The sequence below is a fragment of the Papilio xuthus genome, unplaced genomic scaffold, assembly GCF_000836235.2.
Source record: "Papilio xuthus unplaced genomic scaffold, Pxut_1.1 DF827714.1, whole genome shotgun sequence".
Lineage (NCBI taxonomy): Eukaryota > Metazoa > Arthropoda > Insecta > Lepidoptera > Papilionidae > Papilio > Papilio xuthus.
In genome coordinates, this window is record NW_013530935.1 from 5,211,479 (window position 1) to 5,324,404 (window position 112,926).

At 34.0% G+C, this 112,926-nt stretch overlaps 1 protein-coding gene across 3 annotated transcripts; it reads right to left on the minus strand.

The window, feature by feature from the left end:
• Positions 1-11,473: 11,473 nt before the first annotated feature.
• Positions 11,474-85,481, minus strand: Btl (fibroblast growth factor receptor). 3 transcript variants are annotated; one of them, XM_013310807.1, is made up of 15 exons: positions 85,275-85,481; positions 54,407-54,553; positions 18,650-18,806; positions 17,211-17,338; positions 16,519-16,836; positions 16,111-16,302; positions 15,043-15,266; positions 14,540-14,675; positions 14,121-14,377; positions 13,472-13,712; positions 13,114-13,303; positions 12,918-13,029; positions 12,627-12,820; positions 12,191-12,328; positions 11,474-11,937 (listed from the first exon to the last, which is right to left on the minus strand). In XM_013310807.1, the coding sequence occupies exons 2-15, from the start codon at positions 54,507-54,509 to the stop codon at positions 11,733-11,735; spliced, it is 2,595 nt and encodes an 864-aa protein (XP_013166261.1). In that variant the 5' UTR covers positions 54,510-54,553; positions 85,275-85,481; the 3' UTR covers positions 11,474-11,732. The 3 variants fall into 3 exon arrangements, with proteins under 3 accessions (XP_013166261.1, XP_013166263.1, XP_013166262.1); XM_013310809.1 differs by lacking the exon at positions 15,043-15,266 and adding an exon at positions 15,666-15,868; XM_013310808.1 differs by lacking the exon at positions 85,275-85,481 and adding an exon at positions 62,106-62,365.
• Between the last annotated feature and the right edge of the window lie 27,445 nt (positions 85,482-112,926).

Consider the following 112,926-nt stretch of genomic DNA (forward strand, 5'->3'; position numbering starts at 1 on the left):
CATCCATTCATCTATACATCCAAACAATCGCATAATATTAGTAAGCTTAAGTGGCAGTTCTAACAGCGTGTCGAGTTTATTTCTAGAATGTACTATTTTCAAATGTTTGTAGATTTTTCTAATATTATTTTTTTTCTTAATTGAATATTTATCTCTTAATTTAGATATTTATCTCTGAATCACACACATCGCTGCACATCTCATGCGTGTTTGCGTGTCTGTCTGCTAAACTGCATTTTATTTCTATATATCGATTTTTTTAAAGATTCTAACATGATAGAGATTTTTAGAAGATACTGATATCGTGGCATTAGAAATAGTTATTTGATTTATTACTATTGTGACTAGGTAACCCTTTTTTCCAGAGAGAAATGCTTTATGCGTACTCCGCGCCCCGGGGGGTACGTGGTAGTTATGTGGGATTCTCCTCCATATCGAAGGCATACCCACTAAACCTCTCTGTTCCTCCAACGCATCGGGACGGGGCCACGGCCACGCTATCGCTCTCGTCCGCGGCCCCGTGACTAGTCAACCCACTAGGGTTGATGTAATGGTAATGGTTTACACTAGTAAACCATTATAACTAATGAGACGACATCTGTAATAGAAATAGCAAAATCGCGCGATTAGTCGCTTAGTGGAAAAGGAGTTTTAAAAACTTTACTCACTGAAAATGGAATTAGTTATTTAAGAACAAATACTGACTATATTACGAAGGGAATAACAATGAATTGGACGTCGAGTTGTAACCCCAAAAGTCCCCACTGAGGGGCTCGGAGCCTACCCTAAGTTAGGGGTGACTACGCCAGAGTCAACTACGATAGCCAAGTGCATCTTGGTTAATTTCTTCGTAGATATGTGCAGGTTGCATTACGATGTTTTCTTAACCGTAAGAACGTTGATAAATGTACATATGTTAATGGAAAAACACATTGGTATATCAGGATTTGAACCCAGGGGCTGCAGATTACAAATCAAGTGATCCCCTAAGCCACCGACGCTTTACCTATGTATTATATTATTATTATATAGGGTCTTTTATTTATGTAAACCCTACGTTAGGGTGTAACAAATACTTTTGGTTTGCGACCCTGCCGAGATTCCGTGACGCAAGAAGCGAGGTTAAATTCCAAACGATATAATAAGCTATTGTCAAAGTTTATGATTAATTTAGTTACGTCATTATGAATTACGAAAATGGCATAATAGAGGTAACCGAGGTATTTCGTATAAAAATGTTTTTTTTTTCTATATCATGCTGACGTAATATTGGTATGAAAGATGTTTTGAGATTCGTAATATTTTTATAAGGAATACTTCATCGGCATATCATATGATTTTGGCTAAGTTCTTTAACACACAGACGGATGTTTGTTAGATGGTTTCCAGAACGGCTGCACGGATTTAGTTGAAATTTGGCATAGAGCATTACCTGAAAGAACTAATTACGGTAACACACGCACGCGCACACGCGCACGCACGCACACACACACACACAAACTCTAATTTGCTATGTATATTGTAAAGGAAAGGCGCCGGTGTTTGTCACACAGTTCAGACTCCAACGCTCAACCTGTTTGTTTAATTGTATAAGTGTATACATTTTTAATAATAAATTGAATAAATAAATAAATTCCGTGCGGAAAGGGTCACGGGCGACAGCTAGTTATTGAATATATTTAGTCTTATAACCAAAATACTTGCAAACAAAATACGTATATACAAAGATAAATTAATAATGAAAAATATACATCATTAAGATTTTCCGTTTCGTGATTTAAAAAAAAATCGCCATCAAAAATCTTTTCTAATTCAGTATTTTATAAGTGGCCAATTAGAGGGCACATGTTCGTTCTGAAAGAAAAATATATTTTTACTGGAAATATTTGTCGTCTATCGTCTGTTTGTTGAAAGATGTGAAGAAGATTCTTGGAACTTGCTTGACAATTATTGTCTCTAATTGGAAGTTTATTCGTACTCGTTAGTTAGAGATTTAGGAAATAAAAATGTGTAATACGACAATATATAATACAATTAAAATCTTACTAATATTATAAATGCGAATGTTTCGATGGATGGATGTTTGTTTGAAGATATCACCTGAACGGTTCAACGGATCTTGATGACATTTTTCACAGATGTAGAACATAGTTTGCAAGAACATATAGGCTACTCATTAAGTTTTTATTAGCGCAGACGGAGTCGCGGGCAACAGCTAGTTATATCATAATCGAAAATATAATAACGTTAAATGGTCTAATACGATACTATGCTAAAATAGTTAAATACATAAGGATGTATTTAATATATAATATTATGTATAAAACGAATTAAAAATGTACAAAAATATTTATTATATATCTACAATGTTAAAAATGTTCTTAATACAATAAAAACAATAGCATAAATAACAATTGTTATGAGGCCCAACCATCCGGCTTAAGGCCGCGAAAATTTCATTGTTTTAACAACCAAAGCAAATTCTTAAGGCCCGTTTCCATCGTGCGTAACTCTACGGAAGGAGAATTCATCGTGGAAACAATGTTGCATGTTTCAACTTCATGTTTTTTATATCATAAAGTTCAAAACAATTAAGCAGTCACCTGAATTCGCCGCATAGCGAAGCGACCGATGTCCATAGTCAAGACGGACTCATCCGTCAAATTTACTTGCCCTTCCTATCTTTTCCTTGTAATAGAAAGGTGGAAACGGAAAGAGGACTTTAATTAGACCTCTTTGTGTCAATTTCGCGTTTTGCTTCGGTTTTGGTTCACTTACCCTACTGTATGCTGGAGATGTCAATAATTTGGCGAATAGTATGTATGCTCGCCGTCGAAAAGCTGGTGGAAACCCGCCTTAACAGTCTTAACATTGACTTAACGATATCAAGATATTTGACTATGGTCCATTTGCAATCTCTAGTCAACCTTGGTAGGGGAAAGGCAATCATTTTCTTTGTCTTATGTATTAGGTAATGATAGTATCATTTATGATTCATTCAATTGTGGCCCAATTTTTTTTGAAATAATGATGAATAATAAAATGTTGTAACAACTTGCTATAATTTTTTTTAACAGTGGTAGAGCCCGCTTTAACATCTTCGCACGAATTGGCTCGGCTCGCCCGGTGAAATACCACGACCACACAGAAGACAGGCGTAAAGTGGAAGCTATTCCGCGTACAGTCTGATGAGTGTGCGTGTCGGTGGCCTAATTTAGTCCTCTTTCCCTTCCTTCCCTTTTTCTTAAAAAGAAAGGATGGGAAGTGGAAGTGGACTTTCCGGATGAGAGGATGCATGGAAATGTTTTCTTTCTGTGCATCCTCTCCTCCGACGATTAAAGGTAGGCAACGCTTATGCAATTGCGTATGTCTATGGGCAACGGTCACTTCGCTATTTCAGCGATTTCAGGTGGCCGCTCGCTCGTTTGCCACCTTATGATATGGAAAAAAAAATAATGTATTCTTGCAACACTGACGGAGTAATAATGTATTATACGAGTTGTTAATTTGATGTTTTTTTACATAAATTGGAATAACCGAGATGTATTTAGTATTTTTTAGTAAAATTAAATAGCTATCAGTAAGATAAGATGTTTTTTTATCTAAAAAATATTTCTTTCTACCATTCCAACTAAGCTCTAGGCTTGTGCTAGGATATGGTTTACGACAATAGTCGAATGGCGGGATTCGAACTCTCGGCCACTTGATCAGAAATCCGTACCTCTAACCAATAGGCTATTGTAGTTTTGTTGCTAACCTACCCTAAGTTAAGGGTGACTAGGCTGTAGTCAACCACGCTGGCCAAGTGCGGATTGACTTCACACATCTTTGAATTTCTTAGATATGTGTAGGTTGCATCACGATGTTTTCCTTCGCCGTAACAACGTCGGATAACGTCGGTAAATCGGAAATCGAAAAACACATTTGTACATGGCGGTATTCGAACCCAGGACCTGCAGATTGCAAGTCAAGTGCTTGACCACTGAGCCACCGAGGCTCTGTTAGTTCTCTTATTATTATAAAATATACATTAATATTTCATTTTATATTAATTTATCAAATTTTAATAATAGTATTAAATTATTAATTTCTTTAAAAGTTACTTTCGGAGTTTTTTTCATATTTTGGATGTCCTTTCTAGACATTCTAAACTCTGCAATAGCAGTTCCCACCGCAGCGACCTTGTTTACCGTTACGGTTTTAATGAATTTGAGTTATTGTATTATTAAAAGTAAAGGCTAAATAATTAGTTTTTAGGAGGTTATTCTTTTATATCATACTATCGTGAGACTGACGGTGTTTTGATTAAAATTGCACATTACTTAAGATTTAAAATCAATGTAAAATGTAATTAAGAGAGATATAGTGACTTATTTTTGTAAAAGTTGCACCGACCTGTACAGATGGACAGGATATAAAACGTATTATTTGGTGCCTATTTCATTTTCGCCGTTTTGTCGCTGATGGTAGTGCAATGTAGCGGTTGTGTGAATTCGAACTTATAATATAGATAGAATTAACTATCACGTAAAAACAGGCGCGTTGGAACGAAGCAAAAGTTATAATTTCCAAGCAATCGCCTATCCATTTATAAAGATACTAGGTGTCGCCCACGAATCCGTCCGCGCGGAGTGAAAAAAAAAAAAACTTAATTAGTAGCCTATGTGTTCTTGCAGACATGCTCTACATCTATGTCAAATTTTAGCAAGATCCGTTCAGCCGTTCTGGAGATAACTTCAAACAAACATCCATCCATCTAGACATTCGCATTTATAATATTATTAGTAAAGTATCAAACGAAGAGAATGGTATTTCTAGAATGTAGATTAAACATTAAAACAAGCAAATTGAGCAATTTATATAACTTCCAATAAATTTATGAAATCGAAAAAAATAAATTTCCAATTTTTGCAATTCTAATTTTTTTTTTTTGGATTTTCGAATTTTTGCATCAGAAGTGTAAAATGTTACCACATTTGAAATAATGTTACGTGTCACAATTTAAAATTTTTTATCAGATTGAAAGGGAATTTTGCAAGAACATATAAAAATCGCTTAAAGTCTTTTATCGTTAAAATATTTGCAATATCTGAACATATTATTTCCGATTCTTATTTCATCCTTTCGATATTCATAACCTTCTCTTTTCTTTCTTCTTGCATTTTTTCTTATTATTTCTTAATTTCATGTCTAATTTCGATCATCTTACTAATATTATAATTGCGAATGTGTGGACGGATTGGAGTTTATTAGATGGTATCTCCAGAAAGGCTGCATGGATCACGTTGAATTTTGGCACAGATGTAAAACATAGTCTGGAAGAACACATAGACAACTAAGTTTTTTATTTTATTTTGCGCGAACAGCTAGGTTTAAGACAAAGACAATGCCACTATGCCTTATATGTTTTATCACATTTACAGCAGCAAACTTCTTACTATTATTATAAATGCAAATCTTTGGATGGATGGATGTATGTTGAGAACGATTCTTGAGAACGGTATCTTGAGAACGGCTAAACGGATTCTGATGAAATTTGGTATACATATAGAACATAGTCTGGAAGTACACATAGGCTACTTATTATGTTTTTTTTTTATTCTGCGCCGACGGAGTCGCGGGCGACAGTATTGTATACAAAATTTACTGTACCTATTGCATAATGCTATATATTTCTATGTTTCTCATCTACATACGTTCTCATTTAATTGACACTCTTATACATTCCCACACTAATTGATTATTTGACCTTGCTTTAATATGAGAAAGGTCGGTCCAATCATTCTTTGAACGCTGGTTCAGTTTTTAAGATAACGTAATACTACGTGTAAATAATAAAAATTGCTGTCTGTACATCAAAATTAATTTTCGCAAAACATGGTAAAAACTGGAGCGTCGGTGGCTCAAGGGTTAAGCACTTGCAATCTGCAGGTCTCGGTTTCGAATCCTGCACTGTACCAACGTGTTTTTCGATTTTCAACGTTCCCTCGGTAAAGGAAAACATCGTGATGCAACCGGCACATATCTGAGAAGATATTTAAAGATATCTGTGAAGTCAACCAACACTCGGCCAGCATGTATGACCATGGTCTAGTCACTCCTAACTTAGTGTAGGCTCCGAGTCCTTTAGTGAGGACGTGTAGTGAGCTGATGATGATGAATAAAAACTAGAATCAATAGCGTTGTTCATAATCATCCATTCGCTTAGGTTCATTTAACGTTCATTCTTACAATTTCTAATCTTCTAACGACGCGAGGGCTACATCATTAGAATGTAGATTTCCTAATGATACGTAGACCGATGTTTATTGACTTGCATCATATTTGTCGCAAAAAACCGTGTCTAAATATACTGTGTATACATTCTGTAGACGCCGCCTTTGTATGGCCATTATCAATTACGTCAAAATAGGAGATTTTTGATGTACGCTGCACAAATTTTAATACAACTTTTGTTGATGATGATATGGAGTCGTTTGTTGCAAATTTTGTGCTAGGCTCACAGATATTATTTTAAATGTATGTTTTGTTTTCATAGCCGGAACCTGTAATGACATTCGAAATAAAAATGTCACATTCTTTTTGACTCCTGTCATTTAATTAATCTTTATGGATGTGAATAAACAAATTAAAACATATGACGATCACATGAAATCTTCATAAAATATTGTTTTATTGGAACAAATATTAAATGTGAGAAATGAACTATGTCATGGAAAATTAAATACATTAAAATAATTTACCAAATTAATGTAATTAAAATAATTTTCAACTTCAATTAATTTAATTAAAATAATTTTCAACTTCAATTAATTTTATATCATTCCAATGTAATTCCACTTATATCAATCTTAAATTCTAAAATGATCCCTTTGAAAAATTATGTGTGTGTCTTTGTGCGGTGAAATTATGATTATCAAAAACAAGCAGTTGTTAGCGCCATACTTTGAAAGCTATGGCATGTGGCAGTAACAAGCTATTACAAGTTGCAAATTGATAGCGAGCTCATCGAAGCGCGGCGTTCATTGTATTCCATTTGTTAGCTGTCACAACTGACCTCAATTACAATAAGATACCACTATGATATAAGTAAAGAATATGAAATCATAATTTAAATTATAGTATGTTTTCCTGTATTTTTATTATTTTGTGCACAGCAACATGTTAGTGACGGCTGCACGGATTTTGATGTGTTCTTCCAGACTATTTTCTACATCTATGCTAATATTCAGCGAGATCCTTTTAGCCGTTTTGGAGAAACCTTTGAACAAACATCCATTCATCCATCTAAACATCTATATATATATAAAAGAAATTCATGTTAGTTACACTATTTATAACTCAAGAACTGCTTTACCGATATGCCTGAAAATTGGTGAGGAGGTAGCTTAGAGCCAGGAGACGGACATAGGATACTCTCTCTCTCTCCCTAGCTTGTATCCCACAAGGTGGTGGGGTCAGCTTTCCCAATCCGTCTCTTCCACTTCGCTCTGTCTATGACATCTTCTTCTGAGACTTGACACTCACTCATGTCTTTTATTACTACATCGGACATAGGATACTATTTATTCTATTTTTTTAAATATTTTTTCGAATTTACGCCTTGAAGAGTTGCTTTTTATTTAACTTACTAATATTATAAATGCGCATGTTTAGATGGATGTGATGTGGATGGATGGATGGGTGGGCTACACTAGTTCTGTTTTTTTATATATCCACGCGGACGGAGTCGCGGGAAACAGCTAGTTTATACTATAAGTAAGAAATAAGATATTAAGATTAATGCTAAATTACATATAAAGTCTATTTGAATTAATCAGTTAATCATCATTTTTAGCTTTGTCTGCAAAATATTGGATAGGGCATTCCCAATGCCATCCGTAATTAATTACTTTTATCACATCAATTAATTTTGGTGAAATATTTTACCCCAACTTTATGGTAATTAGGAGTGTGAAGGGTCTCGTCACCTATCCCTTGTGTAAAATTCATTGCAAGCTTCTGTTTGTGAACTTTCAAAAAGAAGTGGAAGTTACTGTGATTTATGTATTTAATTAAAACATAAATTAGTGTAAGATTTTATTATTAACTGTTATATTTTTTTATTCGTATTGAAAGTGAAAAACAAATATGTGAAATGAAAAATATAATTTGATGAAAGTTTACAAAATAGTAAAAAGCCAACATCACGCGGTGTTCCCAGGCGGTCACCCATCCAAGTACTGACCGCGCCCGACGTTGCTTAACTTCGGTGATCGGACGAGAACCGGTGTGTTCAACGTGGTATGGACGTTGGCGATAGCTTAGCCTTATTTTATTGTAACAATTTGCAATCCAAAATATTTTATATACAAAAAAAAGTTTGGTATAAGCACAGTTAACTTTACTATGTTGTATCTGTAAAATAAAATAAAAAATAGCAAAAAGCCAACATCACGCGGTGTTCCCAGGCGGTCACCCATCCAAGTACTGACCGCGCCCGATGTTGCTTAACTTCGGTGATCGGACGAGAACCGGTGTATTCAACGTGGTATGGACGTTGGCGATAGCTTAGCCTTATTTGATTGTAACAATTTGCAATCAAAAATATTTTATATACAAAAAAAAGTTTGGTAAAAGCACAGTTAAGTTTACTATGATGTATCTGTAAAATAACAAAAAAAAGCAAAAAGCCAACATCACGCGGTGTTCCCAGGCGGTCACCCATCCAAGTACTGACCGCGCCCGACGTTGCTTAACTTCGGTGATCGGACGAAAACCGAGGTGTTCAACGTGGTATGGACGTTGGCGATACTTAGCCTTATTTGATTGTAACAATTTGCAATCAAAAATATTTTATATACAAAAAAAAAGTTTGGTAAAAGCACAGTTAACTTTACTATGTTGTATCTGTAAAATAAAAAAAAATAGCAAAAAAAGCCAACATCACGCGGTGTTCCCAGGCGGTCACCCATCCAAGTACTGACCGCGCCCGACGTTGCTTAACTTCGGTGATCGGACGAGAACCGGTGTATTCAACGTGGTATGGACGTTGGCGATAGCTTAGCATTATTTTACGAACCTATTTATTTTCGTCAGCGATGTATTTATAACATCTTATTAAGCTAGTACTTAATAATAACCTCTTATTAAAAATATGTATCTGGTGTGCAGCAAATACTTATTTTAGTATTTGAAATCCAAACTAAAGTATAAATTTTGATTTTTTTGATTTACAATGAACATTTCAATTTGACTACTTTAATGTTATTGTCGCAGTTATTTTTTTATAAGTAAATTAAAGCTAGCGCCATCTGTTGTTAGCTTTATAGATCTTTCTAATCCTGATTCGAACTTGAATAAGCGCCACCTATGATTACTTTGAGAAACTTTTAAATATTTTAATAACTTGTAAACGTAAATATTTAAAAAAATGTGCTATTTAATTACAAAACTGTTGTATATAATTTCAACTATAAAGACATATACCTAAATTGAATAAAACGTAAAACTGATGAATATCACAAAATTATATTTTAGTGCAGATACGACGCAATAGATGTCACTGTTGTCAATTTTTAATTTTGTGTTGAAAAGTTTTTATTTTATTTAACTTCCTGTATATTATTTATCGGTCTAAAATACTGGTGATACAGATAATTCAATTGTTATCTTAGTTTTTAGCTTTTTGTGTCATGAAAATAATTTTAGAGATATGACTGTTTCTAATTATAGCACTTTATTTTTTTCACGATTAGGTTACATTTTACGGGTGTTTGAAGTTAAAGAAAACATCCAAATTCATTTATTTTATTGTCACTTTATTTATTTTTTCAACATTAATACATTTCATGGAGAAATCAAACATACAAAAAAAAGTTCATTCGTTTGGTATTTTACGTCCATACATACAAAATTCCACACATGCACAAACTCAAAAGCACTCGAAGTGTTCATATTTAAACATTCGCTTGATGGCGTTAAAAATTATTTATGTAAAATCTAATTTAAAATTTCTTGCTTGAATTTCTTCACTGTGTTTTATTCTTTCCATAAAATATGCATTTATTTATATTTTTAATTCATTTTACTAATCTTAATTATTCATTCCTCACTATAGTCAAGTTAAAATCTAGTTAAGTACATGTAAACATAATTCATGCAAAATTGTAAATACATAAAAATCTTATTAATATTATAGTTGGGCTAATTTAATAGGTCATTTCTAACTTCTTTAACTTTTAGCGTCTTACAGTGGGTTTCTGAGTCCAAAACCTCCATATAAAACATATTGTTACCTCTGTGGTGTCAAAGATACAAGAAATAGATAGTGATGACAATAAATACAGATATTTTGGTGTCAGAAACCCACGTATAGTAAAGTAACCTACTTAAAACATCTGTTATAGTGAACGATTCGATACGGACTTACCGTGGATTTCTGACATTAAAATCTACGTGTAAAATATATCATCCCTGTCTTTAATCTTTGATAAAACAGAGATAACAATATATATATTTAAACGGGAATTTTGGTCTCAGAAACCCACAGTTAGACATGTATGTATTTCTGTTCGATTTTTTCGAAACATCCTTAGTGTACAAAGAAAAAGGCTTTACTGACGCAACATTATAACGAAGTCCGATGGTTATTATAATATTACAAATGTAATCGAAATTTGAAAAAAAGAATTGTGCAGTTCTTAAAAAATAAGTAATATTTTATGCCCGCTATTACTAAGTCACATTGTAGGATTTTGATGTCAAATGTGACCTATTAAAGTTAAATAATTATGTATTAAAAAAAAGAAATAAATAAAATACACATAATTCTAATAACATAGTATAAATATTAAATGCTAAATACTAAAAATTGCGGGTCATAAATGAGTATTTTATTAGGTGAAAATCCCATTACAAAATGTTTCGTGAGTTGAGTATTTTTTAGATTTTGCTATAAAAAAATTGAATACATAAAATAATACAATAGTTTTCAATACTATTACGACACTTAACAAAAACATATCTAAACATATACGAACTTTGGTTCAATAACATTTATTTACAAAATGAATATAAATTGTACGGTAAAAGCCGTAAATACAAAAGTTATATACAAAAAAAATCAAATACTTTGCGATAAATGTTTTGGTATATTTAATAAATAATATCTTATAAATTTTATTACTAACTTACTTTTTTTATTATTTTTTTAATTATTTCGATTTCATGAACTTATTTCCATGTTCAGTTTGCAATTATTAATTATCGAATTAACATAGTATAAAAAAAAACTATTTTACTTAATATACTTTGAAATATAAAGTTTATAAAGAACGCTTAAGCCTTATAATGTAGGATATTTAATATACAGGTGGGTCAAAAAAGTAAAATTTTTCATTTAATTACAATTTTCCTAACTAACTTAATACTTTGTTGAAATTGGAAATGAACTATAAAATTAACATAATTTATATGTAATTTTTTGTTCGGTCAAAATTTTATTAAAATATTTCTTTCCGTATTTTTACAATTATAATATTTTATATTTTATTTACAAAATGAATAAAGGCGTTTATTATTACAACTATCCTTTTATTCAGACTTCAGAAAATGCGTAAAATAACGCAATATACAAATACATTGCTTGTTCCTTCAATCAGATGATTTATGCGTGATACAGACGCTTCAATGGATGTACTCACATCGATATAATACAGACCAAAGGAGTTTTTATCTCCACAAAGGCTGAATTATTTTATGAATGGGAACTCGCTGTCACTTTCGTCTCCGGATCCGTCGTAACTAGATGGGGGTGTATCAAGCTGGGGTAAACCTAAATCGAGATATTCCTGGTTTGCAGTAACGGTCAGTATTTTATCCAAGTCTTCCACCAGTTCTGTGAATGAAGGCCGATCGCCGGGTGAGAAAGACCAGCATTCGCGCATCAGCATGTAACTGGAAAAAAGAGAGAGTCATTAGTAAAATCTTACTAATATTATAAATGCGAATATTTAGATTGATGGGTGGATGTTTGTTTGAAGATATCTCCAGAACGGCTGGATGGTTCTTGCTCAAATTTGGCATAGTTGTAGAACATAGTTTGAACCCATATATTAAGTTTTTTTTAATTCCGTCCGCTCGGAATTAAGAAAAAATTCTTTTGACCTGTCCTTATTTTGTATATCTTAAATATGAAGTTGTTACTAACATTTCAAGGCTGCAGCACGGCGGCTTCTCCATACGATGGCCTGCGCTAAGATGCTGGTACATGTATTGTCCTGGCACCGTAGGGTACGGCGTGCCTCCCAGCGTCATTATCTCCCACAGGAGCACTCCGAACGACCATCTAGGAAAAAATAAGAAAAGTTAATCCATAATTTAATAAAAGTAATATTCTATTTTGTCTTCAATTTTGCTTCTCTTTCTTCAACAGGGAACCCATCTATAGGGATGAGGATAGCCATTCTCCTTCTTTAATTGCTACAAACGACATACGAGTAGCACCTAGGACACTCATAATCAGGTAATCTACTTTTTATCAGCCTCTATAGGTCTAATTAGATAATTAATATCAAATTCTATCGCACAAATAATATTGCTGAATCCTTCCTACGCATTTCTTTACATTTCAATTCAACACTTACACATCAGTCTGTGTCGTGAATACTTTATGGTAGAGTGACTCCGGTGCCATCCATCTCACGGGTAATCGTCCCTCGGTCTTCTTCCTGTAGTAGTCGTTACTGTGCACGTCCTTCGCGAGACCGAAGTCCGCGATCTTCAGCACACAGTCGTCGGAGACCAGCACATTACGTGCTGCTAAGTCTCTATGTATACACTGGAAAATATACCATGATTATTGTCTTAAAGTGATACGAAAAAACAATAACAGAATCTACTTTTAATCGTAGTTCAAGGTTGATATTTTTCCTTACCCGTCTTGATGCTAGATATTCCATTCCTCTGGCTACTTGGTAAGAAAATGATACCAAGTCTTTTTGTGTTAACGTTTTCTTCTCTTTTAAGTCTTCTGTTGGTGATTCGTATCTGAAACGACAACAATAGTCGTTAATATCCGAATAATGATTGTGTAAGAATGTTGAATTCTAAGTTTTATAAATTACTTCATACCTATTTCCCGGGCGATGATTTCTTAGGAACTCTCTCAGATTTCCATTTGGCGCATACTCCACGATAACATAGAGCGGCCCGTCCTGCGTGCAGCAGCCGAGCAGGTTGATGATGTTTACATGCTTCCCTATCATCTTCATCATCTCCATCTCAGACACTAGCGCCATCATCTCTGCGTCCGTATGTCCCTCTGGAATTATAACATAATCGTTTTTAGATTCTGCCTATTGGAACACTTTTATGAAGACACAACTAGTCTCGTCCATTAAAAAAGAGGTTATTGGATTACAGCATATTGACATCCTGCAATTTTATAAGAAACAGACGGCAATGTACCTGATACTATGATTTTAATTACCTTTTAACATTTTAACGGCTACCACAGACTGCACTCCTGGCTTCAGTATCCCAACACATTCAGCTTTGACCACTTTCCCGAATTCTCCTTCTCCCAGAATCTTGCCCAGTGACAGAGACTCCCTAGGGACTTCCCAGTCGATGTCTACCGGCAGCTCGTATTCAGACATCATCATGGAGTCACTTGTGTTGCCTTGCACTTGTGATAACTTCTGCTTTTCTATCTTCACAACCGGCATTAACTGGAAATAGATAAATACAATTAAAACATTTGATTTGACAAACTTGTCCCAAATTTTTAACTTACTTTAACCACTTTACCACACTTTTTGCTATTTTTAGAACCGCTATGATTTATAGCCACGATATGATAGTAAAGACATATAAACAAAAAAAAATAATGAGATTGAATGTGGATGGCCACAAAGGTAGAGGAAGACCAAAGAAAGTATGGATGGATTGTGTGAAAGCGGATATGCGTAAGAATGGGTTGAATTCAGATATGACGGCTGATAGAGATGTATGGAGGAGAACAAACTGTGCCGACCCTCCATAGGGATAAGGACAGGTTGATGATGATAATGATATTATATGAGTAAAGACTTATGATAATTCAACAGCGACATCTATGAGAAGAAATTAATACCTACCAAACCTTCACCAGTAGTACTGGGCGTTCCATTCATCTGTGGCTTTTCAACTGTTACTTTTTTCGTCCAGTGGGTCACAATCACCGCTCGTGCTGTTTCAATCGCCAGTTGTTTCTTGATCTTCTCTCTCTTTAACTTCTTGAATACCATCACCACAACCAAAGCTGCGACTAAGAACATCGCACCTAACACCGCTGTTAAAATATTTATAAACAGCGTGTGCTTTCCATGATTTATCGGTTCTGGTGCTGGGAATGCTGGAAATATAATAATTACATAAGATTTCAAAAAATTAAAAACTATCACACTCTATCCTGTTCCAGATTTTGGATACTGGACAAATTATACGACCGAGTGTTTCCACATTAGTTCACAAAGTCAGTGTTACGACTAAGACTAGTACAAAAGTTTATACTCACATTCGACAACCGAAAGGTATCCTTTAGCTGTGGTGTTGCCTAAAGTGTTGAGAGCAACACAAACGTACCAGCCTTCGTCCTCCTTAGTCACATTAAATATCGTCAATTGTTCAGGTTTATCCGAGGGGTCTTCGCTCTAGGAAATTATTTCAACATTGTAGTATAAATAAATATTCTATATTTAAAGATTCAAGTATAAAACCAGATTCATAAACTTAGACAAATAGTGAAGAAATTCGTGCTTATTCGATAGCTATGCATATCGGCAAGTTCATATAATGCGTATAGCCATGCAGCAGTGAGAATATTTTATTAAGTATGGGCAAAACAATAAATAAGAAGAGTTTGTGCTAATCTCAAGATTATTTGTGTGCATTGCAGGAATATATCTCTAAATTAAAGATTCTTACATCAATCAACCATGCAATATTATATGATGTCATATTTTTTAAATGTATGAAGCGTGTCATGCAACCCACACATATGTTAGTCACCGCCCTCACCGTCATGAGTTTAGTTGTGTCGTAGAAGACAATGGACTCCTGAGTGGCACCATCATTGGTGTCAATGGTAACATTATAATTGTATTCATCGTTTGTGAAAAACATCCAGAACACGTACGGATGGAGATCAGAAAGGAATTCGCAGCTTAACTTCGCCGTCTCACCGACCAATTTGGTCTGGTTGACGACACCTTGGGTTAGCACTGGTTTCGCGTATAAACGCTCTATAAAAAAGATTAGTATGTTAACATTTGAGAATTATAAATCTTTATCGAGTCCTTAAACCTTAAATATAACGGTATCATCTTAAAAACTAACTTAAAATCTAGTTTGTTCTACCCATAAACAGTTTTAAAGTTAAGAAAATTCTTATACCATTTACCACTAATTACAAAACCTTATAAGTAAATTAGTAACGATTTTGCTTTATCCCGCCACCTTATAACTAACCTGATAAAAATAATAATTAAAAATATTACTGCCGTCACCAATAATTTCAACATAATTATTAATCTTACTATCTCTACAAATGATAAATAAAACCTATCATCATTTCATTAAATTTTTTCCAGGACCGTTTTGTTAGCACTTTTTGGACCTTCACCAAATTTAAAAATATGAACCTCAATAACATCCCCAGCTGGTATTGGCGCATCACTCGGTCCTACTTCTGCGTCTTTTAGGGAATAATTCGAAGGTCTTATCCAATAGGAATAAGGTTCTAAATCGGATACAGGTGGGCAGGAGAGCTTCACCGTGTCGTTGACAAGGACCGTTACATTGCCCGGATATCCTTCCTTTATATACGGCTTCGATGGGTACCGTTCTAGAGAAATTTAGCACAGATTTAAAACGGATTAATTTTATCCGTTACATGACTTATAATTGGCCTTACAATTAATATTATGCTAACTAGGTGGAACGAATATGGAACGTACTTATAGGTAAACTTAACCAAATCTATTTCTGTACCTTGGACGTTTCTAGGCAAATATAAAACATAAAAAATATTGCTTAACGACTAATACAGTGTTTTTAGGTGAATGTCAAGGTTGTGTTGTACTCTACCTTGTATATGAAGAATAACAGTATGATTGATGCAGCCCAGTTCATTACAGACGAGACAAGTGTAGTTCCCATTGTCGGCTTTCGTCAGTTCGTCCAACGTCATCGACCATTTGCCATAAGAAGGTTGAAAGTATGTTCTCATGATAGGTGTACCGTTGTTTTTAAACCATGTGATGTTTGGTGTAGGATTTCCTGCAATTAGAGAGGCAATTAGACTGCTTATGACTGTCAGATGGATTCGATCCAAGTACTTTAGCTTTGTGGAATTCAGATTTGAAGAATGGTAGTGAGATTCGATTTCTATTATTATGCTGTGAGGTTGCGATATTCTGACTAAAACGAATGCTTTTGGGGAAACAATCTTAATAAATTGATTCTTTTTTATATTAAAGAATTGGTGACCCTTACCATCGGCGGCGCATTTCAGTCTTATCGAGCTACCCGCAGGTTTCATATCCATATTGAACATTTTGGAGGGATGTTTGAATTTAGGAGCATATTTTGTTTTAGTGTCATCCACGTGTCCATAGTTAGGATGTTCTCTTTCACTCTTATCATCGATATCCTCGTCTTTGTTATCATATTCTCTGTATTTCAGACTCTTTGTTAATCTTTTCACATCCGTTGATTTTTCTTCTAAAGTATTGTTTTCTACTAATGTAGCAGCTTCGTGTTGCGCTAATATTTCTGGCATCGGTCTTTGCATGTCGATATCTGATTGGTATTCTGTAAATGTAAATATATTTGAAATACATTTTATTAAATACTTTCATTGAAATGGAGCTTTGAAATATGTGATTCAAATATAAATTGATGTGAAATACGAAGTATTCAGGATGTTAAATTCATAAATTGGATTGTATTTAATTCGAATAAAAATAATTGCAATACAGAACGACGCTTTAAAATTGGCATCAAAATGCAACATATTTTTATCTCGATGTGTTTACACATCTGGTTAATAAAGCCATCGATTTAAAATAAATATCACGATATCGAGATCGCATTCCAAAGCTCTCATTGAACATACAAATGTCTAAAGCAAAACAAGTATGCAATCATTGTCTTGTTATTTTCTTTTAAAGGAAATCGTTCCTTACCTTCTAAATTGTCTTGTTCAACATCTGGCCTGTGCTTGATCGTAACACTCATTTCCCTTCCTTTATCTTCATCGTTATGACACGTATATACGCCTGCATCCTTTGCTCTGAATCCTTTTATCCTTAACCTGGATATTAAATATAAAATATTTATTAATCATTAATGTCTTATTCTTCCTACCAATTAATTTATAGCGTCATTTTCCTTTATTACTTTACTACCTGTCGCCCGCGACTCCGTCCGCGTCATATGCTCACAAAATTTCATGAGAATCGGTCAAGCCGTTTCGGAGGAGTATAGGAACGAAAATTGTGACACGAGAATTTTATATATAAGATATTGTTTGTTCGTTTATAACAATAGCATTTGTAAATGCTAAATACGATTGTAAGCTAGTAGTACATTTGTTAACATCATGGTCATGTTTGAGTCTACCAGCGTTACACTTGCGGTTACATTAGAATCCAAACATGATGTGAATACAAATACTTATCAAGTACGAGTATTAATTTCGTATGCTACGTAAATACAAGAGTTTCTAAAGACTTATATCATTGGAACACCTGCTATTTAATTGTTTATTGTAACCTAATGATGAGTAATATGAGCAGTTCACAATAATATCGTTTTTTTAATTTGATGAAAGGACGAAGATGTAACAAGATTTTAAACAGACTAAACTTTAGTAAGTATAAAGCAAATAAGCTTATCCCTAGGTCTTTATTTATAGTCTTTAAAGTCACATTTAAAATGTTATAATTATAGGGTTAAATAATCACAGTCATTAAGTGGATTCCATCGGAAGAAATTTACACAAGGGTCTCCTTCAGTGCCTAATTGTCTCTGAGTAGTAAACTGAAAGTTCTCGTTGTGCACAAGTCCCTACACGCATTATTCAAGGTGCCTAGAATAGACTAGACTTTAATCTTGGATCAGCGTGTAGCTTGATTGATTTGATACGTTGTATTGATCGACAGCATGCTTTATTTGCGTCAAATAGAAACGTCCCGATTGCTGGCGTATAGCATGAGTTATTGCTTATGCCTTTAGATTCTCAATGGGTACAGCGTTTTGATGTGAGCTTTCTTGTATTCTTAATTTACTGTATTGTTGTTTATGTTTATTATTTTACTTTGTATGTTTAAGTTTAGACTTTGGTAGATTTTGTGTTTGTTGGTTTAATTTAATTCTCATTGACGTGTTTTCTTTATTGTCATTACCTAGTTTTTGGATTAAATGTGACGTAAAGTTTGTCAATCTTAATTGATGTATTCATTAAGTAAATATGTTGTATTTCTCTACTTTTGGTTAAAGTGAACGTGGTTTTAAGAATCCAGATTGTTTCTTAGACAAGCCTAGTGCTCATCATTTTAATAAAAACATATTTCAGGCGAAGAATTAGTTTTATGTATCAGTTAGTAACCTTTCATGATCTTACCATTGCCTTTGTAAGACAATCCGTGGTTTATTTTGACCTTCCAAAGGTTTGCCATCAAAATGCCATCGTACTCCCTGCGTTTGACTTCTGGGCCTTAATCCGCAAACTAGGCGTAGTCTCTCATTGGTAGATGCTTCAATCACTGTGTAAGTATCATCTGAAACAAAAGAACAAATTATTGCTATCTCTATTCTATTAAAGATAATAAAGAAGATGAATATATTTTTGTAAAGGTCTTTTAGTTGTAGAAACACTCCTTTGATACAAAGTGTTATCAACGTTAAAAATGTTTTTAAGATAAAAAATAGAAACAGTTCGTAGTCAGCTTATTTGCACTTATCATTGATCTTGTATAAATTAAGTTATCAAAGATTATAATCTGAATGAAAAAGTACAAGGCGATAAATCGTATTTACATGACACTACACGGTTTGTCTTCGCGAAAGGAATGCAAAAAGTTGATATGATGTATGAGGAGGCGTCATTGGGATTCGTAATCTGATGATCTTGTACGTACGGATTTGCTTATGATTCGCTCAATACACCGATTTAAAACATACATTAAAAATTTTAGGAGAAAGAGGACTTCATAGACCGATGTAAACTATGTGTATAAGTTCTTATATATTATCTTCTATCATACTAATATTATAAATGCGAATGTTTGGATAGATGTTTGTTTGAAGGCATCTCTGGAACGGTTCAACAGAACTTGATGAAATTTGGCTTAGATGTAGAACATAGTCTGGAAGAACACATATGTAGGCTCATTATTTTTTTTACGGGCGGACGGAGCCCTGGGTCACAACTAATCCTGAATAACGAAAGATCATAAATATAAAAAAAATCGGCGATTTGAATGATAAATAAACAAATTTTATTTATTAATCTCAGTAAAGGTTAACAATGAGGGAATACTGTAGAGGATTAAATTAGAATTGGAATTAATAATCAGTTTATTCAATTCAAAGTCTAGACCAAAACAATCAGTTTTCGGTACCATCTTTACAGTATCACGCTATCGACGAAAATAGCGCGATGCGTTTGCAAAGCACCTGAAGGCAATAAATTGCCGCCGCTGTGTTATTCAACTGTATTGCGTTAAGGTGCATTTCCACCACGAATGTTTCATAATGTTAGTAAGTAGTACCTTGGATTTCTAATGCACCAACGCATATTAATATGCCTGTTTTTTGAAAGTAAATCAGAATAATGTAAACTTTTATACATATATTTTATAGTTATATTTGCTCACAGCCAAGTACAGACGCATTGTATACAGTGGAAACACACCTTTACACAGACTTTCGCGATCGCTTCTTATTCTTATGACGTAAACCTCCAAGGATGCAGAAAGGTAAGCAGAAGTTTCTAAGACCAAAATTCCCGTTTAAAACATATTATTATCTCTTTTTGCCAAAGATAATGACAGGGATGACGGTATATTTATTACATATTTTGGTCTCAGAAACTCATAGCAAGACATATAGTATGCGAGAATTACAGCGACGTTGCTTCGTTGTAATAATCGAAAAAACATACTAAAATTGGTATTGGTATTAACAAATACTATACTAATATTGGTATTGGTGAATACTGATATTTACAGATTGTGTAATAATATTTAAAGATGTGTAATGAAGAACGAAATCATTCCTCTTTATGATATAGCTTGTAAGATAAAAGACTTAAAGCGATTCTAATAAATTTTCCATTTTTATACAAAGTTTAATTAAAAATTCAAACTTTTGATTTACAGCTGGATCAAAGTAAACTCGAATTACTCAATCTTTTTTAGCTCTAATTAGTGTCCATTTTTAAATCGGTTACGGTTAAAAATAAACGCGAAACGACTTCGTCTCAAAGTTGTATGTATTTTTGCGAACATAAAAAATTCTGTTTATCCCACATGCAGCACGTACTGGACGGTTTTTATTTTTACCACTAATTTGGTACATGCAGTTGAAGAGTTTTAAAAACAAAACACCTATTTACTGCGATTACCATTGAGTCGTGTAGTCAACTGGAATAAAGGCGAAAAGCACTACGAATTTTAATTTAATATCATATTATGGTATTCATAGAAATTCAAAAAAATATTCGTTTCAATTACAATAATTTATTCTATTACCCAACTAATAAATATTGTTAAATTAAGTATCATAATCTTAATATTATAAATGCAAATATTTAGGTGTATGGATGGATGTTTCTTAGAAAGTATCTGTAGAACGGCTGTATGGATCTCACTGATAGATGTAGAAACATGTAGACCATAGTCTAGAATCTAGAAGAACACATAGGCTACAGGCTAGTCACAATGTATAAATAAAATTAGTTACACTACTTATTTGAATTGGTATTGACAGTTATTAGATTTTATCCTCCCTCACATATTTATTGAAATCGTTAAATAAGCTATTCTGATCTCATTAGAGTTAGCATTTCAGACTTAAGATTTCAAAGCCGGTCAGTTGTATTCTAGTCGCAGCCTTATTTTTATTGTACAATACAAAATGTTTGACAAAGTTGTCGTTCTTTGTTGAGCACGGTTGATACTTTAACGGTCCTCCAGATTTGTGGCCTGTGAATTATGACCGTAGGGTAAAGTGGGGAGAGATGGGACAGTGCTGCGCTTTGTGTTACATCGACATCGATAAACAACGAGTACTTTTTTGTTTGTCTTTTGTTTTGTCGCCGAGTGGACGTTGATTGTTTTATGTGGACATTGACGTTGACCTTTTTTAATGTTCGAGTGTGCTGGGTTGTTTTTTTTATATAAAATTTCAACTGAATGTATTTTCATGTTTAGTGTCGCTGGCCGTGAAATATGTAGAATACGAGGATTACACTTTGTAGTCTTTTAAATTAAATTTGCTCTATTTGTAATTAAATATTGGGATTCTACTGCCGAAAAGCACTGACACATGTTATATTTTTTTTTAAATTACAGAGATGAACTCACGAATCGAGTTATTGTTTAACGTTTTTAAAATATCGATATATTAAGTACATCCCTGTTTCTTTTGCACACTCCTTAAAGGTCGATTTAGTGGTTGCATATGTCGAACAGATGCAAACCTGCGTCCATGGTACAACAAAAAAACTTTCTTGACTTGTTCAAATATTTCTTTTTTCTTTTAAAAACAATACAGTCCCAAAATCGTGAGAACGACGTAAAGATGGACTGATGTATTATATTATAATATATATAGATTCACAATTTAACTTTTTAATTCAATATATCTGGTTTAAATGTATCAAGTACCCAAGCTTTTTTAAAAAGACTTACCGTGGGTTTCTGAGACCAAAAACTCTGTTTAACGTTTTGCTTCTGTTTTGTCAAAGATAATGAGAGGATGACGATATGTTTTAGAGAGAGTTTATACAGAGATTTTGGTGTCAGAAACCCACGGTTAATCTTTAGTGCATTGTGCCTTTAATTTGTACAATAAAACTTTCATTCAATAATCACATTGTCAGTCAGTTGAATAAAATTATAATCTCTTTGGAACAATCACAATTAGGATAAGGTTCCATTGAGGTCCGCGGCCATTGTGTCATGAGTATAATCCTGCCTTTAATGGAGAGAGATTGTTGGCTACAGCACCAACATACAATTACAAGTGTATGTTAAAAAATAAAACTACATTGGTATTAACAAAGATGTGTGTGGTTTAGTCGCTAGACTTATAACATGAGTTTTACGAAAGCATATAGCCGTCTCTTTCATTCTTATTGGCAGAATAAAGACAACAAGCTTTTCTGTAGAGTACATACTATAGTAATCCTGGCTTAAAATCAGGCAAAGGCATTTCATAGATTACGAAAAACAAATGCGGACAGTTTTATTTTAATTTTTTTTTTTCTGTCATTAATGTTGAGAGATTACGTTCCACCTTCGCTGCGCAATGATCAAGGTCCGTAAACAAAGTTTATGCACACATAAGCCTAACGGTAAGTCATTGATAAGACATTTAACAGTGGTAGAGCCCGCTTTAACATCTTCGCACGACTTGGCCCGGCTCGCCCGGTGAAATACCACGACCACACAGAAGACGGGCGTCAAATGGAAGCAATTCCGCGTTTCGGCTGATGAGTATGCGTCCCGGAGGCCTAATTTAGTTATCTTTCCCTTCCCACTCTTTTTCTTATAAGGAAAGGATGGAAAGTGGAAGTGGACTTTCCGGATGACAGGATGCATGGAAAGGGATAATATTTTCTTTCCGTGCATCCTCTCCTCCGTCGACTAAAGGTAAGCAACGCATATGCAATTGCGTATGTCTATGGGCAACGGTCACTTCGCTATTTCAGTGATTTCAGGTGGCCGCTCGCTCGTTTGCTACCTTATGATATAAAAAAATTGAAACAAATATACATATTAAATACGTAGAGGGACAGAGAGAGAGAGAGTATTAAAAATAATAATGATGATAGTCCTAGTCATAATTACTCGTTTTCACAACTTAAATAAAACATATTGTTTACCCCCTCATTGCCATAGTGAAGGACAGGGATGACAAGATGTTTTATTCATGTTTTCCACAGTGGAAACTTATAGTTACATTTTACTATGATACAGCGTTACACATGAAATATAATTTAAGATTCGTGGAGCAATATTTTATAACGTAAATGTATGAAACGCAGCGCTTTTGTAATTCAATGTTGTATGGGTTTTTGATTGCTTGGATCTGATCCAGAGATTTCTTTCGTGTGGGCGGAATTGTATCGCACTCTATGACGAGATTGCGATGGCGAAGTATACTTTAAATATGACTGTATCTTGGTCGTTTACCTTTAATCTTATATATAAAATTCTCGTGTCACAATTTTCGTTCCCATACTCCTCCGAAACGGCTTGACCGATTCTCATGAAATTTTGTGAGCATATTGAGTAGGTCTGAGAATCGACCAACATCTATTTTTAATCCCGCGCAGACGGAGTCGCGGGCGACAGCTAAACTATGAATGAAATTATTATGATGCAATTTTTATAGTATTTTTCAACTGTCTTGAATATAAAGATGAAATATGTCACCATTGACCTCCAATGTAATACATTTTTTTTTAATTTACTTAAATTTAATAAAAAAATAATATAGTTGGAAGCATTTTATTTCTCTAATGTTACTTATTGCTTGTGATTTTTTTTTATAAGTTGAGGAAGTCGACAAAATATCGAAGCGACCGTTGCGCATATAATTGCAAATGCAGATGCGTTACCTACCTATCGACTGAGGAGACCTAGGACTAAAATTAGGTTACCAAATGTAGTTTAAGCTTTAAAAATTGGACTGTTAAATACGTCTGACGTTTTTTTTTAATTTCCATCAGTTCTCCGGTTGTGTAGAAATCTAAAATTAAAATTACACAGTCAATGGTCTACTAATTAATCTAAATCCAATTAATCGTCTCCTTTTCCCGTAGCCACGAAATTATCTTTGCTTGTAGTCTATTTATATATCACTAACCAAGAATATTGTAAATCTGTTTCGAAGTCTCCTAAAACCATTTCTCATATAAATTGCGTTATTTATCTTTTGGCGTTCGTATTTATATCTGTTTGTCAGCGTGTCCGATTCATAATTTTCTCGCGATCAATTTTTTATCTCGAAAAATGACAACGGGAAGCCATTTTGTTTTCGATAAGTGGGTATTTTATGCATATGAAGTTGTATTTGACGCGTAAATGTGGCATAATTTAATTAAACGCATAATTTAAAGTGTAAATTGTGAAACAATTGTCATTTATGTATTAGAGACGAAATCTTACTTATATAAATGTGAAATTGAATGGATGGATGTTTGTTTGAAAGTATCTTGGAACGGTTGAACAGATCACGATGAAATTTGACATAGACGTAGAGTCTGGAAGAACACATAGGCTACTTAGTTCTTTAATTGCGGGCGGATGTTGTCGCGGGCAATAGCTAGTTAAAAATAAAAGTCTGAACTATTATAAATAAATAACAATTAAGTAGCTGATTGACGAGAGACTGTCAAACAAATCAATTCTTTTCCATTATTTAATTACCGTTAACTCTGCAATTCAACTTAACCTCAGTCTCTCTCTCTCTCTCTTCCTAGCTTGCATCCCACAAGGTGGTGGGGTCAGCTTTCCCAATCCGTCTCTTCCACTTCGCTCTGTCCATGGCATCTTCTTCTGAGACTTGGCACTCACTCATGTCTTTTATTACTACATCTTTCCATAATTAACCATATTTTTTTAAAGAGAAGGGGGCAAACGAGCGACAGGAATTTGATTTTACTAAATCTGAAATCAGACTTGTATCAGGCGAACACACGAGAAACTGACGCATAATTAAGGCTACTTTCAATTAAATAGGCCGATATCAGATTAAACAATCAAACAAGGAACAGCTTTCACTTCTAAAGTTATATGTATCGTTAACATAGACGCTTTTCCTAAGCCAATGATATGATCAATGATTGCTTAAATTAATTATATTCTAATACAAACGTATTTAAATGAGATAGAATTGATCAAATAAGGAGATTTATCTCTTTGTAGCGTTATCGAGCGTCGATGGCTCACTGGTTAAGCATTCGACTTGTAATCTGCAGGTCCTTGGTTGATATCCCACCATGTACTTATATGATTTTCGATTTACATATGTCCATTTATTTATCGACCTGCATATATCTACGAAATTCAAAGATGTGTGTCAAGTTAACTAATCCGCATTTGGCTAGCGTGGCAGGCTATGACAGTTATCCCTAAGTTAGGGTTGAATTTTAAGACTCAGATCCCCTCAGTAAAGACGTATAGTCAGCTGATGATAAAGCTATCCACATTCAAAGAATGTATTGAATAACAGAGGTAAAGGTAGACCGAAGAAAGTATGGATGGATTGTGTAAAAGAAGTAAATTGAGTTATAAAAACTAAGATGTATGGAAGAATAGTACATACTATGCTGTAACTACACAGAGAAAAGGGTCGGGAGAAATAGAGAATTTCTAAGGATAGTACGACCATCAGAACTTCCTAATAGACCACAAAGATGAGAATATTTCGACCATCTCAACCTTGACCAAATCGTTAGTGGGTTCCCATCACCGAGAAACGCATAAAAGTTTGTCTTATCTGTGGTTTCTTTTGAAGAAAACAGAGATGATTTATATTCTCTTTGTTTACCAAAACAACTATAACTGCCTCATTGACATTGTAGTTTTGAAGTGCAATTATCTCGTTCAATGTAAGAGGCGACTTCCGATTCCGAGTAGTTGATAAGGTCAATGTTAAAATGTCATCGTTCAAAACAAAACACAAATATTTAGCGGATACTGATAAAGGGAGTCAACTAAAAATTATTGATAGTAGTTAAAAAAGCAACAAGCCAGTTAGTTTGTACTTTTATGACACTGTGATAAAATGTGGCCTTCAACGACCAGCCATAGCTTTAGGAGGTCAGGAAAAACGGACATTTGTGGGAACAGTCGAGGAAATATATTTCCTATCCACCGTGAAACATTTGACGCCTACAATGCAAGTAGAATACTTTTTATAGCAACGTGATAAATGCTCAAATGGAGTTTGATGTCGAAAAACAGTTCTGATAGTCCAACAATAAACAAATATGATTCAGAATGATCGGATCATTTCCTGAATGAATGAGGCGAAGTGATTGTGAATTCATTTTTTAACTCTTTAAGGCCATGTTTACTAAGTTGGTCGTCACTTGGACTTAGTCCAGAAGTGTTATAACGATAGAACGGTCACTAGCTAGATTTTTGTGGTTTCGTCCATTCATTTACGTTCTTGTTAAATTTAGCAATATGAATTTTAATTTAGCTATACTGTACTGTTTTTTTTTAATTCCGCAAAAAGTCACAGGATGCACATTAATTTATTATTAAAGAAAATCATAATGTACTCTAATTTCTTATGCAAAAGGTTCATATTTTAAAAATCATTTCCAAGAGGGAAGATATGTTACACCTTGAAAAATTCTCTTATGCATTTTGGACTCTCAAAATTTTAAGTGGACCTTTATCACGAAGGCCTTTAGGTTCAAAATTGAATAAATAATTATCTTTAAAGTAATAATAAAGTTTGTCAAATATCCGGAGTATCGTTTTTAGAAACAGCATTGATATTTAACACCGTCGCTTCTTTTTACATGTTTTTTTTGTCAATCATTTGACAAATCCGTCAAATATTTTGATGGACGTTGGAGAGTAGTGTTTCAAATAGTATTTTTATCGTTTGTACCAAGGTTAAGTAACATAGAAATCCTTGGCTCGCGTTGTGAAAACATGAATTATTTTGCATATAGGAACAGGAAAGAATCGCATACAGCAAAAGTATGAATTACTTAAGTAGAGCCTTAATTTAGACTTAGTACGAGAAATTGTTGCGGCAACACCGGCTCCGAAGTTGAGTGGCCAGAGTACATTTATTTTTCTTTTTCTTTCTGTGTCATTATTTATTTTTCTTCTATGAAAGGTCTCATCATTGCAAGTTTTTATCAAGAACAGTTTTTTTTTATTTGCTATCATAAAAATCGTCAACATCATCGAAATTTATACCAACAGCCACAAAAATACTATAAAAAAACCTAGAGTAGAATTTGTATAAGAATCTATTCTCTTTAGTAAATTTAAGTTACCATTAAAGGTCTCTGAGTACGGTGGACAAAGAGCGAGAGAGAAAGAACAAGTGATATTGCGACATTGTTATTGTCCGTGCAACATTTTACTGCCATGTTGATAAATATAACATTTTAATCAGTCAATTGTCGAGCTATAAATTATTATAAATGATAGGAATATTGAATTACAATAAGATTAATGGATTGTTTAATGTATGCACAATTATCAATTTAATTCTATAAACAAACAGTATTGGATATCATATTGTGGAAGATTTATTTTTAATTGGAAAAGGAGGCATATGAACAGTGGATCATTTCATTCAGTATCAGCTCACTAGACGTCCCCACTGAGGGATGCGGAGCCTACCCTGTGTTAGGGGTAACTAGGCAATAGTTAACCACGACGGCCTAATGCGGGTTGGTTGAGTTCACACATATCTTTGAATTTCTTCTCTGATATGTGTAGGTTGCATCACGATGTTTTCCTTCACCGTAAGAACGTCGGATAGATGTGTAAATACATATGTAAATCGGAAATCGAAAAACCCCATTGGTACATGGCGGGATTCGAACCCAAGACCTGCAAATTTCGTGAAAAACTCCAACTATCGAAGTGGTAACGGACGAGGATAGAGTATTCCACAATCGGATGTGCAACGTTCCTACCTTCTGCCTTCTAACTTCCTAGTTGCGTGAAATCATCAAGATGGAATTTGTCGCTCTGTCGATTCATGTGGTCATTTAAATGAATAATTTTATAATTGCTAATATTTCTTTGCTTCAAAACTAGCATAATACGATTGGTAAAATATATTGTCGTCTCTTTTATTCTCCTTGAAAAAACTGAGATATCAATATACTGTTTTATAGCGGAACAGGCCATAAATGAAGCGTTTAGAACACATATATTTAAAAATGTTTGATTCGGAAACATCGTTAAAACGAATAAAGTTGTTTACTTACAAACGGACAGTATTAATTTTGATAAATGTCTCATTATTGTGGCAAGAAGTGACATCAAAAGAGTACATTTTTTTCATTCAGTAGGAAGTTATATGCGACCTACACACGAAAGATGAAAAGAGATTTTTATTTTTAATCGCGGCAATCCTAGACGCTGGCTGAATATAAAACAGAATTATTAAAAAGGCGACACCGGCACATCCGTTTCCTCTACGGATTTCGAATGTACAACGGGCAACATTAACATGCTTCGGTTGCTAGTTTAGATATAGAATATTTTAAAAGATAATCCTTGGAATGTATTTTATCTAATAGACTAACCTAAACCAAAAATTAGTGATTGTTAATTAAATTCATTATTATTTTCGTGTACCTAAATATGTTTGTTAGATTTTGAAGTCTAAAATTTGTATTGTAATTTATTTAATACCAACTGTTTCCCGCGACTCCGTTCTCTTTCAGACTATGTTGTACATCTATGACAAATTTCTGAGCGATACATGCAGACATTCTGGAGATATCTTCTCAAAAACATCCATCCATTCCTCCATCTATCCGCTTTATCAGTAAGAATGTTTCAAAGTAATAAAACCTTACCTACTTACCTTTATTTTGAACTTCGTATTTAATTCATTTACCGGCGTTAAAATTATTTTTTGTCTACCGCACATGCGCTGTACGAAGGGTCGTCCGCCATCTTGTTTGTATTTATAGAGCGGCGCGTGCGCTCGCTTCTTTTAGTTGCTTTCAATTAGTTTGATTTGTGGGAAATCGATTTCATGCAGTTCAAGTTACTTGAGCTCGAACATTACCAACTGATTATGAAGAACTTTTAATAAAGTAAGCATAGCAACATTTAGTGTTGCCATACTTGAAATAATTCGCTGTCAAATATTATTGTGCGTATAAACGTTTATGAAATCGAAAATGTTTGTTATCGTATCTCACTACATCTAGTGTACTGATTTTAATAATACTTATGTTCCAGTGATTATTTAGCTTTTACATAGACATTTAATATTTTCCTAATTTTAAAATTTGATTTCTAAACTGTTTGAACGATCAACAGTTTGTTTGTGACATCAAAATCTTTGTATCTATATGTTTTAAACGAGCATTTTGGTTTGAGAAACACACGGTAAGAGAATAAATATATTAGCAATCTCTTTCTATGGTAATTTTGTACCTTTTGAATCTATTTCACAATGATCTTTATTGTGCAAAATAACCAAAAGTCTAGGTCCTGATTAATGTTGATTTATCTGGTCTTCATGTCTCGCCGTCCACGCGTATAATTGACTACCCTCATTACGTAGACTGTATGAGATCCGTGACGCTTCCTGCGTCTGAGCGTAGGCGTTGCTTTAATTCCTAGACTTTGACTTTTAAGAAACAGGACTAGTCAGGCGTGAAATTCTCCTCTGTCAAATAAATCTTACTAATATGATAAACGCGAATATTTACATGGATCGATGGATGTTTGCTTGAAATACATATATAACATAGTCTGGAAGAATACATAGGCTACTAATTATGTTACTTTTTAATTACGCGCGGACAGAGTCGCGGGCGACCGCTTGTATACTATAAATGCTAAACTTGCTTTATTATCTTACTTATGTGCTATTTTTGCATAAATGTGTAATTTCACGAAGTGTCAGCTTGTTACAAAATTATCATGTTTAGAAGTTAAGATTCCTTCTTTGCCTAGTCCATTTCTCTGTAGTCAAAGTTCCTAGCTCCTGTTTTACTGCTAGTTCTTGACGGATGACCGCTAAAATTACTAAGCTTAGTACTATTCTAAAATTTAATGCGACAACGTGCAGCTTATATTTAGTTAATTTATGATTTCACGGATCGCACAGTCTACGAATCTCGTTTTAGTAACTTCATTATAGACCTTAGTACTATGTCTTTAAGTTGCGAAATATTCATGTTGCCAGTATTTATATCTTGCTTGTTAACTTTAATAAACTTATACTTGGATAAAATAAAAGGAAGGTGTGAAATACACTTTAATTGTAGTGCCGAGTTTGTACGTAAAATATGTACGCTTAGTCACAGACGCCAAGTTAGATTGAAGCTAATTAAAATGTATTTGAACAGTTCATATTAGTAATCAAGTCTAAACAAAACACTAATGAAATAAGCGTACAGATTTGAAACGTATAAAACCTTTTTTTAAAACGCCAACAAAAAGAAAAAAGAGAAATATAGTTTTATCTTTTGTTCGTGAAAACAATAATAATAGTTTAATAACAAAACTAACCTAAAAATTATTTTCCTTATCTTACTTAATTATAATTAATTTATATGGATGGATGTTTGTTTGAAGATATCTCTTTAACGGCTCAACGGCTCGCTGAAATTTGGCACATATGTAGAACATAGTCTGGAAGAACACAGAGTACTTATTAAGTTTTTAACGACGGACGGACGGAGTCGCGGGCAACAATATAAATCATATTTACATAGTTATTACGATGAATCAATTGTCATCAATTAATAACAAGCTATATGATATTAATTACATTGTACTAATGACCCACATTCTTGTCAAAGAGTGCCAAGTTAAAATCTTTTCGTCGTCTTAAAATGACACATGGCGTACTGGACACATTTATGTATAATGACTAAGCATTCGTAAGCTGCAAGATAAAAAAAAAACTCCCTCAGATCGTGATAATAAACTTGTCGTTAATTAAACATTAAGTTTATGTACTTTTAGTGGATACAGGATGATGTTTTTTTATAGAATAAGGGAATAAGTATCAAGTAGTATTGATAGTCGAACTTTACAATGAAGACTTACATGTGTAGGCAATATTTCAACTGTCAAACTGTACAGTTTGACTGTTAAGTTAAAACTGTACAATTAAAAATTTAAGATGTGTAAAAGGCTTAATGAAATCATCGCCACTTTTATGCTAATTTTCATGTTATTTTATCGTTAACTTCATTATTATGATTAATTAATTTCATCGTTTTAAATTAATAATTAACTCTTTCACTTTGTATTAATGATTAACTTAACCCTGGTATTATCAAACACAGAAGCTTCGTAAATAAAATTCTACAAAACAAAAATAATCCAGGATACACATAATTCTTCAAATCATTACAAGTAACGGCTGTTAACCCCGGGTATGTTATTGTAAAATTTCCAATATCTTCCCTAATTCCTTCCGGGGCGGCTAATTTAGCTGTCGGCGGGCAAATAATGAGCCCGTAGGAAGACATTAGTCACGGACACTTCCCCGGGTCATCCGGATGTCACTAATCCCGGATAACCGCTTATAAAATATACACAAATTTTGGGATGAAAGAATTAAATGACAATACTTAAAGAACTTAGTATACTAGCTGTTGCCCGCGACTCCGTTCGCGCGGAATTAAAAAAACTTAGTATGTGTTCTTTCAAATTATGTTCTACATCCGGGGCAAATTTTATCAAGATCCGTTCACCATTTCTGGAGCTGATACATCTAAATTATCATTTTTTATATTAGTGTTAGATCAAACTGATTACAACCTTTAAAAATATATCCTCAAAGTTGAAGACATAAAATACATGAATTTAAGACACAATAAGAGTGAGATAGAGAAAAGATTTATCTATCTATCTCTATCTACTGATCTATGGATACAGAAATAAAAACAATATAAGTCTATGTAACTAGAAATGAACACTTTAAAAATCAATTGTAAAAATTTGTTAAATACATTCATAGTTAACCAAACAAATCTTTTCTTAAAAAAAAACGTGGATAATTTATACATAAGTGACGAAGTTACTTTAAAGTTTATGTTAAAATGTCAAAGTAATGTGTTTTGAATGTTTATATTTTATTGAATACCATCCAATTTTATCATATCTGTTTAACAAGTAATAAAATAACAACTTAAAGCTTTTCAAATCTCGTTAGAGCGGGCGTGTAACTTGACTCTTATGAATTCCCGCCTCAATTACCCACCATCTAGATTAAAAAGGTAATTTTATAATAACTGAATATAAAATTATGGCTAATAGTCTGCTTCCCCGCTGTGTACAGTCGGATGATACGTTTACTATAAAGTTTATTTGCTTACTAAACTATTAATTAGTTTTAAATAATTCGTTAATACGTTTGATAGCACTTGCAAAGTTTACATTAAAAATTTGGGTAACGAATGATATTTTAAATAAGCTTGGTACCAGGAAAACGAAATAATAGAACGTTTTTGTTTGTTTTTAAAGTTAAATAGGATGTTGGATAAATACATCGGGGTTCATTAAGGTGGATGGATTACGTAAAAGGTAACATGATAAAGAAATAGTTACAACTGAAATGGACGATAGATTTATCAAGACGAGGAAAACATGATAGTCGACTTCACATAGAGTGGGATAAATACAAGAGTAGTTAATAATGGAATTACATTTTTAATAACATTATTAAATTTCATTTAAAAGGTACCAAGAACCAAGTAACGTGGTATGGGAATGTTATGAGGTAGGGAGAATAGCATGTGGCAAGGAGAACTTTAATTCACGAGTGTGGAGGAGTACTCTGGTCGAGGTAGGTCTAGGAGGAGATAGATTGCGTGAAAGATGACAAGAAGGAGGTGACGATTGAGATAACGGTAGATTTGATTTTGAGGACGAAAACCTGGTGTACCGACTCTACGTAAGTGGGACAAGGACATGGAGATTATGAGGTAACAGGAAAACATAAATGCAATGGTAATGTATTGCATAGACATCGTAATTCTCGTGAAGAGACGCTCGAAGCCCGTATAAAGGCAGTTTGCGTCACAGTTAGTGATTAAGCTATACAATAAGAGTTGGATCTTGTTGATGAATGCTATATTGTTGTATTTTCTATGCAATAAATTATTGCCACCGTCCAGGGCGTCGGGTATAAAGCGGCACTGCTGGAACCAGAGTCGGATATAAAGGGACGTCTGCGGTTCTCGGTAAGATACGATATCTTAGGAAGATTACTCTTGATACCAAAAAAATGGGCCCGCCAGAAAAATCTCGCACAGGGCTCCAGATTGTTACAAAAAGAGTTCCAATTTATGATGTATTCCGCCATCGACTGATATTTCATCGTGATGTAGAAAAAAATGTATTCGACTATACGTATTCGAGTAAATTATTAAATGGTCGTGTTATGTGATACCCACGCCGCATTTCATTGAAACAACCAACGCACGGATTTCATTGGATAATAAGATTATATCATGCTACAAAACTTCAAGATGATAAACTACGTCGGCTATAAACTGAGGGTTTAAAGATATTTTTATTAAACTAGAACTCTTTGATAATCAAAGTTTTTTTGTATTAAAAATAGCTTAATGTACTTCTCCATATTAACCTTTAACTATGTCCAATTACTCCTTTATCCTTTGCGTAATTTCTTTTAATAGGTGTACAAAGTTTTCGATTGTAACTGATGGAAGCCATACGTTATAGTCTCTGTTCTCATCTGAGAAAATGAAACAGATGACAATATGTTAAAGAACTCAAGGTCGAATGTCTAAATTTTCACTTCAATTACCGAGCCAATTGTTACCAAAATTCACACATAGTACTTCATAACTTTTTGATTCTTTTTTTTATATCATAAGGTGGCAAACGAGCGAGTGGCCACCTGAAATCGCTGAAATAGCGAAGTGACCGTTGCCCATAGAGATACGCAATAGCATATTCGTTGCCTACCTTAAATAGACGGAGGAGAGGAGGCACAGAAAGAAATTATTTTCCCTTCCATGCATCCTCTCATCCGACAAGTCTACTTTCACTTCCCATCCTTCTCTTATAAGAAAAAGAAATTATGTCTTATAATTACTAGCTACTATAACTCGTAACCACGTACCATCACCAAATCGATAGTATTGCGTATAACTGTACCCTAAGCGATTAATATAATAGATTCGTTTGTATTCAAAGCGGTGTGTAATAGTTCCATATTGATACGGCCTCCACTGCAAAGCGTTGCAACTCGCTTCGTGATTGGTTTATTTTCAAATTATGGTAGGTGAGTACAATATTGTTTTGTTTTACAGTTGTTTTGTAATTACGCGTACTTCGTGGTAAGGGAGTTGGCTATTAAAAATTTAGGTATTAAGTACATACAGCACATTATCAGCTCACTATATGTCCCCACCGAGGGTCTCGGAGCCTACCCTAAGTTAAGGGTGATTAGGCCATAGTCAATCATGCTGACCAAGTGCGGGTTGACTTCACACATATTTTTGAATTCCTTCTTAGATATGTGCAGTTTGCATCACGATGTTTTCCTTCACCGTAAGAACATCGGATAAATGTAGATATGTAAATAGGAAATCGAAAAACACATTGGTACATGGCGGGATTCGAACCCAGGACCTGCAGATTGCTAGTCAAGTGCTTGACTCCTGAGCCACCGACGCTCCGACCGAGGTATATTACTGTAGGAAAATTGTTATCATAAATAAACAGCTATAAAAGACGTAATCTTTATCCGAAGTTATTTCAGATAATGATATCAGAAGAACATCGCTTTTAATAATCATTATTTAAATATCAAATAATAGCTATCGCCCGTGACTCCTTACGCGCGAAATTAAAAAAAAAAACTTAATTATTAGCCTATGTATTCTTCTTAGTGAGCTAATGATGTATTCTTCCAGACTAAGTTCTACACCCATGACAAATTTTATCTAGATCTGTTGAGCCGTTCCACATATACCTTCAATCAAACATCCTTAAAATCCATCTATCCATCTAAACATTCTCATTTATAATATTAGTAAGAATATGACAAGTTAATTCAAATTACATTTACTTGGAGTATATGAAAAGAACTTTCCTCTAAAAATTTTTTGGCGTAACGTAGTCATTTTTCATCGTATAAAAAGGATATGTTAATCGTTAATCATACAACGCGTCTGGTGTCCTAAATATTATAAATCTAGTACAAAATAACAAGTTTACTTTTATTAACAGACCACCACAGACTAAAGATACGTGAGTCACAGACTAAATTATATTTGCGCGGCAACAGTGCGGTCAAACGGAAATACCTAATCTGTGCATTAGTCTATTGAGAGTTTCGCGCCTTGTGAACGGCATGTGTGAAACTTGGTCTTGTTTAGGATATGGCCACAGAGCATTGAATTCTATGCGTGTTAAATCTATTATTATAGATTTAGCTTCTATGTCGCAGTGCGAGTGGAGATGTGGAGACACGATAGTTGTTCTGTGAGAAATAACTCACTTGGCTACACGTGGATTGAATATTTTGCTTTAATATGCTCCGGAAGACATTCCATTATTAAATTCCGTATTTCAGACTTGAAATATTACAGTTGGCCAATATTTTTTAACGCTACTAAACACTTATTTTGAATTTCATTATTTTCAAACTTCCTCAACGCGAAATTAAAAAAAAAAGCATACATAACCTATCTTCAAATCAAAGTCCTATCAAAATAGGGCTAATCGTTTCGGAGATTACCCAGAAAAAAAGTGAAGATGCGGACAGGCAGATAAAATTTAAGAAAAATGAAAATTTTGTTTAACAACGCAAATGCATCATGCTCGAGAAATATTTTATTTTCGATATTATAACATAGTAACTAGTGAAATAATTAATTGCATAAATAGATAAATAAGCGTTTTTTTCTTTCTTGTTTACAATATGTAAGAAATGGTATTCAATGTCGGCCATCAATATCAACGTTCAATAATATTTTTTAAATGATCACACATTCAAGTGATTTTCAGTAAAAAAATTCTACTGTAACACATTGAAGTTAAATAAATAACACATAAATTATGATAAATTTAAGCATTGTTTTATATGCAATTAATCACAGATCAGTAAGAAACACATATAAATATGTTAACGGTATATAAAGGGTGTTACTGTAGAAGTCATTAATTTTCCAACTCGGTATGAATCACTTGACCTTGGGACCGAGACATCGACCAGACGAGAGACCGAGGGGACAAATGTTTCTTACAGGAATGAGCGATTACGAGGACGTAAGACACATGAGATTTGAAGCAGCAAGTTCAAGTAGAATTTCTTTTGTAGTTAATATTTTACTCACAAACCACAGCACTGATGCTATGAAAAATCTTCATCATACCATACCTTTATTAATACAATAGTGCTATCCTTCTTATGACCTTGAAGAAAAATAGAGAAAGCAATAGCGTTCCAAATAGTTCAACAATGAAATTTATTGTTATAGTCCCACAAACATCCATGTCCCGGTATCACTGATATCAGTATCTCTCTCTATCTCATAAAACAAAACAACTAATTATGTTATCTACTACTTTGCTCACCGGGTCAGATAAGTTTGTTGCACTATAGTCACTACTAAACTGTTTTCCTAAATTATATTTGTTGTGATGCAACCTCCATATATCTGCTTAGAAATTCAAAGATATGTGTGAAGTCAACCCGCACTGGGCCAGCGTGGTTGACTATAGCTTAGTCACTCCTAACTAAGGGTGGGATCCGAGCCCCTTATTAAGGACTTATAGTGAGCTGATGATTTTTTTAAACAAGAGCTGAAAATCTTGATATTTCCTTACTTAAATCGCTACAGCTTATGATTTGAAGACCAAGTTTAGTCATGTCGTATGAGAGAGCATCGTACGATACGTCATACTGAACTCAAATAGAACTCAATAATGCATTAATCTTGTAAAAACGAATCTTTGCTTCATGAGCAATTTAATTGAATTATGACCGTATAAGATGTGTGGTCTCGCTTTGAGATTACTTCAGGTCAGTTGGCGACATTGAATAATTTGTTAAGAGATGTAACCCTATAATGTGTAAGTCCGTTAGCTCTTAGACTATAAATATACAACCGCAACAGATTTTTTTTTTCTATTTCTATCTTCCGCATTTAAAATTAACTCTTCGACGTTTAAATGCGTAAAATAATATTTTTTTTATGGAGAACGTGTTGCAGGGGTCATGCACTTGACTTGCAATATGGATGTCCTGGGTTCGAATCTCGCCATGTACCAATGTGTTTTTCGATTTCTGATTTACATGTGTACATTTATCCGACGTACGGTGAAGGAAAACACCGTGATGCAACTTGCACATATCTGAGAAGAAATTAAAAGATATGTGTGAAGTCTACCAACCCGCACTTGGCCAGCGTGGTTGACTATGGCCTAATCACCCTTAACTTAGGGTAGCCAAGCCCCTGGGTGGAGACGTATAGTGAGCTGATGATGAATATTTTTATAGCTGGTTTAGTGTCCAAAATATACAATAGGATATGAAGGAAATGTCAGTAAGTTAGCCAAAGATGTTATAGAAATGTCTGACAAAATTATTTCTGTATCAAATAAACTGCAAGAATTTCTTACCTGGAAACTTGTAAACAAATAAATTACATTTTGTTTAAACTTCTCATAACGATGTTTACAATACACTTGAAAACACTTAAAACAATTCATTCTATTTGTATGAGAGCATACGTGTGGTACTTGGGGGTATGAGGGTTGGGTTACTGGTTTTAGTATTATCACACAGAGAGCTTTTAAAACAAGGTGTGTAAAAAAAAGTTTGGATATGTGTTCGAATTTTAAAAATATGTATTAGTATCATTCTATGCCTCACATTCGTCCGAAATGTGAGGCATAAAATTTCTTTTTTAAGAGAATCCATAAGCAACCAAACCAGTCTTAGGGCCCGAACAATTAGATTTTAAATATTTCTATTGACTTTTCGTAACTTTTTCTATATTTAAACGTGTTTATTAGTAGGTGATTATTAATATCATTTTCCGACTTCTTAATCAGACTGTACAAGTCGCTTTTAAGCAATATAGCTGTCGCCCGCGACTGACCGCGCGGAATTAAAAATACTTAATTATTAGCATATAAGTTCTTACAGGCTATGTTCTACATATATGCCAAATTTCAGCGAGATCTATGCAGCTGTTCTGCAGATACCTTCTAACAAACATCCATCTAAACATTCGCAATTATAATATTACTAAGACTGCACACTTAAATTACACGTCCTCTTCGTTATGCACTTGCATTTTGTTATATAGAGAAACTTTTAAATTGTATGTATAGAAAACGGATAAGTCTTTATCAGGCTGTACTCGTGACGCGTTGAAACGTTACGAGGAAACAAGAGGCGCTAGCACTGGTCCGGTGGGTCAATAGTCAACATTACAACGCCTTAAACGTGCTTTTAAATGCTTATCCTTACATCTTGCAGCTTCAACACTCTTGTATTTACTTGTTAAACTCAACCTCGGACCTTTACCTGTGTTTTTGCTTTATAGAAATATTAGCCGTCGCCCGCGATTCCGTCTGAGCGGAATTAAAAAAAAGATAATTAGTAGCCTATCTGTCCTTCCAGACTACATCGTACGAGCTCCGTTCAGTCGTTCTGGAGTTACCTTCAAACAAACATCCATCCATCATACATTAGTAAGAAGTAAGATATAAAAAAATATAGAATTAAAGAAAAGGAATCAATGTATGATTTCAACGATTCGATGGTTCAGGCAATTTCGTTACAAGAAAGAGACGAAAGATATGATAAAAACATAAGAGGAAGGGAGAGAATAATTCCGTAAATATGCTCATTTTAATTATGAAAACTAACCTTCCCTTTAAATCTAGAACGATTGCTATTTTTTTTTCTTTTCTATTATTATTTAAACATTTTTAATAGCTTGTATATGTTTTATTATCTCAAATATATTTACTTTTACCAAGGTTTATGTAAATTACAGATAACATATAGTACAAGCTAATTGAGTTAGCCGCTAATGATCAAGAAATTCTAGGCTCTAATTTAAAATTTAAATTAAGGCATGCAATCTGCACGCTTTTAATACTGGGTGGCTCTTCTTGATAAAAGGATATTAGCTTTGCTATTGATTTTAATGTTTAATATTATATCTTTCTAATTTAATTATAAATACGTAAACCAGTTGGTTTACGTATTTATAATTAAATTGTAAAAGAACTGTAACAAAGAAATATTTTATACAATTTTTTAGGACCCATTTGAATAATTGATTATCGGTTGCCAGCAACTTTATCAGCGCAGAATTTAAAAAAAAGTAGCCTATAATATGCCCGCACACATCAGCTACCTTGACATCAAGGTCCCGTCAAAATTTGTCTATCCGTTCCGGAGATTAGCCGTTACAAACGCGGTCTTGCAGACAGACATACAGACGGATAAAATTTTTCATATTGGCTTGTCGTTATCAGCAACTTAAATACATCAAATGTAGGAAATATGACTATTTTACATTACATACAGACAAACCAATTTTATAAATATGTATAGATAATACAGGCTTTATAACGAATTCTATAACAAATTCTTAATTAAAATGAATTCCAGTTGCTCTAATAATAGAATTGTCGTAGGCTTCCACTGGTGCGATAGCTCCGTTTTTTTTAATAGATTGTGAATTAAATATTATGTTTTACATCGTTGTTTCGGCTGTGAAAGCCCATGTTTACAAATAATGTAATTTCCAATATAATACGGCGGATCGAATTGACCTTGACGCTGAATTAAGACCTACCTAATCCACAAAGTCTAGACTTCTGACCTATCTTGGTGCATTTAACTAACAGTTATCTTTTGCAGACAAACAAAAAACCGACATACAAAAAATTATACCTTTACAATGCAATTATTTTCGGTGTTCGGATCTTTTGCGAACAAATTGATTTCCTTTTATTGCGTTCGATATAAATTGCATAGTCTTTGTTATTGGGTACTAATAATTTATAGTTTGCTTTATAATATGCGTGTTATTAGATTTGATAGACATTTGAACTTGAGATAATGATTTAAGGATTTTACAATGATAGCTGTCGCCCGCGACTCCGTCCGCGCGGGATTAAAAATAGATGTTGGCCGATTCTCAGATCTACTCAATATGCTCACAAAATTTCATGAGAATCGGTCAAGCCGTTTCGGAGTATGGGAACGAAAATTGTGACACGAGAATTTTATATATAAGATTTTATTGGTAGATACATCTTACTATTATTATAAATGCGAATGTTTAGACGGTTGGATGTTTCAATGTATCTTCGGAACGAATCAACGGATCTTGATGAAATTTTGCACAGTATAGAACATAGTCTGGAAGAACACATAGGCTACTTATTAAGTTTTTTTATGTCACGCAGACGGATCTGTGAGCTACAGCTAGTATATACAAAAATAATATATTAAGATTATTGTGTCTGTTATTCTATGGATTACAATTGCCTTCTAGTTTAGTCAAAATAAAAACTGATGCCAGTTTCGAATATTGTTTTTTAAAACACTATTTTCTTAAGAATTATTTCCTTTGCCTTATGGTATCTATTGGTAATAATTCCGTATCGTAAAACATTTGCATTCTTGGTATAGGAAAGTTTGATAAAGTGATACCTTGGCGGGAACATGCGCCCTAACGAACAACTATTAACTACGACAAATGTATACATTTGTAAGAGGTGTAACTTCATTTACCTTGATTGTAGACATCCATTTTAATACACGTGTTTACAGTATGATTGATAAATTTTAATATAAGTAAATAAAAGAAAAAATACGATCTTAAAAGGCTATGTTCCTTTTTTATATCATAAAGTGGCAAACGAGCGAGTGGCCATCTGAAATCGATGAAATAGCGAAGTGACCGTTGCCCAAAGACATATGCAATTGCATATGCGTTGCCTACCTTTAATCGACGGAGAAGAGTATGCACAGAAAGAAGTATTTTCCCTTCCCATGCATCCTATCATCCGGAAAGTCCACTTCCACTTCCCATACTTTCCTTAGAAGAAAAAGGGTGGGAAGAGAAAGAGGAGTAAATTAGGCCTCCGGGACGCACACTCATCAGACGAAACAGGGAATAGCTTCCACTTGACGCCTGTCTTCTGTGTGGTCGTGGTATTTTACCGGGCGAGCCGGGCCAATTAGTGCTAAGATCTTAAAGCGGGTTCTACCATTGTTAAACTTCATTTTGTTAGTATGTTTCTCATGTTTTCTTATAAGATCTAAGGGAACCTATTTAACCAAAGTAATTTATTCATCTTACTTCTTATTATTATTATAAATGCAAATGTATAAATGGATGGAAGTTTGTTTGAAAGTATCTCCAGAACGGCTGCATGGATCTCTCTGAAAGACATAGATATAGAACATAGTCTAGAAGAAAATCTAGGCAAATAATTAAGTTTTTTAAGACTGTGTGGACGAAGTCGCAGGCGATAGCTAGTTATTTTTACAATTATAATTATTTCCATCGAAGTTTTTGTTTTTAAATTACAACATAATTGTAGGATTGTTTTTGAGAAATGCAAATAACTAATTACGTTTCGTCCTGTCTATTCCCGTTTCGCGACGTCACCATAGGTGTCCGGGTTAACCCGAGCAAGTTCAAGGGCGGCAGATCATTTCTGTATAAATATTTACTCTCGCCACGCTCCTGCTTCGGTTTCGTATCGGACTTTGTTCGAATTCTATTTTCGGATCGAACATTTTAATGTTCACCACAAAGAGTTTAATGGAGTCGGAGTACTGTTGCGTTTATTACTAGACGTTTGCCCCCGACTTAGTTTGTGTTGAATTATAAATAAAGTAAGCCTATGTCTTTTCTATTCTACATCAGTGTCAAAATTCATCGAAATTCATTTAATATAGTTTTAAAGATATTACGTAACAAATATCTCAAAGGCCAGCAACGCATCTGCGGTTCCTCTGGTATTGCTGATGTCCATGGCGTTGTTGAACACCTCGATGTTCCTGCTGCTCGTTTGCCCCCTTATTTTATATAAATAAAATATAGATACATCCATTCAATCTTTCGCATTTATAATAGCAGTAAAAATATGGTAAATAATTTTTACAGAGTATCTTTTATGTTTAACTTCCTTAGATTCATTACAAACGCAGGTGAAAGATTAGTGATGTGATGAGCCAGAAATTACTCAGGATTATTATTATACTTAAGGATATATTACTAATATAAATGCGTATGTTTAGATGGATGGATGTTTGTTTTAAGATATCTCCGGATCGGCTGCATGGATGTTGCTAAAGTCTGGCATGGATGTAGAACATAGCCTGGAAGAACACATAGGCTACTTACTAAGTTTGTTTTTAATTCCGCGCGGACGGAGACGTGGGCGACATCTAGTAGTTATATAATTCTGAATTATATTTAAACCGGTCTTTGCATATCTAACTCGCTTCTTTATAATCTTACAAATTCTCATACATCCTCGTTGCTTACAATAAATCTTACTAACCCGATTTGTTTCTTCCAAAGCGGAAAATCTCGTAAATACAATACTGTTTGAATAGTGTATGATGTGTATAGTAAGATTTCAACAATCCTTTTAACACATCTGTTCAACAAATCAAAAGCAAATATCAAAACAAGTCACATAACGTACGTCATCGGAATACAATGGCAAGGATTAATCGATTTCCAATCGAATGTTCTGGAACGTGTCCAAACAGGATTAATTTAACATGTATAACAGCTTTCACTAGATACTGTTTACTTATAGCTTATAGCATAATTCAATATATTAAGACATTATGTACGCTAAATTCAAGTCCCCTGCACCGTTATATAAAGAACTATTTGTCGCCCGCGACACCAGAAATCTCAGGACTGAAGAAAAACTTCATAAGGAGTCTATGTGTTCATCCAGACTATGTTCTACATCTGTGCTAAACTTCATAAAGATCCGTTGAGCCGTTCCAGAGATATCTTCTAAAAAAAATCCATCTATTTATCCAAACTTTAACATTTATAACATCAGTAAGCTGGATTGGTAAAGAAACTGGATTTGTCGAAGAGAGGGAACGTTAAAGAAGAGGAATTTTGTTTCTGTCCCCTCCCCTGTTTATTAAAGATAGGCGAGGCATCTGCAACATTTTAAACCCTTGCAGATGTCTAAAATAGTGGTCACATTGCTTTATCTTTAGGTTAACCTTTCTGTTTATAACCAATATAGTTGTTGCCCGCGACTTCGACATCGCGTAATAAAAAAAAATCTTAATAAGTAGCCTTTGTGTTCTACCAGACTATATTCTACATCTACGCCAAAGATCCATGATGAATTCAGGCGTTCTGAAGATACCTTCTAAAAAACTTCCATCCAAAAATTCGCATTTTTATTATTAGTAAAATTATTATACAAAATTTTGCACCATAACAAAAACACATTACACGTTTGTTAGTCTGTTAGCATGCTATACAAACCCGTGGCTTGAATTCCGTTACAAAACCGATGTTGTTATTGTAAAGTGAAGCCGGGGTAAGTCGATACGCGATGTTTATTAGAAAAACAAGGGTTTAGTAACGTTCCTTTCGCCTACAGATTTCCACGGAATTGTCCGTATATTCAGACTTTATATATACGTAAAAAGAAACATCATCATCAGCTCACTATACGTCCCCACCGAGGGGCACGGAGCCTACCCTAAGTTGAGGGTGATTAGGCCATAGTCAACCACGCTGGCCAAGTGCGGGTTGGTTGACTTCACACATATCTTTGAATTTCTTCTCAGATATGTGCAGGTTGCATCACGATGTTTTCCTTCACCGTAAGAACGTCGGATAAGTGTACATATGTAAATTGGAAATCGAAAAACACATTGGTACATGGCGGGATTCGAACCCAGGACCTGCAGATTGCAAGTCAAGTGCTTGACCACTGAGCCACCGACGTCTCAAAAGAAACATGCAGTTACTTATTACTAGTCGTTATAAACGATAAGTTCAAATAATTAGTAGCCTGTGCGTTCTTTCAGACTGTGTTCTACATTTATGACAAATTACATCAAAATACGTTCAGCCGTTCCGGAGATACCTTCTAACAAACATACTTCCATCCAACCTTCCAAACATTCGCATATAAAAAAATCTCTCAGAATTAATTATTTAACCTATATTTTTCGAAACTGTAAATAATTAAAACGGCTATATTTTAGAACAATCTATTTTATATAATACATGAAATACTATGTATTACGAACATTACTTGAAGGAAGTATTTAACGCTTAAGTGATTACTTAAGTCTCAGACATGTACTATTTTTGTAAAATATTGAGTAAAAAAATTCAATGTACTTCTATAACAATTTTCATGAGGTCAGGAACGTATTCGTTTCGATTAAATTTAATTATTAAGATTTATAATTACGACTTATAATTAACGTTATATTAGAATAAATACTTTTAACTTTCAAAGTTCAGGTAAAGTTTTTTTTATTATAAACCTTCACACTTGAGACAGACGCGTTAAAAAATGCGAAGCTCGTTGCGCGATTTTTTGCGCAACTTGACACCCGTTGTCTTTTTTAAATAAATAAACAAAGAACGCAAAAAAATGTCTACCGAGATAAATCTGCGGATCCAATATGAACATAGAAAGATGTAGAGAGGATAACAATATAAAAAAATGGAAAATGAACTTTAAATATAAAGTTTATATTATAATTTTTAAAAAAAGAACACTTTTTTTAAATTTTTTAGTTTATTATAATAACATAAATTGTATTGATTTGTAGTTATAATAATAAATGTAATAAATCTTTTAAAATCAAATTCAATTCAAATTTAACTTATCTGTGTTTTCTTTTAAAGAGTGATTGCTTTTATGTTTGCAAAGTATATATATTAAATATAAGATTTCTATGTTAAAATGACTTTAGTGATATAAATAATGTTTGTCACGCAATGGAATAAATGCGGGCAATTGCTAGAACCGCGGGGCGCCGTAGCGTGCTGGTGTTGAGATATGATAGATTTTGAACAAATTGGCGACTGTAAAATATTAAATATTACTTGTACTTTAGCTTTATGCATATTTAAATAATTAAATTACCAATTTAGATTGGCTAATATACATTATATAACTATTTTTATTATAAACTTCAGCACTTAAATCATTTTTAAGAGTAACTATTAGAAGAGCGTCGATGGCTCAGGGGTCAAGCACTTGACTTGTAATCTGCAGGTCCTGGGTTCGAATCCCGACATGTACCAATGTGATTTCCGATTTACATATGTACATTTATCCGACGTTTTTACGGTGAAGGAAAACATCGTGGTGCAACCTGCACATATCTGAGAAGAAATTTAAATATATGTGTGAAGTCAACCAACCACTTGACCAGCGTGGTTGACTATGGCCTAATCACCCTTAACTTAGGGTAGGCTCGGAGCCCCTCGGTGGGGACGTATAGTGAGCTGATGATGATGAAGAGTAACTATTAGTTGGAGTTATGGTGTTTTAAAATAATATCCAGGAGCTAAACACATAGATTTCTTTAGAAGTACTCGTAACTAGTAAACGAGATAGCACCTTGAACGATGTTTTTTTTCGTTACACTAAATCGTAACTAATTATAATTTAATTTTTTACACAACTCCATTGCATCTTTGTTCCTAGGGCTGCACATCTGGTATTCGTGAGAAAATCGTAATTATTTATACGATGCTGCATTTCTTTGAGTCCGCCGCCTAACGCCTAGCCGATAAATGCAGTGCCTCTGTATTAATGAATTTTAACTTCAAAAGATAATAAAACTTCTATAAAATTTATTTTCTACCATTTTAAAATATATTAGCTTTGGGCCCAAATATCACAAGTGCCGTAAAAAATAAGATTATTTATTTTAATATAGGAAAGGTTAATTTAGGAAAGGTTATAACGAAAAGCAGAGAAATAAATAAAGCTATTAAACATTAGAAGTATTTTAAAAATCAAAAGGTTAATTGTCTGTCCAGACTCAGATAATTATAGTGAAAACTGAAATTGATTAAAATGTACAGAGTTCAAATCTATTGAAACCTTCCTTAACCATTTGTTTATTAAGCCCCACTGACACATATCAAAATCAAAATTAATCAACGATCATATGGCTGACATTAATTAGCTTAGATACAGACAAATATAACTACAAACAAAACAAAACTCCCCTCAAGAAATCCACAAACTCTAACCAGAAACCTAATAAGTCCAGATTTGGCTTCCCCTGCCAATGTGATCGCAAAATGACCAAAACGCATACAACATCTGGACACCTGAACCGAAATACTCAAAGATACGGTGGAATATTCCTAGAATAGCAGCAGACTGTAAAATAAATATGGTGACACCATATGCCTTCAAAATCTTGAGCAAGTGTCTTTGCTTTATCATCCAAAGGAACTTCGACTCTTATCATCTTATTATAAAGTTCATTTTACAGTATACTTCGATTTAGTATCATCGTTGTAAATACTTGTAAGTGAATAATTTGTCATACTGCCTCGGACTGCGTTGACGGCGCGACTCGCTGTTATGCTAATGGTCCTTAGGGCGGACCATTAAAGAACCAAGTTGAAAAAGTCTTCGAAGAAACATGGAAACCTTTGATGTCAGTTTAGAGATCGTTCTATTTTACTGACATAATTACAAAAACCTTTTACATCTTATTTTGTACGAAATTTATTAAACGAGTACAAATGAGGCAATAATTTTTGGATAAATTCATATCTTAGTATTCGTACCACTTCATCTTTGTCATATATACAGACTAGTTCACGCCCTCGACTTCATTCGCGCGGAATTAAAAAATCTTAATTAGTAGCTTATATGTTTTTCCTATGTTCTACATCTATGTCAGATTGCGTCCTGGAGGCCTAATTTAGAGCTCTTTCCCTTCCCACCCTTTTCTTATAAGGAAAGGATGGGAAGTGGAAGTGGACTTTCCGGATGAGAGGATGCATGGAAAGGGAAAATATTTTCTTTCTGTGCATCCTCTCCTCCGTCGATTAAAGGTAGGCAACGCATATGCAATTGCGTATGTCTATGGGCAACGGTCACTTCGCTATTTTAGCGATTTCAGGTGGCCGCTCGCTCGTTTGCCGCCTTCTGATATAAAAAAAAAATTTCAGCTAGATCCGTTGAGCCATTGCGGTGATGCTTTCAAAGAAACATTCATCCATCCAAACATTCTAAATTTATTCACAAAAGAAAAATTCTTACAAACATAACCCTTAGGTCGTTAAATAGTATAGAAATGGCGCAGTTTCCTTACCGATCACAAATATAGATCGACGGCCGCTGAACTGTGCGCATATCATAGTTGGTAATGTTTACAGAGGGCTGCACGCGCAGATCCGACGCTAGTTCAACGTTTTGTACACATTGGGATAACAACATCCCCTGTTATTTGGAACCGTATTTATCAATATGTATGCCATAAATACATATTTAAAATTCTAGACAAATATCCTTTTTTATCATGAATAAATTGTACATGCCAAAAAAATTGAATTATTTAAATAAAACCATGTGCTTTTTTGCCCGACTGACTGATTAAGGGTAATCAGGATAGTAAGATTAGATCGTAATGCAACCTGCACATATCTGAGAAGAAATTCAAAGATATATGTGAAGTCAACCCGCACTGAACAAGCGTGGTTGACTATGGACTAATCACTCTTAACTTAGGGTAGGCTCCGAGCCCCACGGTGGAGACGTATAGTGATGATGATGAGGATAGTAAGGTTAAATGGGTTTTGTAATCATACTAATATAAATGCGAATATTTGGATGGATGTTTGTTAGAAGTTATCTCCAGAACGGCTGCATGGATCTCATTGAAATTTAGCATACATGTAGAACATAAACTAGAAGAAAACAAAGCCTATAAATTAGGTTTTTTTTTTTAAACTTTCTAACGAATTGTGTCATAGCGAACAATTAGTAGCTTTTCAATAGTTATAAATTAGTTTTTTTCTTTAATATCAACTGATGAAAATCGGCTAGTATTGCGTCAACATATCATATTAATATTACTTCTGTATCGTATTGGCAGATAAAGGATTTGATACAGTGGATCATTTCAAGCGCAACGGACATATCAATTGCATATCGGTCATGCTCAGTTTGACCGATATACTTGAGATATTCTTTGTTGATGTACAAAGATATATAAACAAATAAAATATAGAACGGACATTGGAAATATTTTTTTTAATTTATTTAGAAAACACAGAGATAATAATATGTTTTTTTTACATATTTTAGACAGTTGAAACCCATGTTGCAATCATTTACTAAGCGAACCGCTTGCAAATTGATAACAGTTGGCTGTTAGAGAAAGAAGCGTTCAATACTCTACGGTTATCGGAGTAAGATAGCCCCCTATAAGTAATTTATCAGTAGATATTATTTTGCAATAAAAATCTATTAAATCTTACTAATATTATAAATGCGAATGTTTAAATGGATGGATGGATGTTAGTTGTACCATATCTCCGGAACTGCTAAACCGATCTCTCTGAAATTTGGCACAGATGTAGAACATAGACTGGAAGAACACATAGGCTACTTATTAATTCCGCTCGGACAGAGTCGCAGGCGACAGCTATTACATTTAAATCACTATATGACTCAATACTTAACAGTTATTTTTCACACGAAACATCTCAATAAAAGTACAAATTGAGTGGAACATATAAAGATAAGTTTAATTCTAAGATAAGCGTATCTGATAGAAAAATTCAAATCATACGATCATTTTCTTTGTTATTCAGATGAAGTTTGAAGGACTTGATAATACCTGAAGGTCGTCTGACACTAACTTGCAGTGTACTTAAATCAATTTCATCTCTTTTCTTACTTGTATTTATAAAAAAAATACTTGAAAACTACGTCTAGATAGTACTAATCTTATATCTATATATGTTAAAGAAAGTCGTGTTAGTTACACTATTTATAACTCAAGAACGGCTTTACCAATATGGCTGAAAATTTGTGAGGAGGTAGCTTAGAGCCAGGAGACGGACAGAGGATACTATTTGAGAGAATTTATGTCTTGAAGAGCTTTTTATTTAACTTATCTATATATTAAGTATCTTTATAGCGATAGCTAGTAGATTTATAAATTATTAAAATTACAAATTTAGTATGCACCAAATAAAAAACTGTTCCATTTCTTTGTCGTCTTCCAGCCACGGATAAAAGTAAGTATCCTAAGACGAATAAAAAGACATTAAAAATAAATCATTTGCTGTACAAACGTTGCTGATTAATTGACCATTTAATCCAAACATGCTTTTTGACAACCCTAAATAGTTTTATTTTAATCATTCACTTACCAAAATAGACCTTAAAACTTTGGTATAAGGTTGATATTCCTGCAAATGTTTTATGTCTGTAGGGCTGGTATAAATGAAAATAAGGTTAATTTATGGCGTTTCACACTTGCGTTGTTATCGTGATACGATCTGACAAATTTTCTTGCATTCTTGTTGAAGAGAAGTGTTTATTTTGCATGGAAATATATCAACGTTTGAAATGTCTTGACGTTTACTTAAACCATAGTTATTTTATTCTGAATGTCTGTGGGCGGCTTTGTGATGTACCCATATTTATTTTAGGTTATGTAAGTTTTTTTTCGCTATTTTAATTAATAAAAATAACTCTATTTCAAATTATACTAGTAGTTTTGGAACTGAATTTTAAAAGATGTGTAATTGAAAATTAGGGTTGTCTGTTTATTATTTTTATTGAGTTTCTATATTATGAATTTCAATAATTTTCACCTAGTTGTTCTTTTTTTTCAGGTACGTTGACCTCGTGAATCTCAGGTTTAAAGATGGCCGCCGTAGCGCCGCACCATTATCAACAAATCTATTTTCTTACCGCTGTAAACTTTTTATTGTATAAGTTCTAAATGGAGCGAGCGAAAAACTATTTATTTCCCTTTCAACTATAAAATTTTTACGGCACTTTAAGCGTCATATCCATTTCTGTATGTACTCCGTTCCTTTGACTATGAAGAATTGGACTAGACAGAGCCGTCGTTATACAAAATATTTAAATACTTTTCACTGGGATGCAGGGTGGAGTAATAACAATCACATATTTGCATATCATGCTAAAAAATTAAACGCATAATGACTCAAAAATTAACACACGCAAAAGAAGCACATATGCCTTATTGTTAATTTTTCTGAATAAAGAGATATACGCTCGCTTGTCAAGTCCTGATTCTTTATACTCTAAGCTCTTTACTCATCGAGATTTGTTTATTTAGTCTCCGTTGGGGGTTTTTATAGATGTCAAATGTATTACGTCCCATTAAAATGAGTCCTCAAAACAATTGACTGCGGTAGGTTAATAGACTGTCAAGTAACATGGCGAAGAATGTCGGACTTTTATGTCCGATCACATTTCTGTGTTCCTTTGAAACCACGCTTTTGAATTTTAACTATGAACTTATTCTTTTGTCAATTTCAATGATTAAAAAGTTAACGATTTTTAGACAAAGCCAGGGGGCGGCTAAGGAATAAAACAAAATAAAAATTTCACAAAAGCAATCTTTTCTATTTAAATTTAAAGCAATATTATACGTTAAAGTTCATATTGAAAGAATTTAAAATATGCAGTTTTTACTTCTTATTCAAACCGACAAAGACCCCCAAAATATTATATCTAGCTTATTCTTTACCTGAATACGCCCCTGTTTCTTTTGTTTTTAAAGATCTTGAAGATAAGAGTAAATTCCTACCACAACATTTATTTAAAAAAAAAACATACTTCTCATAAATAGTTTTTACCGAGTAAAGTGTATTTCGCGTGGAATAACAATAGAGTGCATATCGGAAGTCGGTACCTTTGGCGTGTGTGCATCCTACGTTCATCATATCAACGCATCATGGACACGACCGACATCGCAATACTGCTGGGAAAGTCGTGATCATCCGCGGCGCCCTTGGAGCCTTAACTCCACATTTGTATTCATCGGGGAATCTGCATTGTAAGTCTACAATAGAAAATAATTTCTATCATATAACGACCGTTTGTTTTACTTGGCTGTATAACCGTTGTCCATTGCCTTTTGTAAGCAGTCAAAAGGGTTCAGAACCTTTAATGCACATCCTTTACGACTACCCTACCCTCTCTACCTACCTACCCCACCTACTACCCTACTCGACTACCTATCCTCAGTAAATTCGCGTCCCCTTCCCATCTTTTCCATATAAGAAAGGTGGACTAAACTTCTGTTTAATTTCATAATTCCCCAGTAGTTAATTGACTTAACACGATGATAAGATGTCGATATTTTTTTTTTAATCCTACTAATATTATAAATGCGAATGTTTGTTTGAATGTATCTCCAGAACGGCTGTATAGATGTAGAACGAAGTCTGGAAGAAAACATAGGCTACTGTTTTTTAACACCGCGCGGATGGCGTCGCGGGCGTCAGCTAGTTGTTTATATTTAAAGCTTATACATTTGCATACCCGATATGTCGAACAAAGTACTGTTGTTCTTATGCAACAGGAAGACAGACAACTAAGGAATTGCATTATTAACGCTGCTTTTTAATCTGTGACGTCATTGTGTCGAATTAATACGATAAATTAAACTGTGAACTTGTTATGGTAAATATAGTGAAACAAATAATTGTTTTTAAAATTACTTTTGTAACGAATTAACATGGCTCTAAATTAAAAACCATATATTACATTTAAAACAGGCGGACAGACAACAAAGTGATCCTCTGAGGGTTCCGTTTTTTCCTATGAGGTACGGAACCCTAAAAATAAACAAAGGTATTGTTAATTTTTATAGATATTTTAAATATTCGACTTGATCTCAGTTATGAATATTTTACGCATCCTATAGAAAGCGAATTATTTTGTAAACGTTCCAAATCAGTCCACTACTTGTATTCCAAAGATATCAAGACTAACAGAACACCTAGCACGAATATTTGCGACACGCCTTCGTAACGTCAGCGAAATATGTCAAAAGATTTCTTGGTGGATAATACAAATTTTGCCGATATATTTACGAAAACATTCTCACGAATATTCGTGATAGCACCTCTGATCTTTGTTCAGCAAGTTGGTATGTGCAATAAATATTTACAATGATGTTTCCGCATATTCTGGGCGCCGGTGCAAAACAAATTTCATCCTGAACAAATAAAGGGAACGTGCTTGTTTATCCTTAAAGTCGATTTATTATTTATCTATGAGATAGTCATGTTTGAATTATGATATTATTTCGGATAATTTTATCTCTTGAACATTGACATATCGAATGATAGCGCTATTTACCAAGAACAAACAAATGAAATATTTTGCATTCGATGATAACCATGAAAATTTACTAACATTTTAATTTAAGTCTTATTTCTTTTCTAATTCTTGCTAAACTTATATAAAAAACCGCTAAACATTCACGTATATTCGTCCGGTGGCGGCAACGACTAGTTTCGAGCCCATCGGGGGCCATACATCAGGGTGAGTGGGACTGGTACTATTTCGCGGACGCGGCCCGTCGCTTACTACGCGCCTGCGCTCTTAGGGCGCGTCTTGAGGGGGCGGGGGGCGCGGTGTGCGCCGGCATCGTCCACGATGTTGATACTAAAGCGTCGGTGGTGTTGCTGTTCAAGTTTTTGATGAAGGGCCCCCAAGGGGTCGAAACTAGTCGGTGCCGCCGGACGAATATACATGAATGTTTAGCCGTTTGTATTTAAGTTTACAATAATGTCTCACGGAAGTGGATTAAATGGAGGATGGGACGCATAAGAAGGGAAATATTTTCTTTTTGTAGCTCCCCTCCTTGGTCGATTAAAGTTAGGCAACGCATATGCAATTGCGAATGTCTATGGGTATCAGTTGCTCCACTGTTTCGTCTAATCAAGATGGCCACTTGCTCGTTTGTCACCTAATATAAAAAACTGACTAAGTTTTAGGTCAAAATCCTATTTTTACTATTTATAATAGAGCTTATCTTTAAACGAAATCTTCTATCTTTGTATGTAGTCATAAAAACAAACAGAGAAAAACCAAAAGCGAAGAAGATCGTAAATCAAAAAGCAGTAAAATTCTTAAAAGAAAAGACGACATCTGATGAAAAAAAAGATGAAATTGACATGAGCAAAGCTGATTGGTCGCCAGTGGTCGGGATGTCGCATTTAATAAATCATAACGTCCAACATAACAAGACCTATCTCTACAGTACATTCGTAGAGTGTAAGAGTTCGATTAAAATTTACAAAAGAAAGCAAAGGTTCTCGTTTGACTGGTTTCATAATTGTCTAAGCATCCGGCCCAGTTAATGAGTACCAAATGAGGGTTTGTACTGCAATCGATTTGTCCCCGTGAAGGAATTACCCTTTCCGTTCGTCAACCGAAAATAAAGACATTTTACAGTAAATTTGTGGTTAAAAATACTTAATTACATTAAGTAAAGCTCCACCAGATAGAGCCGCGTCATATACGAAACTTTTATTAGTAGTTAAAAAGTATTATTAAAAAAACATCTAAACCACTATTTTACAATTTGCGAAATAAATGAATATTTTTCTTTACTTTATTTTAATGTATAGATGTTTGATTCTTACTCATTGTTATATTATAAATCTAAAGTAATTTATGTCTAACGGTAAATATGGAAAAGATATAGAAAGGAAATTAATTTACAAATCAAAAGGGCTCTAAATTTGCAATTCACACTGCACAACCCTTTTCATAATATTAAAAGATTAGAATCGATTTTTCGAATTATAATATCATAATGGCGCCAATGTCGTTTGCATTGAATAACAAATATGAAAGATATCCTTTCCGATTGCCAAAAATAATCGATACAAAACATCGATGTAGGTTTCGAAACGATTAATTTGAATGCGTAGTCGCGTGCAACGGAATTTGGATTCCTAACAACACTTCAAAGATTTTACTTAATATACACTCGTAACGTTAGGAATACGAAATAAACGATTTCCTATTTAATAAGCCCTATAAAAATTCTTCACGTGTATGGCCATTGTTAAATTTTGGGTTAAGTTTTTTTGGCAATGAGTCCTTTTAGTTTGAACACGTGATTTTAAACAAGAATAACCTTGAATTTATAAAGTTTACTATATTTACTGGCTGTATTTAAAGTGCTTTTAACAGCCAAAAAAAAGTCACTGGCTGTATTTGAGACAGTATAATATATAAGTAAAAAAAATATCTTGAGTCAAATAACAGTGGAAAAAGATCATATTCTTACACTATTTTGCTTATAGAATTTAAAGTAAGTGTGTATAATAATAATTAATCAGTAAATATTATAATTAATAAATAAATAATTTATAATCTGTACTCACCTAGAACGATGTCTCTGGCCGAAGCGATTCCCGCCAAAGCCGCGATCACTAATGTGACAGCGAATGACATTTCGCGCCAAAACGCAATGTCGGCTCGCTTCATATTTCACGACGATTTCAACTCGTCTTATTCGGATCCATTAGGTTCTGAAACAATGTGACGAATAATTTACAATGTTTTTATTACAATTTATTACATCGAGTTGCAAGAAAATGAATTCAACATTTTATGAAACAGACAACATATTTAGAAGACCATGTTTATGACACATTGTCTTTTAAGACAGTTTCTATTTTTTTAATTCTTTATTCCAGACTATTCTAATTTAAAATTATACTTCAAAACTTCTTATTTCCTTTAAAATATTGAAATAAAATCTTACTAATAAATGCGAAAGTTTAGATGGAGAATATAGTTTGGAAGAACACATAGGCTACATAAAACTTTGTTTAATTTCACACTGACGGAGTCACGGGTGAAAGCTAGTTAAATATAAAATTAATAAATCTTTTCCGAAATAAAACTGGCATAAAATGGGACATCTATTCTGATTGGCGTATAATTGGATAAGATGACGAAATTTGTACGAAAATAACGTTTGCAATAGCGAAACATCTGTAACAAACCCAAAAATAAACTCCCCACTTACAAACATTAAATTCAATATAATGCACGAACTTTGTTGAGTAACCTTTGAAATACAGGGTGCGTAAAAACTAATAAACTGAGAAATGCATTCAGTTGACTGCTCGCGTCTAATAAATAAAATACTGTTGATATTATATTCATCATAACATTATAGCTCATATTTTCTTAGCTTTAAAGTATAAAATGCAATAAAATCTTTTTTTTTACATCAGCATAAACATTTACTCGTTATCGCCCGCGACTCCGTCTGCGTGGATATATAAAAAACTTAATAAGTGTAGCCCATGTGTTCTTTCAGAGTATGTCCTTTACGAAGGCCAAATTTAGTCGAGATCCGTTCAGTCGTTCTAGAGATATCTTCAAACACCCATCCATCCATTTACATCACATCCATCTAAGCATTCAGCAGCATAAATTCGAAAAAAAAATATATAGTATCCTATATCCGTTTACTGGCTCTAAGCTACCTCCTCACCAATTTTCAGGCATATCGGTAAAGCCGTTCTTGAGTTATAAATAGTGTAACTAACACGACTTTCTTTTATATATATAGATAGTGTACGATGACCGTTAAACCTTCAGTGGTCGAAAGCAGATGTATATTCAACTTATTTAAAACCTTAATGCATTCGTTATTAATTACATATTCGTGTAGCAAATAGCGTCGTAAACTTGGGACATATTTAAGGGACTCGGATTTAGCGGTGTATTATGCAGTGAGGAAGTTTTTAATGCAGTTTCTGAAATTTCGGTAACATTAGATATATATAAGCTTTATCGTTCCGTCCTTACGTACAGATCGAGAGAGGTCGTTGCCACCGTATAAAATTAAACGTGTGTATACAAGAGTATAAAATACCCGACCTTTTTAATTCAATGTTCCTTTTTAGATTAATGAAAGGGATGATTTTATAAATAAAGACGATGTTATTGCTTTTTCAATTTAATCCCATTTAAAACTTATGTAGTCCAGAAATAGTGTAGGAAATATACTAGACATTAGTAGAATATTTTGGAGAGTAATAGACCCATATTTGTTATGCAGGATTTCTAATAAAAACTAAGGCTGATGTAGGTTATTGACCGTGGGTTTCTGAGACTGAAATCTCCGTTAAAAACATATTATTATCTTTGTTTTGTAGAGCTGTAAGACAGGGATGACAATATATTTTCTACAGAGAATTTAACGTCAGAAGCCCACAGTAAATAATGCATAGAGTAAAGAATTTGTAGACGTGATATTTATCTGTTTTAATTCGGTAATCTATTAAAAATTTGTAAAGAATACTAATAAGAAAAATTAAAGAGTTAAATCATGGTTTTACTTACATTTTCTATTTTCAATAAAAAAAATATTATCATCTCCATAAAATATCGGAATAGCTTTGATATAACTTTAACTTTATGATCCATAGACTTAAATAGGTTAAACATATAAAAGGGAGGTCTTTTTTTTTCTTAAACCCTGTTAAGTTACTTTGGGTATGTGCCTTAAGCTCGTATATCATTACTGAAGGGTTATCCTGGGCCGTATTTAAAAATGGATACATCAACTCGTATAGATTACGTTTTTTATTGTTACGTAGCCCTATTTCTAAAATAGTTCTTTCAACGATATTATTTTTGGATGATTTATTTCTAAAGGATTATAGAATCTATGAAATGTATAAATGATGTGTAAAATTTACAGTTTTGTCGACTCGTTAACACATGTTAGTAACTTGTAACTGTAACTTAGTAAATAAAGAGAGACCTTGAAAAAGACTACAATTTTAAAGAAATTTCTTCATGAACCTATGAGGAATACTTGTACCTACATAGTAAGAAGAAAGTAACTACTTTATAAGGGACAGTATCAGATAGGAAACACTGATTTAACAGTGGTAGAGCCCGCTTTAACATCTTCGCACGAATCAGCCCGGCTCGCCCGGTGAAATACCACGACTACACAGAAGACAGGCGTCAAGTGGAAGCAATTCCGCGTGTTGTCTGATGAATGTGCGTCCCGGAGGCCTAATTTAGTCCTCTTTCCTTTCCCACCTTTTTTCTTATAAGGAAAGGATGGGAAGTGGACTTTCCGCATGAGAGGATGCATGGAAAGGGAAAATATTTTTTCTTTCAGTGCATCCTCTCCTCCGTCGATTAAAGGTAGGCAACGCATATGCAATTGCGTATGTCTATGGACAACGTTCACTTCCCTATATCAGCGATTTCAGGTGGCCGCTCGCTCGTTTGCCTCCTTATGATATAAAAAAAAAACTGAAATGTTTATATTTTTTTTAACAAACACATGACAGATATCACTGTCAACCAATTAACTTAATATGCAGTCAACTATTAAACATATCTACTTCACAATTTCAGTTAATCGTCTGTACTTATGCATATGGAATGGGAGTGCATCAAGCGAAGCCGGGCGCCGTGATAGTTTATTTGTAAAACAAACAGTTATATAACGCGGTCTCTGAACGCCGACACCAGATGGCGCACGCCTCGGTTTTTTGTATTAATTTTAGTAAACACCGTTTTCTACGCGTGCATAGAGGCTGCTCTTTTGTCTATGCAACAAAAAAAGAACTAAAACCTTTTTTTAAATTATTAAAATACCAACCAAATTTAAAGACATTTAATTTAAAAGATTATTTAGAGTTGAATAGTTTTCTCATTTTAGTCATTTGCATACAAACATAATAAATTGCAAATATTACAGCTAACATTTGGCGCATCAGAAATGATTAGGAGTCGACCGCAATCACATCTTGTGACCGCAAATTACACTCGGCAATAACCGCAACAGTTGAGTCAATAAACAATCGGACGTTCAGTTAACAGTCAACGGAAATATTTTCGCATTCTGCAATTTTGCCTATCCTTTTTTGGAAGACAGAGCTAAATGTATATCAATTAAACGGGAAACATGACCATTCTCTCATTTGAGCAAAGAGGCAATTTTTAAACACAAAAGCAATCAAACGCTAATTGTGTAAACAGGATATTAATAGGCACACGGCAACATTCGCAATTGTAATCGAAAACAGTCGCCTCATTCCCAGCACAGTCCCATGGCGATTGAAATCGCGTGGATTTTAAAACATCCTGTGCAAGGAAGCGAGCGCACGTGCCGCGTAAACTTCCTGCCGGCACCTTGTAGCGGGTATGTCACCGTCACATTACGAACTTAGTCAGTTTGTAATCCAACTACTGATATTATAAGCTGGCAAATATATTGATGGCGATTTTACGATTTTATTACAGCTTTTAAAGTGTTATTTAACATTAAAACGTTACTAAAAATTATTTTACAACTTAGCTGTTGAGAAATCATACTCCAATAGTTAATTGATTTATTTATAATCCCGTCACTTAACTATAATATACCTAGTTATATTATAAACTGACTAAAGATCACAATTGATCAACAACATGTATGTATATTCATTGGTTGGCGGATGACCGCGCGGGAAAATTGTCGCGGATACGTCAAATAAAATTCACTTTATTTCTGCCCTTACTTGAATTAAATTATACTTTAGTCGTGACTAGTTTACTTAAGTTACGAAAGTAATACAGAAACATACATGAAAGAACTTACTTTCTATTTTAGACCGATATGCTTTTGATCTACAAATGAATAAGCGATTGCTTGGAAATTACAGCTTTTGTGTCGTTCCGATATAATCGCATCTCTTGATGTTAAGTGACAATTAATTCTATTTATATTAGTTCGAATCCACTACTGCAAACCTCTACCAACAGCGTCAACATCGTGAAAATCAAATAGGCACAAAATACCACGTCTTATAGCCAGTCGATTTATAAAAGTCATTGATATATCCCATCGAGAGTGTCCAGTTTACATATATTTGAATACCTTCGACAACATGTCCTGGTTATTATGAGATAGAAATTCGAATGTGTTTCTACATAATTCAAATTTCGAATAGCATTAACACTTTAGAGGGGTTAGACAAAATGCATTCGCTTCATAGCGATTCCATGGCGAACATCAAAAATGTATGAAAGTGACGCGCTACAATCACGAGACGATCGAAAGTTATTCTATAAATTTTTGAAGTTCGCTATGGAATCGCTTCAAAGCGAATGCACCTTGTCTAACCCTGTAGGATCTAAAACGGAATTTTCGATGTTCAGTGTTTAACCCACTGACGATATCTAAAGTTAGATATTATGAAAAACTCTTTATCTTTAAGAACTGCGGTCCCTCTGTACTTACCTACTCAAAGTATTCATGCCGCAAAGTCTGGCCTCTCTACTTATTCAGTTCTAATAATAGATAATCCATTACTTCTAATTCTTAGGGACCGTGCACTCTCCGAGTGGGAGCTGCCTCGGCAGCTGGCGCAGACGGGGCCGCGGACGAGAGCGAAAGCGTGCCCGTGGTCCCGTCCCGATGCGTTGGAGGAACAGAGGGGTTTAGTGGGTATGCCTCCGCTATGGAGGAGAATCCCACATAACTACCGCGTCCCCCCCGGGGCGCGGAGTATGCGTAAAGCATTCCCCTCTGAAAAAAAAAGGGACCGTGCCGCTCTGAGTAACTTTATGGTAATGGGGTTGACTAAAACCTTTTGGAACTTTAGCGAAATTTATATTACTTTTAGTTTGATTTATTACGTCTTCGATCTTGTAAATTGTTTATGCAAACTGTAAACTTCGCTGAATTTCAATAAAATACGGTTAAGCTTTTTAAAATTTCATTTTTTAGAGTTCAATACCTCATAGGAATAATATGGAACCCATATAGGATCACTTTCTTCCCCGTTCGTCTGTCATAACTATTTTATAAAAATTTGAAAAGTCATTTTGAAACTAATAGTATTTTAACATACAATCCTGTGTATGGATGACTATGAACAATTACTATATTACCCCAAAAAAATAGTAAGACACTGTTTAGTTAGCCACGTATTTTAACGTTTTGGAAGCCGGTAAAGGATATTATGGACGTCAAAGTGGTTACATACCTCACAATACAATATAGTTTAAATTTTTATTTGTCAAATATCTCATCATCAGCTCACTGTACGTCCCCACCGAGGGGCTCGGAGCCTACCCTAAGTTAAGGGTGATTAGGCCATAGTCAACCACGCTGGCCAAGTCCGGGTTGACTTCACACATATCTTTGAATCTCTTCTCACATATATGCAAGTTGCATCACGATGTTTTCCTTCACCGTAAGAACGTCGGTTAAATGTACAGATGTAAATCGGAAATCGAAAAACACATTGGTACATGGCGTGATTGGAAGCCAGGATCTGCAGATTATACAGTTATAATCACGGTATAAAATGGTTGACGTATGTTTAAGATAAAATGTCTTTGAAACATTGACTTTTTTATAGTAGCCCTTAGGTTCTAACCGGTCAGTACACGCAAGCTGCAGTCGTATCTCTCGTTGATTTGTCTTATTTTACTCGATCATGTCCATAAAATGTGTAACATCAATTAAATTTGATATATTTAAGTGAATTAAACGGTAATAAATCAAGCCAATCAATCGATCGCCTTGTTTAAGTCGAATGGAATCCATAAAAGTTTCTCGAGAGAGAGCTGAGTGGTGCATCACTTATGACCATATAACTAGTGTAGTGGTTAGGGTACTTATCTCTTAGGGTACGTTCAGACTGGGGCGGAGTGCATCGCAAATAAAATTGAGCTTTACTAAGTCGGAATAAGAGTTAATTTTACTTATCATGTCTTAAACTTGTTCTTGATAAAAAAGACGTGCAAATTATCTATATACGGTGTAAAGTTAAATTTTTACCAGACATGTGTTTTTTAATTACAATTTTTTTTCGTAATTAAAAACAATATTAATTTGTTAAAAAGTAGAAATATTTTTTGTCAATAAATAAAATAATCTTGTATTTATAAGATTTTTTTTTTACTTTAAGCTCGAGTTAAAATTTTGACGATTTCGAGTAAACTTCTGATTGGAAAATTCTATTTTTTGTATAATAAATATACGACTATCACTATTTAATTTAATGCATTAAAATCATGCAGACATTTCCTTAGATAATTGACAGACGTATTTACATAAATACGTCGGAGTTGTTTGTCTTTATCTGCCAATTGAAATGCGTGTTCATGTAATCAAACCATTAACGTATTACTCTATTTCTGTATTTTATACAGACTAGTAGTCGCCTGTGACTTCGTCAGCGCAGAATTAAAATAACTAGCCCATAATATCCGTGTGCCTCAGCTACCTTCTCGTCAAAGTCCAGGTCAAAATGTGTAATGCCGTTACACACTCGGCAGTGAGGACAGACATGTAGACAGACAGACAAAAAATTTTAAAAATTGTTCTTAGCTACCCAAAAACATCGTGTGCACGAAATATGTTTTTTTTTATATTACATACAGACATTCCAATTTTATTATTATATAGAGTATAAATACATATATACTTGTAGTACCTAGTACTTATATTGCATATATGAATTTAATTTTGCTACGATTTCTTTTAACCTAAATGCAATTCATATTTAGGTTAGATTATTCTATCTAAAAATCAGCATACGCAAACAAATCACGTAAAAACAAACTATTTATAGAGATTACCGTATGTAGATTCACCTTACGCTCACCGCACTGTGTTCTGTCTGTCAGTATGTTCTGCGAAATCGTAGCCCAAATGCCCGACTGACCAAAGCACGATAATAGATGTTGCGAACACTGGCGAACTTTTACACCAATCAGAGGACCTATCACAAATATAGAGAACGTTTTTCGTAACGTAATCGACAAAATATTAAAATACCACCAACAATCGTATATAAATTTTAACGAAGGCGCGTGTCGCAAATATTCATGCTAGACCCTTTTAATTATATCGCGCATAGATTAACCATTATTGTATGTGACATAATAAAAACTGTTTAACTTTAAATTAAGGTGTAACTTGTGCTTGAAAAAACTCTTACTTATTCTAAGTAGGTTAGTAATTAATAACTTGATAACGTAATGTTAACTTATTTAATTAATTAAATTATTCAAACTGATATATAAACACGGCTAAACACTCACGTATATACGTCTGGTGGCGGCACCGACTAGTTTCGAGCCCATCGGGAGCCCTTCATCAGGATGAGTGGTACTGGTGGAAACTTCAACAACAACACCACCGACGCTTTGGTATCAACTTCTTCGACGACGCCGGCGCAAAACCCGCGCCCCCCGCCCCCTCAAGACGCGCCCTAAGAGCGCAGGCAATAGGTACCAAAGCTCTCCCTGCTTTTTGTCTTGTGGAACTATAGAGAAGACAACAGATGTAGTGCTAATGACCGAAAGAACATACAGAATGACAAAGGATGCATAAACAGCTTGTTTGCTTACTTACGGAAGGGAAATATCTTTACTAATCTCTATCTAATCTAGAATATAATCTAATCTAATCTACAGATAAACTATTCACACATACTCTTTTCGATATTTCCTTAACATCAGTCAAAACTTTGGACACCCTTAAAGAAAAATCCATCTTCCGTATATCTCACGAAACGTACTTTATAAATGAAACTCGCATCGTTTCTCTTCTTGCCCTGAATTTATAACAAAAGAAACAGATGGCATATGCTAAGTTAACTTACAAATGCGACGTAAGACAAATCAATTGCTAACAAATAGAAATCTTGCAATAAAATGCGTAACAATTGAACAAATGGAATAAGACCGTGATTAAACTACGAATAGTTGTCAATCTAGTGAATTTTACTTCAACTGATAATTTTAAAGTTTTACAATCCATCCAATTAATAACCTTAAGTAACTCCTAAAATTTGTGGCCATCATACTGGGGGGGATGGTCAAGGTTGCGGGAGCGTTCTTAATGGAGGTAGCACAGGACCGCTCATGGCGATCTTTGGGGGAGGGCTATGCCCAGCAATTACCGACTCATGAATGACAAGAAGACAAGAACCCTTAAAATAAGACAGTTCAGAAACAAAACTCTACCTAAAGTATATATAATCAATTTGTTTAGTAAAGTACAACCAAACTAAATAATGTTAGTCAGCATGAGAAAATATTCCTTCAATTCTCACCCTCATAATTGCAAAATAATCCCGTATTAAAACCCAATAAATCAAATTAGACGCTAATTCACCATACAAAGCCGATGCTCCGTAGAAAAAAAAAACTTCCGCTTTAGTTAACTATTAAACTATCGAATCTCCCTAAAGGCCTTGACTCAAAATAATGGCCTCCCCTATGCTTAGAGACGATCTATTGTCCGAGCGGTTTCTAAATCAAAAACAACTACTACTGAGATTTAATAGTGATGTACCATGTCGATATACGCAAGTAAGTATGGTATCGATAAACGTAATACAAAATTTTAGCTTTTTATATTTTCTAAGAAATCCTAAGACACTTTTACTTTTATTTGAAATTAAATAAAAGCACAAAATTATATTGTGTAATTTTTCGTCTTTGAAAACTCTTGAATAATATAAATTATAGTAAAAAATCAAATATTATTTTGGCAATACATCTCTTGATATGTCTTAAAAAGCTTTAAACCCCTTATATATGTATTAAACATTAATACAGGGCTTTAAAATATCTCACAATAGCCAATCAAATATTGTAAAATCTTTATCACTGTCAATTTAAACACAAATACAACAAAACTGCATAACAAACGTAAACCTTAAGGCTTACTGCCATATATAATGACATCAAATCAGCAAGACTTCGATAATCGGATGCGATCAACGCTTCATATTTAAATAACTCACTTGGCTTAACATAAATGGCGTTTAAATAACAATAAATGTCTCGTTTATCGATAAATCGCGGTACAACACTAGCGTCGTCTACGGACAGAATCGTTATTCAATTAGCTTGCCTCGCTACGGTCGTAACGGTGGCCAGCGCACGCGTGTTTTGAATTTCGTAGAGGTTGATTTTTGAGCGTTGCTTTATTGACTTTTATAATGTTAGTAAGATTCGTTATAAAAGATATAGTTAATACAAAAGATTTTCAAACTTACATAAATGGTTGGAAATTGTAATAATGTAAAATTATCCCTCATACGTTTTAATATTTTATTGGTTCAATAGAATTCAAGCGAAAATCGAACATAATATTATACAATTATTCTTCTTTCATGAACATCTTACTATTATTATAAATGCGAATATTTGGATGGATGGATGTTTGTTTGAAGGTATCTACAGAACGGCTGCATGGATCTCGTTGAAATTAGAATAGATGTAGAACATAGCCTAGAGATAGGCTAGGATACCAATTAAGTTTTCTTTGATTCGGTGCGGACGGAGTCGCGGGCGACTGCTAGTTAGTCTACAAGTACAGAAATAAATTTCACTCTGAATAATGCAATTTTGAAAAAACTCCTCTCTTCACTAGAAATACATCTGCAGTAAAGATCATGTTATTTACAAAAAAAAAGAAATAAAACAAATTAAGTTGCTTGAAACTCTGTGGTTACGAAATAATAAAGACATTCTCCGTAATTCGACTTTTCGTTACTCAGAATCTCTGTGTTTATTTTAATTCTATAAATCAACGACAGCATTTCCCCTGATTTTCTTTAAACGTCTCGCAAATCTATCGTCGGTTCATTACGATTGTAGACGTTACAGGAAATTGTACCTTATCTCATGTGAATTACGTCTTAAAATGAGTTTTTTAAGATCGTAATTGTGTTCACAATCCATTAAATACATCGTGATTTGTATATTAGGGAGTCTGTCGAACATATTACGTAAAATATTAGGCATTTATTAGTAGATTTTCTATATAATAGTCGGAAGTCAATCTTGGAAGTAATGAGGTAAGCTATTGTTCATAATACTAATATTATAAATGCGAATGTTTAGATGGATATTAGTTTTAAGGTATCTCCAGAACGGAACATAGGCTACTTATTAAGTTTTTAAATTCTCGCGTAAGGAGTCGCGGGCGACAGCTAGTTATAACGGTTAAAATATACACAACGTCAAAAGTAAGTAGTACAATTTTGAAATAACAAACGGAATTTTTTATTAATAATTTTACAAATGCAGATTAACAGACTTTAATAAGCATCTAATAAGAGAAGAATGAATTTAAAAAAGAGTTTTCCTCAATTAAACTACGGTTATTTATTTCTGAACATTTAAATCACTTCAAAGAGTCTTGTCTTTGATATATGAAGCTTTTTATTGATAAATCATTTCGAAAACTGTTTCAAATATAGTTTTATCAAGGTCAGGAAATCCGTTACTCTTAAGTGTAGTACATGTTTTGAATATATGAATTTAACTGACACAAATTACCAACAAAATTTTGCCTTAAATATACCACGGTTTGATAATGAAACTGTAAGCGTGTGAATAAATGGACTGAGATATAATGTTTACTAGCGTTTGCCCGCGACGCCGTCCGTTGAATTTAAAAACACTTCGCCTATGTGTTATGCAAGATTATGTTCTACATCTATGCCTTTCAGCGAGATCCATGCAGTCATTTTGGAGATACCTTCAAACATCCATCCATTCATTGCGCATTTATGTAATTAGTAAGAAGTAAGATAAAGGTAAGTCGTGTTTTAATTTCTACCATAGTATACTCGTATATCTCTCGCTCTCTATCTGTCTCTCTCTCTCTCTCTCTCTCTCTCTCTCTCTCTATCTCCAATTTTACCAAGATGGGTAGTTTGTAAACATTTTTTTTATAACAGAAGAGAGCAAACGAGCAGCGGGAACACCGAGGTGTTCAACAACGCCCATGGACATCAGCAATACCAGAGGAACCGCAGATGCGTTGCCTGCCTTTGAGATAGTGATAAGCTCGCTTCTTGAAGGTCCCTAAGTCGGAGCGGTTTGGAAATACCGCCGAGGATAGACCATTCCACAACGCTGCTGTGCGAGAAGTTTCGCGCAAACCGCACGATTGTGGATTTTTTATGAACACATTGAGAAACATCTCTTTAGATTTAGTAACGATCGGGTCTTTTAAGTCGTAATGCACTGATAAGGTTGTTGCTACACTTAAGTGGTCGGCAGCATTGTCTTAACGAGGTTGCCAATTAGCGGACGTTCATAATAAGTGGCCACAGACAAATACAAATTGTAAAGCGATGTAGTGTTTTATAATAACTAACATTTATATTTACATACCAAGTGTCTTAGCAAATGTTACTTTAGTATTTGGCGTAGCACATGGTTTTGTAACCAACGGAGCTAGACAAAGTGCATTTGCTCCGAATTTCATAATTCTATAGAACTGACGCGAGACATTCACGTGACTTATGGGAATTTATTGTCAATTCTATTAAGTTTCTTAGCTTAACTTTTCAATGTAAACTTAAGTTCTTGGATTTTAATAAATTATTTATTTTTTATTTTTTATTCTATACATTTTTGAAGTTGGTTATGAAATCGCTTTCGATCGAATGGACTTTGTCTAGTATTACAGAGTTTTTAACAGATTAACACTTTCCATGTCATTATTTTTTTTGCCTAAAAAAATGCGTATGGCACTGAAATTGTTAAAGACAAATGAAGTACGGATTTTTTTTAATTTCGTGATGCAGTTCATAAGCAAAACCTTTAGAATATTAGTGGTGATTCTGTTTATTCATACTAATATTAAAAATTCGAATGTTTAGATGGATGGATGTTTATTCAAGGTATCTCCAGAACGGTTGCGTGGATCTCGCTGAAAGAACTTAGTTTGGAAGAACACATAGGCTACTAATTAAGTTTTTTTTTTTAAATTCGCGCTGACGGAGTCGCGGACGAGAGCTAGTTTTATATAAAAAAGAGTAATCATTTTTAACAGGTTTATTTATATTACAATTTTATTCAATTTCTTTTTATCTTATATCTTTAAATGAGCAATTATTGTATAATAGATATATATATAATTGGAATCTCGGAATCGGCTCCAACGATTTTCATTAAATTTAGTATATAGGGGGTTACGGGGGCGATAGGTCGATCTAGCTAGGAATAATTTTTAGAAAATGTCATGTTATTCGTGTTTTATCGATAATCAACTTAAACATAAACTTAACTTTTTCTATCGGTAAGATCGAAAAATATTATTGATTCTGATGAAAATAATTTCCAAAAGACACCATTTAAAAAAAAATACCGAACAAAGCTCGGTCATCCAGATACTAAACCTTATTTATGAAATTTTTTCCGTATAGTAACAATATCGAAATGAAATTATTGAGAAAAATAATATGTTTTCCTCGAATCGCAGACACAGCGTTCAGTCAGCTCTTAATATAGAAATGAAAAGCGAACGGCGGAGGGAAGCGAACTCTGTTTGTTTACGTTTTGAAAAGTCCATTCGTTTCGCAGAAAACGTCCGAGTATTTGCAACATCGTATGCTTATACCGATGAATATAAAGAATATTTACACTCATAGTCCTTTAGAATTTACAGCACTTAAAGTCCAGTTACTGACTTAGAACAATCCAGTTTTAATAGAACACAACGGATTAACTTTCACAGAAGATACCTTTAATCTGATACTTATTATTGTCGCTGCAGTCTTTTTAAATAGATGCCTGTAAATTCTATTATTTTTTAAATCTTACTTCCTATCTTACTAATATTATAAATGCGAATGTTTGGATGGACGTTTGTTTGAACGTATCTCCGGGACGGCTTAACGGATCTTGGTGAAATTTGGCATAGATGTAGAACACAGACTGGAAGAACACATAGGCTACTATTTAAATTTTTTTAATACTGCGCAGATAGAGTCGCGGGCGACAGCTAGTCTTTGTATAAAACAGGAATATTAATACTAGATTATTGAGAACTTATGTTTAAGAATTAAAAATATGTCAGTAAAAAAAGTTGATTCCTGCCAATATTTTAACAAAGTCCAGACTAATCGGATGCTCTTATAAAATGGGTCAAACGAAATTCAAGAGTAAACATCGTATAGGAACAATAGTGACTTTGTATTTGGGCCAGTCTATGCGCTAGATTGGTTAACAGTAGGGCTGCCAATGTACAATAAAAGTAGACCCGAAAACTGGCTGTAAAAATCGGTGAAAAAAAAAATTGTGTTGTTTTACTACTGATTCTAAACACATTGCTCGGGACTTCATTTTAAGTAATATGTAGCGTTAGTCAACGTTAGAAAAATTCAGATTTGTTGTCTACATACATCTTTGAATTGTTATCAATATAACAATTCAAAAATATAAAATATCATTATATGGGCAGCAATGTAACCTTAACGCTGACGCTTCATTTATGTAACATGTAAACCTAAATAATTCGAATTAAACTCGAAGTGACAACCCTAGTAACCAGACGTAGGTACGGACTTGAGTGCCTACATGATTTGCTTGAGAGCGGCTCAATAGATCGGGCCATTGTTTAAGCAGGGGTTTGATGAAAACCAATTGGTCTTCTTTAAGACCGTACTGTTTTAGTATTCTGTTTTTAGTTTAACTATGCAGATGACAACGTAACACGAATGGATTGAAAATTATGATAATAAAATTTCAAACCACCCAAACATACTATGCAATAAGTATAATCTTACTAATATTGGATGGATGGATGGATAAGCTAGTTAGTAATGAAGTTTTTTTTTTAATCCGCGCGAACGAAGTCGCGGATGACAGCTAGTACTATGTAAATCTATGAAGAAGCAGCCATCTTAATTCGACAAATAGCGAAGCGACCGAAGCTCGTAGACATCCGCAATTGCAAATATATTCCCTACTCTTACGACGCAAAGAAAGAGAATATTTTCCCTTCCTATGTGTTCTTGTCGTGGACGACTGGGATGACGGAATGACCTTACTTCTTAGGATCATTTCTATAGTAAGTTCTTCACGAGACAGGAATGACGGTTTTAAGCACAGATTTTGACCTCAGAGCCCAACTGTGAGTCGAGTAATAATGCATTTAGAAATAAAAACAATCCATTTCATAAATACAACGCGAAGTATAAAAACAAAAGCATTTAGAAGGAATAAATAAAACATGTTTCGATTCAAACACCTGGATACAATTAATACATTATTGTATCGCAAACAATAATACCCTAATTTATCAAAGTTTAAAAAATAAATCACGTATCAATGGATCATGAAATATGCAGTTTTTGAGTGACATTACTTTATCACTGTATTGTGTGAACAATACAATGCCCTGCTTTTATCACGATCCCTTATGTCTTTAGACTGTTGAAACGTGTAAATTTATAACATTTTTTATTTTAAAAACACTCTTTTGAAGACAATAAAACTGGCATATTCTTGTAGGATTTCTCTATATCTCATCAGCTCACTATATGTTCCCAAAGGTCTCGGAGCCTACCCTAAGTTAAGGGTGATTAGGCCATAGTCAACCACGTGGCCCAGCCATAATAATAACTTATAACCTTTCTATAATAAACGTTTTAAATTAAAATTAAGTTTTGTTTAAATCTTAGAAGATCTAAGACAGAAAAGTATAGAGAAATACCTAATAAGGAATTTAAATACCTAACAGAGTAAAGACGTGAAGCTGAATTAGTTAATCGTCTAGCATAGGGTTGTCTAAGTCCCATTCTCTTCCCTCCTTTTCCTACCCATTCCAATATTCTGTTTTGAGTATTCATAGCAAATTGTATAGTACGGTATTACGTAAGCTATTTAATTTGCTAGTTTCTGCATTTTTCATCATCATCATCAGCTCACTATACGTCCCCACCGAGGGGCTCGGAGCCTACCCTAAGTTAAGGGTGATTAGGTCATAGTCAACCACGCTGGCCAGGTGCGGGTTGGTTGACTTCACACATATCATTGAATTTCTTCCCAGATATGTGCATGTTGCATCACGATGTTTTTCCTTCACCGTAAGAATGCATTTTCAACTTCTTTATAACTAGCAATTGCCCGTGACTGAACGCGCTTAATTAAGAAAATCTCTCTCTGCCACCCGGGTTTAAATCGGTTCAATAATTTCTAGGCCTATTCGACATAAACAGACAGTCAATACTTTCATCTTTATAATATTAGTAAACATAACGACTGTGACTTACTGTATGTGGTCGTATCTGTTTAATGTGGGTATGTAAACCGAATCTTAAGCAAACAAAGCAATGTTACGACATGTTAGCATCAAAGTTTATTCAGTCCGACCTTTAAGCTGTCGATACGGGACTTAAAACAGATCCGATCAACCGCAAGTGTGGTAGCACCTTTACAATGTTTTATTTGCGGTATTCAACATAAACCGATTTTTGTATCATCAATATTTTAAAATACATCTCAGTGATGCGTTTAAATTTAGAACACTTATTATTTGAGGCGCAGATTTGTTTATAATTTTTACTTCTTTACGAATTACACAAAAAAAGTTAAATAAAATAACATTAATAATAGTTTCATAATATTAAACACTAGCTGTCACCCGCGACTCCGTCCGCGCAGATTTAAATAAATACTTAATTCGAATTTTTCTCACCTTTTAAAACTTCCCTTAACCTCCACGAAGATTTCAAGACCAAGGTCTTGTATATCTTGATAAGATAAATCTGTTTAGCCGTTCTCGAGTTTTAGCAAGACTAACAGTAATTGATTTTATATATATATTACAACACACTATTTAAAACAAATTGTAAAAGTAACAAATATTTATTGTTTACATTTGTAATTTATCGAACTCTCCTACATTCCTACAAACAAGGATAAAAATCCCTAATGATTCAACAAACATCAATCTTCAATTCAATGTTTGTACAGATTACAAATTCTTTGCGTCGTACATTACTTTACGCGCTTCGACACATTTTTTCGTTCGCTTTTATAAGGGTGCGTTCACATCTGGCGAGTGAACCGCTCGAAGTCAATTTAACTTACAGTCGAAGACTTTTATTTACTACCTTTTTGACAAATATATACATATCTAATTACTAAATTACAGCTCAGATTTTGAGTTCCGATTGTAATGACATCCCTTAAATTTTCTTTGAAAAAATAAAAGACTAAAATATATAAATGTATTAATACTTTATGTGAACTTTTAAAATTATTGTAACAGTAAAATATTCGATCCAGTCAGAAGCGAATTTAGTACTTCAATTGTGAGTGATGACGTTCGCGAGCAGAACGCGCGCAGTTCGTGAGGCGTTCACGTTTGCCACGCTGCATGTAGACTTACCCTTTTAACAAAGTTCTAAGAAGGGCTCACTATGGATTCGTGTCACAGTTTCCCTGAGGACGCGCGCCGTGCACACCGAATGACAATGTAACACGCGACGGAGATAACATCTTGTAGACAATGGTGAACGCTTAACACCTCTCTATGCGTATCAATGATCATTTTCTCACTAGTTAATAATTCCATAGAAAAATTTTTATATCGCGGTTCCAAAAAAAACTTAACTAGTAGCCTATGTGTTCTTCCAGACAATATTCAATATGTACGCCAAATTTCAACGAGATTCAGCCGTTCTGGAGATATCTTCTAACAAACATCCATTCGCATTTATAATATTAGTAAGATTATTTAGTATAGATGTAAAAAACGTCGTCGTCCCACGTGTCATTTTACTATTTCGTAGGTTTACATTTGCCTATTATAGGCATAGTATAAAATTTATACGTTCTCTATTTAGTATGCAATGCCCAATACAAAACATTCTAAAACATCTAACGTATTTTAAATTCTTAGTAAACTAGCTTGCCATACTTCAAAGAAAATAACTGCTAGTCAGATCAAAGGATAGCAATTTTCCCATCGTTTTTACGAGTACTTTATCAACTTAAACTTTTTTCTTTCACTTTTAAAGTTATTAGAAATATCACTAAGTATTAAATAATATTTTTGAAGTAACTAAGTACTCAAGCATATACTAATAAAACAATTTGAACGTCGAAAAGTATTTATCGAAAGTTACTATAATAGTTTTAATCACCTTCATCAATCACCACCATACCCCACAGTCCGGCGGCCTAATTCTGATCACCGAAAACGTAAACACGATCCTAACATCGTCACGAACGCTTCGGCGATCGCGATTAGCATTCCGCGCGATCATTCCGAATTCTTAGATAGTGTCGTGACAGAATTCTTTCTTGTTAATCGAACGGTTAACAGAATAACGATGCGCATTCACAAACAGTGACCCACGCGTTGTTATATTAACAAGTGTGTTAATGTCCCTTTTTTATCAAGACCTACCGCCCTTGCTATTGTTAATTATCAGAATAAGGTAATTAGAAATGACTTCACTTTCATGAATAACAGAAAGAAAACTAGATGAGCGTATCGTCGGTAGCTCAGGGGTTAAGCACTTGGGCCGCGGACGAGAGCGAAAGCGTGCCCGTGGTCCCGTCCTGATGCGTTGGAGGAACAGAGGGGTTTAGTGGGTATGCCTCCGTTATGGAGGAGAATCCCACATAACTACCGCGTCCCCCCCGGGGCGCGGAGTATGCATAAAGCATTCCCCTCTGAAAAAAAAAGGGGTTAAGCACTTGAGTTGTAATCTACAGATCTTGGGTTCGAAGCCCGCCATGTGCTTGTTTTTCGATTGTCAATATACATATGTACATTTATCCGACGTCATCATCATAAACATCGTGATGCATCCTGCGAAGAGATTCAAAGATAATTGTAAAATCAACTAACCCGCTTTGGGCCAGTATGGTATGGCCTTGTCACTCTATTAGGATACGCTCCGAGCCCTACAGTGGGGACATATAGTGAGCTGGTGATGATGAAAAAAGCTAGAATATTTAAAATCGTCTTCATATCTGGAAAATAATTTCATTCAGAAATTAACAAACCAGGTCTTTTAACGCTTTATCCCATGAATAACTGTAGTTGTTTTTGCAAAACATTTTATCTCGTCTGGGAATCGTACCTAGGACCCGCGGCATAATACCTAGGTTATATCTGTTAAGTAATTTATAAATATAGTAATAATAGTCCGATACGTTTATCTATCGTCGCTGTATAAATCTATCCTGAAGTGCCGAAGGCGGGATAGAGTTGATAATAATCAGGATCAATTGCAACAAGAAACGCCTACATCCCACGGGTCTTAACAAGGTGAAAATTATGACACGTCTAGTAAGATTATCTGATTTTTACTGGATTGTTGGATGTTTGCTAGACTATGTGAGCCTAACCATAAAAAAAAAAACTTAATCGATGTTTCAATTTTATTGTAATTTAAACATATTTCAACCTCTTTTATCGCAAGTTTTCGAAATGCGATCATTACAAATAATGAACAAAGGATTTATGTCGAAAGCAGGTTTATTAATAAAAACAAACTATTTTGCATACACGTACATAATATCAATCAACGGCAGTTAAAAGGTTAAAACCCTTCTTGCCACGCACAGCCACATTGTGGAACGGTCTATCCACGGCAGTATTTCCAAACTAATGCGAATTTAAGGTCCTTCAGAAGCCGGTAGTTCCTCTAGTGTTGCGAATGTCGATGGGCATCGATGATCAAGACGTTTGTTTGCCTTTAAAAAAACTTTTCTTCCAAATATTTGATAAAGTTAGAATTTAAAGATTTCGTAGAGATTTGTATTTTATCATGTGTTTGTATATCGATTGTAACTTTTACATTCAATAAACGTATTGACTGCGATGGCCCTTCACAGAAATCGTTGTATGCGTAGCGCTTTTGACAGCGTTTCGGTCAACTTTTATCCGGGACAACTTTGGTAGGTCAGGAGTGTTAATGTTTAAGAAGGTTTTATTGTAGTAAATGAAAATCAATTTAAGAAAAAAGTAAAATAATGAATGCATAAGAAGTTTTAAAGGACAGGAAAGATTTTTTCTTCATGTTAAATTTTGTGAACGAATATTTCGTCTGACATTTTCATCATTAAAATCGATTAATGATAAAAATCGATTCTTTTTCAGTATACTAGTTGAAGTAATACTATCCATATTCCATTTTCAAATTCTGCCTTTTATAACTTCGTAAATGCTAAATAACATTGCCTTTTATTTTATAACTATACAATTACAAAGTATTAAATACAACTCTATAGTTACCATAGATTATCTATGACTTCCATTAATAGATTATTAGTCATAGCTGACGATAGCAAAGAGGTACGTGTTGCAAATTCAAATCCAGTGAGCTTCGGAAACCGTTATTGTATGCTACAGAGTTATTAATTAAGAACGTTAATTGAATATAGACTTTATAGTATTTCCATTAGCGCGACTTGCAGCTTAACTATTTTATTTATTCGTAAATTTATCTTATAGTAAGAACACTATTGTTATTTCTGATTACAAATAGAGTGAGAGGGATAGAATAATGCCATAGGAGTTACGAAAGTGACTGTGTTGCTTCTATTCGTATGACTATTTGTGCTAGTGGAAAGAGAGTCTTAGTAGAGTCTGCACCGACTCGAAAACACTGAGAGATAATACTAATTAGTAATAATTCTTTTAAGAATGTTAAAAAACATTATTTTTAAAGTGTTACGCCAGTGAAAATTCACTTTAAATTATTGCGAGGGAAAAGTACAAATCGAATGATAACTGACTTTTCAAAATACGACAAAGGTTAAACCTTTTATAGTCAAAAATAAATAATAGTCAAATACTGGCAACACTACATACATCTTCAAGTCAATGACTTAAGACTACCGGAAGCGCCGATAATATTCCAGTAGGCAACACGAATATAGATGATTGACTCCAATAAGACGTTGTCTCACTCGCACACCCACCCTGGAGAACTAACGAAGTGAAACAAAAGATAAAATTCACTACACGTACGAGGAAGTGGGAATGATTTCTGATGGCGGCAAAGAAATATTAATCGAATGTGCACTCAACTTTATGTTAATGTTAAAAGTTATTTCGTCGTGGAAGCTTCTCTCGGCGCCCGTCGTCGCTTGCAACGATGTCTGTTAATGTCTTTATTATTTTTCATAGAATCTACAATGTGATTCACATACGGGTGGAAACATCCCACGTTAATGTATCTAATAAAATAACAAGGCTTGGTCTAGTTGATCTAGTAGGTTTTTTAGAATTAACGACTATACGTATACTTAAGCTCTCCTTAGCTAGCTTTAACCCGAGACTCCGTCCGGACAGAGTTAATATATATATACTCTAATACTTCCAGAATATGTAAATAACATTGCATAAAAATCGGTCAAACCGTTTCGGAGTATTGTAACTACCATAATGACTCGAGAATTTTATATTTAATTTTATTTATTTTATAAATTATTTATAATTTTTTTTTAAATCTGTCTATATATTTAAAGGCTTTTAATGGCTATTAATGCAATTAAAGAAATCCGATAACAGATAACCCAAGTGTCGCGAAAAAACAACCAGAATTAAATAATTGAAAAATGTCTTGGTTTTTCAATTGACGTTCTTGCTTATTACAATGACTATATATATATATATATGCTACCTCCTCACCAATTTTCAACCATATCGGTAAAGCCGTTCTTGAGTTCTAAATAGTGTAAGTAACAGGACTTTCTTTTATATTAGATCCTGGAGACGGACATAGGATACTATTTATTCATTTTTTTTTCGAATTTATGCCTTGAAGAGCTGCTTTTTATTTAACTTACTAATATTATAAATGCGAATGTTTAGATGGAATTAATGTGGATGGATGGGTGTTTGAAGGTATCTCTAGAACGGCTGAACGGATCTCGATTGAATTTGACATACGTATAGAACATAGTCTGAAAGAACACATAGTCTACACTGTTAAGTTTTTTATGTATCCACGCGGACGGAATCGTGGGTGATAGCTAGTATAAAATATTTATACATATAACTATGTCAGTAATATTTACGATAATGTTTCAACAATTTACATGATTCCCATGAACATAAAATCTTCAAGTCTCCGACCAAAGAATCAAATAACCATATCCTAAAGGGACACATTGTAATTCAATTGATATCGTCAATATTACGTCAAAATGTCGTCTCGTGTCCGGATCGTATGGTGTTATCAACATTTATATGTTAATAAGACGATTGATTACAAATATGTTGTATGTTTACGATCATGTCTCGGGAAGAGGACGTATTCGTCCCCGGCATTGTGTCGAATGATAAATATTTATCAAATCGCACATTACATAAAATACACGTGGACTAATGATAGCATTATGCATCTTGTATGATACTCAAACATCTTAAAAGGTTATTATAAATTTTATGTGACACGTTTCGTGAATAACAAGATTAAAATTTTAGTAAAATCTAACGAGCAATTAATAAACATCTCAGACTCAAAATGACAGTCAAATTATATTATTAGCAATTTAATAAATAAATTCAAGCATGTTACAATAATAGGTAGGCAGATATGAAATTATCGCTGTGTTTTACTCAAATATTATAAATGCGAAAGTTTATATGGATGGATAGATGTTTGTTAGAAAATGTCTCCGGAACGGCTCAACAGCTCAACAGCAGCAGCTTGATGATATTTGGCACAGATATAGCTTATAGTCTGGAATAAAAATGGGTTCTAAATATTTTTTTTAGTCGCGGGCGACAGCAAGTATACATGGAACCAACGTATTTCGATTTTGCGTAAATGGCTTCAATATTAAATCAAAAATAATAGTTAAATGCTATTTGTTTGTATACGCATAGGTTTAAAGTGTAATGAATGAAAGACAAGAAATAATCTAGCCGAATATCAGACATAAGACATTGTCTTAGCCTGTCGGCGGCATTAATTGAAATTTATTGCGTCTAATCCGTGTATCGGAACGTGAAATGACACTTGTCATACAGAATTGTCCACGCGATATTCAACCTTAACACATAGATCACAAGGTGGAATTCAGCGTGTGATATTTTGACAAGTGCGTTCCGTTTCGCCGCCGTGGATCTTAATATTTATGGTCGTTGGACAATCGAAGATAATGCACCACTCATGTGATTTAAGACAATCACTGACCGTTTTTGTTTTATTGAATTAAGTATGCGTTTGTGTGCGTTTTGTTTTCGTTTTATTTACGCCGCTATGTCTAGTTGGACATATTTATAAAGTTATCAAGATTAAATCGTTTATTTCTTTTACAATGTTATTTAAAATGTTAATTAAGTGTTAAAGTTATTTATTTCCGTTCCATTTTATAATAATAAAGCTTATAATGTGTTCTATTTTTAAACAAGTTTAAAAATAAGAAGGTTCTTAATTCAAATACATTTTTAAGTTTGTTATCTTTCTTATTATTAACTTCGCTCCTGGTTATTCGACTTGAATAATTTAGTCTGACTAATCAGATCTAGACTTCATTCAGTCAGTATTTTATATCATTTAGTATATGTATTTGTCAATAACTTAAATAGAAATAGAAAAATATTTGGACCACATTTCTTGTACTTACAAAACGTGACGCGGTATTACGTAACTCAGTAATAGAGATGTGGTTATCCCATTTGTAGTCCCCATCTGATGCTATCAACTCACTGGAATGCTTTTTAGTCCATAAAAAGTACTGTGTTAAGTATTTTCTATGAATTCACATGTAATATAACCTTTTGAAGTTTAAAAAACTTTTTAAAATTGTCGTAAAAGTTACGAAAACCGGTAGAGTATAAAGTACAATGCGAGACATATGTTTTTTTATTTAAAATAAAAATATAACTAAAAAGCTCTTATTTTAGAAACCGCGCAAATCTTGAGAAAGTTCCTGTCTCCGCAGCCCTCACGGCTGGTTGCTAGAGTCATGAGATTCCGCACCCAGGGGTACTCTATTTAAAAAATTTTGTATGTAATGTGTTATATTTGAAACTAGCTGTCGCCCGCAACTCTGATAGCGCGGAATTAAAAAAAAACTAATGGTCGCAGCGTAATGTTATAGCCTAAAGCCTTCCTCTATAAATGGACTATCCAACAAAAAAAGAATTTTTCAAATCGGATCAGTACTTCCTGAGATTAGCGCGTTTAAACAAACAAACTCTTCCGCTTTATACTATTAGTATAGATTTATTTAAAATAATATTATAGATAAGAATAATATAAATTTAATAGAGTTGTTTTAAAAGTTATTGATGTGGCTTCGAAAGTACCTTTTTCTACATAACACGTAGAGTATATTGATGCTGTCAAACAGTACAGTCGCGAACAATATCCTATGCAATCAGACATTCTGCAGGAAGTGCTGTATCGCGCTGATACACAAATGACCTTTTGAGCTTTCGCACAGAGCTGTACTTACTATTTGTAATATTTAATATACATGATAACTATGTATAAGTAATCAAATACAAACCCCGAATAACATTAATGGCATTCGTAATTGTCACGTCTAAAACGGTAGTCCGGTAAACTATCAAACAAGTTGACAAATTTCTTTGAACCAACTGTTTGTCAAACATCTCAATTGTGGACTTAACTGTCCAACAAGGCCGTCCCCTATTAATAATAAGTTGACAAACACACAAAAGTTTGGCCAAACGTTTCCAAATGTGAACACCACGACCACACAGAATACAGGCGTGAAGTGAAAGCAATTCCGCGTTTCGCCTGATGACCCCCAGTTGCGCCCCAGAGGCCTAATTTTAGTCCTCTTTCCCTTCCCACCCCTTTTCTCATAAGAAAAGCATAGGAAGTGGAAGTAGACTTTACGGATGAGAGGATGCATCGGAAGGGAAAATATTTTCTTTCTGTGCATCCTCTCCTCCGCCGATAAAAGGTAGGCAACGGATATGCAATTGCATATGTCTATGGGCAACGGTCGCTTCGCTATTTCAGCGATTTAAGGTCGCTCGCTCGTTTGCCACCTTATGATATAACAAAATTGTCGACCAAGACTGTAAACACGCAAGATTTGGCAAAATGTTTTCTCATACGTCTTACTTGGGTTCAATAGTAACTAAGCATATACTTTTAGTTATGAACTAAAAGTAACCATACTGGTATATGAGAATCTTTATATATAGATAAGGTAAATTATCATGCAATGGGTGTTCTCGCGCTCTCTGGCGGCGAAAAAACTAAACGTTACGCGCCTCTATCATACAAATTATATATTCATAAACACATATATAGTTGCATTAAAATTCAAGGAAAATCATTGAACTTCAATATATAAGCAACAAGCTTACGTAATAAAATGTAATTCATAGTCAATCATAGGTTTTGTATGACGTAAATCTACAGACAATAGGGTATGTTATATTTTACTCAAATAATATTATAAAGCGAAGTTTTTTTCTTTTAAATTGGTAATTTTTTTTTTAGTAATAAAACGTAAAGTAGAAAAAGTTTAAATATGATTCGATTCTTATTTTAATTTTGCTAATATTATTAATGCGAATCTTTGGATGTATGGTTTGATATTTGTAAGAAGATATCTTTAGAACCGCTAGACTGATCTCGTTGAATTTTGGCATACATGTAGAGCGCAGTCTAAAAGAACACATGAGATAATAATTAACTTTTTCTTAAATTCCACGCGGAGAGTTGCGGGCGACAGTTAGTATGTCATATTCATATTTTTAACCGATTTAAAAAAGGAACAGGTTCTTAATTCGTCTGTATGTTACTTTGTTACGAAAATACGTACCGTTGCTAACTTCGGATGTGTCTCATATGAAAATAAAACTTGTCTATTTTAAAACAAAGTATAAGAACTTATCTACATTACGATCTTTACAATAGGCAGAATAGCCATCGGCATCCATTTTAAGTAATTTCTCCTTGTTTATAAATAAAACATTAATTCCACAGAACAAAAATAGTTCCAAGCAAAAATACACCAAAAATGTCCGCTTACAAACACATGATCATTGAATAATATTGTATGCGCAAATATCAACCGTAATACAATTACGTATGGTTCATTATTCAATATCATTGATTCCAATACAGTATGCAAGTTTGTCGATAAGTACACGCAAAGGGCGTCAAACGCACAACGAATAGCGTTTTGGAAATAGAAAACCAGTGACAATGAAAAGAGAGAATATGCAAATAACTGGCTGTCACCCGCGGTTCTATTCGCGAGGAATTAAAAAAAAATAGTAACCTATGTACTCTTCCAGACTATGTTCTACATCTATGCCAAATTTCATCGAGATCCATGCAGACGTTCACGAGATACATTCTAATAAATATCTACCTAAATATTCGCATTTATAATCATCATCATCATTATCAGCTTACTATACGTCCCCACCGAGGGGCTCGGAGCCTACCCTAAGTTAAGTTAAGTTAAGGGTGATTAGGCCATAGTCATCCACGCTGGCCAAGTACTGGTTGGTTGACTTCACACATATCTTTGGTACTTGGCGGGATTCGAACCCATGACCTGCAGATTGTAAGTCAAGTGCTTGAACCCTGAGCCACCGACGCTGTACACTCTATACTCTGATACTCTTTTTAACTATGACTCGATTGTAGTGATAGGGTGTAAGGGTTTACAGGTTTGTTCGGAACCCTCGGCGCGAGTCCGACTCGCACTTGACCACTTTTTTATATTAATATATTGTTTAAGTAGCACTTGGTACTGAGATATCATTTTTAAATAACAATTAACTTTTGTTACATTTGGGACAGATAAAGCAAAACAAATTTATTTAACACTAATGCGTTTCCATTTACAAACAAGTTGTATATCAAAGTTATTGCCCGTTAAACATGATCAAAAGACTTTAGAGCGGCAATAGTAAAAAAAAGAAATATAGTTTTTTTCTTAAACTACAGTATATTGTGACTATAAACCCAGATCTAAAAAGATTTTAACCCATTTACCATTGGTTTCTGAGATTAAAAGCTCTATTTAAAACATATCATCATCCCTCTCATTATCTTTGACAAAACAGAGATAACAATATATTTTAAACGATGATTTAGTTCTCAGAAAGCCACGGTAAATGATCTACGTCACATCGTATAAATTACTAGTAGAAATTTTTAATTTGTTATTGACGTATAACCTATATCTTTTTTAGAGTAATCGCCAAAATAAAACTTTGTAAAAACTACGGTGAGTAAGGTTTAATTTAGAATTTGGCGAAGAGAATTTATAACTAGCCGTTCCCAGCGAATCCGTCTGTGGGGAATTAAAAACGAACTTAATAAGTATCCTATGTGTTCTTCCAGACTATGTTCTACATCTACAACAAATTACAATGAGATCCATGCAGCCGTTCTAGAGATATCTTCCAACAAACATCTAATCATCCATCTTTACTTTGGTATTTATAATATTAGTAATATTTAAACACTGAAACGTTCCAAAAGAAATCTATAGACTACAAATAATATTATCAGGCGGTGACATGTGTTAATAACAACTAATTTCCATTGAATTCGACCAAAGATCGATGCATTCTTTTAAATATTTCCACGAAAATTATAAATACCATAACATATTAAACAAACGTATATAAAATATCAATAAATATTACTTCATGAACTACTAAAATTCGTAATTTAACACCACAAAATTCCTTTGACAGCTAAGAGTAAGTATTTAAAAAAGTAATAACAAATCTCTTTGAATGTTTACATAAACATTATTTAAGATAATCGAAGATCCAACAAAAAAAAAACTTAAAAGAAACTCAGCATAAAATACGAATCGAAAATAGTTCTCAAGATCGGCAAACCCGTTAAGAATGTTTATACAGAGATCGGCTGTAGATTATTTAAATTAAAGATGTATGAACGCCGAACTTTATACTTCGAGTAAGTATTTTCGTAAATATACGTAAGAATTTGTTCTACTTACAAAATTGTTATTATGCAAAGTTAAAAGTAAAAGCCGGTTTCACTGTTTTTGCTTTCAAAAACAAAAGTATAATTCGCCAATCAAAGTAGTTTACGTGTGAAATTTTACTTTATTATTTGCTGCTGTCGCTCGCGTCTCAGTTCGCGAGGAATTAAAAAAAAAACATAATTAGGAGCCTATGTGTTCTTCCAGACTATGTTCTACACTTATGCAAAATTTTAACGAGATCCGTTCAGCCTACTTTCAAACAAACATCCATCCATGTTAATATTCAATCAACTTAAACCCAGTGTAGAATACTCGACATATTAATTTAAGTAATAAAAACCCAAGATAGAAGTTGTAACTAAGTTTTTGAATTTTACTCTAATTTCCTATAATTGGATTTTATTTAACTCATACCAGAACTACGAAATACGAACAATAACTGAAAAAATAAATGCCTAAAAAAAATAAAACAATTTTTGAATTGCATAGCGCGTAACTTAACGGCAGTTAGTATAAATATCTACACTAAGGGTCAACTAACTTATCATTAAGCGACACAGAGTGCGACAAATATCATTGCAACTTTTTTCTCCTGTCATCGTATATTAATAAATCATCGAAGTCTCGCGACGATATCGCTTCGAGTCTTGTAAGTGATAACAAGTCGCCACTTCATACTTTATTGCCTGAGAATTTCCTCACCTTGGAATAAATAAATTTGATTTATGTTTCTATATGTTTGATACTTACTTGCGCCTTCTTCCATCTCGTACAATAAATTTTATAACTGACTAGCTGTCGCCCGCGACTCCGTCCGCGAGTAGGTAAAAAAAATGATTAGTAGCCTACGTGTTCTTCCAGACTCTGTCTATTTCATCATCAGCTCAATATACATCCCCACCAAGGGGCTGGGAGCCTATCCTAAGTTAGGGGTGCTTAGGGCATAGTCAACCAAGCTGGCCCAATGCAGGTTGGGCGGGTTTCATCACGATGTTTTCCTTCATCGTAAGAAAGTCAGATAAATGTACATATGTAAACCGAAATTGAAAAACACATTGGTACATGGCGGGATTCGTACCCAGGACCTACAGATTACAAGTCAAGTGCTTTAACCTCTGAACCACCGACGCTCCCTGATCCATCCTTTCGTCTAATCATTCGCATTTTTATTAATAAGACTAGTTTTTATATTTTTTTTACAAATTGCCAAAATCGTTAATTAAGGGGGGAATTAATAGGGATATATACGTATTAACTTTTTCCACACCACGTGTAACAACACGTAATAGATAACCTAAAACTTTAATATAAGGCAATGGACTTGTGATAAACGATTCTAGTTCACGTGTAATTTGCTTAGTAATTACGTTTTACTTCGTACAAAGGATTTACGTATTAATGTTTTACTAAATAAATGTATGTAAACCCGGAACGTGAATATGAAATTAACTAGCTTTTACCCACAACTCTGTCTCATCATCATCAGCTCACTATACATCCCCACGGAGGAGTTCGGAGCCTACCCTAAGTGGTGATTAGGGCATAGTCAACCACGCTGGCCAATTGCGGGTTGCTAGACTTCACACATATCTTTGAATTACTTCTCAGATATGTGGGGGTTGTATCACGATGTTTCCCTTCACCGTAAGAACGTCGGATAAATGTACATATGTAAATCGGAAAATCGAAAAACACATTGGTACATGGCGGGATTCCAACCCAGGACCTGCAGATTGCAAGTCAAGTGCTTGACCACTGAGCCACCGACGCTCTCGCGCTCTCAACTCTGTCTGCGCGAACTAAAAAATTAACTTAATAAGTAGCCTATGTGTTCTTCCAGACTATCTTCTAGATTATGCCAAATTTAAGCGAGATTGAACCGTTTCGGTGTTACTTTTAAACAAACATCCATCCATCTAAACATTCGCATTTATAATATTAGTAAGGTATATTATACAAAACTGCGTTAATGTCGGCAGCTGCCGTCTAGCAATAGATTAAAATGTAACATCTTCTTTCGACTTCTTTTTTTGCTGCGGAACCACGTGCGCGGCAAACGGGACGCGTGACCGGAAAGAACAGAGACTACTAGGAAGCTAGGAGACTTCATTTGGTATACAAAAATTTGTAGGTTACATCTGAATGTTTTAATTAAGAGAATTGTAATTCTTTTAAAAAGTATTTTTTTTAATATTAATTATTTTTATTGTGGTTTTGCAAGAGTATAATTGTTAACGCTTGAAATATATTTTAACCATCCAATGACTTAACTCGCGTTTCACCGTAAACAAATAGACGAAAGATACTAAAAATAGTAATGGATGCATTATATTATTATAAGCAACTTAAATAAGTAAATTTTGTTTTAGAATTTATTGCTTGATTATCTCCCAAGACATTAAAAAAAGTAAATATATATAGAATATTTTTGAAGTCGATTAAAATTTTTAATCAAAAACAGACTGCACAGTCGCCTCTGTGCCAGCAACAAAAACACATTGTTAGCCACGTGTTGTGCGTTACGATGAATGGCAAAGGGACCGAGGTTCGAACCCGGGACCAGCCCCCGTAGGCTCCTCTTACATTTATAATTATTTTAACATGTTTCTTCCTAACACAAAAGTTTCATGCAAATGATGCACTTACAGTCGCACTCAGAGTTAGTAGCTTAGTATTAGTAAGCTAAACTAAGGATCTATAATTAACCAATTAGCAACTTACATCTATTAATTCCTTTTTCATATTTTTAACCGGCGTAGTAAATCGTTAATAGATTAGCAGTGCCTTATTGTAGATATTTCATACTGAATCTACACTTAGATTGCTTTAATGGTCATTTAGCAAGTCTGTGTATGCAGTAAGTACATCAAATATGTTTTTCAGGTATCTAAACCTGGGTTCAAAAGTATAGAGACATTCCGCTTGAACAATTGTCAAAAGTCATGAATAAAATAACGTTTTTCCCTTCTACGAAATACAATTCTTTACATTTGTAATTTAAAATATAAAGGCTTGTGCTACAAAATTATGTAAAAACAACAAACCTCAAAGTTTTATAAATAGTAAGTACTTTTATTTTTTAAATTATTACAAAATCCAACAACCTTTGGTGCATATTGTTTAAATTCAAATGTTGTTCTAAGTAAAGCCAAATAATAATTATAAAGAAATTAAAGTACTATTACTGTCTACCTAAAATTTATAACACGCTTAATATTTGTCACACAAATTTCCAACATACAATATGGTCGCTTCTTTTGAATTTATTTTGACTTTAAAATGATAAAAATTAACGCACTTACGATAACGTTACTTAAATAATATAAACAGAAACGAAAAATTTCAGTATCGTAATTTGTAGCCTAATTTTTTTTTTAGCCAGACGACAAAAATTTCCTCGAACTGTTCCGATAATTCATGAGTCACGTTCAATATGAAACTAATTACAATATCATACGCATTGCTCCATGTTCTATATTTAATTATATCTTAAAATAACACAAATCTGCTTACCAGTTTCTTGGAATGAATAAGATTCCGCTTGCCATCCGCAAAAAAAAAACTCCGTTAATATATTGTGTCCGATTTAAAACTACACATGCAATTCAATACACTGCACTGTATACCACGAGCACAAAATCAAAGAGTTCGATTATATCAATCGAATTTCGTGAGAAATTGAAATGATTTTTTCAATACTCGCGTCCACACGCCGCGAGCTTTGAGCGAAGACTGAAGATAAACGAAGCTTTCAGTGCGCGCCTGCGCTTGCGCCGATCGCTACGGCATCGCGGTAACACTATCCATCTCTTTCTAACGTACGTAAATATTATCTTTAAATTCTATGTCTCTTTTTCGCTTAATGTCGTCGCATGAAAATGAAGAAAATGCGCCTCAGCGTTCAAGTTACGTAATTTTCTTGATTTATTCGGCCTTTTGATTAATGTTTGTCGTGCTTTCGTTGTATTCTGTTAATGTTGGCGCAAATTCAATGGTACGATAGCAAATTGATGTTTTCTTAGAGTACTTTACTCTGATGGCTTTTATTACATGTCTTTTGTATTCTCGTATCGTTTTAAGTATTTTAAAATTTTTATACATAGTCATGTCAGTCAGTCGTCATTAGAGATAAGAAGATAAATTGAAATTAATTGTAATAGTTTTTTGATGCCAAAGAAAATATAGTTATCGTAATTTTAGTTGAGTGATGTGAATTTAGAGTCTAAAATTTAGAATTTATAATCTACTATTTAAATACTGGCAATTATTTCAATGTTATATTTATTTTTCTTAAAATGTTTTTGAATAGTAGGTAGTTCTGGATACATCTTACTAATATAAATGCGAATGTTTATATGGATGTATGCCTGTTAGTAGGTATCTCCAGAACGACTGTATGGATCTCTGATACGGCATAGATGTAGAACATAATCTGGAAGAACACATAGGCTATTAAGTTCTTTTACTTCCACGTGGATGAATTTGCGGGCAACAGCTACTGTAAAAATAAACGTACAATCGTGAATACGTTCGAGTTATAAAAGAATAATGAATTTGTAGAACCCGTTATAATTTCGCATAGGAAATGTGTTTCCTAGCGACTGTTTCTAAGAAAATAAATCGTTCCCTAATCCTATTTACCGCCGGCCAATGTTCCGGCTTCCGGTGGCTCCGAGGAAAAAGATATAACATAGTTGCTGTAAAACGATTCAAAAATGTAGCTTATTTTTTTAAAATACTAGCTATCGACCGCGACTCCGTCTGCACGGGATTAAAAATAAACTTAATTAGTAGTCTATGTGTTCTTCCAGACTGTGTTACATATATGCCAAATGTGGACGAAATATGTTTGGACTTTTTTGGAGATACTTTCTATCAAACATCCATCTATCTAAACTTTCGCATTTTTAATATTAGTACGACAACTCTTTTGGTGTGGAAGCACAGGTATTATAACAGTAAAACATTTTGAATTCTGGAAATCATACCTTAGATGGATGTATGGATGTTTCAAGATATCTCCAGAACGGCAGAATGGATCTCTCTGAAATTTGACATAGATGTAGAACATAGTCTGAAAGAACACATAGGATACTTATTAAGCCTTTTAAACACGCGCGGACAGTCGCGGGCGACATCTTGTTTTACTATTTCTCAAGAACTAGATAATCGCTTCTCTCATGAACACCATCCGCTCCGCTCATCACACTATCCCCATTACATCTAACCATTCATCAATCAATCGATGCACCAAATCATTCGTTAGTCTCTCGTGCCACAAATTTGTTGGTAGCAAGTATCCACTTCCTGTACGGATACGGCTTTACTTAAAAACCACGCGCGTGTCGGAAGCGGTGTTCAGCTATTTATATTATGTGGTATGAATATCAATTATAGACTTAAGTAAAATATACTATCACACTTTAATTAATATAATTTTTTGACTATTCCAGAATAATTTATCTGTGTTGTTAATTTCATTTCTATAAATCTAGCTGTCGCCCTCGACTATACCAGCGCGGGATTTAATAAAAACATAATAGCCTGTGCGTTCTTCCAAACTATGTTCTATATGCCAAATTTCATAGGGATCGGCCATTCTGGAGATACCTTCAAACAAAGTAATCATCAATTCATCTAAATATTCGCATTTATAATATTAGTAAGATGTGGAAAACGAGTAACCACATGATTCGCTGAAATAGCGAAGCGACTGCTGCCTATAGATATTCGCAATTACGGATACAGTGTCTACCTTAAATCTACGGAGGAAAGGGGACGTACAGAATGAGAATATTTCTCCTTACTATGCATCCCCACCTCCAGCAAATCTCCATTCCCACCCATTTCTTATAAAGAAGGATGGGGAAGGCAAGAATACTCAAACGTTGATATTGGCGTCTACCATTATTCAACCATTCTGGACTTACAAGGTAACAACTATCTTAACTTAATCTTTGTTAACTCTGTTACCGTATAAATTATGAACTTGTTATTAACTTTATTATAGGAATCGATAAATCTTATACAATCATCAGATTATTCATACTATGGTTATCAATGGACGATATCTTGATATAGCAATAAGCTATTCATGATAGCTCGATCAATGAAGTGTGGTACCGCGCTAATATTAGAGTCGTCTAACATTAACACGCGACCTTTCCGAAGGAATGCGGGATGCGTAACGCCTAGTATTGGCTTTCCATTCAAACGTTTTAACGCCTAAAATACTTATCTTGTACTATTAAATTATATAAATACTAGTTGTCGTCGCGACTCCGTCCCCGCGGAATTAAAAAAAATTAATTAGTAACCTATGTGTTCTTACAGGCTATGTTCTACAGTTATGCCAAATTTCAGCGAATATAAGACCGTTCTGAAGATACCTTCAAACAAACATATATCCATCTATCCATTCATCCCCGCATTTATAATATAAGTAAGAAGTAAGATAACTCGCGACAGACTTAATAAGTTAAGCAATCCCTTAGGTAAAATGAAATAACTTCAAATATCATATTTAATTTATTTAAAAAAAAAACTATTATTCGTAAACTTTTTTTAATTAATGTTATCTGCCCCAATAAATATAAAATATGTTAAACAAAGTTATTCGAAGTTATCTTGCTGTAATTATCTCGTTATCTTAGTTTCTTGAAGTAAATTGTATGGACATAGATTGCAATTAGATTTAAGTAATAAATTTAACTTCTTGTCATCATGTTAATTACAATCGATAAATAACTGGTGATATCAGAGGTTCTATATATCAGTTACTTGTTATGAACAGTGGAAGTCGACTTTCCGGATGAGAGGATGCATGGAAAGGGGATATATTTTCTTTCTGTGCATCCTCTTCTCTGTCGATTAAAGTTAGGCAACGCATATGCAATTGCGTATGTCTATGGGCTGTCACTTCGCTATTTCAGCGATTTCAGGTGACCGCTCGCTCATTTGCCACCTTACGGTATAAAAAAAAAGGCTATGTTCTACATCTATGACAAATTTTATCGTGATCCGTCGATCCATTCTGGAGATAACTTCAGCAAATATGAATCTATTTAAACTTACGCATTTATATTATTCAGATGCAGATTCCGCGTGGACGGAATTTCAGGCGAAAGCTAAAACATTGTAATTGCTTATAAAATATTGATCAGGTTACTAATAAATTAAAAGCCGATTAACGACTAAGATACTGAGGATTACATTACAGAAAGTGTTCAAACAAAAAAGGTACGCGTTCATTGGTTCACTTCGGACGCACCGCACGGCCCGTACGAAACGCTGCATCCATCATCTTATGACCAAGCAAATCCGTTTAATCCATACGTACGGTACGTACGGCGCGGGCCAATGGACGCATACCTTAAATCTTTAAGCGCAAACTTTACTTTCTTGTAGCGTAAATTATTAGCTCAAAGGTCACGAACATAATTCTGTACATTCACACACACAAATCCTTGTCTTAACTGTCGCTAAATTAGACGATGACTGTACCTAAATATATTAGCAAGGTTGACCATGATGTTCAATGTTTTTGATAGACGTAACATCATAAACAAAATGTATTTATAATGACGCAAATGTATTGCATGAAACATTTTTTTTATTAAACGACGCTTAAAATTAAAGTAATTATGTAAATTAAGACATCAATAAAATATATTTTAAAATAGAAAAAAAATATTTGGTAAAACAATTATAGTACATTTGAATTATAAGAAATATGAATCATAATTTCAAATGTAAATCGTACCAATTTATTCTATATTAAATATTACTCTTTCCATTAATATTCATAAACACATAAACATACAATATTACTGCGATCATCATCAGCTCACTATACGTTCCCACCGAGGGGCTCAGAGCCTACCCTAAGTTAAGGGCGATTAGGCCATAGTCAACCACGCTGGCCCAGTGCGGGTTGGTTGACTTCACACATATCTTTGAATTTCTTCTCAGATACGTGCAGGTTGCATCACGATGTTTTCCTTCACCGTAAGAACGTCGGATAAATGTACATATGTAAATCGGAAATCGAAAAACACATTGGTACATGGCGGGATTCGAACCCAGGACCTGCAGATTGCGAGTCAAGTGCTTGACCCCTGAGCCACCGACGCTCATATTACTGCGATACTGAAGCGCAAATCTTGAAAAATATGACAGCTAGCAATACGCGAACGCTTTGCTTCAATACGTGAACACTTTCCGAGCGCTAAGCACTATTACGAGTTTAAAATCTTTTAATGCCACATTACTTGTAATAGTCAACAATTGCATGTCGTTTGAAATAAATTCAATTTCTTCGGATTTATCCGTCGGATAAATCATTCCGTATGCGTTTTAACGTCTCGATAACTCTATGTACAGTTAGCCTGTCATATCGCACGGCTATAAATTATTAGGGCGGTGCGACACTGACGTAGAATATGTAGTTTTAGACTGCGGAATTGTTGGGATACTAAACTTTATTTATTGATGCATTGAGTTTATTTAAATATTGATTTAAAATTTTTATAATTTTTAAACAAAATATAAAGGTATTAATTTTTTATACGTATTATTTATTTAAATTTACATATAAAATGTTTGTATATATACAGCTGCGAAAATCTACGGTTAAAGCATAAGACGCTTTAACCGTAGGTTTTCGCTGCTAACTTTAAATACATTTAAATAACTTTTGTAATCTCTTTTATTTTCAATACAATACGTTTTGTACCAATTAGTCTGTACCGACAGCAAAAATTGATACGAATCTTCTAAGACACCAAACTATCATTAAACTTGTCATACTCTGTTGAAGAAAGGTACGGAATGATACAAAGATTGTCCCGTCCGTGGCAACATAGAGCTATCTTAGAAAATATTTACATAAACCACAGTGAGACCCGACATAAACCACTTATTGACAAACAAGCGAGATTCGCTACATCGATATCACCTTTGACTATTATCTGACAGGACCTGTCAAGCGCGAACATTCCCTTCTGTCGGGTTAATGTCAGCCAGTTCTAAACTTGTTTGTGTAAATATTTGAATCAGTAGGCTTTCTTAAAGGCTTTTAAATTTTTATGTGTCTGTATGATATGGACATTGTCAACTTTACCTTATCCCTCTCGAAAAGTAGCATTATTTATTTAATAAAACGGCAACTCTATGCCTAGTCTGTTTCTATAAAGTCAAAGTATACCGCATTAGGACAGAGACAGTGGATGCTGGAATATTGAAAATGATAACGTCTCAAATGCTATATTTTAATGACAACTCTGACTCTACATTGAAATCTTATGGCTTTGTTTCGATTCTTTGCACAAAACAAACGAAATAAGGCTTTATTTTACCTTGTACTCGAGTTAGGGAAGTAATTTGTGGGCGAAAATAATATTTTTACGCCTGCTGCCTTCAAGAGAACTGCAGGTAGAGCCAGCGGAGTAAGCCACGGTTGGTCGACCGCTCAGGGAGCCACAGATCTGCGAATTACAATTTCCGATATCTCTGTAAAACCCTCCTCCTTCCTGACATGGCAAAAATAGGGCGCCGCAAATATCTCGCCCAGGGCGCTGTTAGAGTTTAAACCGTTGCTGTCTAAAGGCGGTTGTAAGTAAACTTAACTGGTACTGCACTCTGAGTCGTCGAGTTCTCTTGATTGTCAATTTAGTTTGATCACTCAGAGGTACCTGACTGTACATTTACGAAACTATGTGAGACAGATAATGTAAAAACAAAAACCTTATTAACATGACTCGTAATTATTTTTTTTAAATTTTGTTTAGCTTTCTGTTGATGTGTTTGACGTGCCGTATTGAGGATCCATTTAAAATGTAAATACATAGAGGGCGCTTAACAATTAAAATTGACAGAAATCAATTAGTTTGATTGATGGGGTCGATCGGATGTGGTGAGAAATTGTATAATTTTAACTCTAACTGGATTTTAAGAAGATTGTTCAGAGCTTTATAACTCTTAAGGTTGGTTTCTGACAATCCCGATATAAAACATATCGTCAAAACATAGACAATATTTTTTAAACAGAGTCTCAGAAACCAACTATTACATCTTTTTATTATTTCTAGGGAAAACATTACTTTTTTTCTCAAAGGAAAAAAATAACACATCTATAACCTAAAAGAATCAACTTTCGATGGACCGGTTTCTCGTTACTTTAACATTGCAGCAATTGCTTTTTACGTCTTGTTTATGGAGAATGTAGTTATGAATTTAGCATCTATAAAATATACAAAATAATTTGCAATCGTGATGTTATCAAAAAAATACCTTGAAACTATCTTGTGTAAAAAGATATTGCAGAATTTCCCATGTTAATAATTTAACGATTAAACTCAACTTGATTAAATCGAAAGTGCTCTCAAGTTGGTAATTCTTAGAAAACTTTTTTACATTCTGTGAATGTTGGTATATTTTTTATCTGTAATACGTCAAACGAGTGACATTTCATTGTGTGCCTATGTCAAGCTAACATGTCGTCAGGATCCCACGGAGAAAAAAAAAGAATTTGCATGCATTAGACAATTTTAGTTTCTACTCATGTTCTTTGCTTCCGTTGGATCCGTTTGCAATGGAATTTTCTAAGTAAGAACTTTTTGCAAACTTTTTTTTTAATTCGGCCATAAATCTAAAATAATGTTTTCTTAATACTAATGGTCAATTCAATGTCAAGTACAACGATATTCCATTCAGTACTCGTAATTTAATTGTCGACTAACCGTGAGTTTCTAAGACCAAAATTCCCGTTCGAAATATATTGTTATCTCTATAGATTTTAAGATTCTTTACATTTAACATTCTGATTAAATAATTGTATTATTGTGAGTAATAAGGATCGAAAATTCAATATTAAATCTCGAAGTTGTGCGAATTCCATAATGATAGCACTACAAAAAAAATTGTAATAATTTAAACATATATTTAAAATAAATTAAATATTTAAAATTGTATGAGGAACGTCGGTGGATCAGTGGTCAAGCACTTGACTTGCAATCTGCAGGCCCTGGGTTCGAATCCCGCTATGTACCAATTGTTTTTTTCGATTTCCGATTTACATATGTACATTTATCCGACGTTCTTATGGTGAATAAAATCGTGATGCAACCTGCACATATCTGAGAAGAAATTCAAAGATATGTGTGAAGTCAACCCGCACTTGGCCAGCGTGGTTGACTATGGTCTAATCATCCTTAACTTAGGGTAGGCTTCGAGCCTCTCAGTGGGGACGTATGCTGCTGATGATGATGAATTATCTGAATTATTTGATCAATTAAAAAACAACTCACAGCTAACTAGTTATGAAATTACCATTAACTGTGATTTCCCAATGAAAGGAAATCAAATAAAAGCTTGGCTTACGAGTCAATTTGTCGTGGGAAATAACAAATTATATTTCACACCTCGCGTGGTTACTGACGACTTTATAATAACGTACAATTTGCGATGCAATTTAGTATACCGTTTGATAATGATGGTAAATAATTAATAACGTTTTTACGTAATTTTACAAATTGAATGTCCTATACGCAACCTTCCCGTGACTTAAGGCTCATGTATTTTTCAACTGTACTAAATAATTGACAAAATCAAAATTAATATAATTATTACAGTTTAATACTGAAGCCAATAAATATAAGTTTCTAACCATGGGTTTCTCAGAGCCAAATTCCCTTTTAAAACATATTATTATCTCTGTTTTGTCAAAGATAATGACAGGGATAACGATATGTTTTATACAGAGTACTAATATTATAAAAGCAAATGTTTAGATGGATGGATGTTTGTTTGAAGGTATCTCCAGAACGTATCCATAGATCTCGGTGAAATTTGGCATAGATGTAGAAAATAGTCTAGAAGAACACGTGGGCTACTTAATAAGTTTGTTTTTAATAACCATCGGATGCAATCGCGGGCGACAGCTGTTTTTTTTTCAACGGAGCTTTCAGCGATAGAAACAGTTGACTGCTTTATTTTTCACTTTGTCTAGAAATTCTTACACATTTTGTTCTTCTTTTATTATGCTAAAATAACTTCAAAGACAGACTGATGAGTCTTCTTTTCTTTTCTCTTTTGTTTCAAATATCTTTTGTTTAGTTTAAATATAGAACATTATGTCATCACTGACTAGAAAATAATTTACTGATGATGGTTTAACAAATTACTTAACTCTGAGCTTCCATTCATGTTCTTAGCTCATGCCATCTCAATATTTATGTTCTGTATGATTAATCTGCAATAAAAACAAGTCCCTGGATGACCTAGCTTTGCTCGGTATTTTTTTTAATTTTGTTTTTTGGAAATTATATTATATTTAAGTACGAATTACTAATAAAATGATGAAATATGAATAATATTTTTCGATCTTACCGATAGAAAAAGTTAAGTTTATGTTTAAGTTGATTATCGATAAAACACGAATAAAATGACATTTTCTAAAAATTATTCCTAGCTAGATTGACTTATCGCCCCCGAAACCCCCTATATACTAAATTTTATGAAAATCGTTGGAGCCGATTCCGAGATTCCAATTATATATATAAATATAAGATAAGATAAATATTTAGGGCCTGTTTCTAAAGGTTTAACTAAAGTGCTGGCTGGATAACTGACTTTATGTCAAAATAGTTTACATTTGTACTTTTATGAAGATTATGAAACGCCAACGAAGACTTTATTTGTCAAATTAATTCCAGTTAACTTATTCAGGACTTACTTGGGCATTATGTAACTGGCCTTTAAGAACTTTACTTTAAAGTTAATGACACTTGACTTTACAATTGACTTATTAAATTAAATCTGTCAGATAAATTACAATAGTCAACAATAGTCCCAGCACGTGCTCGTGGACTGATCGCATGGCGAATGTCATGTTCGGTTCCGAATTCGTTTAGTATAAAGTTAAGAGTACATCAGCCCGGTAGCCGATGGCGGTGTAACTAATGACTTCCTACGCCACGCGCCTGTCTGTCTGTCACAACGTATCTCTCGCGTTTGAACATGTACGATAAGCATGGAATCGGCTTTTGTATATTGTAGTTGAAACAATATTATAACTCTAGGATTCAAGTGCAATGATACTTGTATTATTGTCTCTATTTTTTCAATGAGAATGAAAGAGATAAGAATATTTATTAATATAATATTTGTGTTTTAGACCGAAACGTAGCACAAAACTACTTTAGATATCAGCGCCACACAAGTTGTTCTAGATCGCGTTTACTTAAATTTGAATTTATTAGTCATAAATAAATTCATAGTAATTTTTCATTTATACATTTGTTAATACTTTACTTTTTAATGTATTTTTTAAATCAGTCTTAAATGTATTCTTTTGTGGTAGATTTAATCAAATTTATTAACAACAAAATCAGTCTCCATAGTTATCTAGCTCGCAGGACATCGTTAAGAATCGGACTTTTACTATTTCAACCGACGGATACCTAAAGTAAAACTTTTCTATATTTGTGGCTTAAAAAATTTTGAAGCGAGTTACGGCGGATGCGTTAGGATTTCGGGCATTTTAAAAGTCTCCCTTCTTAACAATTAATCGCTTCCTTGAGCTTATATTTCCGATTCGTGTTGATATGTTGGAAAAAAAAGAATAAATACATCTCTCTAAACACCGTTAGTTTTGTCCGGAAAGAATTTATAGGAGACATTGTTGAATAGGAAGTGACAACTAGCTATTTCCGGTGTTATCTAGTTAAAAGAACTACATTTGGAACATTTTCTTCGAGTAGGTTGAATCTTGAATATGTCACCGTCAAATCTTGAAATTAGTCATTTTATAATTTACCTAATGTAAACTGCAAATTGTGAACTGCAAGAATATTGACAAATTCATTAGTAATTTTTTTAAAGTTATAAAATCGTCAATGCGTTAAATTCGTCAAAATGCTAAAAGAATTTAGTTCATTTTCCAAACTGAATTAGTATGTATGATGTTTAATAAGTAGGATATATTTTACGTAATTTTATAATATCACTAGCTGTAGCCCGCGACTCCGTCCGCGCGGAATTAAAAAAAACTTAATTATTAGTCTATGTATCCTTCAAGACTGTTCCGTTCAATCGTTCTGGAGATACCTTCTAACAAACATCCATTCATCCATCTATCTAAACATTCGCATTTATAATATCAGTAAGATTAGTTAGGTACACATATCCGAGAAGAAATTCAAAGATATGTGTGAAGTCAACCTGCACTTGGCCAGCGTGGTTGACTATGGCCTAGTCACCCCTAACTTAGGGTAGGCTCCGAGCCCCTCGGTGGTATAGGGAGCTGATGATGATGATGAAGATTAGTTAGATTGTAGATGGAAATTTATAATTTGAAGGCAACATTAAACCCATTGATTTGTCTTTTATGATAATCAACACGTGGGTGTGATTGAAAAACGCTGTTTCATGATTTTATTCTTAACAACATAAGAAATAAACATGTTTTTAGCCCACGTTATCAGTAAATATTCTATAAATCAATTGGACAATTATCAGAGGGTTTCCGAGAACAACATTTCTGTATAAAACATGTCGTTATCCCTGTCATTATCATTGACAAAACGGAGATTACATTATTTTTTAAACGGAGATTTCAGTCTTAGAAACCCAAGGTATGTTACTGAATAGAGTGTTTATTTTAACTCAAGTTTAAAAGATACAATTGGATTATTAATTAGAGGATTTTTTTTGTTTACTAATTACTTATTCAATTATTTATTCGACATTATTTTTATACGTGTTTTTCGGCCAACTAAATGTAATATCAAATTGTTTATCTTTTAATTTGTATTCAAGTTATGTAAGGAGTAATTAATCATTAACATTATGGTGCGGCCTTCAAATCAATTGTGTTGTTAGAATTTTTAATCTATATGTAACCTACTTATAGGTAGACAAGGATCTCTAACCCGATGGATAAAGTCAAACAAGCATATCTTTCCCGGTGAGAGGGGTGCTGCTATCGCGAGATTTTTTTCTATCAGAAAATATATAAAACCTCCACGGACATCGAAAATGGCATAAAAGAAAAAAAAACACATGACAACTACAGTATAAAAAGGATTTTATAAAACTTTTTGTTGACAGAAGGCGCTAGTCATATTTTAGTTTAACTTATGGCCACTGGATCTGATATCCTTGTCGGTCTACAGAACACTTTAAATAACCAAGGTTATTAAGGACTTGTGTAGGTGACTGTCCTAGCTATATTTCTGAGACACTGTATAAAACATATCGTTATCCTTGTCATTATCTTTGAAAAAATAGAGATGACAATATGTTTTAAATGGAGATTTTGGTCTCAGAAATCCTAGTGAGTGCTAAAAATACGTCAAAACAACTGTATCCAAACTTCAGTAACACAAGAAGCAGCTGTATTAAGTAAAGTGTCGTATGAATTTGCAAATATCCAGTGTCCAGTTGGCACTAAGTTTGCGAGTTTATTTCTGTTGGCACGAGGAAGTTCTGTAATGTGGGTCAGCGTGCAAGATCTTGGAACGACCTGACAATGTTGGAGATGAACACATTCGCGGAAAGATTTTTTTTTTGTATATTCACTAATATTTCTTTTACCATTCCAAATAAGCTCTAAGCTTGTGCTAGGATGTGGTTTACGACAATAGTCGAATGGCGGGATTCGAAACCCCGACCTCGTGATCGGAAATCCGTACTCTTAACCATTAGGCTATTGACGATTATCAAGCAAATTAAAATAAAAAAAATGTTCATTTCTTTTGGGTCAGTAAATATGTTCAACATTTTTTTCAATCAATCTTGTACATCAAAAGATAATTGTCAAAAGACTTATCTTAGCAGCTTTAAATCTGTATCGTGGTAGGGATAACACTGTTGAAGACACATGTATCTAACAGTCGATTCCTGACAGACTACTCCTGCCAGACTGCTTGCAATAGACCATTACAAGACGTAATAACCAAATCTCTTGATACTTAAAAATAAATGAAACAATATATAAAACCTTTTTGTGAATCGCATGTTAAAGGACGAATTAAAAAAAAAGCTCATACGATTTAAAAAACAAAACACTATCCGCCGCCTTCTTAACGATTCAAATTAGCAAATCAAATTCAGTATTCAGTTCCATATGACCATTAACGTTCTATCTCTCTGCAGATCTTGATACGTCCGACATATCGACGTATTCCTTGAATACTAATAATATATCACAATGGTTAACTTTTTTTTATATTTTTTTTCCGTCATTTTCGGACACCGGAACAGTTTTACAGCCGGATTTTAATAAAAATCGATTTTTATTACTTATTGTTGTCAGATTTTTGCAACTGTTATAAAATTATTATTGATTTTTCAAAGGCTAAATTTACTATTATTTAACTTATTTATAATGAGTCTAATACAGTTGGTTTCTGAGACCAAAAGCTCTATATAAAACATATTGTCATCTCATTATCTGACAACACAGTATGACAACACAGAGATATGTTTTAACAGTGGTAGAGCCCGCTTTAACATCTTCGCACTAATTGTCCCGGCTCGCCCGGTGAAATACCACGACCACACAGAAGACAGGCGTGAAGTGGAAGCAATTCCGCGTTTCGTCTGATGAGTGTGCGTCCCGAAGGCCTGATTTAGTCCTCTTTCCCTTCCCACCCATTTCTTATAAGTAAAGGATGGGAAGTGGAATTGGACTTTCCGGATGAGATGATACATGGGAAGGGAAAATCTTTTCTTACCGTGCATCCTCTCTTCCGTCGATTAAAGGTAGGCAACGCATATGCAATTGCGTATGTCTATGGGCAACGATCACTTCGCTATTTCAGCGATTTCAGGTAGCCGCTCGCTCGTTTGCCACCTTATGGTTTAAAAAAACGTAGATTTTAGACTCAGAAGCCCACCGTTAATATAATATATTTTTTCTTTAATTGTAAAGTCAACTTACTGTTGGTCTAAACTCTAGCATACAGGCCAAATATTTGTGGGTGGTCTAAAGCTCAGCAAATCTTGAATTTGAACAGAATACTATAAACAATATCAAAACGCTTCAATCTTGGACATAGACTATTTAATATTACAACAAAAGCTTACTAGATAACTTAATGGATTTAGTAACCAAGTTATAAATACACTTAACTTAGAACAATAGAAATTGTTAAGATCTGTTTCCACTGACAGTACAATAGAAACGTATTTTAATTTAATCATCTCACTTTCTAATAAGAACAATTTAAATATTAACATAGGTTTCCACTGCAGAAACAGATAGAAAGATTTTTTTTTAATTTTAGTAGATTTTTGTTAATTTACTAATATTTCTTGTAGTATTCAAACTAAGCTCTATGCTTGTGCTATATGGTTAAACAATCAGTTGAATGGAACCCTTTCCGTTGAATGGAAATTCGATGGTGTCCAGTGTGACGAAAAAATAATTAAAAAAAACTACAAAACTAGTTTAAAGAAAATTACGTAAGAATGACGTTACAAAAAAAAAATTTTGCTACAAAAAAATTCATCGATTTAAGGGTTAACCACGAAAATCAGTAACCATTAGTTTTTGCACTGTTATGTTAGACCTAGAAAAAGATTTGAGCTTACCATTAGATAAGTTGACCATTCTATTAGTTCAAATGAACGGAACGTCCAACGGAAAATACAATCTCGATGCCTTTGCTTACATTTTTTCATGTAGATATATGTTAACAATATACTCATGTTTCGTCTAAAAAGTAACATTCCACGGTATTTTCTTCTGTCTGGTCTAGTGGAAATATACCCTAAAAGTGCAGTTACCGACGGAAAGTTAGTAAGATATGCTATTCAAACAATAGATTGAAGGCGTACTCAGAACTAGACAGATTTACGTAATTTGTTCGTTTAAACCTATAACCTTCTATAAATCATTTCAAATCTTAAAGCAAACACGGAAGGGAGTTACAAAACTTTCTCAAACTAGGAACTAAATTGAGACCTTTACTGGATTATATTTTACTGTTAAAATTAAATATTTAAATAATAGCTGACGCCCGCGACTCCGTCCACATGGAAATAAAAAAAATCAAAATTAGTAGCCTATGTGTTCTTCCAGACTGTTCTTCATGTGAGCCAAATTTCATCAAGATCTGTTCAGCCGTTCTGACGGGGAGCCAACCCTAAGTTAAGGGTTGATTGACTTCACACATATCTTTGAATTTTCTTCTCAGATATGTGCAGGTTGCATCTCGATGTTTTCCTTCACTGTAAGAACGTTCGATAAATATACATATGTAAATCGGAAATCAAAAAACACATTGGTACATGGCGGGATTCAAACCCAGGACCTGCAGATTGCAAGTCAAGTGCTTGACTCCTGAGCCACGTATATATATGCCAAACTGCAACGAGATCCGTTCAGCCGTTCTGGAGATATGTGTGCTTTTACCTATATCATAACCAGAAAACGCTCTAGAGTTTACCTTTAAGGTTCTTTGACTGCAAATGTTAGGTGAATCTAGTAAGTTTAATATGTATATTTGTGATACTCCAGCGCTCCGATGTCCGCCTATTCAATTGACTTGTGATCGTCTTAATCGGATGCAATTGTCTCCGTCGCGGTTCCGAGAACATTTTATTGCCGGCCCTTGACTTCGGCGCGATATACATTTGTTAATACTATCTATTATTATCTTGTATACAAAATTCTCGTGTCACAATTTTCGTTTCCATACTCATCCGAAACGGCTTCACCGATTCTGAGAATCGGCCAACATTTATTTTTAATCCCGCGCGGACGGAGTCGTGGGCGACAGCTAGTTTTAACATATATTTCTCAAATTGGCATTACTATCTCTAGGACCGTATGTGCAGTTCTTTTGATATTGTAAAATTCAATGAGCGTTTAAAGATTAACTTTAAAAGCTCTTCTCCTAAATTCCTCTTTTCCAATTTCATTTCTTACTAATGTTATAAATGCGAATGTTACGATGGATGGATGGATCTCGCTAAAATTTGGCATAGATGTAGAACATATCCTGGAAGAACACATAGGATACTAATATTTTTTTAATACCGCGCGGTTGGAGTCGCGGGCGACAGCTAGTTAAAAAATAAATCTATATGGTAAAGTCGTGTTAGTTACACTATTTATAACTCAAAATCGGCTTTACCGATATGGTTGAATATTGGTGAGGATTATTTTTTTTTATTTTTTTTTTCGAATTTATGCCTTGAAGAGTTTATTTAACTTACTAATATTATAAATGCAAATGTTTAGATGGATGTTATGTGGATGGATGGGTGTTTCAAGATGTCTCTAGAACGGCTGAACGGGTCTCGATTAAATTTGGCATACGTATAGAACGTAAGTTTTTTATATATCCACGCGGACGGAGTTGCGGGCGACAGCTAGTTTTATATTATATGCAACTTTCATTTATAAACTAAAATTAACATAAAGTTTTCATTGTACGCATGATTTTTATTCCATAAAACCAAAAACTATATTACATTTTTGATTAGAAAATTTCATTTTGAAAACGTTAAAATAATTGAATTTTAATCAAGCTCTAGTGAACTCATAAGGATCATACCGTCACGTATTTTACGATATAAATATGCATGCATTTCAGATATTCTCATTTTACAACTCTGATAGCTAATCCTGAATGTGTTATCCTAAATAGAAACGGTGAATAAAACCCGCGTCAGGTTGACGTTAACGATGTCATCCGAGGAAATATTATTAGGGTTCCGTTAGACTGGGTTTCCACAGTATGCACCTACAAAAACATAGAATCCTCTTATCGTTTTAGTAAAATGAGAGGATTGACAATATGTTATTTGTGTTAATGTTCCGGTAGAGAAAACCCACGCTAATAATAATAAAATCAACGCTGGGCTGTCTCTTCAGAGTAAGACAAACGTAACACCCTTCTATAACGTCTGACGTTTGTCACCTATCTAAATTCGTATTGGAAATCCCATAAAGAACCCGTCAAATTATGAGCGTGTTTAGACACTTATTAGTAGCTATTATAAAAGCGTTACTTAGGAAACTTACTAAGTTCATTTGTCATCGGCTAATATGTCCCCATCGATGAATAGGAGTTTGCCAAAGTTAGTGGAAAACCTGAACGTATAGTTTACAATCAAGTCTTCGTTATATTACTACGGAACTACGACTTTTAAATTTCATTTCGTCGCTTTCGATTTTCCTTGCAACACCGCGCATAAAAACTAATGGGCCGTTATATCCACGCGGTGGCAGCGGCGGACCATAAAACTGTATCGTAGATCCGTGGACTGAATCGAGGTGACATGTGAAGCAGTCTGTCGACATACGAACACTTTTGTATTTCAATTATATTGTATTAATTGATCATCATAAGAAAGAGGAGTGATGGCTTTTAAAGTCGTTTATGACAATAAATTCTTCCTTGAATATTTTAATACGATGTCACTAAATGTTTTAAAAATAGCTTTTGCCCGCGACTCCTGAGTATTCTTCCAGACTATGATCTACATCTTTGTCAAATTTCAGTGAGATTCGTTGCGTCGTTTTGTAGTTACAATCTAAAAAACTTAAATCCATCTAAACTTTCGCTTACAATTTTAGTAAGATAATATTTTACACCTACTATGACAACGCATATGCAATTGCGTATGTCTATGGGCAACGGTCACTTCGCTATATCAGCGATTTCAGGTGGCCGTTCGCTCGTTTGCCACCTTAAGATATAAAAAAACACAATGGACAATTTACTACTAAAAAAATATTCCCTTGAAACTAGTTTTCATTGAATAATAGACATATTTTTCAACGGGCACAAACAATCCACTTAATCAATTTAAGACTCAAATTGTCTTCAGGTGTTCCTCAAAAGAGGTCACACGTACTGTCAATAGAATCTAGAGCATTGAAGTCTAGATTGCGTTGTCTAATTTATCAATTGTCGATGTAACAATCGCGTGGTTAGTGCTCTGCTGACGTCTACACCGGACTAGATTCACTAAGCCAAGGTGATGCGAATTACCTCCCGTATCCACTCGACTTGTGATTACTCTGATTTGCGAATCTTCGATAAGTGCCAAGGTTAGTGACGTAAAGAATTAATATCGATATCTTTGTGCTAAGAAATACATAAGAAAGAGAACGTCTAAAGTAAAGACAAACTTAAAAATCGATAAGAAAGGATTATTGGGAGTAATAATCTAGAAAGAAATCGAGGTTTTCTAATTTTTTCACAACCCTAATACGCATTTTCTCTTTATTAGATCTTTAATTGTAACTAATTTTATTTTGGAGTCATATTTTCTTTAGTAAAAGATTCTTAATCGTAATTTTTCCTATTTCCTTCAGTGATTTACATTTACAGTTCAATTGATCAATTCTTCTTCTTCTTCTTCTTTTTCTAGCTCTACAGCCCTTTGTGGGCCTTGGCTTGGTCCAACAACTTTTTCCACCTCGGCCTATCTCTGGCCACGGACTTCCAATTTGCTATGCCCACTTTTTTGCGTCCTTATTTACGCCGTCTATCCATCGGAGCTTTGGTCTCCCTCGATTTCGACGACCTTCGGGATTACTCGCCATAACACTCTTAGAGACTCTGGCTTCATCCATCCGCTCCACGTGGCCGGCCCATCTAAGCCTGTTCAATTTGATGTGTCCCGCCACATGCAGCTCCTGGTACAAGAAATTGATCAATTACTATTTAAAAAAAACAAAGAGACGTTTCATAAAATTATATAAAAATAAATTCGATAAATCTTATAGTGACATCACTATTAGTAAGCCCCTACACGGTGCACGCATTAAAATCGTTATTCAATTGTGCGCGTATTGTGGAGCAATGACGAGGCATTATCTATATTATTTGGCCGCGACACAAGGCCAGTATTCTCGTGAGACACGTCCAGAGGATCTTCATACACCTGGCCATTAATATAACTATTATTTTCTAATTAGTGGATTTACTGATAACACAGTTCTTAGGCACGTATTGTAGCTGTCGTCTTCGAATCCGACCGTACGAAATTAATAAAACTTAATTAGTAGCCTAAGCGTTTTACCACACTATGTTATATATATATAATCTTTAATCGACGGAGGAGAGGATGCACACAAAGAATATATTTTCCCTTTGCATGCTTAGAGTAGTGTAAACCCGTGGTTATAAGTAGTGTTGCCAGGCATCCGATTATAGCCGGACATAGCTTTTTGATTGAGTGTCCGGACAACATTGATGGTTTGTACGGCTGTGGCCGAGCGCCTCAATAATTAAGAGAAATCCTCAAAAACGTATGGTGCCTTTCTACCTAAATGTCCGGCAAATCTGGCTGTCCGACTATTAGGTTTGGCAACCTGGCAACACTATAAAAACATCCTATGGTAGAATAATTGCCACTAAACACTTACAATGCATTCTCAATGTTTACTTATCACTAATTGCCTTAACGCATTTCCTTTAACCGAAATGGTAATTAACGTTTATAGTACAAATTAGATATGAATCATTGGAGAAAGCGATGTGTGGTCCATTCAATTCTTAAAGAATTCAGTACAGATTTACCTTGGGTTTCCAAGACAAAAATCTTTACAAACTATATCAACTTATAACACTTTTAAACGGTGATTTTGATTTATGAAACCCAGGGTTAGTAATATAAATGTGTTCTGAAGATCTGCTTAGTTACGTCTCTGAGTATAGAGTATAGAGCGTCGGTGGCTCAGGGGTCAAGCACTTGACTTGCAATCTACAGGTCCTGGGTTCGAATCCCGCCATGTACCAATGTGTTTTTCGATTTCCGATTTACATATATACATTTATCCGACGTTCTTACGGTGTACGAAAACATCGTGATGCAACCTGCACATATCTGAGAAGAAATTCAAAGATATGTATGAAGTCAACCAACCCGCAATTGGCCAGCGTGGTTGACTATGGCCTAATCACCCTTAACTTAGGGTAGGCTCCAAGCCCAAGGTGGGGACGTATAGTACGCTTATGATGACGTCTCTGAGTATAACAGGAACATGTAGTTTAATAAATGCAGTTTAATCAAATAATATGAAGGATAGTGGATGTTATATTACAAAAGTTGTATTGAAATAAAGATTAACCAATTAGGTACATGACAAAATTATGTTTTATACGCAAGAGAATATACTACAAAGTTTTAAAATACACTTCTATTTCCTTTCACAGCATTTTAGCAATATTAAAGGATGAACGATTAAAAAACATTACTTGAAGAATGTTACAGCATCCGACTCTCTTTAGTATTTCTAACAAGAACTACTGGGAGGAATTCTTTGCTCAACTGAACTGTCCATCAAAGTATAGTATGAAAGCATTCCAACATACTTTAAAAAACACGACAGGAAATGTGTCTTTTAAATGTTGCATGTGATATCATTTTTCTACAAAATATAAAAATTGTTAAATCTTGATAAGTTTGTAGACGAGAAATTAACAAAAAGCCAACATCACGCGGTGTTCCCAGGCGGTCACCCATCCAAGTACTGACCGCGCCCGACGTTGCTTAACTTCGGTGATCGGACGAGAACCGGTGTATTCAACGTGGTATGGACGTTGGCGACAGTTTGTACTTATTTTAAGGTAACTATTTCAGATGGAAAATTGAGTCAAAAAAAGTAAAATAATAATACCATCCCCTAAATAACAATTAAAAATAACTATTTTGACATAACTATGTTGACTATGCTAAAGGAATTCTAGTAAATATAAAAAATAGCAAAAAGCCAACATCACGCGGTGTTCCCAGGCGGTCACCCATCCAAGTACTGACCGCGCCCGACGTTGCTTAACTTCGGTGATCGGACGAGAACCGGTGTTTTCAACGTGGTATGGACGTTGGCGACAATTCTTCCTAATTTTACGTAAACTTCTTTCTTAAAGACTAATTAATATGTGAAAAATTTCTGAATTAAAGTGTATATAATTTACTTTATTCTGCCTCCACTAGTTTTGACCTTGAAAGAAGTCCTAAATGTTAAGTTTCCGATCGAAATATTGACGATTCCTGGCTTGTAGTATTCTTTTGTTCTCTAAATCCTTTGATTTGGTCTCGGCGTGGGCTCGTGTGTTTTGAATTTGATTTGATGAACGTTTAAAACTGTAAACAGAAGCCGTAAACGTGGAATTTTCTTTGACTAACGTTTCCTTGATTACGCTCGAACTAAGAATTCTATTTCTGTTACGTTTTGTACGTAATTTGCATCCACTGTGACGACATTCGTATTATTTTGAATTCCTTCATTTATGAATTCAACAAACAACATAAATGTTAGAATAAACAAAAGATAAAATAAGACTTGAAATATATTATACGGTGCTGTTTTATTTACTTGTTTTTTGACGAAAAACCTTTTATATCATGCAGGCCGCAATTTCGTTCGGACAAAAGTAAAAGAAAAAAAACGTAAGCATATGTTATGTCGTTTTGGTGTTATCTTCTAACAATCATCCATCTAAACATACGATTTTGTAATATTAGTAAGATAGTAAAATTTAATACCTACCTAGAATTTGTTCTGACTGCATTTAATTATTATATTAAAGAAAAGTTATTTTTGTTACTTTAATTTTTTTAAAGAAACTTGAACAAAATATGAAATTTTATTATTTACTTTTAGACATTATTAGTTGGAATCCTTTTGCGCGAATGACGTGCTTTCGTTACCAAGTCAAGTGTCAGATTGATTAGTGAGGGGACATAAACATTTTAATATGGCCAGTGTTGGGCCGACACAGTGTCGGATTTTCTTCCCAACAGTACATAGGTACGTTATAATTACGTATATGTTTTCATTATGCCGTTACAGAAAATCCACTATTGCTTTACTGGTAATTTTAATTATTTCTTTACTAGTCGCGAAACTAAGGGAATATCTGCAACTAAAAGCGCCGACGGACTATATAGCGTGTTACAGATAACGAAACGATACGAAAACTTTAATTGAAGTAATCCATTAACTATCTCCGGTCAAACCCTAGTGAGTGTGATCGCACCACAATCTGTTGAGGATTAATTGCATTTTGAGTGGCGTCTTAATTAATATGTATCGGTCTATGCAACTTCAATACTATTGGTCTGTTCTACTTGTCACTTTTATTACTCACTAGCTTTCGCCCGCGTGTGTTCTTAGTAGCTTTTGTGTTCTTACACACTATGTTCTATATGTATGCCAAATTACATCAAAAATCGTTGAGCCGTTCTGGAGATACCTTCAAACAAACATCCATCCATCCATCTAAGCTTTGGCATTTATAATATTAGTAAGAATTACTAAATGAGTATACACAACATATATATGTACATTGTTGGCATATAATTAGTTTATTTTGTGCAATATTATACTTCATATCAAAAACAAAAGCTTTTATAATAACGCTACAAATTCATTTTTCGTTTCTTCCGATAGTATACCGGAGGCCTGAGTTTAATCCTCTTTCCCTTCCCATCCTTTTTTATAAGGAAAGGATGGGCAGGAAAAGTTGATTTGGGGAAGAAGACGCATAGATCCTCTCTTTGTGCGCCCCTCCACCGTCGATTAACGGTATGAAATGCAAATGCAGATGGCTATGGTCGGTCACTTTGCTATTTCGACGAATTCAGATGACCACTTACTCGTTTGGTACTTAATGATAGTAATAAATCACATTAATCAGAAACACAAATAAGTATCAAAGTGGAATAAACTCTTCCATAGATAAAAGGATTCATTTAATTGCCACACACGTTAGTTTGGCACAAATTTATTGCGAATAAATTATGGTTAATGTCCGCATTGCATCACAACGGAGCAATATTCCATTTCAAACAGGGTTACGATGCGATTATGATTTGAGCAACGCGTATTAAGTTACGTCATAATACGTTATAATATCATACAATACTTCACAAGGCAACTGAAAATAATTCGCTATTGTAGCGAAATCAGAAGGCAACTGGCACGTTTGCCACCATTTTCTACAAAAAATTAAAAAGTTATTCCGATTTAAAATGGAAATTTCTTTTTAGTCGATTGAAACCCAATATTTCGTGTTTTTCGCCAACCAACATCGACTAACTCTTTACATAAAACATCTATTTTTAAAATAAAAAAAATAACTATAGAAAGTAAAAAACTTCCAGTTTCCTGTCCACTTCATAGACAACAAGAGCGTCGTATAGACAAATTAGTAAACAATAGGCGTATGAATATGGAAACACTCGACACTTGGTAATATCGTGCGATAGATACTGGCAACCGAGGCGCCAGATATTTTTTTTATTTTACACACAATTGGAATAAAGAAAAGAAAAAAAGCCATACAAAAAGTGTTTAACTACAAATCTAAAAGTAACATTTTATGTGTCTATAAAAGTAAATGGTAATTTAAATGTTCATCATCTTCAGGATTATCCCTAATGAAAAGTACGTTATACAATGTGCGATTAGAATTTTAAAGAACTATTAACAAAGGCCACAGATGCAATATTTAGATTCTCAATATGGCAACACAATCAAATAGGTATAATATTTTGATTATAAAAATACACAAGAAATAATATACACTAAAAGTCAAAATATACCGCTGGAAACCTAAAACCAGAATATTTAACTGTAATTACGGAAATCGGTGACATTTTTTTTGAACCGCGGTTCACAGAATGGCGAATGTAGAGTCTACTGTATTCCTAAGAATAAAAATCAATAGCGCACCTCTTTATTAGATAGAATTTTAGGCCGATGGCGCCGGAACCTATAAAATTATTAATTGCATTTTAAGTGGTGTTTAACGCGTGCGGTTATGAAAAGTATGTGCAAAACATTCATTTATGAAAATTAAAAATAGAATATTTCTAATGGGTGGTCTAGATTATTAGATGAATAAGATAAGACAAAAAATCATAGATTTAGACTAAATATTATCGTAAACAAAGGCACTCTCAGTCGATGAGATAAGGCGTGGAGTAAACATTCTTTTTTTTATTATTATTAAGACATGATTTATTTTCGTAAATTAACAGGACCGATCTTTTTGTTTTGTCTATTATAGGAACTTAGTATTTTGAAGCATTTAAGAATTCTAAAATCACACACATCGCGGTTTGATAACAATGAAGTCGCCAGTGTAAAGTAACGGACGGACAGTTTGATTTTTTACTTATTAATATTGATTGAACAAATGAACAACCCCATGGATGCTAATGTATTGATGGGACAATTGGCTCACATCCGCTACGCTTGTGACTAATGAATGCTTTCGATTCTTCACTATGTGTACAGCGTGTACATTGTACAGCGTGTACATTGTACAGCGTGTACAATGTACATTTTGTACAATGTACAGCGTGTACAGTTTACAGCTTGTACAAAGTGTACGTGCACACGATAGGAAAATATATCCAAGGTCAACAAACCTTATAACATTTTGTAACAGTCTTGCGTCCTGTAAATACCGTTCCAAAAATACCTCGCTCCTCTTAAATTGTAAATGCCATAAAAATATTATAAGTCATTTTATTACACGGTATACAGGCTGATTCATTTTTTTTACTTCGGCCTCAATGCTTATTGACTGTTTACGCTAATAAACTCGTAAGATTTTAAACTTAGATTGTAAGTTAAACTTTTTTTTTTTAGTATTGTAAGTTACAATATCATACTAATTACAAAATAGGCATTTTTAAAGTGAAATCAATTCTCAACTTGGTAAATTGGAATACGTCTGACTTTTGAATACTGTGTTGGTTAACTAAACAATAAGCCAAAAACGGCTGTAGTTTGCACAAAATGCTAAACATGACTCCTATTATCAAATCCGTGGCAAGCTAAGACTATTTAGTGCGGCGAAAATAGCATCCGATTGTAATAGCTACGGTCTTAATTCGTATTTCGCTGGGCGCGGGCAAAACATCCTGTGAACGAGGAAACTGTACGCGTGCCGGGTAACTTCCTGTGAAACTGCCATCACAGTGCGAAGATGCTTTGTGGATGTGGTATACTCGGATACAAAGTACAAATGTCAAATTCACCGAACCTAAACGTAAGGTTTCATAACTGAAACTCATACTAAAACATGTTAGTCTCTCGTTCTTTTTAATAAAACTGAGATAGCTATACAATTACTATACAATCCATGGAATATGAATTCTTATACATTGCTGTAATACATGCGCTTTATTATTTCAAATTATTTTTTTTTAGTTCCAGGACCCACCTTCTTTATTAGACAGAGTTCATACTAAACTTTAATTTACGTAAAATGTTAGTAAACGTATTTAAAAGCGTCCAACATTCCACATCCATAATTTATTTCTTACATCAAGAATTTGAAACCGAGTAGCGACTATACTTGTGTACCAACTAGATCCATCATGACTTAATTACATTATTCGTTGCCAAGAGATTTATTCGCAAATATCGAAATCGAAGCTTAACCTATAAAATAAATTTTATCAAACCAAAGAGTAACTGCCACATTTAAAGTTTCTATAGATGAAAACTGTTAATTAAGTAGTCGCTAAGTGGAGATCTCTCATATAGAATCTTCGCTAAGGGGTGTCTTTAATGACCATTTAATAACTGTCATTACACTGGCGTAAGTCAATGTTTTCTTAACAAAACTATTTACGATGATATTTTTTTTAGTTTGAATAAAATACGCATACACTAACAATCTAGACATTTCTAGGACTATACCCAATTAAACTAGCTGTAAATACCCAGTGTACACGAATATAAAATTACCTTAAGTCAAGTAATATGTTCTCTCAAACCAGAGGTGAAGTTAAACAAGGCCAGAATTTATACCAAACAGTTTAAACGACATTACATCGTACATTAATTCTCATTACAGGCATGAAATTACACCCACACCCCACCGACACACGTGTATTTGTGTACAAAGTCGCTTGTGTGTGTAAATCAACGCTATTTATGAGCACGGTCATAGAGAATGCTTGTGAATTTATTTTGTTTCTAGTAGATTATGGCAAAGATCAAAATGATATATCATAATGGTCGGCCATTTATGGATTTTGACGTTTCTATTTTACAGTATTAAAATTTTAAATTAAAATAAGATACACTTAGTTAACTTTCTCCAATTAAACTTTAATTTATAACTGTACCGTATTTGTACACTCCCTTTTATCTATGTCTTGTCTACGTCTAGGTCACATTGTAATAAATTAACTTTTGCCAGCGACTTCGTCCGCGCGGAAATAAAAAAAACCATTAAAAAAATATAACCTATGTCAACCAACCCGCAGTGGGCCAGCGTGGTTGACTATGGCCTAGTCACCCCTAACTTAGGGTAGGCTCCGAGCCCCTCGGTGGGGACATATAGTGAGCTGATGATGATGATGATGAACCTATGTTACACAATGATAATGTAGATTTCTAATGGCTTAAAAACGAAGTATTAAAACCCACAGAGAAAAGCAGTCTCCCACTTAACGCATCATTACTTAGGTATGTGCATTCCGTCGTAATTAGAAAGAAATTAAACTATTTACGAGTAAAACTCTCACTCCAACGGGTCAATTAAATAGTTAAATTATTATTTCTACAAACGCAGTACTCTCGAAGGATTTGAGCACTTAGAAAACGTTTATAAGCCAGTCTTCAGATATTTAAAGTGGCATCCCTTAGATGTTACCGACGGGTAATTGGTAATGGACTTTGGACGAGATAATTTACTATTTTTATTGCATATCGGCAAAGTGTTAGAGTTATGAACTCAACGGATGTGCAAATCAAAAAGAGGAAATCAAAAATTCTCACATGTTTGCATTGAAAAGAGATGGAATCACTTATTTTTTCTTATTTTAAACATGACGGCATGACGGTGTAGCCATATTTCAAAACACATTAAACTTATATTGCAACTTTTTTGTTGACTATGTTATTGCATACAATTTATAAGTCTACTTAACTAAACTAGATGTACCTAAAGAGGAAACTCCTGAAAAAAAAACATAAATATCTTTAGTATTCTAATTTTAAAATTTTGAGCAAATGCAACTAAAGATTGCCAGTTATAAATCATAAAGATATTTTGGACGGGCGCCAAATTGCATTATTTTTTTAATTCAATTGAAATAACAAAGGGCACTAATTAAAACATACATCATTGCAAGTCAACTTTTATTGCTCTTTACGTTAATGACAGAGCGCCTGCCACTCTTGTGCTTATTCAAACAAAATACTTTTGGTGTCACACTGAGTGCCATAAATAGCATTGAATAAAAAGTTCAATTTTATTTAAAATCTTGTACATTAGCTTCAGTGAATCATTATTTGCTCACAGTAGATTTTATCTTATTTTATCCTAATTGTAGGGTTAAGAACCTACTTCAATAAATATAGACATTGTTATCGTAATGTGCGTAATGTAACGTAACAGTAGTAGATTTAAAAAGGAAAAATAAAAAATTACACTCAAGCGTCAGCTATGTTCTTCAATCTTTAACAAAGATTATTCGTTTGAGTCTATTCAGGAACGTATTACGACTAAATTGTGGATCAAGAATAGTGTCTAGGTTTTGACTGGTTTCTGTATCCCATATTATATTTATGATGGCATTTTACTACCATAGCAAACGACGCGTGGTAAACGACACAAAAAGACTCGTGACGCTTCAAAGGACCCGGAAAACGTACTACAAAGAAACTTGTAAACGATTATTACACGTATTACCAAAGAGTATATAAAATAAGAGACGAGACATTTGACTAATTAGATACACAAACGGAGAATAAAAATTGTCATTTTCAATGCTAGCAATATTATGAACAAGTCGAATTCGAATCGTCAACGACCGAGCTCTTACTGATCAGCTCGACACTCTGACGTTAATTCCCTCTGCATTTTCTACCGCATATACCACGGGGAGTGCTCTGAAGAATTGTTTGGAACGATTCCTGCCGCCGAGTTCCGTCATCGGACGACACGACAGACCGCCAGGTTCCATCCACACCATCTCGATGGCTGGCAATCCACAGCCGTGCGGTTTGCGCGAAACTTCCTGCCTCGCACAGCAGCGTTGTGGATTCTTCTTCTTCTTCTTCTTCTTCTTCTTCTTCTTCTTCTTCTTCTTCTTCTTCTTCTTCTTCTTCTTCTTCTTCTTCTTCTTCTTCTTCTTCTTCTTCTTCTTCTTCTTCTTCTTCTTCTTC

Coding starts and splice junctions, on each gene's coding strand:
- Btl (XM_013310807.1), bottom strand. CDS start 54,509: ATGAAGCGAGCCGACATTGCGTTTTGGCGCGAAATGTCATTCGCTGTC. Junction 14,676..15,042: donor ACACAACTAAACTCATGACG/GTGAGGGCGGTG, acceptor ATAATTTCCTAG/AGCGAAGACCCCTCGGATAA. Junction 13,304..13,471: donor AGCCGTTAAAATGTTAAAAG/GTAATTAAAATC, acceptor TTATAATTCCAG/AGGGACATACGGACGCAGAG.